Source organism: Ustilaginoidea virens, chromosome 1 (genome assembly GCF_000687475.1).
Source record: "Ustilaginoidea virens chromosome 1, complete sequence".
NCBI classification, from domain to species: domain Eukaryota; kingdom Fungi; phylum Ascomycota; class Sordariomycetes; order Hypocreales; family Clavicipitaceae; genus Ustilaginoidea; species Ustilaginoidea virens.
In genome coordinates this window covers 2,796,646-2,919,324 of record NC_057316.1, presented here as the reverse complement: position 1 = coordinate 2,919,324, position 122,679 = coordinate 2,796,646, and the positions used below count along the sequence as shown (strand labels likewise).

The following is a 122,679-nucleotide window of genomic DNA, read 5'->3' as shown; positions in this document are numbered from 1 at the left end:
TGCGATGGTTGCCCGCCGGGCGTTTCACTCGGTCGTGTCTGGTCGTGTCTGGCCGTGTCTGGTCGTGTCTGGTCGTGTCTGGTCCTGTTAATATTGATCCTTTTCTCTGATTGTTGCTCTGGGGTTCACTAGTAGTCCGCAGACATGGCCTGGCAACCATTGATCCCCTCCAATGACAGACGGACGGTGCTGTGAAACTGTGATTCTCGGGCAGGGGCTGTTGACATTATGTAGGTAAGGTGGTTGACGGTTTTCCCCACGTTAAAGGCTATTATATACCTTACTTGTATGCATGGCGGCCGGCTTACATTGAATGCTGGTGGTTTTTTCATCGCATCATTGCTATTGCCCGGGGGGTTTTAGACCGGTGAAATAGATAAACATTGGAAGCATTGACCCTTCGAAGCTGCCAGCATGTGGCCGCCTTCCAAGGGACGGACTGTGGACATGATGACATGCCACTGTCGGTCTGCTGGTGTCAATCATTGTGGCACGTGTGGCTGCCCGGGCAGCCGCGCTGTCAAACTACATTACCTAATGCAACATTTATTCTGCGTCCCGACTGTCCTGAAGAGTGCAGCGACGGGGTTGCGATTGGTCGGCCATGCCAGGTGTCGCTTGAAGCTGCGTACTGTACCTCGTACCTGTACATGGGGTGCTCCGCTCCGTCCGCACCGGCAGACGAATCGCGCGCCCCTTGCTGGTTTCTTGCGTTTTTCTGCTTCAGAACAACACCACTCATCAGCGGCTCAATCAATTTCGTTCAGCCTTTTACTACTGACGGTGTCTTGATCCCGAGAGCTTGCCATATTCGACTTTTGCCGCAGTGCTCGGTACCAGGTCTCGTATGTGTGCGCTGCGTTTTATAAAGGTTCAATGTTTGTTTGGAGCAGTGAAATTTCCTTCCTCGGTAGTCCGTACATGTAGCGAACCAGTCAATAGAGACGCGAGTACCGAGTACCCACACACACACCAGACACCGCACACACTTGGCAGCGGGCAACGAAGCTCAGCGGTGGGGTCTGGTGTTAGGCCTGGTACATTAGGTACATATTGACCAGACAATAATGATCGTTTTTTTTTTTTTTTTTTTTTTTTTTGGCTTAGCTCATATGAAGCAGCAGCTGGCGCCGCGCGTTTCTGCGCAACGTGCCCCCTTGGCCTCTGGCTCCAATGCTGGACTGCAGGCACAGGGCCTGTGCCTGAAGTCCAGGGCACAATGGGGCACTGGGCGCTGCACGCTGCACGCTAGTGGGAACAACGGTGAGGGTTGGTTGGTTCCAGTCGTAATGTTCAATGGCTTCCGCCTCCATGAAGCCAAGACGTGAATGAAAAGGGAGCCGCAACAGTGTCAATCCGTCAGCTGGCTGTTACCTGCTAGAAACGAACGAGAGCGTGCGGTTTTACTGTCGCTCAAGGGGGGGAGTTGGTTCTGGATGCATTTCAACAAGTTTCAATTGAACTTTGCACGGGAGGACTCAATCCGAATCCGTCAATAGTTGCAGCCCAACCAGACCAGACCAGACCAGCTTAACCCTGCCGACCAGACCCAGCCCAACAAGCACCAGACCAGGCCTTGGCGCAGGACAAAGCGCCAGGCGTAACGGTCAATGTCCACATAAGGTCAACTAGGAGGTATGTAGCCACCAGACGGCTGGCAGCGGCAGATTGGTACAAGTCTGGTACGTACCAGTCACGTATCAGCGCTCGCTGCGGGTCTGGTCTGGTAGTGACTGACTGGATGGTTACTTGCACTGTCAATTTGATGTCTGGTATTTACATGTATGGACTTGACATTGACGGCAGCAATTTGGCCGCTGATGGCTGGGGCATTGATGGAAGCCGCCCAACTGCCGTCTGGTGCCGGCCAGATTGACCCCAGCCAGCAGCTTCTTAAGCACAGCACAGACTTGGCTGGGAGCTTCCAGCATCACCGGCCAAGCAGGCACCAGACCAGACCTGTTCACACATACGCACATGTATCTTTCCTCGCACCCATGTCGCAGACCTCACGAGATGAGACCGTTTCATTTTCCCGGCGATGGCGTGGCCTCGCTTATCCTCTCCGAGTTGGTGCCTCTTTTTTTATTTGAACAAATCTTGCCAGCCTTGCCTTATCCTATCCATCCACGCACGGTGCGCAGTGCTTGGTCCGCCAAGTCATCCAGTGGCCGCCGGCTGCTATTCCCCAACGTTCCAGTGCTGGTCGGTTTGATGTCCCTACATGTACCAGCTCACATGCACATGACTGGACATAGCACAGGCTTGGGAGGCTTTGCTTTGCACCCGCTCGATGGCTGTGGCGCCAACTTGCAGCCGCCGTGCGCGCTGGGTTCAACATTGATGCGTTCCAGGGCCTTTGCGGCCGCTCGACAAGTCAAACATCCAATTGACTTTGCGGCTTTCCACTCACACTCAGCGTCCGTCTGCCCTGCCTTTTCTTCCCTCTCTTCATTTTCTTTCACATTGCTGGGCCTCACCATGATCCATGATCCATGATCCATGATTCATCACCCATCACCCATCATCATCCATCATCCATCATCCATTCATCATCCACCAACCCTTTTGAACCTTTTCACAGTTTTCCAAGTTTTCCCAACGTTTCGACGTTTCGACGTTTCGACGTTTCGACGTTTCGACGTTTCGACGATTCGACGTTTCGACGATTCGACGATTCGACCTGACCCGACTTGGGTCTTTCTCCGCTCTCTCGCCCGAGTTGCCGAGCCGAGACGTTGCGTTGCGTTGCGTTGCGTTGGGTACCTACATGTATGTAGGTATGTACCTTGGCCAAGTACCTACCCGAGTTACATAAGGTAGCGAGTTAGGAGGCACCCACTAACCCAAGAGCTGGTACATACCAGACCCCCAAAAAGTGCCTCCCTAGCACACCACGGCCAGGCCTTCTTCAGCTCGTGCTTGCCCCCAGCCTTTGCGGTAACGGTAACGGTCAAGGACACGTGCCGCTTACATAGTACAGCCGAGTCCAGCCTGTTCAGCCCGTCTTTCAGTCTCCATTCGCCCTCGCCCTGCGAGTCTCCACTCTTTCACGAGCCACCATTTGAGTTGACCCTTTCGACCGACTTGTGCGCTACGAAGAAAAAAAAAAGAAAAAGAAAAAAAACCAGCACGCACTGGGCCTCCACCGCTTCATCGGTGCTGAGCTGCCACCACGCACCCCCCCCCCCCCCAGCCCCCCTTCCACCCCCCTTCCGCCCTCCCAGAGAACCAGAGAACCAGACGGACCAGACACTTGCGCCTGCATCGTCGTCGCCTGCAGCACCCTCAGCTTCATCTTCAACTCTGACGGGCCGCCCTGCTCTTTCAAGACCTTCTGGCCTCGACTCACCCGCCCCATCTGCTAGTCAATTTTCGCCACATTTGCTGCTTGCCGCACAAGTTTCTGTACCCGGCAGGCTGGTCTGGCAACAAGCCATCAAATTGATCTTATTATTCGCAGTTGGCCTGTCCTAGTTGCCTCCGGATACGTAGGGGTGCTCGAAAAGGATACCCCCGACCCCTTCTCATCCATCCTCTGTCTGGCAACACATCAACACATCTTGACCCAAGGAGCGTCTCGAGACACGGGCTAGTTGGGGTTTCAATTCTCTTCAGCACCCACCGGCAAAGAAACGGGGAAAAAGAAAAGAAACAGTTGCCCCCCCCCCCCCCCCCCCCCCCCCCCGGCCGACCAAAGTGCGGATGACGCGAGACCACTTCACACTAAAAGGGAGGCTTTGACAAACCACCGACAAGCCCTCGTGGACGAAACGACGCCGCCGTTCCTCCACTGTCCCGCATTCCGCTGTCACGCAACTAAACCCTCCTCCGTCCAACGACGACAAACATTGTGTGTCCCTCTATTGTTCGCCAAAGCGTGCGATTCCCCCCTTCCAAAGTTCGCCGCCTCCCGGGACATTTTTTTTCTGTCGTCCTTCCTCTGACGGATGGAGTAACTTGCTATGGCCCATGCTCCTCTTCTTCGAAATAATACCGCTCCGGTCTTTCAGTCCAACCAGAGCGGCTTCAACATCCTGCAACCGAACAAAATGAGCAGTGCGCCCCGCGGCAGCCAGTTGTCGGGTTCGACGGCGTACGCTGGCTCGACGACGTCGTTGAGCTCGCTGGGCAGCGCCGCCACGGTCGTGCCAGCCCAAAATGGCGGCCCTGTCATGGCAACGTCCAACATCATTAACCAAAAAGCTGACGCGTCGCGGTCTCTCTACCAGATTTGCGTTTCCCTCAAACAGCGGCTGAGCCAAGTGCCTGATTTCGCGCCCTTTCTAGACCAGCTCGACCCGTCAGATCCAGTCGATCCGCTATGGAACCTCCTCCGCACCGGCTACCCCCTTCTCACAATATACAACTCTCTGCAGCCGACGGAGCCCCTCAAGGTTGAGGACACCAACGCATCAGAAGCCAAGAAGTCCAAGATCGCCGTGTTCAAGTTCGTGCAAGCATGCATGAAGGAACTGCAGGTGCCTCCTGCCCAGAGTTTTGTGATTACCGACTTGATGGGAACCGACACGAGCGGCTTCGTCAAGGTCATACAGGTGGTCCACTACGTGCTTGACTTGGCTGAGCAGCGTGGCTTGCTGCTTCAGCTTCAGCCCTACCCCGAAGATGAACAGGCCGCGGCAACCGGAGGCTCGCAGATGAGCTACCGAGACCACATAGTGAAGGAACTGGTCGACACCGAGCGCAAGTACGTACAGGACTTGGAAAACCTGCACGACCTGAAAAAGATGCTGGAGCAAAAGGGCCTCATCCCCGGTGACGTCGTGCATCAAATATTCCTCAACATCAACGCCATTCTCGATTTCCAGCGACGGTTCCTCATCCGGGTCGAAACCACAAACTCCATGCCCAAAGCCGTGCAGCGTTGGGGCGCCCCGTTTTGCTTCTACGAGGATTCCTTTGACATTTACCAACCCTTCATCGCCAATCAGCGCAAGGCTGCCCAGATCGCCAACCTAGTGTTTGACAAGATTCAGCAATCGGACCATCCGGTCGCTGCCGACTTCAACACCTTGGATGGATTTTTGCTCAAACCCATGCAACGCCTAGTCAAGTACCCTCTGCTGCTGAAAGATTTGGCCAAGAAATCCGAAGATGAAGAGGTCAAGGACGATCTCTGTACCGGATGCGATGCCGCCGAACGGGTTCTTTTCAAGGCCAACGAGGCCGTGAACCGCGACCTTCTGGACGAGTCTCTCGAGGAGCTGATTACAAGAGTAGACGATTGGAAGTCCCATAAGGTGGAGTCGTTTGGAAAGCTGCTCTTGCACGGTGTGTATGGTGTCACCACGGGGAAAAATGAGCAGGAGAAGGACGTAAGTATGAAGAGAAAGGGGACGCCTCGATGGCTTTTGCGACACTGCCCGGTCGCAAGCCTCCCTGCACTTGCTTGTTGAGGAATTGATGGCTGACTGCAGACGCACAGTACGAAATTTACCTCTTCGAGTGCATCTTGTTATGCTGCAAAGAAGCATCCAGCAAAAAGGACAAGACTCGGTCAAGCGGACCCAAGATCAAGAATAGGAGCGCCAAACTTCAGCTGAAGGGAAGGATTTTCATGACTAACGTGACTGATGTCGTGTCCCTTTCAAAACCTGGTAAGCGACAGTTTCCCAAGATCTGTGTGTGTGTGTGTGTGTGTGTGTGTGTGTGTGTGTTTTGGCTCCCTCACTTACGGATGAGCAGGTTCGCACAGCGTTCAGATTTGGTGGAAGGGTGACCCAGGCGTCGAAAATTTCACGATTAAATTTCTCAACGAGGAGACGATGAGGAAATGGGCGGCCGGGCTAGAGACGCAAAGGAAAGAAAATGCGCCTCGACTTTCTACGAGTCAAGAGTCCATCAGGAACGATTTCGCTTGGACACGGGATCACGCTGGTGGTCTTGAGAACCCGTACCTGCAGCAGGAAGACGACGATGAGGACTACGGCGGACCTGCGACGGCGCCGGCGCAGATGCAGATGTCGTCGCAATCGATGGGCTCTGTCGTCCCCCGTACTTCCTCAAACGGCAGCTTGAGACAACGGTCCGCCACCGGAGAAAGCACCCAGTCGCTCGCCAGCATCGCCCGAGCTCCGCCACCACGGTTTCCACCGCCCATGCCTCCTTCTTCGTCGCTCAGCATACAGACGGCGTCGAGCACGGGCGCTCAGTCTCCTGGTTCAAGAGGAGGAGACAGCTACTTCTCGCCTGTGCCCGAGTCCCCCGCCTCTTCCCGGACGAGCACCACCAGTGGCATCTTCCCTGGACCAGCGTATCAGTTCTCTTCCTCCTCCAAGGCCGGAACGCCGCAACCGGTGTGGGACGACTCACGATATGGGCCTGGCGGCATGCCTCGGGCTCCCTCGAGGGATGGCTCCTCACCGAACCCCCTTGGAATGGGTGGCGGAGGTCGAGCAGCGCGCGGTCCGTCGCTGCCGGTCATGGCGACGCACAGCCAGACGGCAGCTCAGCAGCAACGCAGCCGCTCGTACAGCACACCCGATGCCAATGTCGCTGGCATGCCGCGGCAGCGCCAGCCTAGCCAAAGCAACATCCCCGCCGTGCCGGGGATCCCTCAACACCTGCACCCGGCGGCCCTTGACGGCAACATTTCCAGATCACAAACCGGCTCCCCTCGTAACGATCTTCCGATCCGGACCAGCACCCAGAGCCCCGGAGCCCAGCGCGAGCGAATGCATCAGCATCAGCATCAGCATCAGCACTCGGGCAGTCTCGGCGGCAGCACCATGTCTGCGTTTCCCTCGCAACCGGCTTACTCGCGCGGGAACACGCCGGTACCGAACGGGGTGAACTCGATCAGAGCGGACGCTGCCGCCCCAGCCGCAAACTCGCGCAACGCGTCCCCGTCGATTGGAGCCGGAGGGACCCTTTCGCACAACGGCAGCTCCCTGGCGAGTCCTGACTTGCCCATGCCCACTCAGCTGAAGGTCCGGGTGAACTGCGACAGCGGGAATTACGTCACCTTGGTGGTGGCTTTCAACATAACGTACCAGTCCTTGATTGATCGGATTGACGCCAAGCTCGCGCGGTTCATGACGAACAGCATCAGTAAAGGGGCGCTGAAGCTGCGGTATCGCGATGAAGATGGCGATTTCATCACGATTGAAAGTGACGACGACATTCAAATTGCATTTACGGAGTGGCACGAAGGGGTACGCAACATGTACTCTGGCGGTGTAGGGGAGATTGAGCTCTTTTGCGTCGGAGAAGGGCAATAATAAGCCCGTGGATTCCGACCTGCCGACGCACAAGACGCACAAGACGCACAAGACGCACAAGACGCTCGAAGCTTTACTTTTGTGTCCAACATGACACCATTTTCCCCTACGGCCCCCCTACCCCGCTGCCTTGTTTTTTTTTTTTTCTTTTCTGCTGTTGTTCTTTTTCCGCCCAGGCATGATGGAGCAAGTCCGGACAGTTTTTTTTTGTTTTTTTTTTTTTTTCTTTTTTTGCGCCTTTCCATCTCACGGCAACTAACTCATAGATTCAACATTGCAGCGACTTGCATCTTGCCCCCCCTCCCCCCCCCCCCTACCTACAAGAGCTTCATATTGACTGGGAATTCCTTGATTGATGTTGGACACCTAACCTGTAACCTGCGCCCTTTTCAAGTCAAGTCAGGCGCATGCACATGCATGCTTTGGTCTCATTTGCACTCGTCTCGCTGGCAAAGCTCGCCGAAGCATTCGGTCACGTCGCTTTCGAAACTTGGACGATACGATTTTCATTTCTATTTATCATGTCATCAACTTTACGAACTTCATTGACTGGCGCCAACTGAGTGTTTCGCGGAACCTTGGGGAACAGGGAGGTCGGCGTATCCTGGGTTTCACTCCTTGACTCTTTTTCATTTTTCGTTTCCTTCCGCTGGCTTTTTTTCTTTTTTTTTTTTTTTTCCTTCTCTTCATTTTTTGTCTTTTTTTTTTTTCTTATTGGCCCGAAAGCAAAGGCCGGACACTCGTTTTGGGGATGGGTTTTTTGTTGCCTTTTTCCTGCAAACGTGTTTTTTTTTTTCCTATTTCAAGAGCCTTGTGTGTGCGTGCGTGTGTGTGTGTGAACCGACTTGGATTTATCTTGGCTGTTGAGCTGAATAGACGTAGAGAGGCCAAGTACGCGTTCCGTGGTATGATGGGATCAAATAGTTGAAAGAAGGCGAGCCACGCGAACGTGGATAGATGACTGAATAGAGCGTGCGAATTTGCGTGTTTGCGCTGCGCTGCCGTTTGATTCTCGTGACGCGTTTGCTGTGCGCGCTGCACCTGCAGCATGATGTGTTGTGGGAGGCTGAGACGAGGAAAGGGTTAACTCGATGGCTACGCGCTGGTTGTCTAGTCTGTACACTTTTGGCAGCGGCGCGGGCGGAGTTTCCGTGTCATTTTACACCCAGCAGCCATCACCGGCGGGCATCACCAGCAGATGCCCCGGCGAGCTGGGTTGCCGCCCGTTGATCGCTACAGAAAGAAAAGACGAGTGAAAAAAAAAAAACGCCAGAATGCAATGCTTTTTTTAAGGGGGGGGGGGATCCCAGGCCCAACTCCAAGCCCCGTGCATGGTATGGTGTTTTGAACAGGGAGAGTGGTCGGTCTGTGGTTCTGGTTCGACGAGTCGAGCCGTATTCCTGCTTCCGAGGCCTCGAGTGATGATGATTCTGGCTTCCGAGGACTCGAGCTATATGCCTGCTTCCGCGGACTCGATTGATGATTCTGCTTCCCCGGCACCGCAGCCATAATCCCGCCCTCGAAGCATCTCGAGCCCATGTTCTGTTCCTGCCCCCCGGGCACAGAGACGCCCGTTTATTTCTGCTTCCGCGGGCTCAACACGTACTTTTGCATCCGAGAAAGGTGGTAGTTGACCGTGTTGGCCGGCGCAGGCGGAGGGGCCGGCCCGTCCATACACGCACGCAGCTGGTTCTCGACGGCGGCGCATCCGCTGGCGTTGTAGCCCGCCGAGGCCCAGCACGCTGGTTGGGGGGGGGGATCCGCATCAGCTCCGGAGGCAGCAAGGGGCCGAGGGCAAAAGGGGAAGGGAAAGGGAAAGGGAAAGGGAAAGGGGGGGGGCTTACCGAGGACGCTGGACATGATGGCGATGCAGGGGTTTTCCGTCTGGCGCTTGGGGTTGTGCACGCGCAGGGTTTTGAGGGGGGGCAGTCGGATAGGTTTGTGTCCGGGGGACATTGCGCGTGCGAGGGCGAGGGCGAGGGCGTGGGCGTGGGCGTGGTGCCTTGAGGGCTGGGATTGGGGACTTGGGGTGATTTTTTTTTTTTTTTTTTTTTTTTGAGGGGTTGGCGATGCTGAGATGGGTTGCGGTGGTGTGGTTGCGATGGGGGATGCCCGAGCTGTGGATGGGGGAGGGCTCACGTGATGTGGAGGCGTGGTGTCTAAGGCGACATGACCATGGCTTGTTTGAAGCACGGATGTCGTCCGTCTACGGCTGCTGACCTTGATCGAACAGACGTAGAGTGTGAGTAGCTGCTCTTGCAGTAGTGGCTAGGCCGAAAGACGTGATGATTATGGCATTAGTTGAATACCGCAGCGGAAACCTCTTGCCTCCTCTCCTGGAACCACAAAGGGAAAAAAAAAAAAAAAAAAGAAAGAAGAAGAAAGAACCGAAAACATTAGATTAATCCGACCCAGAGTTTCACACCATCAACCCCCTCTCTCATCCCCCCCCTTTCCCAAACCACTCACTCACTCGCGCGAGCCCTTCCGGTCCTTGGGCTTGACAAACTTGTACTTCTTCCTCTCCTTGCGCTCATGATGCCTCGCCGGGACGTGCAAGGAGCAAGGCACCTGGAAGCACAGCGTGCGGATGCACCGCTGGCACCTCGTCAGGACGGGCTGCTTGCCGAAACCGGACATCATGCTCTGTGACGACTTCTGCAAAACCCGCGGGGAGGGGAAAAAAAAAAAAGAAAGAAAGAAAAAAGTCAGACTTTTGCCCTCTCGTCTCGGAAGGGTTTTTTTTTTTATTATTATTATTTTTTTTTTCAATCTTTTTTTTCTTTCTACCAGTTGGAGAAGCCGTGCCCTTGCCAGGGCTCCTTGCGGCTGGGCTCAATGTTTGGTGGCAGGCTTGCTTACAGTAGTGTCTTGCTGAGGCGGCTGCTGGCCCGGCCTTTCCGGGGTTACGGGCGTCGTAAGGGGCGGACCAGGACGCTTCTTGGGATCCTCGGGGGCGTCCAGGGGCGTCTTATTGGGCGGCGACTTTTGGAGGGGCACCTTTGTGAGCGGCCCCTTCTTGCCGACGGGCGTCCTGGAGGGGAGGAGGAGCGGCCTGTCGGAGAGGAGCGCCGCCGCGTTGGCCTTGCCGGGGGTGTGGAGCCGCTTGCTGTCGGTGTCGTCCCCGGGGAGCTTGTCGTCGAGGAAGGCGCGGGGCAGCACCGCCTGCTGCAGGCTGGACATGTGCGGGGCGCCGTCCTGGGTCAGCAGCTGGGTCAGGGGGGCGGCGAGGCCGAGGCCGGCGCAGCTGGCGGCCAGGAGAGCGGCAGCCTTCATGATGGGTGGCGGCAGGTGGTGGCAGGTGGTGGCGGATGATGCTGATGATGCTGATGATGCTGATGATGGTAGTAGCAGTAGTGATGGCAGGTGCGGAATGAATGGCAAGGACCAGTCGGCAAGGGCCTCGACCGTGTGGTTATTTATACCTGGTCAAGCCGCGCGCACGAGGGAGCAAGGGAGCACCGCTTGCAAGGCGCCGTGGTCGGGTCGTGGTGCTCATCTAGGTTATGGTTCGCGACCGCGGCCAAAGCTTGCATGTTTTCCTTGGTTGGGTTTGCGGGGACGGGGATAGACTCGCCCGGTGCCGCGCCCTCTGGCAAGGTTTTTTTTTGCCTCTGCCTCTGCCTCTGCCTCTGCTTTTGCCACCTGCCACTTGCTTGCCTTCCCAACACAGAGTTGCTTGCGCACGCAAAAACTCTAATGGGGGCTCAACTTTTGCCCTGCACGCCCGCGACGGCCCCGGGGCCGAGGGAGCCCGCGCCAGGACCGGGTGCAGTCACCCCCCACCGCCCCCCGCACCGCCCGACCCGATTTCGCTACTTTTCCTTGATCGCATCCGGAGCCTCGACGGGGCTCGTTTCGTCCCTTGGCGGGGGCGGCGCAACTCGAATGCGCAGGGCTCGCCCCCGGCATGGCACGAATCGCCGGCGTGCCTGACGATCGGATCGTATCCTTATCCTGTCTTGAGCCCTCGGCGCTTTGCATGTGGAAACCCCGACGGGGTGAATCCCGGCGGTGGGTCCGCTAGCCCCAAGCCCCCTTTGTTGGGGAAAGGGGTGTGTGGTGTGTGGTGTGTGGTGTGTGGTGTGTGGGGGAACGCGGGCCAGATGCGGCGTAGGCAAGTCAAATAGCTGGAGGAAGCAAGAAAAAAACGAAGGGGGAAAAAAGGAAAAAAGGCCAAAAGATGGGGGAGAAAAAAAAAAAAAAAAAAAAAAAAAAAAAAGGAGGCTAGTGGGCGGGGCGGCCGATCACCAGGTGCCCGCCCACTTGCCCACTTGCCTACTGCCGCATGGGAAGGAGTCAAATCGACACACGTGGCGGATGAGCCAAAGTGGCAAGTCAATAGACACTTGTTTTTGGGACTGGGCAGGCCGGGCCGATTTGGGAAACACGTGGTCACGGCAGACTTGCGTGGGCGAGCAAGGCAGCAGGCAGCAGGCAACAGGCAGCAGGCAGCAGGCAGCAGGCAAAGCAGCAGGCGGGAATCAAGGCAACAGGAAGGATTGAAGCTTATGGTGTTTCTGCCATTCAGTGGTTCGGCCCGCTCAAGGCCGAATCCAGGTGCAAAACATGTCTGGTGTCATGTCCAAGTAGCCTACAAGCTTGGGTGCGCCCTGCGCGCCATCAAACCATGTTTGTTTGTTTTGTGTCCTCTCCAGCCCTTGAATAACCCGCCAGCGACAGCAGCAGAATCCACCACAAGATGCGACCGCCTTCCCCCAAACAATTCATTTGCATAGATATAAAAAAAGAACCCAACAAACAGGGACAATTTCGGTCCATCCCAAACGCCAAAAGCTGCATGCATGCCTTCCCTTCCATGGGGGGAAGAGATAATAGGTGGGGCGCGCCAAGTCGTGTCAGTGGCGGCATTGTGAACGGAACTTGATCCGGGAAAATGGCGACCAATGGAGGCTTAGCATCGTCGTTGAGGGGTGGTATAGTGAGCACTGAGCAGTGATGGCTGAGCAGTGATGGCTGAGCAGTGATTCCTGAGCAGTCTATGATGAAAAAAAAAAAAAAAAAAAAAAAAAAAATTGCTTGGCGGATTTGATATGCAAAACAGGCGGAATCAACCGAGTGGGCTGTCTGTGAAAAAAGAGCCGGGTGAGGAGGAAGGCCAAAGAGGAAGGCGAAAGAGGAAGAGGAAGAGAAAGAGGAAGAGGGAGAGAAAGAGCAGAGGGAATTAAGGGCCGTCACTTTGGACGGCTCTTGGGCGACGCTGCGTCGTGTCGGCGCACGCGTTCCCGACCTCGGGGCTCCTCGTCGCCTGCCCCGCTGCTCAGGCGCCGGCGGTCCTCCTCGTACCACGCGCTCAGCGACTTGCCGCCAAACATGAGGTCCTCGTCGTCAATGACAATGGGCTGGACCCACGAGTGCGTCTTGGGGTCGACCTCGACCCCGACCTCGCCCTCGCCCTCGCCCTCGCCCCCGCGGGCCGAGGGGTCCAGCGCGCGCAGGTTGGGCACCGGCACCGGCACCAGGTAGTGCGTCGCGTCCGACTTGGGAGGCCTGCCGGTTGCCATGGCCGTCATGGCCGTCATGGCTGCGCTGCTGGCTGTGCCGGAGCTGGCGGCCGTCGATGTGGCCGGCGCGGGGCTCTGTCGTCGCCAAGGGGCAGCTGCCGCTTGCGTGGGGGTTTCCTTGGGGTGAGGCTGTCGGGACAGCCGGGGCGAGCGCGCTCGTTGTTGTTGTTGTGGTTGTTGTTGTGGTTGTGGTTGTGGTTGTTGTGGTTGTTGTGGTTGTTGTGGTTGTTGTGGTTGTTGTGGTTGTTGTGGTTGTTGTGGTTGTTGTGGTTGCTGTTGCGGTTGTAGTGGCTGAACGTGTCTCTTGGGAGACACTTGCTGCTTGATTGGGAGCGCCAGCGCGGGGTGGGGGGTTTGATGAGCTTGTGAGTCGGGAGAGTCGAGGAGCACGGTTCTCCTCGAGCTTGCGCAGGTTCAGAGCAGAGCGAGGAGGACCAGACAAGATAAAGTCGAGGCAGCGCGGGGGGGGGGGGAGGGAGTGGTGGCGAGGGAAACCGGGCCTTTTTGTTCTGGAGACGGCAAGTCGGTCTGGTCTGTGTTTGGGACTTTGGTGGCGCGGGCGAGAGGAGGAGGAGGGAGGTCTGGTCAGACAAAGTCTCGGACTCGGACTGGCCTGGAAGTAAAACAACAAAGACAACAAACCAAAGGGATTTTAAAAAAGAAGAGGGAGAAAAAAATAAAAAAAAAATAAAAAAAACCGAAACCGAAAGCGGGTGGCTAAAAGTAGAAGGCGTCAATCGTAATCGCGCCGGCCAGCTGGGCCAGGTGTTTTACAGGTGGGGGGCGGGGTCGCTTGGTGGCCGAGTACGTGGAGTTTGAAGGGGCAAGCAGTCGTCGGACCAGTCGTCGGACCTGGACCCAGCGGTCTGGAACCCGCTAGGGGCGAGCAAGCCACGCCGCCCAGCAGATAGATGCTGGCTGGGGGAGGGGATTATCGAATCGTCGGATCCAGAGCCCACAGAGTCGGCAGTCCACAGTCCGCAGTCCAGACCCGCGCGCATCCAGAAGCCGGGCTTTTTCTTTCTGGGGGGGGCGGGGATGGCGACGGCGACGGCGACGGCGACGGCGACGGGTTGCAAGAACAGGAGACAGGGAGACAATGGCAACAGCCCACGCTGGGCGTCGGACAATGTGTCCAGTGTTTTGATCCCCGAGCCACGGGCCAGCGAATCCCGAACGCAAGAGCAGAGGTCTTGTGGCGGGCGGCGGGCGGCGGGCGGCAGCCGTCGTCTCGCAAGCTGAACGGCCTCGCCGTCTGACGAAAAAAAAAACAAGTCGTGACAAAAGGACAGATTGGTGCTGCTGCCTTTGCCTGATTCTCTCTTGACGCTTCGCGGGTTCCGAAGCGAGTCGGTGCAGCGGACGCGGACACGTTGGGGGTTGTTGGCAAGTTGCTGGCAAGTTGCCGGCAGGTTGGGCTTCTCAACGTGGCAGCTTCTTTGGCGCTTTCTCTTCGGGGGTTGGTGCTCGAGGCTAGCGATGCTGGTGCCGGGGTTGTTCGAGCCTGGTCTGGTCAATACCGACTACTCGGTACGGCGCTACGCCAAGGCGGGGGGGAACAGTGGCTAGGTAGTTGAGGACAGCCACGATGGACAAGCGACGATGACAATCTGGTGACAGCGACAGCGACAGCGACAGCGGCAGCGGCAGTGGCAGTGACAGGACAATGACAGGCCCCAGGCAGGCAGGTTGGTCGGTCAAGACTGGTGGAAGGAGAATCCCGACAAACGGCAACCGGCTGGTGATAAAGGAAATCGGGGGGGCTGCGCTGCGCCGCGCCGCGCCGCGCCTTCTCTCCTCGAGCCTCTGCGCGAGGCGCCGGGGCTTTCGTCACACAAGCCGGCCATGATTACATGGTTGCAACATGACATCTCGAAGCTGGCTGGGCCCCCCAGTTAATGAGGCGCGGGCAAGGCAAGCATTACGTCGATCTGCACAGCGAGGCGCGGCGGGGGTGGATTGGTGGTGTGGGGGCTTCGGGGGTTTCGGGTACCCAGATGATCGGGCGAATCGGAGCCCAGCTGCAAGTACCGGTACCACAGCCAGCACAGCGACAACCAGACAAGCCCCAGCTACAAGCACCCCAGCTGCAAGCACCCCAGCTACATACAAGCAGTCGACACCTGCTATGTACCAGCATCCAGTGGCCATATGGACATCCAAGTCGGCATCATCCATCATCCATCATCCGCCTCGAATGGGTCTCGAGTCCGCCTCTTGACAGGCCGAATGCAACCTGGCCAGAGACGCACGCCTCCCTTTTCCTGCTGCCAAAAAAGTCGGACGAGGCTAGTCACCGACTTTTTGCCAACTTTGCCTGTGCAGCCGCCCTTGGCCTTGTTTCGCTGGCTGCCCAGGTCTGACTGGCTGCCTCGTATATAGTCGTCACAGGGGGGGGGGGGGGGGGGGGGGTGAGGGTATGAACAGACGGGGCCTTCCTTTTTTTTTTTTTTTTTTTTTTTTTTTTTTTTTTTTTTTCCTTTCCCCCTTCCTTCACCATTTCCTTGCGGGCAACGTGGTAACGCGGCTTTGCGTTGGTTGTCAGGCCGGTAAAACAACAACACAATCCATGCCGTGATGACCTCATCAACCTCGCAATCTGAGACAAATTATAACGCGTCAAACTGGGCCATCCAGTCTTTCCCCACCGCCAAAGTGAAGGGCGGGACAGAAAAAAGTACGCCCCCCGAGGCAGCCAGCCAGCCAGCCAGGCTCTATCAGAGGAATCGCGTCTTGGCGCTGCACAGCTCGGCTCAGATCAACTGATCGGCAGCTGAAGACCCCAGTTGCTGCTATACATGGTATACAAGGTATATATGGTATGTGCTGCATGTATATACATGAACATGAATGATGACGGTGCCCAACTGCGCAATGGCACATGCAGCGAGGTTCAAGGTTGCCGCCTTGGTCCACTTTTAGCCTTGGGATAAAATAAAATAAAGCCTCAACTTTGATCGAGAGGGGGAGGGGGCCAGGGCCAGAGCAAGAGCAAGAGCAAGAGCAAGAGCAGGCAAGGGTCCGGTGACTGACAAAGGCGAGGCGCCACCATGCATGCAACAACCGTCGTCGGCCTTTTAACCGTGAAGACTCGGGGAGCCGGGCTCGGCAAAGCGGGAATCCGAGGCCAGTGGATATGATGCAGTGTGCGTCCATCCATGCAAAGCTGTGGGCTTGTCGACTCCCTTTTTCGACGAGACCATTAGTATTTTCGGGCCCCAAGCTGTCGGCCCCAGGCTGGGCATGGATGGCCTGTTCTTGACTTTCCCAGCATCTGGCATCTGGCATCTGGCGCCTGGCGCCTGGCACCTGGGGCTTGGATGATGCTCGAGTGATGCGCGATCGGCCATGATGGCCGCCATGGCCAAGATTTGTCAAATCCCATCAAGAAACCCCGTCGCAGCTCTTGCCCAATGGGGCTTGCGGGGTTTGCCTCGGTCGTGACTTCCCCTCTCTGCCGTCACAATGCAAACCCCGATGCATGACGACATCATGCCTCCCAACGTACTTCGGCCATCGTACTCGGCATGCCTAGAAGAATTCAACCTCTTCCCTTCCCCCCCCCCCCCCCCCCCCTTTCCCTTGCGTCCCATTTGCAAGCTTCCCGGGCTCGTCATCTTGTGCACAGCCCTGTCATCATCGGCTCATTTGAGTTTCTTCCCCAAGCCTAGTTGGTGGCACGTCAACATGTCCACGCCTCTGCATGTCTGCAATGGGGATAATCACCTGCATAACCAAATCTGGCACAAGGTCCTGCCTGTCCTGCATCCCTCCGCGTTTTTGCTTGCCACTCAAAAGGTGCACCCCCTGCGGACATGTCATTTTCGTTTATACTCTGGAATCCCTACCCTTGAACCCCCCACGTAAGAGATGGATGGATATGACTGTGGCAAAACATGTCTGCTTATGCGCGCCGTCATCGAACCCGCCATGACATCCCCTCGGTCAAGTCTTGCGACTGTCTCAAATGAAATCAACCATGCGACGTCATGTTCGGGCTTCCTCTATTGCGCTGCAAAACGGATCAAGTAGCCAGCTCGCTGCATCGGCATCGCCTACTCCTGATCCCGCCCGTCAACGACGACAGCTGCGTTTTGAGAGTCCCGTGTCTCGAGTCCCGAGTCCCGAGCCCCGAGTCCCGACTCTTCAACGCGTTGCTTTTTGGTGGATGGAGCCGTGGTGAATATATGGCCCGTTCGGATCGCTGCCTCAACCAGACGCCGCCGTCCCTTGCAACGTCCCGAGGCTTTGAATGCTCGAGTATCCTGTCGATGGATGCTCAAGGGCTCTCTTGCGAATCCACAACCGTGGCCTGATAAACAGGCTGCCCATTTGAAATGACCCGCCCTTGGATCCCATGGCCTTGCCCGGTTATCGCTGCAAGAGATGTAGTCTCCTCCTAGTGCTGAATTGATTTTATTCACCGCAGTTGACTCTTGCTCGAGCCAGAAACATCGCGGACCACAACTAGCTCGCGTGTTGGCTCGCATATTGTGATTAACCTAGTTTCCCGCGCTTGGAGGCTTTCCAAGCGACAACATGGAGTATTCAGATTATATCTAGCGCTATAGTTCGGCGCTTCGAAAGGCATGTCGCTTTACGCCTTTTCTCAACCCGTTGCCCCGACCACCTGGATCTCAACCCCAGACCATAATTAGCTTGCTCTCCAGGCACCTGCAAATGTGCCTGGGGAATTGAAATCATCGACTTCCCTGCCGGCAGCTCCGAAAACAACTACGACGAGGTCGCGCACAGGCACCTGCATATGCCATATCATGATCACATCTTGCAAAGCTGAGCTAAAGGGAGAGGCTACCAGCGTAGTACGAGTACGCGATGAAAGATGAAACCATCATCTACATGGCAACTTACATACAGTGTCTGACCCACAGGATGACATTATCCAAACGACACCCCTTTTCTCGAGACACCATTTCCACTGGAGATGCCTTCACATCCCATGATATCCAGCTGAATGGAGTATATGCTGGACAATTCGACAGCAGCACTCCATCCGGCACGGTGACGGAATTCGGGGACAGAATCTGTGCCGCGAGTCGGCTTTGTGTTGCATCCACAGGGTACGCAGTGCAACGAGAGGAAGGGCGGCAGAGAGGGCGGCGAGACCAAACAGCGCCAAGGGGCAGCGGTAGTGTAGAGAATACTCGAGGCGACCGAAAGGCCGAGAGGGAGGGTAGAAACGGGAGGAAAGAGTCCTTCACAGGTCTCGGGTTCAACATCGTGAACAGAATTTTCAAGTTTTATTACATCGATAAGATTTCTTCATCATGTTAACACGACGTCGTCGTCTAAGACAACCCAGCCGCCAGGGTTGCGTCCGCATCGTGTGACTACAACATAGAACATGGGCAGTGGAGGCGACGAAATGCCACATGGCCGGGTCCAGATGCCGCAGGCTAAAAACCGAGCTGGCATGGAATGCGAGCCTTTTCCGTAGCCTCTGTAGGATCGTGTCCCGCGTCGACCGTGCTATTTGACTGTATGTAGGAGTCCGTGTTCATATGGCCGGCCACCATGAGACTGTCAGCAAGTCTACGTGATGTGACGTGTAACAAACAACAATCACTGTGCAGTCCGCCCGACTAAAAATTCAAAGAGCGTCACACCATCGGCCGTCAAGAAAGCCTCCAGATGAGTCATGCGCAGAATCGAATCAATTTGACTTGGCAACCCAATCAACGACAACACGTCTGGCCGCCTGTCGGATGGTCCCGCAGGGCGCGCGCAGGTCGACGAAACGATAAGCGCATCTGACCATTCCTCGGCAAACAAAAGTCGGGCGACCCTCTTGCGGTAGTATTGCTCCGCACTCGGTCAACGGCCGGTGTCAATTTGGCTTCCAACACCGCCCGCCGGGGAGACGAGCAGGGCGCGGAGAAAACGGTTTGCAGCATGGGCTCGATGCAGATGACGACGGGAGAAAGCGGGACCGGTTTCTTGCAAAGGACATGGGATAGGGTCATGCACTGCTCCGCACATGGTGGTGGATGCATTCTGCGTCTGCGTCGAGGTGGACGCTTGGAGCCAATGGTTAGAGGAGGAGTGTGCCGTGCCGCCAGCACCATGGTTGAAAGAGTTGCCTTGCCGAGCCTTTTCTTTTTGATCCGCGTGGGTGGCCCATCCAATCGACAACTCGCAGGAGCAACGTCCCCCGGCCGAGAAGTGATCTGTTTCCAACGGCAGACCAGTCCCCCACGGCAAGCCCCGACGACGTGACGCCCCGCGGGGCGCTATTGCGACTCATCCAATCTACTCGACGCTCATGTCTAGAGTCAAGCTGGAGAACAAGTCACGCGGGGTGCTCATCAAGACGAAATGAGAAACGAGAAGTGAGCTGGAAATCGGCTGCAGTCTCGGGCCACAGGGGTATCGCTTTGTGCTTTGTGCTTTGTGCTTTGCTACCAAACAAGTCATCTTGAAGAATGCAGAAAAGAGAGAGAGAGAGAGAGAGAGAAAGACACCTTGGCCGCGCCTCCTTTCACCCATGACAATCTATGCCACCAAACCCCTCGTCCGATGGTTGAACTCCTGGTCCCAGCATTAATTACGAGCCTCGAAGAATATGGGATGAAAGCATTCACTACTAATGCCGTAGTCACGATGGATTTCGTGCGGACAAACGAGGAGGAGGAGTAGTAGTAGTAGTAGTAGTAGTAGTAGAAGAAGAAGAAGAAGAAGAAGAAGAAGAAGAAGAAGAAGAAGAAGAAGAAGAAGAAGAAGAAGTAAAGCACAATTCATGTGCTAGCGGTCAAGGTCGCAAGTCAGGATCGAGACCAGAATTTCCGCTGGGACTTTGGCTTTGACCGCATGGCTCGCGGAGCCGACTTGCTGTTTCGGAGGCACCGGTCGAGCATTTCCCACCCCTCTGCGGGCAAATTGACGAGTGAGTCGTTGAGGGTGTCGATGATGAAGGGATTCGCTTGTCCCTGCGGGTTAGCCAAAATCTTCTTCTCTCTTTTTGTTATTTCTTTTTTATTCTTCATATTTCTTTATTTCTTTTCTATTTATTTTGCAATTTTTTGGGCTATGACGGCAAACTACGGGGTCACCTCCGAGACTCGATCTGCACCCCACCCCCTGGGGGGTTGGGGGGGGGGGGGGGGGGCGTCGTGGACTCTGGCAGTGGTCCGTTTACCCCTCACCTGGCAGACGCTTGGCCGGCAGTTGCCAACGGCACGCCTTCCAGCACAGGAATTGCGCAAAGCCCAGGGAAATAACGCGGATTTGTAGGCCAAGGAAGGCGCGACGGGGATTGAAAAAAGCCGGAAGGAGGGAAAAAAAGAAAAGAAAAGAAAGAAGGAAAGAAAGAAAGAAAGAAAGAAAGAAAGAAACAGAAGACAACAGAAAGGAGGGGACAAGAGTCTGCTCACGCATGAGATTGATTCCAGCGTCGCCGGCATTCACGGCCAGATCCATCCTGGTCGACTTGTAGCAACCGTATAGCTGCTGCAGCGCCAACATGCAGCGCCACAGCTCTCTCGTGTCCTCCGTGGTCATGCCTCCGCAAGTTCGACTTGAAGTGGACGACGTGCTGCTCTTACGCCCGCGCCTGGAGTAGGAGAAGAACCGGGACGACCAGCGACGGGACGTGGGGAGTGCCGCGTCCTCGTTGTTTGAAGCCCAGGACGAAGTGGACGCGATGGACCAAGTCCCAGACAAACGTCGACTGCCAGAGCTCTGGTTCTGGCGCATGTCTTTACGTTGTTGTTGTTGTTGCTGCTGCTGTTGGCGGTTTGCAACGAGAGCAGGCAAAGCTGCGAGTGATTCCTTGTCCGGGTCCCAAGCCGAGGGCAGGCTCGCCGCTGTCGGAACTGCTGGCTATCTGTTTGGAGCCTTGAAACTGACGACCGAAAAGTCTGCCGTTCAAGGGGAGGTTTCCATTCGGTCCGCGATGCTTTATTTATGTCTCTCTCTAGCAGCGACATCAAGGTCTTGTTTCTTCCCTTTGTCCCACGCCCACGGTCCACCCCTGCCTGGCAAGCACCCAACCATCATGGATGGCTTTCGGCTGACCACAAAGCGCTGGGCTAGAACAATAGTGGAACCGCTCTAACTTGTGTCAACAGCCAAAGACTGGATGGACCCTGCCTGACGTGTCTTGCCGACTCTCGTCACGCTATCTGTGGGTTGAGGGTGGTTGCCCAAAGCCCGCTTCAGGTTGCAGTGTGATTGACCTGCTCAGTTTGCTCATGTGCCGCTATTTTCCTTGGCTTTTTCCGGCCTCCTGGGGATAGTTCGGCTTGTTCCAAAGGCCACGGTCAAAGGCCAAGTTTTGCTGCGGCACCGATCCGCAGCCCACACACACCAATTGACCACGCAACACTAGACGGAACACTGAACACACGGACGCTCGTAATGTGACTGGGCTTTTCCTTGCGGCAGAAACAAGAATAAATTTGGCATCATCGGGGGACGGACAAGTTCCTATTGGTGGTCCTTTGCCAACAGACTTCGGCATTCCAAAACGCGGCGACTCATTCTGTATCTTCTATCCTAGGATGATGAGGTTGGAAAAGTCACAGGGCGAGGCGAAGTTACAAAAGTCGTCGTGTCGATAGTCGCGCGCGCCACACTTTGCAAGCCAGACCGTAGAATTTCCTTTTCAACGTGCCAGCAGGGTGCACTGCACCCCACGGCCGGCCAGGGACACGCAACACCGCAGATAACGGATCACGCAAGTGCTGGTTATAGTCTGAGGAAGTGGGGAAAGTCGTGATGTGATGTGATGGCTTTACCAGGCGCCTGGCTCACTACTCCGTACAACCACCACACCCAGTCCAGACTCTAGGCTCTTATCGTTACGCGCAGCGAGTCACGCCAGCACCTCAAACTGGAGTCGGCTCATGCTCAAGTGAAGTGCCGGCGTACAGAAGCTGGCTGGTCGCTCCACTTTCAGGAATAGCAGGGCTGAGGCCCAAAATGCTTGGCATCGTTACGCCTCTCGCGCAGCTTTCCATGCCCCGTTCCGCAGATGCTTTCGCATGCCAATCGAGCTTTTGCTTGAAAATCGAAGGCTTGGCTCTTGGAGGTATATCAGGCTGAATTGGTGTTTCATCTTGTTCATGCCCAGCCTCAAAAGGTCGATGGGTTACTGCCACCCGCGCGAATGCATCAGCATAGCCATCAATCAACTGTCGAGACATCCAGGACGAGAGACTGCGCCGCGGACCATATCGACAAACACTCGACACGGGCGCTTTCGGATCTATCCAGCAAGGTCAAACGACCAACTAACGTTGGTGGCTGGTGCTCAACATCCTTGGGCCACGGGGTGTGATTGTTGTGCCTGTTGGTGTAACGATCAAAGATCCCTGCCAATTTTCTTTTTCAGTCCACTGTGGTTGGCTTTTGTGCAACGTGGTTCCACAATGGGTCGATTTGTTCCTCACGACAGCAAGATTTCGCACTCAGTATGTGCCTAGAATGAAACAGAGAGTGTGTCATGGCACCACTCGCAGAATGCCGGACATATGATTATTTGTCCATAACCTGCAGTAACATCACCTTTATGTGACTACATGGACGAGGGGAAATGCTTGGCCCCAACCATGGAGCTCTCGTTGGCGTAACGACAACTCGCGATATTCTTCATCCCACAGACCAAAGAGGGACAATACTGGATTGAGACATTGCCTACTTTCTAACTTATTGGCCGATGGTATGATGACGGCGCTGATTGACAGGACACTCAACCACTGTCTATGCCCGCATTCCATGCCCACGATATCATCATGATAACGAAAAGTACTTGGACCGTGGCTGCTACCAGACCTCGACGCGAGCTTCTTTGAAAGTCATCTTCCTCTCTCCTCTGTTACGAATGCTTCCCTAGATAAGTTTGCCCTCGCTCACAAGCAAGATGACTTTATCAACTCCGTCTCAGCTCGAGTTTGCTGCCTCGACGACATTAGTATCCAATACAAGACGCTTCACCGCCAACAAAGGCGCCTTGCCTTGTGTTTCATCCAGCGCAATGCCAAATATCTACATGCCGTCTCCCACGCCCGCTGTGCTACCAGCCTTGTGCCCCATATCTCTCTAGCCAAAGTCTGCATCGGCCCCAAGCTGTGCGAAACTGTATCGCGCGCAGGGTCGCAGCCGAGCATGGTCTGTTGCTTTTGAGTCTTTGGACAGATGAGAGCTGTGTGGTCAGTGTGCAGCTGGACACTTGGGTTTTCAGACCCCTTATCAAAAGGCAAGCTTTGAGGCTTTGGTCTCGATGTTTTCACGTTGAGTTTGGGTCGCAAGATTTCAGATGGAAAACTTGTTCGGCAAACAAGCCACCTGTGCGTTGTGCTACAAATCACAATCTCTGTTTGCGGAAACGAACAGGACTTTGTAAGTGAGTTGGGCGGTCAACTTGGCAGATACTTATTCCTAGGGAGTTTTGAGGACGCTGGGAGTTTTGGCAAAGTTACCCCATACTGAACAGGGTTGAAACGATGAACCGATATCGAGAGCTCAAGAGTTTGAAGATGAAAACAGCCAAATGAAAAGGGGAGGTAGGCGACATGCTTCGAAGAGCAAGTTAGTTCGCAACGAGATTTCATGCTGGTGGGATTCCTATCACACCTTATTTCTCAACACGTCCCGTCGGGCCTTGACGTGAACCTGCCTGGCCACGGGCAAGTTCCATTGTTCGATTAACCCACCACTTTTGCCGCCGCCGAAAAGCAGCTTCTCGGGCGACTGCTGCAAAGTCATCGGCCAGGATGGACACTCTGAATCGTCGAATCCAAGCAGCTCAAGAGAATGAACCGAACCATACGCCCCAAGGGCTTGCGAGCCGATCCGCTTCACGCTCACCTCGCACCACCAGCTCAAGCTATCTGATCTGTCCCGACGTCAAAGAAAATTTTATCTTGGCAAAGCGTTTTCTACATGGACGAATTGAAGGGCACGGGATATCGAGTGAGAAACGGAATTTGAGGTTCGCGAGAAGCCACAAAGACAGCCAGTTTTCCTTGCGATCATGCAAACTCACAATCCCATGTTTCTTTTTTTTTCCCGACGCACGCAGATCACGATGTGAGGTTCCTCCGTGACTGGCACATTTTCCGTCTCGCAGCTTGTAGCCGTAGCGGCGCAACCTCACGCCTCGGGAGCATCAACAAACATCCCCCGACACTCAAATTGACAAACCCTGGGGGGCTACCATTGCCTCCTCGGCCCATTGCACGTCTGGTCCAGCTGATGTGGAATCTCGTCGGGAGCTACTGGGCCTCGTAGCAGGTCCCAGTAAGACGCCTGCTTCCTGTAGCGACACCATATACCTGGATGCTGGGGATGTAGCACGCACGTTCCGCGCTGGTGGCAAATGTAAACAAATGCCTGTCAATCGCGCTTAACCCGCTTCCGCAAAGCAGCTGCCCAGGCGGTAACTGCTTTGTGGAAAGGACAACAGCAGACGCATTCTCCATTTCGCTCATGATGGAGGGCCGAAAACACGTGGGTTGAATTTGCAGATGTGATGCGTGTCGAAAACGCTGGCCCCGTCGTTAACACTGACGGTACTTTGGGGGTGAAGCACGTCTTGTCTCGTTCCTTGCGCGTGCATTGAGGGCCTTGACTCTTTGTCAAAGTTGGGAAATCAACTACGTCCACATTGCAGATTTCTGGCAGCGCAGTTTTGAAGCCTTGGGCATTGGCATGCATGTCCCAATACCCAGAGCATCATGTCGATGCTGTCCTGGAACAGCAAGCCGCCAGAGCAAGCTTCGTGGAAGCCTTGTCTCGGTTCAGACTTTGACGCGACGCACCGCACCGCACCACTTGGGAGCCGCTTCAACTCTGCAGAAAAGTCGACATGGTCGGTTCAGTTTGTCGCGGATCTGAACTGGTGACTGCGTGTCGTCCTGGAACTCTGCGACTCATGCGACAGCGTTCCTCGTCTCAGGGATGTGATTGCATCCAGAGTCTAGTCTGAAGGGCAGAGATGTATGAGTCTAGCTTGAAAGGCCAAGACGTATTCTGGATTAGGAGCCTGACGTGACATACTACCGGCAGACTCGTCCAGATATTACATGAAGCCAGTGTGTGTGCCATTGCCAACAAGCGTTGAACGACTGTCGTGGTGGAGGCACTTTACACAAGGCGACGGGTTGATGCAAAAAGTGCTTGCTGACTTTGGCACGCGGTAGACGGACTTGTACGTGACTGATTAGTCGCGTCCACACGCGCAGTCTTGGAATAGAAGATGTTTCCTTCCCCAAGGCTGAGTGCACTCAGCACACGCGAGCGTGTAGTTGGCGGCTGGTGAAGCAGAAGAAAACCATGAGACGAGTGCTTCGCATTCTGCAGGAGACGGTGGCAAGATTCAAAACCGCAAAGCTCGATGCAGCTTGGCTGGTCATGACTGACTGCCTGGCCATCCAGGGTAGTGCTGCTGGATGTGCTAGATGTCCAGAGGCAAGTGCAAGATGACAGACGGACAGACGGACAGACGGACAGACGGACAGACGGACAGACGGACAGACGGACAGACGGACAGACGGACAGACGGACAGACGGACAGACGGACGGACGGACAAGACAGCATTGGCCTGAAGCTGGAACTTGGGGGAAGGGGATCCGCAAGCTCTCGGAAAGGATCGAGTCAACTACAGTACATATGTCGTGTCGAGTCGGGAGAGCCAAGTTGCGTGCGCTGCCCCTTTTCGAACCCACCGACCGACCAGCGTCGTTGACCCGAACAGGCGCGACATGGACAACAGAACAACAGAGCCGCCAGACCTCTCTTGACACCACGTATATGCTCATCAGCATCAGCGGCAAACGTTGGCCCTTCCGTCGGGGGTAGGCGGAGGGGGGGCAGAGCACGCACATTGGCGCCATCGGCAAGTATCAAAAACAGCAGAGCCCGGGTGCGGGTGACATGCCGCCGCCCTGGCCTCGGAAGACGGGGACTTGGCCGTGGCCCCACGAGCCATTGCGAGCGCAAACAGCGCAGCGACGGTGCCCGCGTGATGCAATGATGCATCTGATGAAGCAAGCACGTTTGCAACTTTGGGTGTGTGGGATGGTCCTTGGAAGGGGAGTCGAGAACCCCGTGCGTGGTGAACCAAGTGAAGCTTCCCACACACACCGCCACGATTCAATTCGGCTGGGCGTATCTGCATACTCGAACTCTGTATGATATGATATGCTTGATTGGCCATGGGGGGGAAACCATTGGCAAAGCCGCCCCAATCGGCCATTGTGGTAGGATTCCGCAGGCTTCAGCTTCGGCGAAGGAGTAGGAACAAGGTCCAAGTCTGAGCTTCCCCCCCCGGGGGACATTCATCATCTGGCTCGCTCTTGGGCATACTGAGCGCGCAGTGGAGGTGGAAACTCGGTGACATTTGTGTCGACGAATGGCGGGACGCCACACCACACAAGCACCTGGGCCGGATTCATGGCAATTCTTCAAGTCAACGTGTCGGGCCGTTCTTCCACTCTGGGCTACGGGGAGCACTGAGAGGGGAGCACTGAGAGGGCGGGGGGGGGGGGGGGAGGGGGCGAGGTCAGGCATTCGCGTATCGACGTTGGGCTTTTATTTTCTGATTTTCTACCGTGCTGAATGAAGCAGGGTGGTGGTTCGCCGTGCAAAACCTGGTTTCTCGTCCCGGCGCATAGGTGCAGCAGCAACGTACGGGAGGAGCGCCCGGCCTGGACTCCTGGACTCCTGGACTCCTGGAGGCGAGTGAGCGAGCAGGCCGAGCTGATGATGACGAATTGCTTGATCATCTTCACAGTCACAGCCAGGCGAGGCTCGCCGAGTCGACGGACGCCATGCCCATCCATATATTGGATATTTCCAGTAGGGAGGGTTACCTTGGCCGAATTTTGGGTTGGGCGAAGCGAAGCACCATTTTTGTTTTTTTTTTTTTATTTTTGTGAGCAGACAGACAGACAGCTGGACTCGGTGCTCGTCGTGTAGGCCGGGTATCCATTGTGACGAGTCGCATGCAAGTCCCGATACGCAATGGATGGATGGGCTCGAGTCGGGAGTGTGGCACATATGATCAAATCAAGCAACTGACTGGATGTTTCCAGTCTCGAGCCGTTGGGCAAAAAGCACGCCGAGATGCGAGGCAGGCGGCAGAGGCCCAAGTCCAAGACGGCTGCTGCTGGACAAAGGCTCTGCTCCAAAGGCAAAGAAAAGAAAAGTCCAGGATATTTTTTTGGGTTGGGGGGGGGGGGGGGGGGGGGGGTCATCACAGATGTCTTGGGCTGAAGGGGGCAGCCAGCCAGACCATCTTGCAGCCGGTCTGGGTACTTGGCCTGCCTGCCTGCTTGGCTGCCTGCTTGGCTGGGACCTGGGAGACTGGAAAACATGGAATTGAAACGGGATTCAAAGGAACGCATGGAAACGCAGAGGAGAAGGGGAAAGAAGAAGAAAGAAAAAACCAGAGGTTAAAAAAAAAAAAAGAAAAAAAAAAAAAGGGGAGACGAGGCAACTTGGATTTCATAGAGGCAGGTACCAAGTATCTAGGTAGGTTCCTGGTACCTGGTACCCGTTACGAGGTACGGATCGGGGACGAGCCTCGCGGCGGCTTCCGGCCTGGCAAGGAGGAGAGTTTTTTTCTTCTGCCGCGGAACAACATCTTTTCCGGCCCCGCGACCCTGCTTCTCTTCAGCGTTTTGGCGGGGCCAGAACGGTGAATGTCACCCCAACGCCCCCCATCTCTCCACCGGATACGGACGACAGATCCATCCCTTTCATGTACTCCGTACGGACTACAGAGTAGGGCAATCAGGGCAATCAGCAATCAGCAATCAGCAGTCAGCAGTCGGCCTGACCAGAGGTACCACGCTCCAGACAAGCTCGGCTCGGCCAAACGGGTCGCCGGCGCACCTGCATGACGAGGACTGCTGGCCCGCTCAGGTTGCATTTGCTCTCTTGGTCGCCCCGCCCCGCCCCGCCCTGCCGACAAGGCAAGCGTCGGGGCGGGCCAGAAGAAAAAAAAGGAAAAAAAAAAAAAAAAAAAAAAAGCGCCTGGTGGAGAGACTGACTCTGGGCGGACCGACGAGACACAAAAAAAAAAAAAAAAAAAAAGCCCGCTGCCAAACTCGTCTTTGCTCCCCAATGCATCTCGGGGGAGTTGGTGCCCCGCCCCCCCCTAACAAGAAATTACTCGGATAAACATGAGCCATGCACAGGAGATAAGATGAGTTGAGAAAGCCGAGCTTGAGCTTGCCCTCGGGTTGGCAACGGCATCGATTGAGTTTTTGCCTCGTTGCGGATATTAACCGGATATGAACATTAGCTTATCTGGCACCTGGGAATAGCTTGGCGAGGTTCCAGACTGGTGCTGGTGGTGTGGTCGAGCGGGCAATTTCTTGCGTCCGTGAATCTTGGCAAACGACTCATAATAAGAATGGACAGACTCCGACAGAGGGACTGTGGTTGGGGAGCCAGCCACTGATGCCAGCCACTGATGAGATGCCATGACTGTACGTCCGTACCGTACCGCACAGTTGACACAGGCCGCCCTCCTCATGCAAGGCACGCACGCGCAAGCAGGATGCCTCGCGGCTTGATGATTGTCTTGTTTGCCAGCCATGGCAATGGCAGTCTCAAACGGCGCAGGCTGCGTCGTCACTCGTGGCTCGTGGCTCGTGGCTCGTGGCTCGTGGCTCGTGGCTCGTGGCTCGTGGCTCGTGGCTCGTGGCCATCCCCTTGGTCAAAGAACCATCTGTCGGCCCGTCTGTCATTGGGGTCCAAAGCACGTCGTCTTCGACACGCCAAAGTAAAAAGTAGGATATCTTGTCGCGCGGGCTAACCTCTCTTACTGACTCTTGTCTCATGAGACTCGGCCATGAATTTGCCATATCCGACCTGTTCTCCTTGTAAGCCTTGGACAAGTAGTCCCGTCCACGGCTCATGCAGCTCTGTCCATCTATCCCCGGCGGCATATTTTGGCCCGTGGCAGCTATCCAGCTGAAATTATTCTGCAGCATGGTGGCATGACATGGGGACCTGATGCGTGGTGATTTGCAGCTTCGTCAGTTGGGAATCCGAGGGATGAGGTGGTTTGTCGCACCAGAAACGTGCCCTCCATCTATCTGCATCAAAACCATCTTACAGACAGCCGAGCCCCCGTCGCCTCGCTGTGCCCTGCCGATTGCAGATTCCACGGGTGGATCCTCCCGGAGTACTCCGTGCATGCAACTGTAATTATGGGAGAGTCGCGCCGCGAGAAGACGATGGGGTCCGTATTCATGTAGGCTTATAGCAGGTAACCCTTTCCTGGATTACTGACATCAGTGACATGTCAGGTCATGAGCCCGCCGCAAAAGACGGTCTACGGCGAGAGATCCGGGACGTCGTTTCCAGTAAACATGTGCCATAAATCGATAGAAACGCGGCATCTCCACCAGACCCCTGCAGCTGTCGGATCGCAGCCGGAACCCACTCGGTTGATGGTTGCATTTGCTCTTTTTTTTTTTTTTTTTTTTTTTGCCTGTACGAGACGAGACGAGACGAGACGGCGGCAGTGGTCGACGACGACTGTGCACTGACGGGAGAGCGAGTCGGGTGCACACACTGAAGACTGACTCGAGCCTTGTCTGGTAGGAGCGAATTGGTGGGCTTCCATGAACCTGATTCAGCTACCTTTTTTCTGGATAGCGAATTCCGACTCTCAAGCACCTGCCTAACGTAACGTGTAGGAACCCTAAGCTTACCTACCTCTAGACGGCTGCACGTCCGTCCGTACTACCATTCCGAGAATGTGACAAAGCGAAAGCCCAACCTTGCTTCAGGGTCAGAGGGCATGCCCGTCTTACTCCTTGTTTGTGCAGTACCGCCTAGCGCCCGCGCGGGGATGGGGATTGGGGGTGGTGATGGGGGGTGATGGGGGGTGACGGACGGTGACGAACGGTGATGGACGGTGGTGGACGGTGGTGGACGGTGGTGGACGGTGACGGCGGCGGTTGAGCAATCATGGCCCACAAACTCAATTGCCCTGCGGGGATTCGGGGTTCTGATATGTAGGTGGCCTGCAGAAATAGCAACCTCGTCGAAAGTGGGTGTGAAGGCGACTTTCTTGGCAGCCACTGACTATGGCGCGGTTCCTGGTGGCGCCGAGGAAAAGGCGCTGTGCCACCCACCCATCTCGATCCTGCCTGATTGCGTCTTCACGCCATGTCGTCAACGTTGCAGAAAGGGCTGTTCCTGGACGTGAAGCACCCCCCTCCTGATATGCCCCATGTTGCCAGTCGCTACGGGCCACGGAGTCGGAGGAGATTGGCTGGCGCACAAGCTCGGTTGCTGATGTTGATGTTGGAGGAAGCAAGCGAATATGTCATATTGACACGCTTGCTGCAGCTCTGCTGGTTGTCCGGAACCCCCCCCCCCCCCTTTTCTTCCTTGTAGCTATACTTGCTGGGCTAATCTTGGTTGGGGTCCTTTGGGGGAAAAGCCTCAGCCAGCCAGCCTGCACGACGACGACGACGACGACGAGAGCTTTCTCGTTCCGCTTCGCCATTGTGCAGAGTATTCGCCACCGAAGGGCTAGCTTGAAGTAAAAGTGAGAAAGAAAAGAAATATCGAGTACAAAACATGCATGCTTCCGCTGGCACTGTTGGAAATACCACGATGGGGGTTGGGGGCCATCCAGCGCCCATGTCAGCCTAAGCTGCCAAGCCGAGCGAGCCGTGCTCGACACTGCTTGTTCCTGTCGAATCGCAAGACTTGCGCATGCTGTTGATGCTGCTGATGCTGTTGACCGAGGAGTCTGAGCCTACAGGGGGCTGAGCAGCTACCTACCTATGTAGCTATGTAGCTGGTGGCCGTAACTTTTGCCGTCTGCAACGAGACCGACCAGTCAATCAAACCTGCAGAGCTGAGATGGGGAGACGTGGACGCGTGTTGCCGAGTCAGGACTCACTCAGCTCAGGCCTTGGCATGCTATAACGGTATATGACCAGGCCATTGCCATCGCGTGTTGTTGTCAATATGTACTAGGTAGCTTGCAGGTGCGGCTCGGCTCGGCTGTAGCCTGCAGGCAGGCCGCAGCCAGGTATGTATTCATCCCCGTGTCTAGCAAGAGTCTGCCGATTCTGCAATGTGCACTCCGTGCCAAGGACCGAGTACCGAGTACGGAGCCCTCGTCGATGCGCTTCATGGGGCCAGGCCGCGAATTGCTGGCGTCAGGTTATGCTGCGAGACGAAAGCGCGGAAAGGCGAAAACGACGTAAAAACGTGAAAACGTGAAAACGTGAAAACGTGAAAACGTGAAAACGCATTGACGAAAACGGGCAAAAGGAACTGAACGGCGTGATGTGATGCCGTCTAGTCCTTGGGAAGCGGAAGTTGCGCAACAGGGGGGGCGGGCTGCTCCTGCCTGATTGCAAGCCATGACCACGGGTCCACGACCGGCCACAGGACAAGGGTCAGCCTAAACCCTTTTACATAAAGTCAAGAGGTTCCTACATCTACCTACCTTAGGAGGTAGATACCTAAGGTACGTAGGTACCTTCCAGGTAGGTATCTACAACATGGTATGGGCGGACAACGACAAGACATTGTGTCAACATTATTTGATTTGATTTGATTTTACTCTCGATACAGGCAGGCATACCATGCCCACCACAAGTACCGTAGGTACCTATCTACCTCCCAGGAGGTACGCAGTACACACCAGGCAGGCCACATGCGAGACAGCGATGATCGGGCGCATGCCGCCGACGGGCCTTTTTTGCAAAGCTCCAGCCAGCCAGCTCCAGCCAGCCTCGTCTGGGCGGGTCAATGGTCGCCCCCCCCCCCGCCTTTTTTTTTTTTTTTTTTTCTTTTTCCCCCCAGTGCCCGCCATGACTCTTGAAACAGCACTGGGCAAAGGCAGACTGTGCAAGGAGCGGACGGACGCTGATCTTTTGGCAGCCAAGACTCCATGGCCGTGTCCACAGCGCACAACACCGCGGCCTCGTGGGCAATGGGGACGTACATGTAGTCATGCATGTTGTGTACAGAGCACCGGCCCAAGATGGACGGCAAAATCGTTTGCCGTTTGTTCAATGGGACGCAGCATGTCGAACTTGGAGGGTGGTACTCCGTCGACGTGCCGAGAAAGGGGGCGAAGGGGGGGGGGCGGGCACCAACTTCCCCGAGATGCATTGGGGAGCAAAGACGAGTTTGGCAGCGGGCTTGTGCATGAAAAGTTTCCGCTAGATTCCGTCTAGTTCATCGTGGCCGTGACTGGGCTGGCCCTGCTCCGTCTTTAGACCCGGTCTTCAGAATCCGTATTCCATGGCTTGGAGGGGGGGGGGAACAAGCTTGAAGCAGGGTGCGATGGGGTTTTTTTTTTTTTTTTTTTTTTTTTTTTTCCGTTTTTGCCAAAGGCGGTCTCTCTATTCAGACGGGTGAGCTGAACAAGAGCCCAAGGCGACTTGGACTTATTTGGGCCCTGAAATGTGGGGCCTTGGGGAAGGAGAGAAAAAAACCCAGATCCATCCATGACTTGACATAGGGCGCCCCCCGCGTTGGCACGAGCATTGCCTGTCCGCGGGGACCGGCTGGGGCTTTTGGAGCCTGGGAGCACGCCTTGCCGTCTGGGACTGAGAATTAAGGTTCCAGTCTCTTTTACCAAGTTGAGGCGCATCCACGCAATGGCTGGCTGGCGCCTAGACCTCCCGCTCCCGCAAGCGCTGTTGCCACTAATGCCTAGCTGCCTGCCTACCTCTAGGCGCCCCCGCCCATTACCTTTACGGAGTACCTAAGCGAAGCACCTTTGTACCTGCACCTTGCACCTGCGCCTCGTACCTTGGGCATTTTACACCCTCCATGTTTTTGTACCTCTGTACCTAAACCTGCGTATCAATACCCCAACTTGGCTGGCCCAGTTTGACGACAACCTTTATGTAGAGAAAGAATTGACAGCATCTCCAATCTGCCTTGCAACATGAATACTTGTCCTTATTTCCAACCCGGCTGTGCTTGAACTGTTGCCAAGTGGTCACGTTCAATCAACATGCGCCTTATAGTAGCACAACGAGAATCACGCGTAAATTCTAAAAAGCAACAACCTGTTTCTGTTTCTAAAGCGCCCTCTGCAAGAGAACGACGAGGAGCTAGTGAGAGAATAGGGAATGTGACGGGGATTGCAACAGCAACAAGGCAAAAAGCCCGTTGGACTCTAGGACTCAGGACTCAAGACACCACTCTCGCTGGCCCTTCGTCCCATGACAGAGAGCAGAAATGGCTTCCCCCCCCCCTCCCCCCCGGGCTTCTTTCTTTTGTCGTCGAGGTCGCATTCGACACCACTCCACAGACGTGGGCCGACACCTCCATTCGGCAATGGACAAGAGAGGAAGTAACAGACCCCAGATGACGCACCCTCTGAGCCATCTGCAACAGACCAAGACAGCAGAACTGCTTGGAGCCTGGCATCGCGGGAAACGGCTGGCCAAGAACTAACCACGACTGCTCCGGCAAGTTGCGAGTTGCAACATTCAACCGAGTCGCATCACCACCCAACGAGCGAGCATCCACAACAGGCATCCAGCGGATATCCAACAGACATCCAACGGACCACGTCAGACAAGACCTGCCTCGGCCTAGATGCTTCACGTGCCTCTGGCCGTGTGTCGCTGTCGAGCAGTGAAGTGAGCACATATATCGCCCACCCGACGAGCTTCTTCACCTCGTGGTTCTGCCCGGATTGAGCAAGTTACGTGCCCGCCAGCGAATCCGGTTTGATGGACGCAAGAGATGCATCGGTACGATACGGTACGGTGCGCCTATGGGCATGAGCCATGAGCTGGCTACATACGTGCCTCCCCTCCTACCTCGTGGATGGGTCAATAGTTTGCGGGTGGTTTGCTGGCCTAGCCAGAGCAGACTTGTAAGTTGTCAGATGCGTCCGTTGGCTGCCCATGCGGTCCTGAGCCTGGCTTGGCAGCCTGGCAGCCTGTGGTGCGAGGCGCCAAAGAAGCCGTTGACCTTCCTGGTCAACAGGGTCAACAGGGTCAACACCCAATTGAACGATTTGAGGGGAGGGGGGGAGAGTGCCGATGGCCTGCGAGTCGACATTTGGAGATGGGCTGGTACGAATCATCGCTTGCCGCCCGCTGCTACGTCCACAAGCAAGCAAGCTCGTTCGGTTCGGTTCAGAGGCAAGGGAACGAAAGGAAGAGCAGGTTTCCTTTCGGCCAACCGCCTGCCGCCAACACGTGGAACTTGGGTGACCCTCCCCTCCCCCCTCTCGGCGCGCCATCCCTGCCTGGTCTGGTCGTGCTGGTCGTGCTGGCCGTGCTGGCCGTGCTTTGTCGTGCGTTGAGGGGTGCTTGGCTTTGCTTTTTGTTTGATTAAGCGGTTATTGTGGCCCGTGGGATACCATCGCTGGTACCAGCCCTTGGCTGCGTGTGCAAGGAATCCGTGAATAACTTATATACAACATGGTTTCCACCCCCCCCCGACAAGAAAAATAAAATAAACGTCGGCTGTGAGCCATTCCTTCCTTGTTATTGCTGCCGTTAGTTATCCCTTTCCCTTCCAGGCACCCGCACCTCCCTTCTCTGGAGCTAGTCCGCCCACCGCTCTTGCCTTGCCTCGAGCCTTTGAGTCTTGTTGACCCTCAACTCCCATCTTTCTACCAGACATCAGACGGTAATGCGCCTGCACTGAATATACCTCCAGCAGCAGAACAAGCAACAAATACGCTTGATTTTTGACCGTGCCTGTCGTCGGCGAATCCTGGGTTCTGGTCCCACTGTCTTGCCCTGTCTTGCCTCCTGGTTAGCATCGCCTTTTTTTTTTTTTTTTTCCCTCTCCCCCTCTTGCACTTCCGGGCCCGTCGCCCCTCGACTTAGGCTGGCGGCGACCACCGGTCGACCGCGTTTCCACCCCAAGGTGAGCAAGAATCGCCAGGTACCTCTCGTGCCTGGTACGGAGTACACGGTACAAGATACACACGCAGTACATGGTACAGGGCTGGCATGAGTGGGGAGGCGGCAAAAGGCTTTGCAAGTCCCAGAAACAAGTCAGTGCCAGGCTTGTGAACGAAGGCGCCCTCCCCCCCCTTCCTTCCCTCATCCTGTCCCCCCCCGCCACCCCGCCCCGCCCCAGCCCGCCCCAGCCCATCCCAGCCCATCCCAGCATCTCAGTAAGCCAGGCCACGCTAACATCGGAGCCACCAAGAAGCAAGCAAACACACCAGCAACAACCAGACGGAATCATCAGCAAGCAGCACGGGCTTGTGGGCTGCGGGCCTCTGTTTGTTGTTGTTCAGGAGCTGTGCACACGCTGCGTCAAACGGGCACACCTTGCCATCACAACCTTCATATTAATCCCTTCCGCAACTCTACTCTCTGACTCTCTGGCCCTCTGACCTCGCAAAATCCTCCAATCCACCCCACAAAGCTAGCTCTTCTCTCCCTCACCAGCCTCACCAGCCTTGCCAGCCTTACCAGCCTCACACGTCTCCCACGTCTCCCACGCCTCCCACGCCTCCCACGCCTCACCGCCTCGAATCGCCCGCCCTCTCCTTTCTTTTTCGCTTTCCACGACATCGCAACGTCCACCAGCCATAGCTGTGAGTGACTTCACAGCCAGGACGCTGTGCCGGCATGTCGCCTAAACTGAAACCTCTGCTGTTACCGCAGCTGGTGCAACAGCGACAACAAGCCGCCGCCGCCGCCGATGCGCCGTCCTTTGCAGTCATGAGCCCCGACCCTTTGGTTTTGGATCCATCTTACGTCTTCCGCACGGCCAATTCCTCGTCGTCCGACATTACTTCTCCCGTCACACCAGTCTTCTCTCCCAAAGGCCATCAGCAATTCTCAAGCTCAAACTCGTCGTTGGAGTCGCCAATGCTACCCCTGTCAGATTGCCCAGCATCACCAACCCAGACGTCGAGCATCCTCTCGAGTCTGCGCCAGCTGGCCGACGTGGAGGAGGAGCCTCTGCAGCGAGAAGAGGTTGCCTCAACTCTGTCGGATAGCTTTGGCCTGTATAGCTGCCTATGTACGTTTTTTTTTCCCCAATGTCGCCTCAGGTCTGACTGGTGCTCCTTTTTCCGTGGGCCTCGCTAACCAACCATGACCACCCAGGCGACCAACCTTGCACGCACCGCAACAGCTCTGAGGCGCTTTTCCCCGGGGATTTCGTGTCCGAGTTTGACATTGACTATGACATGGGCTTTCTAAGCGATGGTGACGTGACTCCGGACACTCGACATCACCGAAAGAAGCGCAGCGCCGCCGAGGCAGCTTTCTCCGAGTTCACCATGAGGATCGGTTCTCGGATGCCCACGATCCGGCAATGGCGGTCAACCAAGCGTACCACTCTCAGAGCATCTCCCACCACCTGCTTGAGCTTGGAAAACGTCTTGTCAAATGGGGCATCAAGCAGTCGCTCATCCTCCTTGTCTACCTCGAACCATCCACTTGCTGCCGATGGATTCCCCGAGGCCGCCGTGTCGCCAATCTCGTCGAACCCGTCCATGTCATTCTACAGCCTCAACGACGACGGAGAATGCGGTCTCGGGCTGGAGATGACGCCGGAGGATCACGTCAAACTGCAACGCGATCGAGCCATGGCCACGACTCCCCTCTTGCCTCCGCTGCTCACCAGCGCGCTAGCCTCGCCTCCCAGGGAATCACCGTTGCAATCTCCCAAGGTGGAGTCGAGCCCGACACCAGACGCTCCCCTCTCGCCCACCATGTCGACGCTTTCTCCATTTATGAGGCCAGCTCTCAGCGCCCGGCCGTCGACCTCGTCCCTGCGCAAGGCATCCAGCAGCTCCGAGCTTCCGCTTGCCCTGCCAGCCATCCTGCAGGAGCATGACGAGTGGTCTGATCGACTCGGCCATGCCAACTTTACCATATCGCCGCAGCCATATGAGCTGGCAAGCTTGGAACCGGACGCCATCGCCAAGTTTCGCAATGATTGGGACCTGGCCCGCATCAACTACACAAAGCACTTGGTGCGCACGGGCGAGAATTACGGACAAACGAGCAAGATTTATGCGCTTACCGAGGCAAAGTGGGCCGAGATTGAGCGACGTTGGAAGACGACGTTGGAAGAAGTGATTAAGAATTCGTGCCATTCGGCTCCTGGCTCCGCCGCAGCATCCCGCAACCAAAGTCGCGGACGCGGACGCGGACGTTCCAGCAGTTCCAACGCCGCGGCGCTTGCCCGTCTTGCGCCACAGGACGATGTGCTTGCCGAGCTCGAATGGAGGCGTGTGGAAGACTGTCTGCCCAGCGCAGTGCCGCAGATGCTCGAGTCCCTCAATGCGGACGGCAAGTTCCCCGGCCGGGGTGACGAAGACATTGTCGGTCCCATGCAGCGAGATACCGTCATGGCACGCGGACGAAGTGAGGATGCAAAGAGCCACTTTTGGAAAAGCCTTGCCGATAAAGTAGGACTGCGAAAGTGATGCAGCGAGCGGCTGCTGCTTGTTCCGCTTCCGGCCCAGCACAAGTAGACGCGTGTTATTGTCTCTTTGTGAACGGCAGCATCTGACAGACAGCCACTGACTGACGCTGGAAACACCCGAACGACGCCAGTTTTCTTGGGGGAGGAGGGGGGGGGGGGGTGTGTGTTTCCATTCGTCTTCTTCCCTTTGATTAGTGACAGTGAGCGACGTCACGAGATACCCCGACTGCAGTCACTCTTTTTACGATACCAACAAGACCAAGGCGCAGCACCCCCCCTCATCAAGGAGCGGCGCCCGAATCCAACTAGAAACAGAAACTTCACAGGCTGTTCCTTTTTTATTTTTGTTTATTTTTCTCTTTTTCCCCCTCTTCTTTTCGGCCTCACATTGGAAACTGTGCATATGGTGGCCGAGGCGTTATATATAAAGAGTGTCAACTACATGGATTTTCAAAAAGTACTAGATGAGAACCACGGACTGCTTATGTATTTTCGGAAGCGAATGTTCTTCCACTTGAGAGATGTGTGTGAAACTGGACAGCAAACTAGGGGGGGGCTGTTTTGGCATGGCTATTTTGACACGGGATGAAATTCACGAGAGCTTTGGGATGGAGTGGAAGATTGGGCACCGCAGCCCAACCCGTTTCGTTTCCACGACGAGGGATGTAGCCGACTAGACTGGGCGGATCAAAAGGCTTCGTTTGTAAATGGGACATTTGGGGGGAAACCGACTTCAGAAGGAATGCGGTGGCCTTGCAAGACGCCCAAAACGTGTTGTGCCGTTATGCCGATATCAAGAGTGTCGACGCACTGAGGGCAGCTTTGGGCAGATGGTCAAGTTAGAGACCTGACTACCTAGGTAGATGTTCGTGACCCAATGAGAAAAGCTCACCAGTTTGTTTCGCTCGGCTTGGAGCATGCATGCAATGCATGACAAGCAAGTCTCGGTCAAGGCACCCCGAAACAACGCCGCTGGATGACGGGAAGCCGGGTTGTGGAAGCAGCAGGCAGCAGGCTGCAGGCTGCAGGCTGCAGAGCGGGACTGATGACTCGGGGGGCGTTTGCCCCAGCAACTTTGCCCGTTTACATGGCCAAGTGAGTGAGTGCTCTGGGGGAGGGGGGGGTGGGAAGTTTGCCAAGCCGGGGTGTCACAGAGACAAACGGGATTCGCATGGTAGCACGGAGAGCTATATGTTTTGGACCCAAAAGAACTCGTGTGCCAATGCCGGCCGCCTCTGCGGACACACGGGACGGGACTCCCAACGGGGGGGGTGTAAAGCACGAAGCATCCATATTGCACGCGCGGCTCATGCTACGAGAAAAATCCTTACCATGGACACGGCATGGGGAGGGGACCAAAGAAAAGGCTGTCTGGGGAAAGACACGGAACCGCGGGAACAGCCAGGTTTCATCTGACGTCGGAGAAACAGTCGAGCTGGTGCCATGGAGGGCAGCGAATCGGGTAAAGCAGACGGATAGCCCACGGGTAGCCCACGGGTAGCCCACGGGTATGCCGTGCCGCTGCACTCGGTGCACGAGAAACGGCAAAGGGCAGATTCCGCCAACGACATCTGGTGTGACGGCTGACCCCGTGGAGCGGGCCAAGGCAGGATTCAGATCCCATCTGGGTGTGCGACCAAGCCCACCGCGGGGGGGGAAGGGGGCGGCCGCCGACGTGCCAAGAAAAAGAAGGGAAAAAAAAGAGGTCGAGACGGACGCATCATGGGAAGAAGCTCAGCGGCGGTGCAACCCCCGGTGCTTTCGCAGGGATGGCCCTATCGGAAGGGGCGCGCGTCCGATTTCCTGGCAGGGTTGGGGCGAGGGCACAGCATGGGGCTATACCATGCACGTACCCGCGGCGGACGACAGTCGGTCCATCGAGATTTGTTCCCTGCGGCCCAAGTAAGACATGCGAGGCCATATATGCTGCAAAGCGCCATGTGAGGGTAGGACCGGCGGCGGGTGTCTGGGGGGGTTAGGGGACACTCGAGGGTGGGGGGGGGGGGGGGTCATACCAACGGGATAAAGCAGCGAGGGTTTTGAGGATTCCTCGGCATCTCGCTTAGGGTTCTCTCGCGTCCTGACGCCGGATCCGTATCGGAGGGGGTTGAATGTTGATGGATGGATGCGTGCGTGCGCTGATGACGTGGAGGGCTGGGGCGCAACAAGTGTGGTCTCGTCTCATGCCTGCTGCCCGCCGCAAGCTGTGGGTGGGTAAGCGGGTGGGTGGCAGGGGTTTAAACCCGGGTTGTGTGTGAGGACCATGGCCCGCGGCTCCTGATTTCGTCTCCGCGGCGGCAATCTGCTGCTCGCGGGGAAGGTTGCGCATGGCGGCGCCGGCGCGTGGCAGCCGTAGGTAGGCAGCTAGCGCAAACATGCCGCCTGTTTGTCTGGTGACTTGGGTTTCAGCTTCAAGCTCTACCCTCCCCTCTACCTCGAGGGAAACAGAGGCGCCGCCAAGGAATCCGAGCGTCGCGGTTTCAAAGTACCCTCCGTTGTAGCCGTTGTGGGAGCAGCTTGCGTCGGGGACCTGATTTGGGGGAAGAGGAGGCGAAGAGTCGGACGACGGTACGCCGCTTGCTTTTGAATACGTGGCTTCGGGTCAGGGATCAGTAAATCATCTTCTCCAGTCCAAAGGCTCGGATCAGCGCCAACCCAAGACAAAGTTCAGTTCAGCCAGGTCGGTCAAAGCAGGCACACACGATGCATTTGAATCCGATCCATGCACGACCACTCGGCCGAGTGAAGACACGTCCACTCGTTCTCGAGACGAAACTGGTGCGACACGGGAGAGGCGTCCGACTTCCCACCGCAGGAAGCTCCCCTTTCCCGCCGCCCTCTTCGGCGCCCCCCCCCCCCCCCCCCCCCTTCCCAACGGCCGAACTGGAGAGCCGGAGATCCGGCGACGTCCCGGTGACGCAGACCTCCTACCTCCCAGTCGGCTGGTGATGCGCCAGCACCATGCGCTCGAGACGGAAGCTGGCGATGAGCGCTCTCGTCGTCCGCGTTATGCGTTGGCGCGCACGGCCCACGCGGCACGTCACGCTTCCCAAGCCCATCATGATTCGGCGCAACAACGCGCACAAGACGGTAAAGCATCCTGCTCCGCCATCCTGATAGCGTCAAATAGGTGCCGTCGCAGCAGGTCTACCGAGACCCGCCGAGAGACATCTATCCCATGACATCACGAATACTGACGAATACAGCCGAGACGATTCGCTGACTTGTCCGGCTCCCGCCGACGCCTTAACGAGCATACCGTATTGGCGGCCAGCGCATCGGTGGCAACGGCAACGGCAACGAGGCTGTGCAGGAAAGACTTTTAGCACCAGCGGCTTCCATCGCGAGGTCAACTATTTTGCGGCATACCTTGCTTCATTGTGTGCGTGTGGTAAGTCTCGACTGCAGGTGGCCAAGGAGTCATCCAGGTCAGATAGCGTTTCTGCAGAACGTGAAAACCCAGAATGCAGGCAGAACCGTCATTGTCAATCCCGATCGGATCTGAATTTCCTACCGAGCTAGGGGGTTAGTTAGCAGTCAAAACGTATTTTAATCCGGCGGGTTTACTCCAGACTCGGGCCATGTTACCCCCCCTGAGCAAGTCTTGGGTCATTATCCCTCGCCCACTTCTTGGCTGGCTTGGCATCTAGCAGCCTGGTATTCTTCTTGGAAACCCAGAGTCACATCGAGTTGGCCCAAAATGGTTCAAAATAACCAATCTTTGTTGTAGAGAGAAGCACGAATCCCGACTGGCAGTGCTCGGAAACCGTAAATCGGCTTGCCAGTCAGTCTGGTATACTCTCCTTGTTGCCTCCTCATCCCCTCTGTTCCCCCTTTGAGAAGCTAAGCCCAAAGTACACAGCCGTCTTGGATATGACCCGGGGTAAAGAAGGTCTGAATAAACTAGCTTGAAAAGCTCAGTTGGGGCGCATCACAGTACCTGGATTTTCCCATTCCAAGACCCAGACTTTGGAAAATCTATAGAATTATGTACCTCTTCCTAGTATCCGGAATATGCATTGAGAGTCTTGAGTTCGGTCAAGGAATTTTCGCAAGCCGGGTAACTGTGACTGTTCGTCTACCTCGAGGCGTTCGTGCGACACACATGTGAGGCTTTAGTCTCGACCAGACTCTCTTCAATACACAGTCCTGTTTTAATGCTGCAGGCAGGGGTTTGACTGGAGTATAGCTTTCAGTCGGACCTTGCTGTGCAAAGGCGAAACGCCCGCCCTGCGTACATGGCAGGCACACAAGCAATGTCTTTGCCAGTCGCTTCAATTCTTCCCCACCTTGATCTTTTGGGGCAATGCCTGGATCCCTTGCTGCTGCAAGGAGATACGGGTGTCATGAACCTTGCGGTCAATAGTCATGAAAGAAAATGCACCCTCCAACTCTCCGCGAATCGCTAGAAGGAGGTCCTGAACTTTCCGGATTTCATCTGGCTTATTGTCTTGAACGACGTGCGATTTGACCAAAAGTATCCAGCGATTCTGCATATCGACTGGAGTGACTGCGTCCCAGGCAGGTAAGCCCGATAGCGGGCTAATGGTGTCATCACCTCTTGATTCTAGTGGACTGTAATCCTCAATCGGCCTGACCAAGTAATGACGAGTCAGGCAGAATTCAATTTCATCACGAAAGAACCGATAGTTCTTCTCCAAGGTTTCGGTTTTAAATCTTGAAACGAAACGATTAGAGGTCGTTATTGTGCACTGGTAGTTGATGGCTTGGGTTACCTAAAATGGTTATCCCTCAAGATTGAAGGGAGTCTCCTTTGTTCCCAAATCTCCACCATCTTTCTTTGGGTGATTAACGGTCGACCATGAGGAGGCTCGGGAAAATCAGTCCATCGCAACAGGCCTGGCAAACTGTCCAGATCCATCGGTGGCGAGAGCGGGCCCATATCTCGTTCTTTTAAAATCTCATACCTGGCCTGCAGGATGAAAGACTGACGACTCAGGCTTTGATGGAGGTCCTTCCACAAGAATGCGGCATCTTTTCTCATCGGTTTGTCAATGGACGTCTGGTTTGTTATGCCTCCTGGCCGAGGGGGGCCTTGAAAACAGAGCACTCTATCAAGCGTCTCCCATGGAGTCATGGCACAGAATCCGCCGAGAACTGCACAAGCTGCATCAAAGTCCTTGTCCTCGACGAAAGCCGTGAGAAATAATTCGTACATGGTGGGTGTTGGTAGCCAACGACGATATTCTGAACAAAGCGAAAAGGCTTCTTTTTCGGAAAACCAAAGCTCAGCAGAATGTCCCCAAAGGATGAGAAACTACCGCGATTTGCCGTCTTTATTCAATGCTTTCACGGCTGCGTGGTGAAGATGGCCTTTGGCAGTTGATGGTTGACCTGTGACAGCTGCGTCTTGGATTTTGTGGGGCTCTCACAAGCAACTTGAACTATTTCATCACGTGATGTCGCGCACGACTCGCGTCAAGCCCCCCGCACCCCTCCCAAAAGACCAGGGGAGGGAAGGGGGTTCAGGACAACAGTTCATTTCACATCAGATCCAGATCAGTCCCAACTTCAAAACCTGCAGCCACCAGACACTGATCGTATGTTTTATCTGGAAAGCGCTTGCCAGAAATGGCACATTCAAATTCTCATGGGAAACGGAAAGCGAGCGATGCGCCTGTCTCACCCCCGCCTATCAAAAGGGCTCTGCAGAGCACAACGACCAGTGAGTGTTTCTGACTTGTTGACACATGAGCGCGTATCGTGGATAATCTGCCTGACCTTTCAAGAGTCTGCCGTGGCCAATTTCTTTACTCCCGCATCGCAGAAGCCCAAAGAAAGAACGATATGGACCGAAAGAGGTCCGAACGATGATGTTCCCGCTACGTTATTAGTTGGCCGGTATGTGCCACAGGGTCACGACGAGAGGCAAAAGCCAAGGACGAAAATTGCGGCGTTTGACTTGGACTCGACACTGATCACCACGAGCTCGGGTAAAAAACACGCCGGAAGCGGAACAGACTGGAAGTGGTGGAATTCTCGGGTTCCTGGTGTTTTGCGAGAGCTTTACCTTGAGAAGGGCTACCAAGTTGTTGTCCTGTCGAATCAAGCCGGGTTGACGTTGCACTTCGATGCTTCCTACAAGGGCCCGAAAAGCAGCATACAGAAGCGAGTGTCGACATTCAAACAGAAATGTAGCGCCATACTTGGCAATCTCGATATTCCGGTGAGCATTTACGCTGCAACAGAAAAGGACATTTACAGGAAACCTCGAATAGGAATGTGGAACGAGGTTTGTGAGGACTACGATATTCGGGCGAGTGAAGTTGATTTGAAGAACAGCTTCTTTGTGGGAGATGCTGGAGGTCGGATGGCCGGACTTGGCCACACTGGTGAGGGAGCTTCTCCGCTGGCCAAGGATTTCAGCTGCTCAGATCGTAACTTTGCGCACAATGTTGGCATCGCTTATATGACACCGGAGGAGTACTTCTTACAGGAACCACCGAGAAAATTCCACCGCGACTTTGACCTCGCCAACTTTCCATTCTCAGATGCAGCAGCGTCCAAAAAAGATGATGTTGTGTTTGAAGCGAGGAATCCACAGGAGTTGGTCATATTTTGCGGGCCACCTGGGGCTGGAAAGAGCACTTTCTTCTGGAAGCACCTCGAACCGTTAGGGTATGAGAGGGTGAACCAGGACGCTTTGAAGAGCAGAGACAAGTGCGTCCGGCTTGCCAAGGAGCTTCTGTTGGAAGGCAGATCTGTCACAATTGGTAGGTGTCGCAGACTTCCAAGACGGAGTGGTTCGATTTAGAAGATTAACGGTAGTAGACAACACGAACGCCGACCCGGACACCAGAGCAATCTGGGTTGAAGTTGCAAGAAAAGCAGAGGTTCCTATACGATGCATATGGTTCCGAACACCTCTCCATCTCTGTGAACACAACGACGCTGTGCGAGCACACGCCGCGTCGGTAAATCCGGAATCGAGGCAAATCTTACCAAAGTTGGCCTTTACAGGGTTCGCTTCAAGATACAAGGAGCCGCAGAGTAAGGAAGGCTTTCAAGATATATTGGAGTTGCAATTCAAGTTTCGGGGCACAAGGGAAGAATATGAGACCTGGGCACGGTACTGGACCTGACTTGGCCCGAAGCAGATTCTCCGCGGGAGCTGTTTGAGGGCGAAGCATCTCGGAAGCACTCACTCTGCTATCGGTGTCCAAGGATGGAATAAGAATTGTTCAAGGGTGTTGCTGCCCAAGGAGAGACGAAAAGGAAACAGTCCAACACTTGCGTGATGCCCCGAAAAGATGCCATCTCTGCCTGGAAGTCAATGCAAACAATCAATGGCATCTGAGAACGGTGAGGTTTACTCGCCAAAAGAAGCCGGAGCCTCGGAAAGGCAGCTCATGCAGACGGGTACCGCTTTTGGGATGCAAGGACGCTAAGCTAAGCTGCAGGCTAAGCAGCCGCCAAAGCCCAAGGTTATCGTGAGCAGAGAAATGCTCTCGAATGCGGTACACTTGAGATATTCGCTGCCTCCGAGCTCACGGGAAGGGCGGTTATGGCTGGGACCTCCTTGTCAGAGTGCAAGAACGACTTGTGCTTGTGCTTGTGCTTTTCGTGCTTTACTTTGCAGGAATGTGATGTGGTGTTTCGAGACAAGCCGCGCCGCGATACTTGTCAGAAAGGGCACAGCTCACTCTTTGCGAAGCCCCTAGCTCGATGGCTACGAATAAGAAGCCATAGAAGGGGGCGGAAGAAAGGGAAAAAAAGAAAAAAAAAAAAGGGCCCCAACCCAAATGTCGAGCCGAAATGCAGCAAGCGGAGGACGGGAATTTGAAAGTCAAGAGCAGCCATTGGCCGAGGGAGGAACCGATAATCCAGGGCTTTCTCCATGGTCCAAGCCGTGACGGCTCAAGGCTCCCTGTTCAGTAGCGAATCCTTGCCCTCTGCTGGCAACTCGGTGTGAAAGAGATGATTTCGCTCAAGTCGCCACTTGTATCCCAGCGTATCTTGTGGAACGTGCATGCCCACGCGTCGCACCCGAGGCTATTCGCAACCCGCCCAGGGCTTGGCTTCGGCTTCGTCAGGGACTACATAGTACGGTTGATGCATCTCCCCAGACCCCAACCTGAGTGCAGCGGATTCTACTGCGGACGGCGGGTGACCTTTTGCTGCTTTGACCACTCACCAGACCTCTGCCGGCGCTTGACGGCTGGGAGACAGAACACCACCATTAACCCGTTAGCTCGTGACCATGCGCAGATCTGGCGCCTGGGGAATGGAAGCATGGACCAAGTGGAAATTGCGGAACGACGGACCCCTTCTACAGAGTATGTACATGTCCAGAATCCATGCATGCGATTGTCAGAACGGCCGACGATGGGAATTTGGTCTGGCCTGCCCAGGCTTCATCCGAACTGAGGTATCCGGCTGAGGTGGGCTGTGTCGACTGTGTCGACTGTGTCGACTGTGTCGACTGTCTGTGTCGGCTGTGTCGGCTGTGTCTGTCGGTGCTCGCTTACGCGCGCCTTTGGCGGGCAGGCAGGTCAGACAATCCAACATTGAACCCAGTTGAGGTCAGACAAACGTCGCCAAGCCCCCCGGTGCCATTGTCGGAGAAATGGAAGCACCCACCGCCATGGCGACGGGGGGTGTCTCGTGTTGGCTGACCAGACTCCCCTAATCCCGACGGCTCGTTGAGAGAAGGCAAGCGGAATGGAAACCAGTACAAAACCAAAGCATGCGCTTTTACGATTCAGACCGTGGCCTTTTTTCCCCTTTTAACTTTTCTTCTCTCTGCCCAAGCCGGCAGCGCCCGCAGACTCGACAGCCAAAAAGAGGGGGGGGAAAGAAAAGAAAAGGAATTCAAGGGGAAAAAAAAAAAAACCAAAGAAGCCAGGAGAAAGAAGAAATACCAGGGCTGATTAATTCGACCCGACCCGACTCGACCCGACTCGACTCGCCCGTCTCAGCAGCGTCATCATGGCTGGCGGCGTCAAGAAGCCCGTCAACATTTTCCGTCTCAAGGACCTCGGCGAGCCCCAGGGCGTCTTCAACTGGCGTCTGTGGTTCGCCGTCGTGTCGTTTGGCCTCTTGGGTGCTGCTCGCGGCATCGACGAGGGTCTCATTTCGGGCGCCTTCAATTCCCCCGACTTTCAGGCGACGATCCGCTACAAGTCCTACTCCACCGTGGAACAGGCCAACCTCAAGGCCAACGTGTCCGCCATGGTTCAGATCGGCTCCGTGGCCGGTGCTCTGCTGTGAGTTGCTCCAGGCGGCTCTGCCGGACTCGCGAAGCCCAAGTCAAAAGTCCGACGCCTGAAGCTGACTAGACTCTTTGTGTGATTGTCCAGAGCCTTCTTCGTGTGCGACCGCATCGGCCGCATCATGGCCACGCGGTTCCTCTGCCTTCTCTGGCTTCTCGGAATCGCCATCTTCATGGTGGGCGGTGTCAATGGCAACATCGGCGCCATTTATGCAGGCAGGTTCATTGCAGGTCTTGGCGTGGGGCAGACCCCTGTCGTGGGGTAAGTACATAACATACATGTATCTCTATACCCAAGTACCAAGCAAGCTGCCTTCGTCTCGCCCCTTCCCCGACCAACTCCTTCCCAGGCCACGTCTTCCGGCAACTGCCCTTTTGCCTGATGGTTTGCTGCTTCCGCTTTTCGAAGCCTGCCAGACCTAGTTCCTGCCTCCTGGCCTCTGCCTCCTGGCCTCTGCCTCCTGGCCTCTGCCTCCTGCCTCCTGCCTCCTGCTTCTTGCTTGCTTCCTGCTTCCTTGCTAACTCGTTCGTCTCACCCTCCCCCCAAACAAGCCCTGTCTACATCGCCGAAGTCGCCCCGGCCTCCATCCGCGGTCTCTGCACCTGCTTCTTCACTGGGGCCGTCTACATCGGCATCGTCTTGGCCTACTTCACAAACTATGGCGCCAGAATCCACATCAGCAACAGCAGCCACAACCAGTGGCTCATCCCCACCAGCTTGCACATCATCATGGCCGGCATCATCTTCCTCCTCACCTTTGCCCAGGTCGAATCCCCCCGCTTCCTCGTCAAGCAGGCCAAGAGTCAGGAAGCCACCCAAGTCATGGCTCGTTTGCGCCAGCAGCCTGCCGACAGCGAGTACGTTGTTCGCGAAATCTCCTACATCCAGGCGGCCCTGGACCATGAGCTCGAAGCCACCAAGGGGGTCGGCTGGGCTGGCAAGTTGAAGGAAATGTTCCTGGTCAAGAGCAACCTCTACCGCGTCTACCTGGCCACCATGGTCCAGCTCCTTTCCCAATGGTCCGGTGCCGGGTCCATCACGCTCTACGCCCCCGACCTGTTCAAGATCCTGGGCATCACTGGCACCCAGGAGGGTCTTCTCGTCACGGCCGTTTTCGGCATCGTGAAGCTGGTGGCGGCCCTGGTTTGCGCCCTGTTCCTCGTCGACGTCGTAGGCCGGAAGCGCGCCCTTCTCACCGGCATCACGCTGCAGGCCGTCGCCATGATTTACGTCGCTGGCTTCCTCACGGCCGTCCCCGAGCTCGGGACCGTCAAGAACTACGCCCTGCCGCAGACCAAGATCCCTGCCAGCCGCGGCGCCATTGCCATGATTTACATTTCGGGCTGCGGCTGGGCCCTGGGCTGGAACTCGATGCAGTACCTTCTCACCGCCGAGCTGTTCCCCCTCCGGATCCGAGCCCTCGCCACGTCGTGGGCCATGACTCTTCACTTTGCGAACCAGTACGGCAACACCCGAGCTGTTCCCAACATGCTTCTTCCCGCGTCCGAGGGCGGCATCTCGCCCAAGGGTACCTTTTGGTGTTTTGCTGCCGTCACTATTCTCGGCGGCATCTGGGTGTGGTTGTCAGTTCCCGAGACCAGCGGACGGAGCCTGGAAAGCATGGACCGCCTTTTCGATCTTCCGTGGTACAAGATTGGTTTGTACGGCAACAGAGATGCCGACAAGCAGGATGTGGCGTACGACGAGAAGCAGCGTGCCGCGGAGGAGACGCACGGCATGGGCCAGCATGTCGAAGAGAAGAGGGAAACAGCGTAGAAAAAGAAGAGAGAAGAAAAAAATCTGCCATGTCCCACCATAATGACGAGAACACTATGCTCCAAATGACCTTGGACCATGCGGCGCAAGTGACTTGTATGGACCTGTACTGCCTGTACTGCCTGTACTGCCTGTACTGATTTGACTCAAATAATAACTCTTGTCATGACATGACAATCCAGTCTAACCAATGGTTTCAACAGCGAGCGGTTTGACAAGTGTTGACCCGTAACAAGGCATGTATCCCCTGCAAGCCATGGCAAAACCAAACCGTGCTTGTTTACACCGTCATTTGCTTATAGAGTCATGAAACATGTTTCATCGTCTCCCGACATGCTCGGCTACATCAAGTCTGTTGCCGACCTCAACTGGACTCGGACTCGGACTCAGACTCCGACTCCTCTTGGCCAACCTCGGCAAACCCTTGCGTCCCGGCTACCCTCCACACATCGTTGTCTTCAAAGTACGAAAAGACGGGGAGGTAGCCGTCTTCGCCCTCGTCATCCGAGTCGGCCGCACTCTCGCCGCCATGCTCGCCTACCCTGTGAAACACCCCGTCCTGCTTGTCCTTGACGAACCTGCTGCGCATCCTGGAATACCGGAACCGCCGCAAGCGATACGCCAAGACGACGTCGCCGTCCACCGAATCCTCATACGTCGACCCGGTCGCGCGGCCCGCATATACCGCGGCGGACAGCTCGACCCCAGAGCCTGGCGGGCCCACCGCAGCACCGCCCCGGAGGCCGGCGTCGCGCGACACCGTGGCCGCCCTCACGAGTTTGCTGGCGACGGCGACCCCGACAACCATGAAGACGGGCGCCGTGAAGAAGGACTGCCCCACGTAGCTGGCTATCTGGCGCGTGAGCAGCGCCCGGGCTGCGTACTCGTCGGACGGGCTGAAGTGCCGCGCGCGGACGCGGGTCGCCTCGATGGTCTCGCTCGCGGCGGTCGACCGCGCGGCACCGAGGGTCGGCGCCCCCCCCAGGACGGCGGCCAGGGCGGAGGAGGCTTCGACGTCGAGCCCGGCCCCGCGGGACATGGCGTCGGAGAAGCTTTTGCTGACTTGCTCGCGCTCCTGGACGACAAGCTTGGGATCGATGGGCTCCACGGCGTGCCTGTTAAGGAGGTCGATGGGATCGTCGGGTCGCTTCAGGATGCTCCCGAGCTCGAGGTCCTCGGGGCGGAGGGACTCCTGGGGGATGATCCAGTACTTTTTCCAAGCGTTGCTGAACGGCATTGTTTTTCGTTTCGTCTGTCCCGCGGTTGGGAAAGGGCGGGGAAGTTTTCTAGGCGACCAACGGTCTGGCGGGCGGGAAGGAGGGTTCGTGTGCTTTGCGTTTGGGTCTGACGGGGAATTCTCAGGCTCTAGAGGATACTTTGTGACGAGCTCATCATCGTCTTGTTGCCCGCTGGGACGCTTCTGGGTTCCCGAGACCAACCATTGACCACCACGAACCACCACCACCACCACCACCACCACCACCACGCACTGCACCTAATGCGGAACGGCGTACGAGGTAGGCATTATTGCATGCAGCGGGTTGTCGTTGTCATCATGCAGGTCAGCCTCACTCAGCCAAACCACCTGTGGGGCTTTTCTTCCCTTTTCCTGGTCAGCCTCCCGCCGCCACCGCAGCAAACGAGGCTTCTGCAAGTCGTTGTCGACCAACATAACCACGCAAGACTTTTTCTAGGCTGCCCAATCCGACGTCATGTTGTCATGAACCGGTTTCGACCTCGCCCCTTTCCAAAGACCACCAAGCGCCGCTTTCAACGCCAGAGTCCCGTCCGCACAAGAGAGAAACCATGCCCGACCCCGAGCCAACGTTGGCCTTGTCCAAGGAACTAGCCGAATTTCTCCAACGGCACGGGCTGAAACCCGCCCAGGAACCGGATGACCGAGGTACCGCGATCCATCTCGCTGTCCGCAAGGCAAATGCAAGCTTCGTTGCGGAGCTCCTGCGCGTCTACCGCGGCGACTGTGTCAACGCGGTGGACAAGCGCCGCATACGGGGGCGCACGCCGCTGCACAGCGCTGCGTCCCTGGGCCTCAACGACATTGTCGCCAAGCTGCTCGAGCAAGGGGCCGACGTGAATGCGCGAACAAGAAGGCGCTGGACCGCCCTCATGCTCGCCTCGGAAGCGGGCAACGCCGAAACAGTCAGGATGCTCTTGAAGCACGAGGCCGACATGGACGCCCAGAGCGACCCCGCCGGAGACAGGGGATCCGTGTCGGCCCTCCATCTTGCGGCAGAGCGCAGCTCCCCTGCCACCCTTCTGCAGCTCCTATGGCACGGCGCAGACGTCGGGATCGCCAACAGCCAGGGGGACACGCCGCTGCACTTTGCCGTCGGAGCCTTGTCTGGCGCGGCCTTTCTGTTTCTCCTCTTCCACGGGGCAGTGAGCGCCGTCGTCAACAAGCAAGGCGTTTCGCCTCTCCGCCTCGTGCAAGAGCTCCCGGCGAGACACCATGGCATCTTTGAGCACCACATGGGCTGTTTCGTGGCTGGAGCGAAGGAGCAGTTCCTGGCCTGCGTGAACCACGACGTGAATAGCCCGGATCTCCCCAGAGCCATCCACAGGGCTGTGGAGAGGGACATGAAGGGCGCTCTCGTCTACTTTCTGCACATGGATCGATATCTCAAGGAGGTGAAGAGCCCCGGGGGTTGGTACCGTCCGCTGCACGTGGCCGCAAGACTGGGACGGACCGAGCAAGCGCGGACCCTCGTCCGCCATGGAGCAGAAGTCGATTGCAAAACCAAGCGAGATTGGACACCCCTCATGCTGGCTGCCGAGCATGGCCACGGGGAAATCGTCCAGCTCTTGCTGCAAAACGGCGCGAGTGTCTTGCTGAAGAACAAGGACGGCAACACCGCCGCTCTTTTGGCCCGGAGGTCCGGTCTTGCCATACCCGGGCTATTGCTGCCTGCATTTCGGCACGTTCCCATCAGTCAGGTACCCAGATCTGGCGATTCCAAACCCGAAAACGTCAACAAAAGCGGCAGCAACATGTTGCCTGTCCCAAAGCGCGGCAAAGACAGCAGAGAGCCATCCCCAGGATGGAGCGCGGAACCCGAAGGTATTCAGGCCCCCCCCCCCCCCCCCACCCGCTCCAGTATCCCCTTGATAGTAGTAGCGTGCTTACAGATACAGGCGAGCTGTTCAGCGTCACCGACGCGACATTTGGTGATTCGTCCAGGATCGCTCCTCAAAAGTTCGTCTCGCTCTTTTTCGTTGCCGTGTGCAGGAAGAGGAAGGACTGCTAACCATGGCCCCAGCTCCGACTACGTTGAGAAATTACTGTCGAGCCTGGAGCGCACCTGGTATGAACGAGTTCAATGGTGCCCCGAAGACGACATCGGAAAGAGCCGTGAATCAGATTGGTCCGGTCCGGTGAAAATCGCCATTCTCGACACGGGTATAGACCTTGACCACGAGGACTTCCAGCGTCCCGCCAGACGCAGGTCGAAGATTGGAAAAGCAGCCGTCAGAAGGCTACCCGAACAGCCCCAAAGGGAAAGAATCAAGGCATGGAAGAACTTTGTGGGAAAACCAGGAGAGGAAGCAGATGTGACCGACACGATTGGTCACGGAACCCACATCGCCGGAATCGTGCTGGCTATTGCACCGCGGGCGGAGCTCTACGTTGCCAAAGTAAGCTCCGGGGAAGACCAGAGCAGAGCCAAGAAAAACGCCGACGACTCGGGGGAGAGCCCGAGAAGGACGTCGGGGCGGCCTGTGCAAGAGGTAAGGCCCTCTTCTCTCTCTCTCGAATCTCGCCAACCCCAACTGGGCATGGGATGCTGCTGACGCATTGGGGGCATGGCAAGGCTCTGCAGTGGGCGATTGATCAAGGGGTCGACATCATCAACCTGTCGCTGGGTTTCCCCCACGAGAGCTCGTACGAACTGACCAAGACGTTGGAGGAGGCAAACTACAAGGACATCATTGTCCTGGCCGCCGCCGCGAACCACGGCAATCGAGAGGCGATCTCGTGGCCCGCTCGGGATCGCGACCTGTCCCTGTGCGTGACGTCCGGCGACGAGTACAACAACCTGTCCCGGTTCGCGCCGGGCGCCAGCAAGGATCTGCCCGTCTTCATCACCCACGGAGAGCACGTTTCGAGCCAGTGGCCGACAAACCTAGGGGGCGGGTTCCGCTCCATGAGCGGCACGTCTGTCTCCACGCCCATCGCCGCGGGCATGACGGCCATGATTCTGGCCTTCCTCAACACGACGAGCGCTTGGTCGCCGGAGCAGAAGAGACAGTGGCTGGACAGGTCAACGGAGCGGCGTCTGCGGGGCACAAGGGGTATGGGGAGGCTTTTGGCTCATATCTGTCGCGATCGAAGTGGCCTCAAGGTGCTTTCGCCGAAGCTTTTGTGGGAGGAAAATCCCGAGGCTGGCCCGCTGAAGGCTCTCAGCCTCGTCTCGCAAGCCTTTACGCTTCCCGGCTAATGTTTGCTTCCCATTGCCAGTCGGCCGTCTGGTCTGCTTTGGCAGGAGCTGCAATTTTCGCTCGTGGCCGCATTGTCCAACGTGCATCATCTTGAGACGTCGTCATCGCCCGCTGGCGTCAAGCCACGCATGGCGACAGCCGGAATCGCCAGGTTGGGGACCGACGGACGGATAATGCAAGAAACTACTGGCCATCTTTCTTTCAGTCGCGGCACCTGCGAGGCGCGCCCTTGGGGGCACGGTGGACCCGGGTGGGAAATTGATGTGTATGTATGTCCTACGACGTTATTGATACATTTACTCACACAAAACCTTCATCTCCGGCAAAGACCGACTTGTAGCCCCAAAGGCTTTCTCAAGAACCCTTCCCGGGTCTTCATCTCGCCTTGGCGAAGCGTCACGTGGTATCGCCTCGCCCAAAGAGCGGTCATCAACTTCAATTCCATGTCGGCCACGTTACGTCCCACGCAGGCCCTCGGACCGTGACTGAAGGGGATAAAGGCATTCTTTTGACGCGCGGTGACGTGGCGCCATCTCTCGGGCTTGAATTCCTCGGCATCCTGCCCCCAAATCTCCCTCGAGTGATGTATCGTGTAGGTGGGGACGCTGAGGACAGTGCCCGGCGGGAAGTGATGCCCGCATATCGTGACGCCCGGAGAGTCGGGGGGCACCTGGCGAGGCAAGCCGATGCCCGAGGTGCAGTGGAGGCGCAGCGTCTCGTCAATGACCCAGGAGAGGTAGTCCAGGCGGCGAACCATGTCATAGGTCGGCACGTCGACGCCCGGCGGGATGGCGGCGTCCACCTCGCGCCGCAACTTGTCGAGAGCCCCGGGGTTGCGCACGAGGTAGTTGAGGATGGCGCACAGGGAGTTGGACGTGGTGTCGCTCCCGGCAATGAGCTGGGTCAGGGCCTCGGCGGTCAACTCGTCGCGGCCGAGCGGCTGGCCCTTGTCGTCCTTCCCCTGGATAAGCCGAGCGAGCAGATCCTTGCGCCGCAAGTCCGGGGGGGTTTCCAGCCGAGTCTTGACACGCGCGATGGCTATCCCGGCGAGACTCTCGACAGCCTCGAGGCCCTTGCTGAAGAAGGCGTCGGGGATCCATCTGGCGTAGGGTCTCAGCCGCGGGTAGCAGCCGAGGGTGGCGCTGACCTCGCCTCTGCGGTTGAGGATCTCAATCGCGGGCGCGTACACGGCCGGGCTGGTCGGGGACAGGCGAACCTCGGCAGTGTCGGCGCCCTTTTCCAGCATGCCAAAGGGCGCTCCAAAGGCCAGGTCGCCAATCACGTCGAAGGCGAGAAAGTTGAACCAGGGCAGGATGTCGATGCGCGCCTCGTTCTGCCCGGCGCCGGTTCGGTGAGGGCTTTGCTGGATGAGCCTGTCGAGCTGCTGGACGAACAGGGCCATGTTCTGCTGGATGTAGGGCTCGAACTCGAGGACGGATCTGCCGGAGAAGGTGTGCGATATTATCTTTCTCTTGCGGCTGTGCTCTACCCGGTCCCTGGTGCTGAAGAGGCCGCGGCGGATGGACACAAAGGCATCATAGAAGTCGCTGTTGGGAGGGGGGTTTTTCTGTCTGTGAGCGGAGAGCTTCTCGCCTTACTTGCGGCCCGTACAGAGGTGGAGGAGGAGGAGGAGGAGGAGGAGGAGGAGGAGGAGGAGGAGGAGGAGGAAGGGGGGCGGGATAGGAGAAAGGAACCCACGATTTCAAAAAGCCGTTGCCGTGGCCGTAGATGGCAGGGATGGCGTCATCGTCTGCGACGCTGACGTGGTTTGGTTGGATGCGAAGCAGCTTGCCCAGCTTGGCGTGGCACCGGTCGACCGTCCTGAAGCGATGGCCGCGACGGCACACACACAGGAGCCAGAGGTTGGAGAACTGGGCGCCAAACGGGGCGGGGATTCTTCGCAGCGGCGCATTCGTGACCAGGTAGTCGTACAAGTAGGACGCAAGCACCAAGGCGAGGGCGAGAGGGACGACGGCCCAAGGCTCGACGAGGCGGTCAACCAAGGCCACGGCCATGGCGTCTGGCGTCTGCGGGGCGAGAAGACGGGTTGACGGGTTGGCGGGTTGAGGCTCGAAACGACGACAAGTCGGCTCAGCCTTGGGGTCGTGCGGCCTCCTCGGCCTATTTAATACTTTACTCTTTCCTCATCGAGACGGACAGGCAAAGCGGCGAGAACCGGTGGAGGTTGGCGAGCGAGCTGCGTTCCCCAGGCCGGCAATAAAGGTCTGGTCGACGAGGGCTCCGTTTCAGGCTGAGAGCCTACTCTGTACTGAGCGCGGTTTGACTGGGGTTCGATGGTGCTCGACAATGGCACGGCCGTGGTGCCAGAGATTCGCCTCTTGGCCGATTCAATCAATTATTGAGGCTGATTGACTGATTACCGTGCATGTATCGCCCTGCCCTGCCCTGCCCTGCCCTGCCCTGCCCTGCCCTGCCCTGCCCTGCGCGACGCAACATGACCAACCTGCTCTGGTCAATGCAACCCTGCATACGTCCGTACTCCGTACAGTACATACCACCCCGCGAGCCCTGGCGGTCACTGCTGGGTGCATAACCATGATTTTGGCAGTGGCAGCAAAGGAAAGTTTGCGACGAAACGACGCCGCACAGGAAACATTGATGCTTGCCGGGAAAATTGCGCACGGAATGGATTGTTGAAAACCAGGCTGTGTTTGTTTGTTTGTTTGTTTGTTTGCTTGCGGTTAGGGCAGCTGCGGCGAGGTTGGCCTGGGCCGTTACCGGCCGCCTCTGCTGGGTGCCAGATGGAGGATGTTGCTGAATTCTTCAGGGCTGCGGCTCCGATGCCGGTGGAGAATTCCCCCACCCACCGGAAGGTAGGTACCTAGTATGTACCTACCTTAGTAGGTTAGGAGGTACGTAGCACGTAAGACGTAGGACGTACTGGGTGAGGTTCTGCCCTGATCTGTATACGCCCTCTGATTTGCCTGGTCAGTCTGGCGCCCCACATGGTATCTTGAGGCATTTCCTCTGTCCATTCACTGATGACTGCGTTCGCTCGGGAGCGCCGGAAGCTGGAACTGGAACTGGAACCTGACTCCGTCTCACCTCTCACCTCAACTTGTCGGCAAGCCGCGAGATGGTTCAGGAATCAGGAATCAGGAATCAGCACAGCAAAACAAAGACAAAGGGCCGTTTAGCGCGCCAGCACAGCGTGCCGCCGCCAGCCATCTGCTGCTCGATCGATCGACGCAGCTTGCTTTCTCCACTTGCTAGCTTCCCCCGCGAGAAAGGGGCTCTCGGACAAAATCTAGTTCGGACCAGACGCATCGTTTTTTTCGTCAGTTTGGCTAATGACGCGCAGGGCATGGATTCTGCTCCGCGACAGCCGATGGCGCTGTAAACCATTTCCGGGGAAAAAAAAAAAAAACAAAAAAAAAACCACCGTTTCCTTGATACCCGTGCACGATCACGATGCTGCGTACGTCTTTGCAGCATCACACTGGGCTATGGGCTACAGACGGCCCCGCCCCGTCTGTGATCCAATGACAAGCAGCGCCTGTTCCGTCGACGAAGCCAACCAGCTTGCCTCCTGGGATCACCAAGGACTTTTTGCGCCGTGGCCGGAACGGACGGCGGCTTGGGGCCCCTCGGGCTATAGGTGGCGTTGTATATGACCTCTGAATCAGAGGAGCCGTCAATGGAGAAACACGCATCGCGGTCGACCGTGAAATGCAGAGCTAATGGGGGGGGGGGGGGGGGCGCTTGCTTGAGCTTGCTTGAGCTTGCTCTTCCCCGGCATCGGACAAGTCAGACACTGCTTGAACATCGCCCCGAGTCTGTGACAGGTCACGACGCACCGCTTGGAAAGAGTTGCCAAATCTTCATTCAACATGGCGAGAGAACAACAAGAGGAAGAAAGGCACGTCTTCCATCATTCTGTCTGGTCATTCGTGACCCTATGGCTCAAGGCCCACAGCACAGCTCCCCGATGAGAACTTCATTCCACGCATGTCGAGGACACCATGTGTCGGTGTTGTGCATACATGCATCTCCTCCAACCACGACAAGAGCATGTGGCCCGGTGACCCAGTCGGACCGCGATCCTGGGCTGCCAAGCCACCACCTGGCCAGGTCTGGGAGGGGCTTGGCTATTGCCGAAATATAACTAGCGACCTGCCAAAATCGCCCTCGGAGCGCGCCGTAATCAAGGTTGGCATGTGAAGTGTGGAGCTGGCACTCCCAAGTTGCGCTATTCTCGTACTAGCTTTCCCTCCCAAGGACCAACAAAAGAGGTGCAGAGCGCGAGTGAGGCTCCAACTCGCTCACACAATTTTCCGTCCGGGGCCGGGGGGGGGGGGGGGGGGGTAAAGAAGGCGGAGGCGGAGGGCATGGAGGAGAGAGAGAGAGAGAGAGAGGACCCCAATTCATCATACCCGTGGGCCGTAACCCGATCTCGTGCGGAAAAGTCATCACTTCCAGAGCCTCATTGACCGATCAAGCCCGCCAACTTGCTGCCCTCCCACTGCACGCCGGATAATGAATGCGTGCGCGAGGCTCGGCGACTGGTCAAGATAGATACAAGGTCTTGACTGGCTAGCAAGAAACGGACATGACCCTCCAAAACTTTGATATTTCTTCCATGACAGTATCGTCAGCATTGCCGTCCGTATTGCCCTCGGCATGCCTCGAGTGAAACCTGGCCAACGCCGACGGGCCCTGGCGCCCAAGGTCCGAACGGGCTGCAGAACATGCAAGTATGTCGTCGCCCAAGTCATCCATCGTACCGTGTCCCTCGCAAAACCTTGGGCAAAAGGCTGGCCATCCAACGCTTCGTGGTTTGGGCTGACTGGGTGTCTGTAACAGAAGTCTGTGGTCGACCCTATATCCCCCCTCCCCGCCCACAGACGCAATATCACCCCCATGCCATGTCAACTAGTACTGATGGCCAAGGTAAAAACACAGTTCGGAGAATCAAATGCGACGAGACTCGACCAGCCTGCGACAGGTGTAAGTCACAGTTCGGATCCCCTCCTCCTCCCCCCCCCCCCCCCCCCCCTTGCTCCCTTCTGCTTCGCTTGTCCGTGCTTGGTTGGATTCCTGCAACAAGATATCCTGATGCCATGTGATGCGTCCCGCAGGCTCCAGGACTGGTCGTTACTGCGATGGATACCAAGTACAGCCGGCAACGCAAGCCAACGCTCCGTCACTCACCTTGTCACGCATTGCCCACTCTCCGGCCACGACGCAGGAAGTAAGAGCTCTGCAGTTCTTCGTGGAACGCACGGCTGTGCAGTTCACTACGTTCGTACCAGATGACTTGTGGAGTAACCGCGTTCTACAGCTGGCACACTCCAGCACTTGCATTCGCCATGCCCTGGTTGCGCTTTCGTCATATCACGAGCGATACTGGAACGGCGATGTCGGCGGCGAAACAGCGTATGGCCTGCGGCAATACAACATGGCCATCAACCATGTGCTGGAAGCCGGTGCGGACCAACCATTCTTTTTACCCATTCAACTGGTGTCTTGCACCATTTTCATCTGCATCGAGGTGCGACGAGTCAACCCACTCCCTCTGTTCGGGACTCGCCATGATGGGACTCAACATGGGACGCGAGGATTTTGGTCCTTTTGCCACTAATGCTTGCTTTTGCTAGGTTCTAAGGCGGAACATCAGCAATGCTGTGCATCTGTTCAAGTATGGTTGCCGCATGATTCAAGACGCCTCGAGGCACGCCAGAAAAGGAGGCTACCTAGCTGCGGGTTTGTCCATAGAACCCGTCCTGCGGCTGGTGGAGAATTTCTTTTCTCGCATCTCAACGCAGGTCTATTTGGTAGGTTTTTTGCCCACTCCAGACATTTAAAAGCTGTCCGGGGGCCTGGAGCCATCTGACGACAAAGCTGCAGGCCATAGGAGGGGACATCAACCACAAGCTGGCGGATATAATTGCCCCCATGATCAAGCTCCGAGGGGCAGGAACTGCCCCTAAACGGACTATTGCGTCCATTCAGGAAGCCAGAGAGTCCTTGCTTAAGCTGGCATTGCAATACCGGAGAAACATGGGCATTACCCAGTCAAGAGCGTTGGCCATCCGATTCAGCTCCTGGGCTGCGGCCTTTGATTCTTTTCGCAAAATTTTTGATCAGAATAGCCTTACAAAGGCAGAAAAGCGATCTCTCGCGCTTTTAGAACTGCATAAGCGATACATGTACATCAATATCGCTGCCCTGAACCAGGCTGATCGTGAGGATCCATCCATATGGGATCAATGGACCCAAGAATTTCGCGACATGGTTGACTTTGCGGCCGAGGCAGCAGGGCTCGATGCCGGCATCGACGCGTCAAGCCAAAAACAAAAACCACAGTTTTACATGGAGATTGGCATTGTTCCCGCGCTCTTCTTCCTCAGCGCCAAATGTCGAGACGCAGGAGTGCGGCGTCGTGCGATCGGAATCATGCAGTCCAATCACATACAGGAAGGTATATGGAACAGCGAGATGGCGGTCAAGGTGGCGCAGAAGGTGATTGACTTTGAAGAAGGCAATCTCGGCGCCAAGTCGAGCACCGAGATTGATGAGTTGGCGAGGGTCCGGCAAGTCGCAGTTGACGCGGGACCTGAGGTTGCCTATATGGACATAGGGTACGAGCTGCACGGCGGGTGGTTGGGAGAAGGACTCGGGTGATGGATGGGATTTGACACCATCTTGAATCCAGTATTGCCATTGCGAACCTCCTTGGGCCAGGAGGCCGGGGAAAGATGACACGGTTTGGTGACTCGGTCGACATTTGCAAGGCGCATGTTTGGGGGGACGAGAGATTTGTTGAGCCCACCAGCAGGGGGCTGAAAATAGAGTTGGAAAAAAAAAAAGGGAAAATCACGCTGGGTCGCCAGCCTCTGGTTAAAGTTGCGGGGGCAAAAACCAAAAAAAAAAAAAAAAAAAATCAAAGAGAAAGGAAAGGAAACGGAAAGGAAGAGAAGGGAAGGGAAAGAAAGGGAAAATGTGCAAGGCCGAGCGAGGTGCCTGAGCAACCAACGTGTCAAGAATGACACCGCTTATACGAGCCGACCCGGTGCGATGCGATGCAGTTGATTATATCGTGATTTGAAAATTATTTCATCCAATCTAGCGCATGAGATCTAGCGAGCAATAATAAGTCAGGGGCAGGGGGTGTGACTTGCGGGCCTGCGGGAAACAAAGGGAACCAGGAAATCGGGAGCAGATATCAACGCGGTTGGGCTCGTAAGGAGACTCGTAAGGACAGCAGGAAGTTTGTCGTGTCGACTCGGTCTGTCACGAGGAAGACGCCTGGAGGCAGGAGGCTGAAGCCATGGCCAATGGATGCAGCCAGTTGCCGCTTGCCAGTGCCGAGATGGGGGAGATGCGAGACTGAAGTTTGAAAGTGCTGGCGGGAGCGGAGGCTCAGAGTTGCTCAGAGTTGCTCAGAGTTGCTCATTTGGGTTTGGCCATGCCGCGTGGTGCGGAAAATGACTTTATGCAAGCTCAGCTCCAATTTCAATATTTCCCCTTGGGTAAAAGAAGCCCCGAAACTCGACGGGATTTTTTTTTTCTTGTTATTTGCTTCTACACTTTGGAGCAGAATCGTTGGGAGAGTCTACCTTGGGACGGAACTTTACTGGGAGCAACTCTTCCCCCTAGCTACATACTGTATGTATTAGCTTATATCCGTGGGCGATAAAAGGGACCCAAAAAAAAAAAAAAAAAAAAAAAAAAAAAACAGAGCTTGTGTGGGTCTGGAGCTTGGGATGTGGGTCTCATGGCGCTCCGGTTGGCTGAATCGTACGCCCCGTCTCTGCACCAAAGGCCCCACGTGGCGTGCCACCCCGTGCCACCCCACCCCCACCCCCCCGCCCTGGTCCTGGACTCTCAAGGATGTGCCAATGCAGGTGGGGATCCAACTCGTACCGCTCCGTAGTGCTCCGCACGTACTAAGGAGTACTCCGTAGTGTCCGTTCCAATACGACAAGACATGCTGAGGTCACTGGCCGACGGTATCTACTAAGGCGACCCCGACCCCTTCTTAGTGGAAGAACAGGACTCTGTCCACGTAGCTCCAAGTCGACAAAAGCTCGCCGAGACTCGTCTATCCTGCGCCTGCGGCCTTTACTAGTGCAGGTCCCTTGATACAAACCAGGTTTCATTCGATTAAATAGTGCGCAAAGATCTGTGCCACGGGCTCTTTCGGCAAGTTTTCTGATTCCAAACCTGATCTCGCCAAAAAGGGCATAGCGCAGGGACCACGCCTGCCTACGACGACGCTAGCCCAGCCCGCTCCTTCCTTGCTGGGATCAGGGCGCTAGGCCGGACTCGCCAAGGCCAGACAGAAGCCAGTGATGATGATCCAATGACAATAATAATAATAATAATAATGGCTTGCCTGCCCCAAGTCGTCAGGCTACTTTGCTCCTTGCGGGTTAGTCAGGGGAGGGGAGGGGAGGGGGGTGTGGGATTCCCTCATCGGGCTGGACGGAAACCTTTTTTCCCGTAGCACTAAGCAATAAGCAACCCCCCTCTCATCGAACGCCTCAACTGCAGACCAGAAGGGGAGAAAAAAAAGCGTCAAAGGTCTGCTCACTTCTGGTGGGTGCGCCTTTTTCTTAGCCTGGTCTCCCGAGCTGTCAATGTCAAGCCTGGCTGGCTGGCTGCCCATCATCTCTCAGGGCTCAAGCTTATATCCCTCCTGGCCATGCTGTGCTTGGCAGCCATGCCGCGATATGGGGAAGACCGGCAAGACCTGGGGAGAATACTTCAAGGCAGCACCGCCCTCTACCCATCCCATCCCATCCTGCTGTGGTCCCGACGCCGCCTCAACTTGCTTCCCGTTCTGCCTCCCTCCAAGATCAAACTGCCCCGCGGGTGGAATAGGTAAACAATGCGGCTGCCGCTCGTTTCGTCGGCCCTGGTGGTGTGCCAGCTTGGTCTTGCGGCTGCCGGCCTGGACCATGCCATGATCCAGAGGTCACTGGAGGCTCGAACGTGGGCGCACGAGACCCGCTCTGACCTTGGGGACTTGTCTGGAATGCTGGAGACTTGCGATGGCTGCAAGGTGAGTCATTTTTCCTGCTCTCCTTTCCTCTCCTCTCCCCTCCTCTCCTCTCTTGTCTTGCCCCCGTTACCCACCTGATCTGGTCTCGCCTGTGAATCGTGGCAAAACACGGAACGCTGACAGCTGCTACAGAATATACTCGGTATCCTCAAGGGCATTGTTGCCGACGGTGATGAAGCCTTCATCAGTCTCGGCAAAGAACTTTGCCAAAAAGCTACCGTTCGTAACAATCCTTAACTAACCCCTTTGCTTCCTTGGACTCCTGCTCCCCCGCTTACTCTGTCCAAGTCGTACGACGAGCAATTTTGCAATGGCGTCGTGGAGCGTGAAGCCCCGCCCATTGCGTCCATTGTACGGACAATGGACGTCGGTTCGCCGTCGTCTATCCAGTTCTGCGTGTCGTTCCTCGGTGTATGCGACATCCCCCAGACTGACGCCTGGTCGGTCCCGTTTCCGTCCAAGGAATCGTGTGCTCCTGAGAAGAAGGCGGTAAGCGGCAAGAAGCCTCTGCAGGTCATTCAGTACTCGGATATCCACATAGATCCTTTATACGTTGAAGGATCGAGCACCAAATGCGAGAAGCCCACATGCTGCAGGTAACGTCGGACGATTCCCAGCCCTCCCAAATTCCCTCCTTTGATCCAATGGCACTTGTCGTTAAGAAGGGCGAGCCTGACTTGCATGATGCTGCAGACCTTTTACCAAGGATGATCAGCCAGGCGTCACCAAAAACCCCGCCGGCGCATTTGGAGACCACAACTGCGATACTCCAGTGACGTTGGAAAAGAGCATGTACGAGTATATCAAGAAGGAATTCCCCAACGCTGCCTTCGCATTGTTTACTGGAGATATTGTCGACCACGGGTTGTACAACACGAGCAAGCCATACAATGAGCATCTGAGTAAGTCCGCCGCCACCAAGGAACAAGTTCGAAGCGGTAGTAATGGCAGCGGCTCATGAACGGGCGAATAAATAGTCAAGCACGCATACACCACGGTTAATGACTACATCGATGTCGTCTACGGGACTGCTGGCAACCACGAAGCGGACCCTCCCAACATCTTCGAGCCAAAGTCGGCCGGCAACGAAAGCCAGTGGGTGTACGACTCTCTTGCTGCCGAATGGTCGCGCTGGATCAGCAACTCGTCTGTGCAGGAGGCCAAGGATATCGGTGCCTATTCCACAAAGTATCCCAAGGGCAATGTCCGAATCATTTCCCTCAACACCAACATGTACTACCGCTTCAACTTTCTTCTCTACCAGGACAAGCTCGGCAAAGACCCCAACGGCCAGCTCGCCTGGCTTGTCAAGGAGCTTGACGCCGCCGAGAGGGCCCGCGAGAATGTCTACATCATCGGACACATGCCGATGGGTACTTCGGATGCCTTGCCCAACGGGTCCAATTACTTTGACCAGATCGTCAAGCGCTATTCATCCACCATCAAGGCCATGTTTTTCGGACACACTCACGTCGATCAATTCGAAATCAGCTACTCAGACTACTCTGATCGGACCCATGCCAATGCCTTTGCCGTTACGTACATCTGCCCATCCCTGACACCCACGTCCGGCGAGCCATCTTTCCGAGTCTACGACGTCGATCCTGAGACGTTTGCCGTTATCGATGCCCACACCTACATTGCCGACATGGACGCCCCGGGGTTCCAGAAGAACGGTCCCGTCTGGAAAGAGTACTACTCGGCCAAGGATGTGTACGGCCATGTTACTAGCCCCCAGCTGATTGATTCCTCAGCCGAGCTGTCTCCCTCCTTCTGGCACAACGTCACCGTTGCGCTGGAGAAGGACGAGACGCTCTTTGACCAATACATGTCGCGCAAGAGCCGTGGCTGGAAGGAGGGCGGAAAGTGCCGCGGCGAGTGCATGAAGGAGGAAATTTGCAACCTCCGCGCCGGCCGAAGCCAGGACAATTGCTGGAAGCCCACGCCGGGGGTACATTTCTCCAAGCGCGACGAGACGGCGCATAACCACGGCGAGCATGACGAGTGCGGCGCACCCGTCTTCTCGGAATGGCTGGGCGCCCTGCTCCGAAGAGAAGACCTGCTCGAGCTGGTGCAGGAACGCTTCCTACAAGTTGGCGGCAGAATCGAGCCCATCGTCAGGAGGGCGGAGCCGGCGTCGTCTTCCTCCACCACCGCCGAACCCACCACGACGCCGGTTGACTGCAGTGTCAGCGGAGCGCCCGCAAACTCGTCAGCCACAGGTTTCGTTCCAGCTACGGGTTCCGCTGCTGCATCTTCAGGCCCTGCTCCAGCTTCTACCACGACTGTCTCTACGGGCAACGCAGCCGGTAATGCTGCAACGCCGGCTGCGTGGGCCATGATGGGTCTGCTCGCCGCTCTGTTCTTGTAACGAGTTTTTTTTTTTTTTTTTTTTTCCCTTTTATTTTTCTTGCAACTTGGGCTATGAATGGATTTGCGCTGGGTTTTCCTGTTATTGTCGGGGCTGCAGACGTGTGCGCCATTTTCGGTAATGCATGTATATATATATATAGAGATGGGCACATCTCTGTTGACGGGGTTGAAAGACGCGGCTACGACATAGAGGCTTCTAGGGACATGTGTCTTGTCGTCGTGTGGACATGGGGCCAGGAGAGAAAAGAGGAGGATATCTCGGGTTTCAAACGTTGCTGCTTTTGCTTGCTTGTCCATTGCCGCCACTGACTCCGTTGTTGGTCACTTGAACATGATTGAACAGCAGCAACAAGAGGAGGCTTCCGATTGTTCCAACCCCCCTTCCGTTCTGACCACGTAATTACCCCCGTCGTCTTCTTGGATCCAAATCATGTTTTTGTTTGCCTCGCATCAGCTTCAGCACAATCAGCTTTTCCTGATGCTCTCCATGAGCAACTCGGACAGCTGCCTGATGCTCGTCTCAGAGGTGACCTGGCTGGCCATGAGGTACAGCACATTGCCAAGCACGCGGCTGTGGGCGTTCCATGGTCCGCCACCGCCGCCCGACCTGCCCTGATCCAAGGCCTCTCGCAAGCCGACGGCCGCATTGCTGCTGTATCCCGAGCCGGACGAGTCCTTCAGGTGAAGGGCCAAGACGCTCCCCAGGGCCCACGCGCCAGCGACCCGGTCGGTCAGGCGAGACAGGCGCTCCACCAAGCTTCGCGGCCATGCGGACCACACGTCGGCGGCGCGCGCTTCCGACTCTGCGGCGCCTTGGCGCGCCCAGCCCTGCGCCCTGGCCCAGTCCCACTGACCCCGTGCTTCCATGGCCTGCATCTCCCGCACCGCCTCCAAAGCGACCTGGCAGCCGACGGGGTGCGCGGTATAGCTGTGCCCGTGCAGCAGGGCGTCGGTCTTGTCGGGGCTGAGGAAGCTGCCGAAGATGCTGTCCGAGGCGAGCGTCGTGCAGAGAGGCACGAGGCCGCCGGTGAGCAGCTTGGCGTGGACGGAGACGTCGGGGTGGACGCCGAGGAAAGACGAGGGTGTGAAGCGCCCGAGGCGGTAGAGGCCGGTGAAGACTTCGTCAAACACGACGGGAAGGCCCGTCCATTCGTTGGGGTCTCGGGTCAGGTCGGAGAGGGGCCTGGTGGGGGTTCCGAAGAGGTGGGACGACTTGCGGACGACGTGGACGAGGGTGCGTTGAAAGAGGGGGTCGCTGTCATTCGGCGATGCGTCGATTTAGCATACATAGGGCCTCTGTTGGTTGCCGGTTTGGAGAGAGAAGGGGGGGGGGGGGGGGGGGGGGGGGGGAAGGGAGGGATGGTTTCGTCTTACACTAGTTCCATGCCGCCTGCGCCGAGGACAATGGGCTCCAGCATTAGGGCGCCAAACTGACGACCTTGATCCCTCAGTCTCTGCAGGGTCGAGGTGATGTATTCTTCGTAGACGTGATGTTGGCCCGAGGCTTCGCGAGCCTCCACGTCAAAGATGTCGTGGAGAGAGCGGTAGGCCCGTCCCCGGCCAAAATGGCTGTCCAGTCCGTCTGCGACAGTGACGGTCCAGTTGCCCTCTTTGCACAAAACGGTGGGATAATCCAACCAGTAGCCCTTGGCCTCGTACCACTCGATCTTCTCGTTGTAGATGCCGGGCTCGGCGCAATCCATGGCCCCGATGGTGTCGCCGTGATATGCCCCCTTCAGCCCCAGGATATCCAGCTTTTGGCTCGCGTCCCATCCGTATCGCTTCCTGGCGGCCCGCAGCGCCATCTTGACGGCTACCTCTGTGCCGGTGCTCCCGTTGTCCGAGTAGAAAACTCGGCGCAGACGCGGGTTCTTCATGCCTCGAAGCAGCGTTTCGGCGAGGGACATGGCGGGCTGGTGAATGGCAGAGGCAAACATGACGTGGCCGTAGCGACCGGCGGCATAGGCAGCCGCGAGAGTGAGCTTCGGGTTGGAATGGCCCAGGCCTTGGGTCCACCACGAAGCGGACGCATCAAACGACGACCTCAAGACCGGGGCCTCTTTGGAGGCGGAGGCGGAGGCGGAGGAGCTCCTCTGCGAGGCAGGGCCCAGTGTTTGAAAGTAGTCGCCGTGGGCAGAGTCAATCGTCATGATGTCCTCGGGCCCAACCAGGCTTTGCTGCGTAAAGGGATACCAGATATGTCGGCTGGCCTTGCTGGCCATGGAATCCAGCCTTGACAGGCGGTGCGCGTGCTTGTCGTCCAAGGTGCCCAGAAGCTGCGCGGTGATTTCTTGCGAGTCCTTTCTGTCGTAGTACGTCTGCATGGCCTCTGCGTCTCGGTGCGCGTCGTCGTGCCGCCGAGGCGGGTGCGAGACGCTGCTGACTTGGATGCCGTAGTTTTTTAGGAAATACTCGGCAAGGTAGTCGTGGTTCCGGTAAAGGTCCTCTCTGAAGAGAAGCACCGACTCGACGTCGTAGCCGCGGATCCGGAGGGACTCGAATGCGGAAATGGTCTGCGATATGCCGCCCAGACGCGAGTCGCCAATCAGCAAGGACGGAGCGCGCAGCGGGATGTACAGGTCAGCCTGGGTCGTTCCCGATGGTCCTGGCGAGTGGACGCCGCCAGCGGTTTCCATGAACAGCCAGCCCTTGCCCCCGGCTGCGGCGGCGGCGGCGGCGGCGGCGGCGGCGGCACACTGCGCAGCGGATTCGCGACATCTTGACAGCAGGACGTCATCTGATGGAACCGGCTGTTTTTATTTTCCCGCTCCCAGTTTTTTTTTTCTCCCGCGGGGTGTTTGTCAGCAGCTGGCTCGCCCTCGCAAGTGACGAGCGAAGAGGGCACATGGGGGTGTGATATATCGAGCATATCCTTCCTTACTCTTCCTGATGCTAGAGCCGCAGCGTGTGGGCTGCACGGGACGTCGTACTGGTACAACGTGTTGCGGGACACACCGGCGGCAAAGCGAGCAACGTGCCTGGGATGACGAAATGATTAAACGGGACGCACCACGTTCCGCGTGTGAAGGGGGATGGGATTTGAATCATCTGCGAAACCGCGCATCAATGCCGCTGACTCCCGGCTGAAGGCGCAAGTACGCGGCAAGAACAGGGAGAGGCGAGCTTACACAGGTCATCGGCTTGGTCGTCGGCGCCTGTGGAAACCGGCTTCAGGAAGGAGACTTGCTCGTCCTTCCAGAGCTTCCTGGCCGTCCTCGCCAGCAGAGTCGTAAAGATGGTCTTGCCGACGTCCGTGTTTGCCCCGAATACTTGGTACACGCGAAGGGAGCGCCAGAGCAGCGAGGCCACTGGGGATTTCATGGCCGTTGGTCGCTCCGCTACGCCTTGACGACTTCAGGGTCCCGATTGCGAGCTGAAATGCCAGACTTTTGTTGCTGATGACTGGAGTCTCGACTTTGCGAGGTTGGCTGCTGTTTTGGGTGTAGGTTGGGTGTTGGTTGGGGGGGGGGGCTTGTGACGCTCCGCGAGGCTGCAACTGTTCAGCAAGCGCCGTCGTTTGCCGACTTCAGAGCTAAACGGGGGAAAAAAAAAAACAAAAAAAAAAAAAAAAAAAAAAAAAAAAAAAAAAGGGCTGATTGTCTCCGCCGCAGACTCTTTGCGCACAGCTGCAGCCCGCGCGCATTTGCACGAGGCCAAGCAGCCTGGCTGGGGTTGGACTCTGGAGGGAGTTGGCTGAGGGGTTGAAGTTGAGCACGTTGATGATTTGTTGGGGCTCCACCGGCGAGCGGGCAACCAACCCCTGCCGATCCCGGTGCTGCCTTCCTGGGCTGCCTTTCTGGGCTTGCCTTCCAACAGTGGCAAAGCATCAGTTTCTCCCGCTTTTCCACCCCTCTGCCCCAGGGGTGAATCTAGCACCTACCTCCTCCGCAGGGCAGGTACTTCTTACCTTACCGTGCGGCGTGGGGCAGCCAACCGCATTGGGAGTGTAGAGCCTAGTGGGCTACCGGTACCTGCTGTGGCTACGATAGCCGCTGCCAGCCGTTTTCTTTTCTTCCAGCCACCCCTGCAGGGGGGAGTGGGGCGTTTTAGTGCCCGATTTCCCATTTCCCCGCTGTCGCTTGCACCAGACGCCAACTATACGGACTACTCCGTATCCGTATATATCGCAGCAACCTGGATGTACAGACATACAACGTCGACAACTTTGCAGAGTTCAACCAATCATGTCAATGCCTCCGCAATACTCGGTAAGCACATGCAACGAGCCTACGAGGGCAAAGCCCATGATTTGGCCCCTGGCCAGCAGCTCCTTTTTTGCCGGCACATACCAGTACATAGCATAGCAGTCCTCGCCATGGCCGCACGGAAGCCGCGTCTCGACGACGCCTACGCCGCCATCCTCGCAGGCCGGGAGGCCCTCAACCGCCGGCGCCACCTCACCCTCAATGACGGACGCCTGGTCGACTTCTCGTCCAACGGCTACCTGTCCCTGTCGACGCGCCCCGACCTCAGGACCGCCTACATGTCGCGCCTCCACGACGCCCGCGACGCCTTCTCCCTGGGCTCGTGCGGCTCCCGCCTGCTCGACGGCAACTCCGCCGGCGCCGAGAAGCTCGAGGCCGACGTTGCCGCCTTCCACGGCGCCCCCGCCGGCCTGCTCTTCAACTCGGGCTTCGACGCCAACACCGGCCTGTTCGCCTGCGCCCCGCAGCTGGGCGACCTCGTGCTCTACGACGAGCTGATCCACGCCAGCGTCCACGACGGCATGAGGCTGGGCAGGGCGACCGCCGTGCCCTTTGCGCACAACTGCGTCGCCGGCGCCGACGCCGACGCCCGAGGCGTCCCCGCGGGCAAGAGCCTGGACGAGGTGCTGCGCGCCTTGCTCGACGGCCGCGACGGCCGCGCCCTCGCCACCGGCTCCAGGAACGTTTTTGTCGCCGTCGAGGCCGTCTACAGCATGGACGGCAACGTCGCCCCCCTCCGGAGGATTGTCGAGTGCGTCGAAGCCCGGCTGCCGCTGGGCAACGGCTACGTCGTCGTCGACGAGGCCCACTCGACGGGCTGGCTGGGACGGCGCGGCCGAGGACTCGTGTGTCACCTGGGCCTGGAGGACCGCGTTTGGGCTCGCGTCCACACGTTCGGCAAGGCTTTGGGGTGCGCTGGAGGTGAGCTTTTACCGCCCAAAATCCCGCGCAAAGCAACGAAAATCGCGTGGGCCTCTTCTGACTGTACCGTTTTTCTCTTCTCTCCCCATCCCCTCCCCCCTCCCCTTCCCCCCTTCCCCCCTTTCCCCCTTCCTTGGGTCCCCTCGTCGTCTTAGCCATTGTCTTATGCACACCAACTACTAGATCGTACTTGATCAACTATGCGCGCAGTCTGATATACACCACTGCCATGGGCTTTCCCACCCTCGCAGCTATTCAGACGGTCTACTACGACTTTTTGAGACTGGGCCGGGCAGACCCTCTTGCCGCGGATCTGATGTCCCTCGTGGGGAAAGCACACGGCCTGCTCCTAGATTTATCTCGCAGATACAACCATCCTTCACCCCTGCTTCGCATCAGCACCGCCCCTCCGGAATCACCCATCATTCCGGTATTTTCAAGCCAGGCGAAAAGTCTAGCTCTTCACTGCCAAAAGCGAGGCTACATGATCCGTTTCATACGTGAGCCTACGGTGCCAAAGGGTACTGACAGGCTGCGGCTTTGCCTCCACGCCGCGAATACGGTTGCAGAGGTACGAGGGTTGTGCATGGCAATGGAGGAATGGCTCGAGGAGCAACTCGCGGAACAGCCGGCCGCCAGGCCAAAGGTTACAGAGCTGGGGTCAGTCGTCAGTACGACTGCACGTAGTGAAACCCCGGTAGGCGTGATAAGTAGGCTATGAATACAGCCACATATGTACACAATATGTATATTTATATATATATATATCAGTGGCTGTTCTGTAAATCTAGCTTCATCATGTGCCCTTGTTTCGTTTCTCCTTGTGCGGCTTGCCGTCGTTTGCGGCCTTTACGCGCTCGCGGCATCAACCTGACCAGCCCCCTCGGCAGCCGTTTTGTTAAAGCTCTTCATCGGCGACAGGCCCCATCTTCCAAACATGGCGCTATCCTCGTCCCAGCCATTGCAGTCCGTCGTCAGCATCTTGTCGCCAGTGAAAATCGCGTTGGCACCAGCCATGAAGCACAAGGCCTGCTTCTCCTCCGACATGGTCTTTCTTCCAGCCGCAATTCGTATTATGGTCGCGGGCATGATGATTCTCGCCGTGGCAATGGTTCTCAGCATGCTGGTGAAGGCGACGGGGGTCGTGTCCCCCAACGGCGTGCCCTTGATGGGCACCAATGCGTTGACCGGGAAGCTCTCCGGGTGGCAAGGCAGCGTCGAAACGGTGTGGAGCAGGCCGACACGATCCTCGGATGACTCCCCCAGACCCAGGATACCGCCGGAGCACACGTTGATTCCGGCATCGCGGACGTTGCTGAGCGTCCGGAGACGCTCGTCGTAGGACCTTGTCGTGATGACGTTGGGATAGAACTCTCGGCTCGTGTCGACGTTGTGGTTGTACGCTGTCAGCCCGGCCTCTTTGAGCTGCTTCGCTTGCTCATTGTCAATCATGCCCAGAGTGACGCACACCTCCATACCCATGGCTCTGACGCCCTTGACCATCTCGGTAATGTTTCGCAAGCTGTTTTTGCGGCCGCGCATGTCCCGCCACGCAGCACCCATGCAGAAGCGCGTGCTGCCGTTTTCCTTGGCCGTCCTGGCGGCAGCGAGGACAGACTCTACGCTCTCAACGCGCTTGGCTTCGAGACCGGTGCCTTTTTGGTACCGAGTCGCCTGGGCGCAGTAAGAGCAGTCTTCGGTGCAGCCGCCAGTTTTGATGTTCATGAGGGTGCAGAGTTGCACTTCTCCGGGACTGTGAAATCGGCGGTGGACCAAGCTCTAAAGTTTGACGATATTCTGTTAGTTTCTCCCAAGACTCTCCTGAGGGATTTTTTTTCCTTTCTCCCTTTTTTTCTTCTTCTTCTTCTTCTTCTCCCTCTCCTTCTCCCCTCTAACCCCCCTTCTTCCTCGGATATTGCCATGTCAGGCCAGGACGCGTTAGTGTGCGGGTGGGTTTTGGCAAAAAGGTTGGACTGACAGCCTGGTGCGCCAATTCCAACAGTGGCTGATAATAGATTGCCGCGATCTCCTCTCTTGTCCAGTCCTGTCGGGCAGCTGTAGCCGACACTGCATCTTTCAAGACCTGGTTCGCATTTGCTTGTCTGGCTGGCTTCTTTACAGCCTCCGGTGGCCCATGGGCCGGTGTTGGGGTGTCCACAAGGGTAGCGCCGGCACGAGCTTGGCCGAATGGTGGGAAAGCTTGGCGAGCAAGTCTTGGGGCAGTCGTCGTGGTTCGGGATGCAGTGGATAGCAGGGACCCGACACCGCGGGCAACCACCGAGGAACGCATCTTTTCCCACAAGTCTCACGGGATGGGCGACTGCGATGTCTGCTGTAGTTGTTGTTGTTGTTGTTGTTGTTGTTGTTGTTGTTGTTGTTGCGGCTGCCAACAAATGAAGGGAGGTCCAATGAAGGAGATCCAATGGAAGGATGGACTCGGGAGAGGAGGGGAGGGGGGCAGGAGGGGCAGCCAAGCAAAAGATGCTCAAGAGTGCCTGGCTGGTGTTACTGATGCTTGCTTGGGCTGGTGATTTCAACGTTAATGAACCGACGACTACCTAATGTAGTGGACGGAACCCAACGTGCATAACATGCCTGGCCGGTGTAAACAGTCCTAGTACAACTGTCAACCCAGGTGTTGGCGGCTGGCCGCAAAGCAAATCAAATCAAATCCACGGTGCCTGAATGGATCGCGGAATGCCTAGCGGATCCCAGCTTGGTTTAGCTCCAGGGACTTGTTGAAGCATACCAGGTACCTAGAGTACCTTAGTTGACCCAAGATTGTATCTGGTACCAAGCCACACTGAGCCTCGACATCAAATAGCAACGGAGCCGGTCCGCTGAGAAAATGAGGTAGATGACTGTCCCTGACTCTGACTGTAACTTCTCGCCTTTACTGTTCAACTAGCTGTTCTTATTACCGTCTCTCAGCACGAAACCCGACGCCCGACAGGTACGGAGTAGGCCTCAACAAATCCTCGGTCGGAGCTTTACTTACCCCGCACCCGCAGTACGTGCGGTGGCGCACAGGTGGGCGAGGCGAGGTGGGGGAACTGGAGCAGGGCGGGCGGCCCGTTGCCCGACATGTTGAGCCTTCCCATTGTCTCTGTACTTGGTCTGTACGGAGGGAGTCCCCGTACTAAGTTACCTACCTCCTATCTTGTAGGTAGGGTAGGTACCTACCTTAGGTAGGTATATAGGTTAGGTACCTAGGTACCTAGGAGGTAGGTAGGTAGAGGTAGGTAATCAATTAACCTTTCTTTCTCTCATACAAGATATGTACCTGGAGGTTTTCGACTTCAAACTACTAGATAGGTACTGCAGTAGTAAGTTTTCCCACGCCGCCACGGAGTGAGTACCTGCTAGTCGTCGTCGTCGTTTTTTTTTCTTTTCTCATGACCCCAATGAAGATTGCCGATTCCATTCGCAACGCCAGGCCCCCTCCCGTTTCATTACACGTGCAAGCACCTATTTCAGTCGCGGTGACTTGCCCTAGTTGCAGCAGCAGCAGCAACCCTCGGCAAGTCTATTCCCGACCGTTGTTGAAACCGCACCCGCATTTCAACTGGAAGTGCTATACACAGAATCCGTACTGTGTACCTACCGACCTAGGTAGGTACCTACCTTCCTTACCTGGTACATACCTTACCTAACCTAACGTACGGACGTTCTCTCTCGTACGGTGAAGCGCCCCCGCACTTGCCTGCATCTGTCGTACAGTCAGAATTTCACAATCAGCGGCAACCAGCTAAATGACTAGTCTTTTTCCTGCTGTATCGATTATCAGAATTTTCCTCAACAGCAACTTCTTTCCTTCGTGCCCCCGTGATTGGGAATGCTGCCCGTCATGGACTTGGGATATGGTGATGACCGTGCGAGAACACGGCGGGATCCCGGATTCCGGATTTCGGATTCCTTCCTTCTGGTCACATTATCAAAAGACTAAACATTCTCATAATGTAGGTGTCGGCCAGAAACTAGCCCTCCAGTATAGCTTCTTTACGATTAGGCCTTGTGCGCAAAAGCTTCCCAGTTGTAAATTGCCTTTCGATGATGACGGACTTCAAAAAATCTCGGGTGCTCCTTGAGCTACACGTGGGCCGTCTCTCACATTATTTTCTCAACTGCTTTCCAACAACAATTTCTAGTTGCCACCCTTGTGATGCTGCTCATGTCAAACAGAGTACATGAGACTGTTGCATTTTCTTGCCGTCACTTGACAATTACCGGAGACAGTTGGGTAACGGCTCTCCTGCCAAGCCTCCCTTCATTCAATAGGTCAACTGCTTGCCAGGATGCCCAGGCAAGGAAGGTGCCGCTGTATCGGAAGAACGAGCCCTGGTGATCGTTTTTGCACCTTTATGATGGCTCTTCATGCTTTTATTACTTCAGAGCTGAGACGAAGAGGCCTGGGCCGACTCAAAACCGTTTTGGGGAATCAAGTTCGACGTCAGAATTACCCCCGAATGACATGGTGCCGAAACCATGCAAACAGGGCTCTCTCTCCCTGTACCATTTCCATGGGAGCAAATCTCATCATCGCAGCCAAAGACATGTGCTGGTCTTGTTAGATGAGCATGGAAGAAGGTACTACATGATTCGCTTTCGAGGACGGTGCTCATTGTGAAGGATGAAGCATCTTTTCCGGGGATGGGAAACCGTGCTTGGGATCCAGCAATCGTAAAGAGGAATGCTTCAAAGGTACCGCCCGCGGGGTTTCCTGCTGATTGTCTTTGGAGAGGAGTGAGAGGAGTTTCAGTTTCCAATATCGACTTTCATCGCGCTCATGTTGGCAAAGTGACACATTGGCCAGCTGCTGTTGTCGCATGACGGCACGCATGGACAGCTACCTGAACAGGTCAGGTCAGGACAGTAGGCCCGGGTGCTAGACCCAGCCATGACTTGCGTGCGTTGCTGGCTGCGGCCTTGACAGGAATGCAGTAGCAAACCGTAGGCTTGTTCAGCGGGTCGAAGGTGTCGAATGTGTCGAATGTGTCCAACGGGTCGGAAACCCTCCCCCGGAGCCGATGAGTCTCTCCAGTCGAGCAGCTTGCCTCGGGCGGGTGACGTGACCTGGCTTTTGTCGAAAGGGGAAGAAGAAAGGCCAACATTGGTGCGGACCAACAGACTCACCATGGCACGGGGCGCTTGTTGTGCTCTTCAATTCTTGGTCGTCAACATGCTGCAAATGTCTCGTGCAAGGTAGATCAGGCAGTCGCGGGCGGGCCCAGTCACCCGCACCTGCCTACATGACACTGGAAGGCCCCAGACTACATTTAGAGCGGCCTGTGCTGTGCTGTGCTGTGCTGTGCTGTGCTGTGCTGTGCTGTGCTGCGCTGCATGAAATTGAAATTGACAGTTAACGTGAAACAGTCAGCACCATGCTGAGTCGATCTGTCAATCTGTCAATCTGCCAATCTGCCAAGCCAAGACCCCGGAAATCTGCGCCTCCTCTTTGTTATGTATTGTCCGCGTCACTTTGCTGCTTGCCATCGGTGCAGTCCCTTTTCAATGCGCTTTGGACCGTACGGAGTGCCTGGGACTGGCTGGGGTCTGGTGGGGGAGAGTATTATGCTGCCGTGCCGTCCAGAATCCAGATGTCACTTGATTGGGCCCAGAACGCCTCAGTATCCTCTAGCCGCCACGGTGCAAGTGCAGGTGAGGTGAGGTGAGGTGAGGTGAGGTGAGGTGAGGTGAGGTGAGGTGAGGTGAGGTGAGGTGAGGTGAGGTGAGGTGAGGTGAGGCGGCTGGGGGTTCCCGAAGTTTTCGAGGTCCAACTACGGACTAATTACGGACCAGTGACCCAGAAGTCTCGACGGCGGCGGCTTGGCTCCGATGCCAACCAGACGCCAACCAGACGCCAACCTTGGCCTGCAAGGATGCTAAGGGTAAGGGGCCTGCCTGGGCTGGTTGCCCGACGGTCCTACAAAGTCCCAGAACCAGACAGACCCCTTGACCCATGGGCTCGGTCGTGGCACGGTCATTGGCACATCCCAGGCCACGATCCATCCTCAACCTCGGCGGGCAGCTGGCGGGCAGCTGGCAACAGCTGGCTGTCAAATTATTGCGTCATGACGAAATTGTCGCGCACAACACAAGCACGCACCATCATTACGACTTGCGGGGTAGCGCCGACAAGGAGGGAGGAGGGAGAGGAGGGGGGGGGGGGGGGGGGTGTGTGCGTCAACAAGCCCTCCGTAGCTTGGGCTACAATGGACGCAATGCCTTGTCTCGATAATCCTGCACATGCCCCCCAGACAGGCCATCAAATTTTCCATCATGTCCATTCATCCAGTATAACCGCCCGCGGCCCATCTTCTCCCCTCGCTGAGAAACCCCATCTTGATACACATCAGCCCGTTGTTTTCGACCATCTGCAGCTCGCATGCGAAAAGCAGCAACCATGGCAAGACCTGGAGCTTATGGAGCAAAGTAAGAGGACCCCCCCCCCCCCCTCTACCCCCGACACCTTTGCTTGGGGAACAGCCGCGCACTGCCCGTGTCCCTCCATACTGCAAAAAAAAATAAAAAAAAATAAAAAAAATAAAAAACGATGGAAGAAAAAAGCAAGTACTAGCATGCTGCTTAGCCTAGCCGACCTTGCCAGCCATATACTTTCAAACGGCCCCCGCAAAGTATACCCAGCGTCCCGGAGGTTGCGGGTCATCTTCAACCGCAGAACTATCGTGGATACGCTTAAAGCGGTCCATGTTTGGGAACACGATGGTTATCCGCAGTTCTATGTGCCGCTGACCGAGCTCAAGAACTGCTCCCATAGAGATACACAGCTGATCCGAAGCGGTGGCTTTGCGAGAGCCGCTCTTGTCGAAGTCACGGTTCACGCGAGGAGCGGGATCAAGGAGGCCAAGACGGACCGCGTGATTCGCTTCACCGACGACAGAAGCCTTGGTGCCCTATGCGGACTTGTGCGACTCGAGTTCGGATCCATGGGTACGCGGTGGGGTGCTATAGCCTCGACTTTTGCCTCCGGTCGGTTAGCTAACTCTTCCCCTTAGACCAGTGGCTTGAGGAGGATGTGCCGGTATATGTTCATCCGAAAGATCCGTTCAAGCGTGTCGATACCCTTCCATCGTCCCGATCCATAGAGATCAAGATGGAGGGCAAGACCATTGCCAAGTCGGTGTCGTCGGTTCATTTGCACGAGACGGGACTACCGGTGCGCTACTACCTGCCTCCTGGGTCTGTGGATCCATCTCTGTTGAGGAAGAGTGATCAGATGACCCAATGTCCCTACAAGGGGAATGCTGAATACTACCATGTGGTTGTCGATGGGAAAGAGCACAAAAACCTGGTGTGGTATTACAGACATCCCACTCACGAAAGCGCTGCCATAGCTGGGCTGCTGTGCTTCTACAACGAAAAGGTTGACATTCTGCTGGATGGACAGCTTGTTGATAAGCCTGGAGCCTGAAGCCATTCTGGGGGTTAAAAAGGACACAAAAAAAAAAAAAAAAGGAAAAAGGGAAAAGAGAAAGTAGATGAAAAGATGAGCACTCACACATGAAAGCCGTCGCGAGGGACAGGAAGCAACGACTTGAAAGAATGTAACTGGCACATTTCGTTCGCCCTTCATATTTCCCGAGATCAGAAACAATCGAGAATCCTCAACAATCTTCAGAGCCTCTATGCCGGGCTTTTGTACTGTACGTCCTGGCTCAACTTCTGTTCTGGCACTATTCGGGTCGTGGAAAGATGGCACACGTTTCCATCCCATGAACCGCTCCCTTCACCATGACGTACTTTTCTCCCTAGGAGGCATATCCGGTCGCAGCACCCACCTCGCCACGCATTTTCTCCAAGATGTAGTTTGCACATCGTTCTTGGTCGGCCCATGTTCCACTTGAAGCGGTCTCGTGCGCAACTTCCACGCCCTTGGAACGAGATCCAAGGCCGGTTTCTGGCCAAACGACTGTGTGCGGCAGGTACCTATGTCGTGTTGCGAGAGCTCGGCCTCATTATGCGGATTGCAAGTGCAGTCTCGTTGAGGCTCACAGGCGCAGGCGAATTCGTAGTTCTTTGATGTAAAGCAAGAACAGCGGAATGGCCAAGAAGCATCACAACATTGGGGCTCTACGGTTCACAGACTTGTTGCGATCCAATTACCTTGGCTCTTGGTGGTGGTGAGAAGGACTACGCAGGGGTGCTGGTGGACGCGGCAAGCCTTGGCGACGAGGAGAGAGGTTGAAGGGGAAAGGAATGTAGTTGCGTTGGTCCCGAGATATCGCAAACCTCCTACGAAGGCACCAGGTCCATGAATTCTTGATGTTTTCAATCCAACAACGGAGGGGCTCTCCCCCGATGGACCCCGCGCATCGGATTTCCCTACGGCCGTGACCACGGCATCCAACGACTGAGAAATAAAACGTGACATTCCCACAAAAAAAAAAAAAAAAAAAAAAAAAAGAACGCCTCTGCTCATTTATGAATTTGTGGCGGCGCTCATCGTTTGCAGCGTTGTGAGATACGCAGCGCATTACGCCGGAGTCTGCACAGAGTACTCTGTGTTTGCTTCAGCTTTGTGGAGTGGCCAGTCTACGAGGATTTACTGCGACTGGCCGGGTCTCGATTGGCTCGATTTTCGAAATATGCAAAGATGGCGTCGGGTTTGGCCATGAGTCAATTTGAAGGACGACGGAAGGCTTTTCGTCCTGGTGCTGCGTACAGCTGCACTTGGTACTCAGGTATTGAGAGAACCTGGACACGGAGTACTCTCGTAAATGGTTAAATCACACCGATACGCTGGTCCTGGTCGCGTGTGTTACCGATGCATAAGTCATCCACCTGGCCCTGGCTCTTGACATCTCATCCGGACCTTTTTCTCCTGCCAGGAGCGATATGTTTGGAGCTTTAGTGACTGCGACTTTGCAGGAAGCACGGGCAAAAGGCGAATCGGGCGGGGATAATACATACGGTAGGTACAGTATGTACATAATACACACAAGAAGGGTCGACAGTTTGGCTGTTCGGCACAGTGACCGGAAGACGTCGATACTGAGAGTCAGGCAACATGCCAAGTAGCAGCAAACGGAGAAGGAACAACTCCGTTTTTCGAAGACGCCACAGGCATAGGCAATTCTCTGCGGAAGAGCTACATGCAGAACTGCAACGAGGCGGGTAGCTGTCGATGGGTGTCGTCTGGCCAGGGCTTGGCGGTAAGAATGCTGCTGTATGTGACATGGCAAGCGGCTAGGACCAGTCCAGTCAAGAGAGCAGCGTCCTTGACGGACGGACTTTGTCTTGCTGCCTGCCTGTCGTGCCACATCGATGCGGTCGGAAGCTCGGGTGCTGTCGGCTTGATCCGGGGTTGCCTCTGGTCCGCTGGTGGCCGGCCATCAAAGCCGACGGGGCCAGGCATCATTTGAAAGTTCAGGAATTCGTCAGAGACCTGTACCTGTAGCAACCTGTCTGAAGGTACTGCGGCCCTGCCACGGTGAGCACACCAGCACCAGGGATTACTATGTACATCACGGCCCTGTAAGCAAGGGAGTGGACGTTGTGGCACAGACCAGGGCCACCCTGGAGTCTGTCTGTCTGTACACATGATCCTCGGCGGGCTTCAGACCCCGTCACGATTAACAGCTGCTTCTTACAGAACATAGCTTCCCGATTGAGCAAGCGCCTGGTTGCGTGAGCGAGGATCTAAAGCGGGTCAATCGGGTCGGTTTCGAGCAAGTTGCTGGGCTTGAACAGCAGCAAGCAGAGTCCAGACGCCAGACGCCAGACACTCCCAACTTGCAAGAACCCGGCTGAAAAAGCTGAGAAGCTGAAAAAGGGTGCCCAGGTGCCACAAGTACAGTACCAAAGACGAGTCCAGACTCCCGAACCAGTTGCGCAGCTCAGACAGTCCGTCCACGCCCAAGAGGGCCTTGGCCCTGTCCTTGGCAAAGACCACGCGCAGCAGGGTTGCACCGAGTCCCTGGGTGAGCCGCTCGGATCAAGCACAGGGAAGGGGTACGGAGTTACAGTCGTAAGCGAGGACGAGGGCGAGGACAAGACGAGGACGAGGAGGACGAGCCAACTCCAGGCTCGGCCTCAGGCAAGCATTGCGTTTCCTTGCCGGAGAGAGTCTCTTTGAGGCCGATGCCAAGGTTTGACGGGGCAATACTTCCGAGAAACACCCCTGGGATGATGAACAAAGGTCTGGTGTCTGGTTGGCTTCGAAAAAGTGCGGCAAGGGGCCCCCTCCAGTCGGGTTCCCACCAAAGAAAAGAAAAAAGCATGGCATCCTGGGTCCTGGATCCTGCATCTTGGATCTGGCGTTTGCCCGTGGGCTAAGGGTTACTCCGTGCGGAATACACAGTCTTTGGAGTATAATGCACAGTACTGCCGGCCCCCATTCTGTTAGCGGCGCAGGACATCATTGAACATTGAATCGAGCACGTCTTTGCAGACTTGTTCACAGGCAAGTATTCTACGCCCGAGTACAAGCAAAAGCTCGATCAACAGAACCGTATACTCACTGCTCACAGCTCGGGATCACAGCAACGCCAATGCCAGACACAAAAATACCCAAGTCAACCTATACTCCGAACACTACTCTTCGACAAGAGCTGAGGACCCATGTACGCACTACGTACTACCCCAGTAACCGACTTGCTCCCCCCCCCCCCCCCCCCCCCCCCCCCCGGCCACATAATTCGAATGTCTCGGCTTGTGACAAGAACTGCTCCCGCTTTCCGCTTCCCGCTTTCCCTTTGTGGTTCCAAGTCCTGGTTGCTGAAGCCGGGTTTCCGCCCACGCTCCACTGAGCGATATCCATTGGCGATCGTCTTGATAACGAACCCATTGACCGATATGCCTTGCTGTACCGAGCATGTGCGGCCCCGAGGTGGCCGTCGCGTGGGATGCATGCCACGGGGCTTGTTTCGCTGTCGGTAACCACTATATGTGTCTTACCACCTCCCTTCTGGCTTCGGGTGGGCTACTCCAAGTCCATTATCGTCGGTCGGCAGGACGATCAGCCTCTTCGTTGGCCCCAGGATGGCTCTACGACCACGGTTGGCCGTGGCCACGGCCCTGGCCCTCGTAGGTCTAGTCACTGGACTTGCCGGCACCGACACCATTACCTGGGGAGGAGACAATTCGAGAGCTGGCTACCAAACGTGAGTGAGAATGGGCCGATCCATGACCATTCCAAGACATCCATTCTCCTGTGGTTACGCTAAATGGTTTGGGCTGCGCAGAAATCACAACATGGACCCGGCTGTCGTTGGCAGCGACCAGTTTGGTCAAGTATTTCGAACCACTCTGCCGGGCGTGTGGGTTGGCCAGCCGGAACAAATCTTTTCGCAACCTCTCGTTTACACCCCCAACAACGACCCTAGGCAATACGTGTACTTTGCCACCACTCAAAACAATGTCTACAAGCTAGATGCCAAGACTGGCCAGATACTTGCGTCGCGAAACCTTCACATTCCCTTCCTGACCGCGGATCTTGATGGCTGCGTCGACATTAACCCAACCATTGGCATCACTGCTACTGGCGTCATCGACCCCGACACCGATACTCTGTACTTGACCTCAAAGACGTACGTCGATCAAACTGGCGGCCAAAAGGCCCAAGGCAGGACTGCCGGGAGGTACTATGTCCACGCTCTTGATGTCAACAGCCTCGCCGAGCGCCCAAACTTCCCCGTCGACCTAGAGGGCATCCGTGCCAGCAACGCTCCCGATCGCATATTCAAGGGTGGAATTCACCACCAGCGGACGGCTCTGCTGCACGAGGGCAACTACGTCTATGCTGGCTTCGCCTCTCACTGCGTACAGTACGACTTCACCGGCTGGGTCATTGGCTGGGATAAGACGACCGGTAAGATTGTCGAGAACTGGGCCACCGAAGGACAAGGCGTCCCAACCACCGTCAAGGGCGGCGGCATCTGGATGTCTGGCGGCGGCATTGCTTCCGATGACCAAGGTTCCATCTTTCTAGCCACCGGGAACGGATATGCTTCCCAACTTTCCGAAGCCCCCGTCCGGGGGTTCAACCCTCCAACTTCGCTGGAAGAGGCGGCGCTGCACATGAGCATCAACGCCGACGGCAGTCTTCGGCTGGTTGATTTTTTCATGCCGTGGGAGAAGCAGGCTCTGGATGGCGCGGACAAGGACCTGGGCACCAGTCCCCTGGAGATTCTCCCCAGCCAATTCTCGTGCGGTGCCATCAAGCGCATCGGTGTTGTCACCGGCAAGAGTGGCAAGACATACTTTCTTAACCTGGACAGCCTTGGCGGCTACAGAAACGGCCCAGACAGGCTGGATGACGTGATTTACGTGTATCAAAACGACAACTCTGTCTACGCCGGTGCTGGTGTCTACCCCCTGGAAGGTGGTTACATCTACATCAACGTCATCCAATACCCCACCGTTGTCTTCAAGTTTTCTTGCAATAACGGTGTGCCTTCATTCGCCAAGGTCGCCCAGACACGGGAAAAGAATGCCTACATCCTCGGCGTCAGCCATGGTACGACAACCTCTCTCAACGGAAGACAAGGAACTGGCTTGTTGTGGATCACCGACGTGCAGGGGCCAGGTCTCCGCGTGTACGACGCTGTGCCCCAGGCTGGTAGCCTAAACTTGATCAAGTCCTTCAAAATCCCTGGGGTAACCAAGTTCACTCGACCCGTCTTTGGCGACGGCATGGTTTATGTCGGAACGACTCTAGGTTACGTTTACGGCTTTGGATCTCCCGTAAACGCTCCTCTGAACTGCACCTCACCAGTAGATTTTGGGACGGTGAATATGAAGAACGGCAGCTCGGCTAAGCCTGTTACATGCCAAGCTCTCATACCCCTGACTGTGACAGCAATCAAGCTCAACGATCCCAGAGGCAACAACTTTGCCCTCTCGGGACTGCCCACCACGCCTTTGCAAATGGCTGTCGATGATGCCTTCACCATCAATGCTACGTTTACGCCTTCTGACGTGGGTTTGCTTTCAAACGATGTCCTCGTCACCACCACCAACAGTGCCGGCGGCTACAGCACCAACACCCATGCACGCCTTGCCGGTACAGGACAGAGTGCAGGGCCATTGCTCCAGATCAGCCCCAGGATCCTCTCCTTCAAGAAGGCGATTACTGGAGCGGACCCCAACGGAGTTTCGGAGCCCTTCTTAGCTTCGAACCTGGGTAATGGGTTGCTTACGGTGCAGTCTGTGCTGTACTCTCCCAGCAACGCTGACGGGCCGTCCCAGCTATGGGACGGTCGAGGCGATTTGGTAGTTGGCAAGTTCACACTGCAGAAGATTCCCGCCGCCGTTGGTCCCAACTCTGCGGCCAGCGTCAACGTGAAGTTTGACACGTCGACAACTGGCACCTATTCTTGCTACGTCAAGTTTGTGTCGGACGGGGGCAACGAGACCATCTCGATTACTGCGTCAGCTGGGCCTTGGCCCACTGCCCTTTTAGAATTCCAAACCCCCGATGGCAGCGGGTGGGTCAAGCATACGCCGGACACGCCGTTCAGCTTCGGCAACGTCACGCAGAACACTTCCAAGTCGCTATTGTTTCGCGTGACAAACTCCGCCCCCGAGGGAGCAGTTCCGTTGTCGCTCACTGTATCCAAGCCCCCTTTCGGCGTCGCAGGACTTGTGCGATCCCTGAACCAGGTGGACCTCGCCGAGGGCACGTCTCTCAACCCAGGCGAGAGCGCCAACGCCACGCTCATTTGCAACGCCCCGTACGCGCAATGGAATACGGCTCCCTACAACGACACGGCTCGGTGGACCATGAACACCAACGATCCGACCTTTGGAAAGCAATTCATCCAGTTCTTCTGCAATGCCGTCGCGGAGCAAGCACCGCCCCTGTTGCCCAGCGGAGATGGCCGGTTCAAATACATTGGTTGCTATCGAGACAACACTCCCGATCGCCAGTTGCCAAACCAGATATACTCATCTGATACCTTGGTCAATGCAGACTGTATCCGCGCTTGCCACGCCAAGGGTTATATCTACTGCGGCACACAGTACGCGCGTGAATGCTGGGCAGGCAATACTATTCCCATGATCAAGGTGGACGAATCGAACTGCAACTTTAACTGCATGGGAAGCTTGAAGCAGATCTGCGGTGGGAATGGAAACAACAACCCCGGAGCCTACTTGTCCGTATTCGTCGACAGCCTCTGTGGGCGTGGTGGATCAACTGAGCCGCCAACAGCCGCTCAGCCGCTCGTCAACTCGGGTGTCTCGGGCTATGCCAGCATCGGCTGCTACACTGAATCTACTACTGGCCGCGCTCTGCCCAACGGAAAGGCCACCGACAAGAAAACGGTGAAGAACTGCGTAGATGCTTGCAAATCGAGCGGCTACATTTATGCCGGTGTAGAATACGGAGGCGAGGTAATTCTACCCGCCCTGGTCAGCCCTTTTGCTCAGAGTCCCCTTGCTGACTTTTTTTTTTTTTTTTTTTTTTTTCTCGTTCGCAGTGCTGGTGCGGCAACGCTTTTACTTCCGGCGCTGTTCCCGCCCCTATCGCCGACTGCCAGATGACTTGCAACGGTACGTAACCAACAATCGGACCTTGATCTACTCCCACGACGACGATGATTTTCAGTGCGTGTATTGACAGCCAAGCAGACAACTCTACCGAGTTCTGTGGCGGCCGTCTGAGGCTCAACGCATATCAATTTACCCTCGGACCTACCAGTATCATGACAGCCACCACTTCACTGCCGTCACCACCCCTTCTCAGTTCCAATCTTACCCTTGGCACGTCTCCGAGCAGAACCCAAGGCGCCACGGATTCAAACGCCGCGGCATTCCCTCCCACGCAGGCCTCTCCTGCCGCGCCAACGCAGACCGGTCCTTTCAGAAGAACCGAGATTGGCCAGTGGGCTTATCAAGGGTGCTGGACGCAGTCACTAGAGGGCCGCGCTCTGCGCGATCGCGTATTTGCCAGCGACGACATGACGCTCGAGTCCTGCGCCGAGTTCTGCGCCGACCTGACGTATTTCGGCGTGGAATACGGCCGGGAGTGCTACTGCGGCAAGGAGATTGCCGGGGAAAGTGAGAGGGCCGCAGACCAGCAAGACTGCAGCTTCCTCTGCCCTGGCGACGAGTCGCAGTACTGTGGTGCTGGGTCACGACTGGAGCTGTACAAAATGGCAAGGCCCCGCCCCACGGCCACGGGATGGGACGCAGGGCAGGCGCCACAATCCTGGAACGGGACACGAGGGTGGTCGGCGACCACGAGGCCATAAGGGCGCAGGGGCGCAGACCCTTCGCACTAGCCGCAAGTCATGACAGACTCGCCTATACATAGCCATATAGTCTGGGACACTTCTCTCTCCCTCCCTAAGCTTTAGTCTAACATACCAGATTGACCCTACCTAGCCTTTTCAAACCTTAGAATTCCAACAATGCTTCGAGTGTGTGTGTAAACAAAATCCCTATCCACGGCTTTGGGCCGGCAGAGTAGGATCTGCAACGGCTCCAGAAAACATGGACATCCAAGCAAGATGGAAAAGAAGCAGATGGCGGAAACAATCGTCATTGCCAAAATGTATTCAGTCCAGATGGACTTTTTATCTATCCCACCCTGCGCTTGACCTGGGTATAACCAACACCCATGTTTGGATCCAACTCGAGACCAGCAGACGAGGTGGCGCCTCGCCTCACTCGGCACCTTTATTTCTAAGCCAAGGAGACGACATGAAACACAAAGAAAAAAAAAAGAAAACAAGAAAACAATAAAAAGAGGACAACAGAGGTAGGAAAAAAGATGCAGCTCCGCAGACACACAAACACAGGCTTTGCCCTGATCTGTTGCCCCATCCGTGATTCTTCCATTTTCAACGACAATAACTCAACAGACCCCTCTTGGCTATCTTGCGTGCAAGCCGATGGGCCAGGCCACCCGCGCCCTGCTCAGACGCTGTCCCGCGCGAGTCGGAAGTCGGACCCGTTATGAGCAAGACTCGGGCCAGAGCCTCCGGTCGCGCCAAGCTTTGCGTCTCATCAAGGGCGTCCAGGCCTGGGGTGACCGAGTCGGCGTACTCGGCCGTGTAAAAGTATCCGTCGTGGATCTCGCCCAGTATCAGCGGAAGGTTGATCCTGGACAGGGCCGGAATGTCGGCCAGGGTCAGGCCCGAGTAGACGGACCAGTCGCGGGGCTGGATGGGCACCGCCGAGTCGTCGTCCAGGGCGGCTTGGTAGTCGGGCAGTTCGTCGTCGTTCCCCGGCGAAGGCTTGCTATATGCCGGGGGCGGGCGGCAGGCGAGCTCGCGGCGGCGGTCGGGGGACGCGAGGGCGAGGCCCTGGGCTGCGTCCTGGAGCTGCTGCATGCGCTGGGCCAGCGCCATGTCTGCCTGGAGCATGTCCATCGTGGCCAGGCCGGCTTGGAGCTTGTGGCGGAGTGCTTCTCGGGGGTTACTTCTGCGGGAGGGAAATCAAGCTTTGTCAGCCTCGGGCATAGCTTGGCGGGATGAAGAAGGAGGGGAGGGAGGGATGGAGCCTACACTTGCAGCACGCTGAGGAGCTTGGTGATGGTGAAGTCGACGAGGCGCAGCCTGTTTGCGTCCCTGGCCAGGGCTCGCGTGAAGCGCTGGCACACGTCCTCGGGGCTGAGGCCCAGCTCGTCCGCCCGCGTCGCCAGCGTCTCCAGCCGGGCCTCCAGCTCGGAGAGGGTCAGGACGGAGGCGGCCAGCACCGCGACGAGGACGTCCACATCCACCAGGCTGGCCCTCTCGGGATTCTGCAGCCGGCCCGTGTCCAGGCGGCGGAGGACCTTGCGCAGCAGCTGGAGCGAGATGCGCAACGACTTGATCTGGTAGCCGGCCCTCCGCAAGGGAGCGGTCTTGCCCGTCGGCTGGGTGTCCAGCCCGTCGACGTCGACTTGGGCCTGGCACGAGGCGGCGATCAAGCCCACGAGGGCATCTTGCACCGTGAGCGGGACTGATTCGGCGCCGTGGGGAACCGAGGTCGAGATGCGCCGCGCAGGCAGGCGCGAGCGGGCTACGGTTGCGGCTGCGGTTGAGGTTGCAGTTGCACTGCGGCTGCTGCTTCTGCTTCTGCTTCTGGTGCTTTTGCGCGCCGACGTTGTTGTTTCAGCCACGGAGGGTCGCCTGCTGGTGCATGCAGAGTATGCGTCGGGGAGCCCCGGGCCTCTCGGGTGCGGGTGCGGGTGCGGGTGCGGGTGCGAGTGCGGGTGCGTGTTGCGAGGTGCGGAATCACGGAGCTTGTCATCCGGCTTTGGGGGCAAAGACGGGTAGGAATAGGCGGGAGTCGAGGTCAAGGTGAACAGCTTGTTGGGTTTTGTCTTGGTGGTTATTGCGGTTGCGCGTACATCGTGCTGCTCGTCTACAGGCGAGGGCCGGGGCCTGTTGACGTTGACGGGTAGAAGGTGGTGTGGCGGAGTGCCCATCATCATCTTCTATCTTGACGAGGGCTGCGGGCCAAGTGTTGGGCTGACGAAAAGAAACGTGAAAAAAAAAACAAGAGACGGACAAGGCGTCGGATACTGACAAGAAAGGGGAGGGGGGGGGGTTTACTGCTGGTCGAGCAGAAGCGGTAGAAAGGACGGAACGAGCCAGCGCTTTTAACCTCTTCATCATCATCAAGAAGGACTTGCTGGTTGGTTCTAGTCCGGTGGAATCAAAGGCGCCGCGTAACAGAGTTCATTCTCGGTACTCGGGACATGCATGGCCGTGCAGAATTCGGTCCGCCCAAGTCGAACCACAGGGCGGGGAAAATAAATAAAAAAAAAAATGAGTAATTAATAAAAAAAACCGGTCCGACGGAAATGGAAATCTTTCTCGCTTGCTCATCCACAGCGCGCTGGAACCAGTCAGTAAGCAGTCAGGCAGTCAGGCAGTTGGTCATGGATTAGTGACGAAGTCCTTTGTGCGTCAGACGCCAACGTGTAGTCCGTACGTAGACGCTTTCGCGGCCTTTGCTGAGGCCCGTTATTAGAGGGAAATTGGCTTGTCTGTAATGTGGATATCGGTCATATCTGAGGTCGGATGTACCGAGTTCCCCCTAGATCAGTAGGCCCTTAGGGATACCCCTTTTCCCACTATAAATAGCTGGGAACATAAGTCGCTTTGAGGAGACTTGGTTCCTTCAATTAAGCATTATCGCATTTTCCCTATGCATTCTGACATAGTAGCAATTGCGTAAATATCATAATGAAAACCTTATTCTAATCCCTTACCTTGTGGCCTAGCCTTAAGATTAACTATTATCTTTATTTTGCTATAAAAGCCACTGTTTTCTGGATCTTATTTAAGCAAGCTCCGGGTTCCCCATTAAATCTATTAAAAGCCTCGTTGCTAATATACTTGTGTGGCCTTATTAATTAAAAAGGAGGCTATTTGGAAAAGTCGCGATATTTCCTTTAAAATTAACTAATAGATAGTTTAACCGCTATTTTCGTTAGATTAATTCGTGCCCTGAATATCGTTATTAGCAAAAATAGGTACTATTACTGATAATAGCTTTAAACTAGTAGTTAAGCTGATATCCCGATATAATTAGGATATCTAGTATAATTATATTCAAAAGCGTGCTTTAGAGAATGATATTTAGATATTCATTAATCCTAAGGGCTTAACGATATTAAATATACCCCTTCTGCTAGTATAGGAACTAGATAAACCTATCTATTCTACATAGGTATTAGCATTAATACCTATATTAATAATAACAGTCGATTTATCAATAAAAGCTATAGATTGTACCTCTTTTGCAAATACTAAAGCTATAACGGCAGCTAGGGTATTATCGGCAGCACCCCTAGTAAGAATAAAAATAATCTAGCTACAGTAAGTCGAAAATATTAAAAAAAACTATTACTTTAAGCCGATATAACGCCCTAGTGGTATTACTACTATAGAATAGATGAAATAAGCTAATATTTAGTATAACTTTTAGAACGACCGTTATATAATATTTAGTCGGAATCTTCAAGTGTATACAGCATGGTTTGAATTAATACTAAGCCTTAGCTATAAGATATTAGTAGTAGGCGATCGGAATATTTAAAAAAAAATTTAATTTCTAATAGAATATATGCGACCGGTTCAGCTTATTATCTAGAAATACCTTAAAGAAAAATTTAAGTAGGCTATATAATATAACCTCAGAAGATATAATATAGAGAAATAGTTTAACGAAATCTCTATATTATATAAATAATCAGTGCAAATAGACTCAATCCTTATTAATAGGAATATACTTATTAAATAGCTAGTAGAAGCTTTTTATTAAAAGTATCTTGCCTTTAAAGATAAAATCCTTAATTGAATAGTAAAAGCATAGAAATAGAATAAATATCTCGATTTTCTAACAATTGTTAAATATATTTAGTAGAAATAAGAGCTAAAAGAGAAGGGGAAGGTTAGTAATAGTTATATAGTATTTATAACCGATAATATTAAACCTTTATTATAAGCTACTTCTAGTGATATTTCGGCTTTATCTTTAGTAGAGAAAGAGACCTATAAATACTATAGTAAGCCCTATATAGTAAAGGGGCCTTATTATAAGAATTATTAGATATTAACTTTATCGATAGCTCTATACTATTTAAAAGGCAGTATTAGTAAGAAAAGCTAAGAAGTTATATATAAAAAGATGAAAAAAGAATCTAAAGAGGTATAAAATATATTTAAAGCCTTTTAAGATAAATATAAAGGCAAAAGTAAAGGCAAAGATAATAACGATAATAATAAAGAAGAAGATAAATTAATAGAAAAAGAAAAGGAAGATAAGGTATTTATAATATCTATCCTTTCTATAGAAACTTATTTAGATAATTTAGGCCTTTTAAAGTCCTATATTATGCTCAATAGTAGCACTTTAATATATATTATTAAAATCCTATAGTAGCCTACTAGGCTGCTGGCCTAATGCCCTACTGGCTTACTGACCTTCTAGTCCTTATACCGCCTCTTGGACTTACGGTAGTCTTACCAACCTTAGGCCTTTGCCTTTTACCTTAGGATTTTCAGTGAATTATTTACTGTATATCAAGTAAGGTAGGCCTTATTAAAAAAGGTGTGGCATTGCTAAATTAGCGTGGTGGGCCTACTAGTGTGGTGGCGGCCTACTAGTGTGGTGGCTAGTCCACTAGTGTGGTGGGTAGTCACTAGCGTGGTGATTAGTCACTAGCGTGGTAGCTAATTACTAGTGCGGTGGTTAGGGTGGTTGGAAAGGCTGGATATAGTGGGGCTGCTGACGTATTATATACGTGGCATAGCGAGCATTACAGGGAGCTTTCTTACTGGCTACCTTGGATGCCTGGGCCCACCCCTCCTTCGTGTATATATAGGATAGCTTTTCCCCTTCTTTCTAGATAGTAGAAGGGCAGCACAATCGAGTCTGTTAATGCACTATATGCCTCTTAACTTCTTACCTTCCCTGCGTTTTCTGGTTATCTTATATTTGCCTTGCCTTTACACTTGCCCTGCTTTATAGCACTTGTATAGTCTTAGGACTTGTGAAAAATCTAGTATTATACTAAGATTAGTTCACAGGTCGCAGACAGTCTCGTGCCATCTAGCTAGCTAGTAAGGCTCTGCTTTTATAGTGACCTTGAGAATTGCAATATATATTTTTAATAATATAAAGTGGTTTACTAATATCGACTATAATATTGATAAGTATATCGTTTGTAATACTTATAATAGTATTTTAAAAGTCTTTAGTATTAATTCTATTTGAATTATATTATAAGATAAAAGGGCTATTATCTTTATTGATATTCTATATAACTTAATAATTATAGCGAATCTTCTTATTATAAAAAAGATAAGGAATAAAGGATTATTCTAAAATAATAAAGTCGATAAGATTTACTTATAGGAGAATAGTTAATAAGAAATTATCTTTTAAGTTTCTTAAGTAGATAAAAGGCCTTACATCCTCTATTAAAATAGTAGAAACGATATGCCTATAGATAAATTTATTATAAGGGCTTAAAATAAAGCCTTAATTATTAATAAAGCCTATTTAGCTTAAGGAGATAGCTATTAGCTTAAAACTTCGATAAAAACGCTTTATACTATCTAGCATACTTATTTTAAGCACTTATATTGCAATTCTTAAGGTCACTATAAAAGCAGAGCCTTACTAGCTAGCTAGATGACATAAGACTGTCTGCGACCTGTGAACTAATCTTAGTATAAATACTAGATTTTTCACCAAGTCCTAAGACTATACAAGTGCTATAAAGCAAGGCAAGTATAAAGGCAAGGCAAATATAAGATAACCAGAAAACGCAGGGAAGGTAAGAAGTTAAGAGGCATATTATTATTAAATTACGCTAGAGGCTATTTTAGAGTTAAATAACCTATCTAGTACTTCTATAGAGATGATTCGGAAAGGAAAAACCCGGTAGCCGGGAGGAAAACCCTTCCTGCAGTCTTGACTTCTGCTTTATATCGCCCTGCAGCGGGGGCGGCGGGTATCCGGTGCGTGAAAGAGTAGGGTGTGCAACCGCTTAGGACTATATCTGGCGGTATTGCTTAGGAAGAGTATAAATATAAATTCCGGGAGTATTAGGCCTAGGTCGGAGTACTATTAGGTATAAAGTAAGGGGAAGGTGAGGTTAAAGGGGTAGGGTTAATAGTATTCTTATCGGGCGCGCGCCTATAGGGGCCTAGATGCATCTTAAGCGTATTAGTCTATAGTGTGTAGGTAAAGGTAAGCCGGATTTAAAGATAGGAGTAGCTAGCCTTAGGCACTGCATTAGTATATAGGTCTATAATACCCCCTAATTTAGTGCTTTTTCTTTTTTTTCTTTTTTTCCTTTATAGCACTAATTCTAAGGTATATAATAACCTCTCTATTGCGGTATAAAGCCGATACTGACCCTATTAGCAGAACGGCAGCGGCAGTAATAATAGCAATAGTAATAGCTACAATAATAATAATAAGAATAAGAACAGCAGTAGCAGAAGCAATAATGCCTAAATAGTCAGTAATATTAGATAAGGGGGTAAGTATAGGTCTTATATGCTGTAGAACCGCTGCTAACCTTCGTATGGTAGCCTAGAGAACTATGTATATAGCTATATAGGCTATATCTAATGCATTTAGAGGACCCTAAGTATTAATACCGCAGTCAATAAGGTATAGGCCGGATTATACCTACTTTTTAGCGAGGCTAATATAAGTAGGGACTAGAGCGGCCTATTATCTTTACGCCCTTATAGGCAAGATATATATACCCCTAGAGAGGACCCCTAGGAACTAAATCCTAGTTTAAGAACTCCTAGATGTATAGGAGACTATTACTAGGGGTGTTGATATAAACTCGGGGTACCCAGTTATACGTAGGGTCGCGCGCGTGGTATTAAGTACCGTGAGGTTACCGGTCAAAGGTATGATTACTTCTTTGATTATGACTGACTAACTAAGAGGAAAGAAAGGAAGCAAAAGAGTAATTACACGATGTGGCCTTTTTGTGCGTGCCGTAGTCATGTGCATCGGCGCGGTCGGGCCGGGCTGCCTGCGTGCCCTATCGGGCTCAGGGGCACAGGGGCAAAGGGGCAAAAGTGGCCAAAGTGGCCACATTATGCGCAACGGGTGTACGCGGCACATCCGTCGCAATATGCCCAATTGGGCACCTTGCGACAGCGATTCCGATACTGGCAGCTTCTCTTTTTATAGAAGCAAATATCGGAATCGCTAGGATGTAAGGCGCACATATAGAAAGAAAAGTGCGGCGCGGTCTCGGCAGGTTGTGCCGCCGATAATACCGTCGCGCCGCGCGGCCGGCTTGTACAGCCTTATACCGTACAGCAGCCGGTATATTGAATATCGCAGCCAAAACAAAGGGGCAAAAAGGGGCAGCAGTAAACGCAGTAAAATAACATAATATTAAACATAGGAAAATCCACACACTTGCCACCTATAATATCACCAATTATAGCCAAATGCAGTCAGATATTGACTGGCCTCTTCACCCACCCTTCTATACGTATAACAGCCTGATTTCGGTCGATAAAGGTCTTAAGGGCTTTATTAGGCGTTCCCTTAGTTATTGCGTTAGCGAGATTATTATTCCTATTGATCTAACGGATCTTATATATCTCCCGGCGCTCGTATAACTGTCGTAGGGCTATAATATCTATTATAAGCCTCTTTTCCTTAGTAGTACCTAGCTTGATAAGGCATTCGTATAATGAAAACGAATCTATATATACAACCGTAGGGATCTTCGGCAATCCTAGCCTGCTAGTAATTATATTGAGGGTCGTGCCTATCGCATATGCGATATCGACCCCTTGTACTATACTATACAGCTCCGAAGCGAGTGCGCTGCGTGTTATACGCTTACTTTTTGTAGAGCTGTAAGTGACGATATTACCGGTCAGTAGGAAGGCGTTATCCGTAGGGTTATCCTCTTTATTCCCTAGCACAATAATATATCCAATCTGGGAGCTTAAATCTTTATTGTTGGCAAAGGATCCGTTAATAAATATAAAGAGCTTGGCTGTAGTAAGGGCCAGATTGATGTACCGCAAGCCACGATCCTGGTTATTATGCTGCCATTGAAGGCGCTTATTCAACCTCGCGATATCCTTAGGGTCAGGTTGCTGGTATTATGCTGCGACAGATAGGTCAAAAGAGGCCTCGGGCTGGCAGACCGTAGCTATATAAGCGCTACAAGCGTGTTGTTCGATATAATTACGCTAGGCTATGGGCGCATTCTTATCGATGGTCGTAATCTTCTTATTTTGCCCTTTCTAGCATAAGGTCATACCGTTATTATTAGCCGTTAGGATGCATCCGTTGAATATTAGGGGCACAATTAGCGATAGCCTCGTCTTAGGCTTTACGTTAAAGCCTGCCTTGGTAAGCTCCAATTCCTCCCGTTAGAAGAAGGCATCATCACTTAGGCCGAGGGTATCATCAGTCTATATACCCACGATACCGAAGCATATGCTAGTATCGTTAGTATCGCTAGTACGGTCAGTATCGCCAGTAGATATCAGCAAACAGGGGTCATAGGTCGATATGGTTATGCCTAACTTCTCGCGATAGTGCCGGAAGTATATCGCCCACCAGTAAGTGCCTGCCTCAGCTATTCCGTATAGTAGCTTCACCACTTCTATAATAGTGTTATCAGGGTATTAGTGGGCTATTTGCTTGGGTAGTTTGGCGATAATCGACCGATTGAGGGTAATTAATAACTGTATATAAGCCTATATGATATCACGTATCCAGAGAAATAAGCCGTGAGAGCGTTATAGTGATGGTGCTAATAATATAAGTAACCGTTAACTAGCCTATTGGATTGTGGGGGACTAAGTCAATATTAATTGCTTCTTGTTATCACTATAACCTTGTATTATAAGCCTAGATTTCTCGTATAGTATATCTATACCTTTACCCTTAATCTCTCGTACTATATATGAGTTAAAGAGGCGTTAGGCTCTATATTTACCGATATTAAAGGTAATAAATCGGAATATATCGCGGGCCTGTAATGCTTCTATCTCTGTACGGTTAGACTGTTCGAAAGGGGCTCTAGGGGTTATGATCTTCCCTTCCCGGCGTAATTGGCTAGTAAGCTGTAGGTCGGCTTATTCTTTCGCGGTTAGGAAAGAGATATTAATAACGGTATTAGAAGCTATAGCGTTGATGAGAGCTTCTTCTTAGTCCTTATTGATTATAACGTCGGATACTACCCTTACTGGTGATAGTAATAGTGGCCTGGCTTAATTAGAGCCAGTGGCTGGTAACGGATATATCGCGGCTGTAGGTATTATTGATGATATCTCGGCTAGAGGTGCGGGTGCAGCCGGTATCCTGACTTCTATCTTGCTGGGGCGGGCTGGGCCTTCGGTATAGACGATATCTTCGGGATCGTCTGTACTAAGATTGGTATCACGGTCGGGGTCGTAGTTATATGGCTTGACGACTATTGACCGGAACTTGATAGGGCTATGTGGCATCTGCATAATATAGGTCTCACCTTTAAGGCTGATTAGCCGGTATAGCTTATGCTATCTACCTTTTTCTCTCTATACCTGTACGTCGGACTATAGGGGTAGTCGGTAGATAGGCTATATATCCGGGCCGTTCTATTAGGTGAGGGCATTGTGAACTTATCGCTTAGCGAGGCATTTCCTAGCTTTATTAGTGGCCTTTCGTAACGTTAAGGCGCGTTATGATATTGGTAAGCTAGGAGGTAAATCATCCGTAAGTCGGAGATACGCTCTAAAGACTAGTAATGTGGGTACTAGGCTATTAGGCCTAGCAGAATCGTTGACGGCTTTAATAGCTAGCTGTAGTTTCTATTCTTTTATTAATAGGTCGCCTACTTCTTCATTAATAATGGTATAGGCTCTGCGTAATAGGGCGTGGTATCTCTCGACTTTACTAATGCTGTGGTGGGCTTCTATAGGAATTTCATCTATATTAATAGATAGGAGCCGGGCATTGTGATGGAATTTAGCGGAAGCGAAATTTGGACCGGTATCGTGGACTATCTAATCCGGTGGGCTAAGGTAGGTATTAATCTAGTATTCCTTAAGGGCATTCTAAATATCTCGGGCTTTCTATCTTTATAGATTAAGAAATCTGGCTGCCTGGAAGCTTATTGCGGCATTTATAATGTGTAATACCGGCTGATTATTAATATAAAGAATATCTATAATTATCTTATAGTTAAATTAGCGGTTATCCTTTAGAGTGAATTTGAATCGGTTGGGTGCCTTTGCGTTTATTTAGTATTAGTGGCATATATGGGTGATGCTTTTGATGATGCTGCGGTTAATATCGTTATAGCCGGCTTTTTGCAGTACTTTTGTAAGCCTATTAATGGAAGGATGCCCGAAGCGATAATGTAACTGATGGATTTATTGTGACGATAGGTGGAAGGCTGCGGTATCTATGGCATTAAGAGTCTACTATAGATGTCCCTATTTCCTAATAATCGGGACCTTAATATCCCCTTAGATGAGTAGGTTATTAAGATTATTAAGCTTTACGCCTATCCTATCTATATCTATAATAGAATATAAGAAGGGGGTATTACTATTAAGAATATGGAAGGGGATATTGCCGAATATCGTCAGAACATTTAGTATGCCGGATGATGTAGCGGAGCCTGCGCTAAAGTTCACCATATGCTGCTTATTAGATGTCTCGATGGTTAGGGTCTTTATCAATCTCATTAGGGCCTTTGCTTGACCTAGGCCTGCCGTTAATAGGCCGGAAGCGCCGGTATCCGGTAAGATTCCGCGGAAGGTATAGTCGCTATAGCGTTCCTTTTCTAGAAAGGCAGAATTATAGTTCGGTAGTGGTAAGGGCATTCGGAAGGGGTTAATCTGTAGGAAGGTATATCGGCATGATTCATCCTGCAGGGCTTGCAATATCTCAATAGATGACGTTAGTGATGGGTCTTCGCTAGGGGCTAGGAAATACTGAGTGGCTGTAATTTGCAGTGTAGCAGCCTTCTTTATATCCTATTATGCATCCCCTGCTATTATTACCTTGATATTACCGATAATATTATTAAGGTCAGCCTCTACTTCTTTTTTGAGGCCTTGGGGGCCGGGCTCTTCGTATTCCTATAAGAAAATACGGAATTTCTTGTTATTAGGGGTAGTGCGGTGGGATCGGTTCTTTATCTATCGGTCCTTTAATTCTTGTTGCTCTTTGGCAGAGTGGTTGGATGACTAATACCTTATTTTATTGCAAATGAAGCATCTTCTTTGACGGGGCCTAGTAGGAAGGATGCGATTCTATTGTTTAAAGCGGTGTTGAGGGGGTCTGTATCGTTGGGGGCGTTGATACTGGTTGTGGGATTGACTGTATCTACGATCTGTGAATAACGCTATATTATTAGCGATATCAATATCTTTAATATCTTAATGTTGCTGAGGCTGTTGTTGAAGGAAATAATGCTGTTGAGTTATATGGGTAGTCTTATAGATGGAAAGGGATTGCTGTAGGTTAGCGGCGAGGCCTTCGAATATAGGGGCATATCGATATAGCGCCTGGCTATACTTAGGGGTATCCCTTATAACGTTAAGGACTTATTGGTGAAGCTCTATATCAGCTGTAAAGGGGGGAAAAAGACTACGATATAGGCGTTGAAGTTCTTCTAATAGGATATTAAGATATTCTAACTTTGATTTGTCGGGATGTTTCGCAATAGTTGATTAGAGCGTTGTTCTGTTCCAATAGTGTAAATAGAATTGTTCCGTGCTCTTATTTTCGAAATGGCTTTTGACTTTGCGGACTATATCGTTAAAAGTGAGGGTATCGCGAATACGTTTAATATTATTAAAGTAATAGGTCTTAGTATCGCCGATGAGCATGATTTGGAAGGCTCTGGCGAATGTATTGTTGGGTAATCCTAATAGGCGGCACTTGCTCTTGAAAGAGATGACTTTTGGTATAATAAAGTCATCCATTTTGCTGCTATATCTATCCTCTATGCGATAGCTGCGTAAGAGGTTAGATATCTTCTTCGATATATTATCAAACCTAGCCTTTGCGTAGGCTCTTCGGGTATGATCTTCTTAGTAGTGTTGTTATTCCGGAGGGTATTCTGGAACGGCTTGTCGGTAGCCTTGCGGTAGGCTGGCGGGATCTCTGGCTGGGTTATCCCATAACCCGGGTTGGTCTGGGTTTACCGGTCCTCCCGTTAAGACGGTCCGTTTATCGGCCTGGGTAGGGCGATATTGACGGGAAGGGCCGGGTGCCATGCCTATTTTTGGCATTGTCGGATGAGGCGTTTGGGCCCGATATTTGGTATTACGGGCGGTGGCGGCGTTAGCTTGGAGGGTATCATCGGGGTCCTCTGTGGACGGAAGCATATTATTGGGGCCTATGACCCGACCTCTATTGGGCATGCTATAACCTTGAGGGGCATTGAGATAGCCGCCTCGGCTAGCCTAGCTAGGGGTATAACCCCTAGGGTGTAATATTTAATCGGTCGGGCTATAATCTTCGTCGGCCGTTGCATATTATTATTGATAATGCCGGGAGCTTTCCCCTGTTTCGAATAGCGGCTTATTGTAAATAGGCGTCTTCCTTTTGGGTTATTAGGACCGGCCCCTTTTTTCTTCAATAGGGGCGTAAGGCTTCTTCGATGTAGAAGGGGGGATGATGGGTTGTTATGACTGTGATCGTGCCACCTTTAGTATTGTAAAGTCCCTTATTATTGAAGCTCGTAAGGATCTTCTTAAGAGCCTTACTGTGGTAGGTGCTCGTGATGAATTCCGTGAGCCTATAACTTCCTAGTCGAAATTGCCGATAGGTACTGATGCTTCCCTATAAGGGTTGAGGCGTGATTGGAATATCTTACGGCCTAGCTAACGGTTGATCTCTTCTTAAGGCTATTTAGGATTCTATTATTATTGAAGGTATTTTATTAAGGTAGGTATTGTGATAGAGCCTAATGCTCCGATATACACGCCATAATCCCGTAGGTATATGCGGAATTCGCATAGGAATGGAGGATTAACGCGGTTAAATAGTTGTTCATCCCATTCACTACAGTCTTCGTGGAACAGTTCCCATAGGTTGTCGTCAATAATACAATCCTTCTTATAGGTATAGATCAAGAAGGCCAGGCGGTTGTATAATGCTATAGTGGTGGCATTAGGGGTAATTGGCTCTATCGCAGTGGCCTAATTGTCATCGAGTAAGGGGGCAAATCGCTGTAACCTTTCAGGCAGTGCCGGTTGTGATATTAATGATCGTGATCGTGCTATAGTGTTGAGAGGAGGGTTTGAGAGGGGGGATGTGTTGCAAGGAGTGTAAGATCGGCCTTTACCGGTAAAGGTAAAGGAAAGAAAAGAAGGGGTTAGTTAGCAAGATAACCGTTCAACGGAATGGGTTATATTGCTTCCTATAGTTAGCAGGGTGACCGTTCAATAGAATGGGTCAGCCGCCTCCTAGATACTGAGGGTATCTTTAAAGATCGTGATAGTTAGTATGTTTTCTTCCTTCGTGATAGACGGAGGTGGAAGAGGTCTATATCGTTCTTCCAATTAGTTGGCAGTATAACCGTTTAACGGAATGGGTTATCTGCCTTCCTAATTAGCACGATTTGCAATAGAAATCGTCTCTTCGAGAGTAATCTTGCTGATCTGTAATGAAACCGTCTTTACGGGATATTATCCTGTGAGTGGTATCTATCACCACTGATCAGTGTTGATATAAACTCGGGGTACCCAGTTATACGTAGGGTCGCGCGCGTGGTATCAAGTACCGTGAGGTCACCAGTCAAAGGTATGATTACTTCTTTAATTATGACTGACTAACTAAGAGGAAAGAAAGGAAGCAAAAGAGTAATTACACGATGTGGCCTTTTTGTGCGTGCCGTAGTCACGTGCATCGGCGCGGTCGGGCCGGGCTGCCCGCGTGCCCTACCGGGCTCAGGGGCACAGGGGCAAAGGGGCAAAAGTGGCCAAAGTGGCCACATCGTGCGCAACGGGTGTGCGCGGCACATCCGTCGCAATGTGCCCAATTGGGCACCTTGCGACAGCGATTCCGACAAGGGGGATAGAGGTATATTTTCGATTTATATATAGTATAGATTACCGGCTAATTATCTTTAGCTTTAGGTAGATAACTATAAAGCCTTTTAATAGAGGGCTAAATAGGCATCTACTTCTTAGGGGCATAGCTAGGCAGTAGTAATAGCAGTAGCGGCGGCAGTAGGGGGCCTTAGCGCTCCTAAGGCAACCTAAGAGATATTAGACTTTAAAGAGAAGAAAGTCCTTGCCTTAAAATAATAAGCCTATACTTAAAAAAATATCGTTATATCGTTATAGGTTTTCCTAGCCTAAGAGGGAGGGGAGGGGGTTTTAGAGGGGGGGCAGATTAGGGATAAAGGGGGGGAGAGCGGTAGGGAGGGCGAAAAAGGGGAGGAAGGGGAGAATACCTTTATTGCTAATATAATAATTATTAACTAGTTTCGGCCTATAGGGCCTAAGAGATTTACTTATTCCTAGTGCTTTTCGTTCCTACTATAGGATTATTATGAATATTATGCGGGGGCTATATAGGGGTGATTAATAGCACTTTTAGCTATACTAGCTTAAAAGGATTAAGCGAGCTAGAATTAGTTAAATCGATCGATACTAAATATTTAGTAAGCGATCTTCTATATAAGGCGTAGTTTATTTAATGTAATAGATATACCGAATCGGTCGTAAAGTAGGCTAAGGCTAAGACTAGACCTAAAGAGTATATACCTTTACTTATAGTACTTTAGGCAGGAGAGGATAATATAGTAAAGGTCTTTTAGGCCTTCCCTATAGTAGTAGAGAGGTAATAGCACTAAGGGAATTTATTAGAGGCAGAGGAAGGAGTTAAGGCCGATTTTTTCTATATAAAATTAGGTAAATATTGCCGATTTATACTTCTATAGACCTTTATATAGTCGGGTTATTTTCGCTATAGATTAGAAGTCTAATACCCTCTCGGCTGCTAGGGTCTTATACTAGGGGCATTTCGCCTTTACTATTACCTAGTTATTCTACTATTAGTTATATTAGTCTTTTGCTAATTACTCTTTAGCTAGGAGCTAGCTAGGGTTAGGATTAGGGAATAATATATAGGCTAAGGGTCTTTAGTAACCCTTCCTTTATTAGCATTAGAGTATCGCCGCTACCGCTATTAATATACGGTTAATCCTATCGGTTATACTTATCTTATCTATTCTTTTAAGGAACTACTAATAGATATAATTAAAATAGAGGTTAATTAGGGGCGTAGCTGCCTTAGTCTCGAGGGTATCTAGCGGTATAGCTTTATAGGCCCTAGTAACTATATAGAGGTAGGCTGACTATTCTATAGCTAGGGATTTTATAATACCTTTCGCTACCCCTCTAGGGGCGGTAAGGGTATACTATACCCCTACGCTAAAAGCAATAGAGGTCTAGATAACTTATATATAGACTAGGCATACTTCCTAATATTAGTAACCCTAGGTTAAGGCCGCTATTACTATAAGTGCAAATCGTTACTACTTAAATTTCTTTACGATCTTAATATAGTATTCCTACTATTTTAGCTTATAGTAAATTTCAATTCCTAGGAATCTAATATACTATTTTAGCTAGATCGTTATAGTCTTAAGCTATACCTTAGTCTTATCCGCCTTATATATATAGGTAAAGTAGATAAGCTTACTTTTGCCGGGGTTAAAGTTAAATCTAGCTTATTTAGACTAGCTATTATAGATAAGCCACGCTTTCTTAAGTAGCGCCTTTATCTCCCCTATATCTCTCCTATAGGCTATAATATTTATATTATTAGTAAAGCTTAGTATAATAATTAAGGCTACCTTTTATAGCCTCTTATAAAGCAGTATAATATAAATAAAGAAGAGGATAAAGGAGAGGGGGGACCCTTATAGTACCTTAGCGGTAATTAGCAATTTCTCTATAAGCTATCCCTTAAAGTAGATTTATACTATTTACAAATCGGTAAAGCTATATACCTATACTATAAGCTATAGCGGGAGCCCTTTATTAAAAAGTAGGTAGATAAGGCGGGTATAATTAACTATATTAAATACTACTAATATATCTAATTAAAGAAGTGAGGCGATCCTACTATAGTGCTAGATTATACGAATAATCTCTATTAGTATACTTAATATTATATTGATTGACCGATTAGCCTTATTATCTATTTAAAAATCTAAAAGGAGGTTGCCCTCTTTAAGGGCAATAGTAAGCCGCCTCGCAACTATAGCTTTTATAACCTTTTCTATTAGATTAAGTAATAATATTAGTCTCTATCCTCCTGCCTTTAAGTATTCTTTAGGCCTTTTCCTAGGCTTCTATAGTACTATTATTCTAGCCTCCCGGAACTAAGCTAGGTAATACCTAATATAGTATATTTCATTAAGGAGGTGTATAAAGGTTTAAACGAGTAGGAGGCTATATACTTTAAGGAATCCTACTAGAAGCCTATTAGGGCCTAATGCTTTCCAGCCTACTATATTGCGTAATACGGTATATACCTTTTTATAGGTAAAAGAGTCTATAGAGGGGAATATAGTAGTAGTAAGCTAGGGGAATATTAGATCGGGGATATTATTATAAATAGCTTAAGAGGTAGGGAAGAACTATTAGGCGAGTACTTATGCCTTTTCTTTATATATTATTACCTTTAGGCTTAAGCCACTTTATTCTAATAGGGGGATCTTTTTTAATTTAGGCGGGAGGCCGCTATATAAGCAAGCCTATTTCTCTAGGGACTATAGGTCGGTATTTTAGGTAATTACTTTATTAAAGGCCTTTCGCTATAACTAGCGCTATTCCTCCTAGATAATATAGGATTAAATCGCTTTTACTTTTTAGGTGGCACTAAGGTTCTCCAGGATATAGCATACTGCCTATTTTTAGTAGGCCTTTTTTACTACTATTTAGGCTATCTTAGTGCGGGGGTTCTATTAGGGCTCTATATTAAGAGCTTTAGGTGCCTTCTTTAGTGCCGTAATATCGGCAATACTCTAGAGTTAGCTAATAAGCTATTCGGCGTATATATCTATCTTAGTAGGGGAGTAGAGTAGGGCTTTAGCGTAATAGGTAGTAAATTAGTTTTTTGCTTTAGTTTAGGTAAAGTATTAATTGAGGGACTTCTAACTATTCTTTAAGGGGGGGGCTTTTATATAATAGTTATTAGTCTCGATATATATAAGCTAGGGGATATAGTTAGACCTAATAAGGTCGGCATTTTTAAGATATTCGACTATAATATTTAGTATAACTTATATATAGTCGATAATACTGCTTCTCTTTTCTAGGGCCCTCTTTATTACTTTACCGTAAAGAGTAACTAGCCTAAGCTACTACTATATTATAAGTTTAAAGAGAATATTAATACTAAATAAGGTCCGGTCTAGGCTATCTTAAAAAGGGTAGTATATATTAAAGTCTCTAATAAAGGCACTATAGGGGTAAGGTAAAAGCTTAGTAAGTATAGTAAGGGGGGTTATCTAGTTTAGCTTATAGCCTAAAGAGTAGATAGAATAGATATTAATGCTTAATAGGGAAATCTTATACTAATTAGTCCCTTTATCGCTAGACTATATACTAGGCTTATACCGCTTATAGATATATATTATTATTCTCCCGCTGTATACTACTAATATATATCTTCTGAGGCTAAGGCTTAATAGGGTCCGATTAGGCACAATAAGTTCTTAGATTACTATAATATTAGGCTCGTACTAGTAATAAAGTGCTAATTTTATAAAGGTAGTTTTCTTCTATATATTTTAGTAGAGGACTATTATTATATAGATAGTCGCGAGGGGGTTAATAGCAGTAGTATATTAGAGGTAGCTATAGGTTAGGCGTCTAGGATAGGCGCAGTCGCACTATAGTCTTATGCAGGGGCGGCTTAGAGGAAAGCAGTAATACTACTATCGGCCCTAATATAAAGGGTCTTATTAATGCTTTTTACCGGTCGGCCTCGTTTTTAGGGGGAGGGCTTGCATAAGGGAGATCTATTAGCTATATAATAGTAGCCCTAATCCGCGATTAAGATAATATTAGCATCTAATGCTATATATAAGGCGAAAAGCCTTAGTCTATCGCTATAGGAATTTCTAGCTTTTTCCTATTATTTATTTGCCACTTTATAGAGGCGGGACTATACTAGGTAGGATCTATAGCAGTTAAGGCAGGATTCGCATTAGTTCTATATAATAGCTAAATAGCTTTAATCGCTATCTGGGTGGTATTTAGATCTGTATCGGCCGCAATAGGCTGCCGCTATGCAATATATAGCGATATAGCCGAATTTAAAGCAATTATAGCATTAGCAAGGGTATATAGTATCGTTATAAGGTTCGGCTTTAAATATCTCCGCTTAGTATATAATACCGGCTTTATAAAGCTTATTTATAAGGTCGATAAAGTCTACCCCTATAATTAGGGGCGCCTATATTGCGGTCCCCCTAGGGCGATAAGGGGAGACCCTAGTAAAGCCCTCTCTATTAGCCTTAGTTAGGTTTAACTAGATATCTTCTATTATAGCATTTGCGGTATAATAGGTCGGGAAGCTTTTAATAATAATACTAAATAAGTATTAGTTAGGTTTTACCTCCTAGCCGAAGGCGGGGCATACCTAGGTTATATCTATAGTATACTTCGCTTTTTCTTCTTTAAAGGTAATAATTATATTGCTACTATAGAGCCTATAGGCCGCGACTACTACTCCCTTAGTAGTAGCCCTATTAATTGTATTAACGATTTCGATTAGAGTATAGTTCTAGAGGATTTTACTAATAGTGTTTCCTTTAATAAGGACTTTGCGGTAGATATAAGGGGATACCATAAGGGGAGCTAGGCTATATTAAGGTAGTATAGCGGCTGCGAGTCTTCGTGCGGCGATAGATGCCCATATAGTAGGGGCTACAGTAGGTTTTAAGAGATTCTATATAGCCTTATTAACTGCGGTCTTAATCGTCTATATAAGGGTTCTAATAGGGGTATAGATATTACCTAGGTCGGCCTCTTACTAGGCAGTCTTTACTATAAAGTTTATAGCCTCTTGTACTCTTCCTAGTACTACTAGGGGAATATAGTCCTAAAGCTCTTTTATAAAATCTATAATAATATCGGCTACTAGTTGCTTCCGCCCTTAGGTAGGTTTAGTCTCGGTCTAGTTGTATTACGTGCTATTTGCGATCGTGGTATTAAGGTTATAGCAGCTATATGCTATACCGCCTTTATTCCCTCTATCGATATCTATTACTTTGTTTATGCCTACCGCGCCCACTCCCTAGATGCAATATACTATAGGTAAGGGGGGTAAACGGACGAGAAAAAGCGATTAGGAAAGTCAGAATTAATTTTAGAGGCGGTTCCGTGCCGCTACCTGGGTGCGGGCGTTAAGAGGCATATAATATATTAATAGACTCGATTATACTACCCTTCTACTATCTAGAAAGAAGGGGGAAAGCTATCCTATATATACACGAAGAAGGGGTGGGCCCAGGCATCCAGGGTAGCCAGTAAGAAAGCTCCCCGTAATGCTCGCTATGCCACGTATATGATACGTCAGCAACCCCGCTATATCCGGCCTTTCCAACCACCCTAACTACCGCACTAGTAATTAGCCACCACGCTAGTGACTAACCACCACACTAGTGACTAACCACCACACTAGTGGACTAGCCACCACACTAGTGGGCCGCCACCACGCTAGTAGGCCACCACGCTAATTTAGCAATGCCATACCTTTTTAATAAGGCCTACCTTACTTGATATACAGTAAATAATCCACTGAAAATCCTTAAGGTAAAAGGCAAAGGCCTAAGGTTGGTAAGACTACCGTAAGTCTAAAAGGCGGTATAAGAGCCAGAAGGTCAATAAGCCAGTAGGGCATTAGGCCAGTAGCCTAGTAGGCTACTATAGGATTTTAACAACTTAGGTTGGGATTCAATAGATTATATCTTTAAGGATATATTATAAATGCCTAAAGAAAAAGAAGCTTCAAATTATAAGGTTTATAACAGTATAAAAATCGTAAAGTAGATATTATAGTTATTTTATAAGCTCTTGATGCCTTAAGAACCCTTTAAAGTAGTCTCTTTCAATCTATTTCTATAAGCTACTGCTTTTAATAGTAATAAATATATAGCGTTATTTACCTGCCGATTTATAGGAATAAAATATATTTTTATAATACCTAGAAAGACTAACCTATCTAAATACTAGCTAATCTTTAAGAATTAGGTTTTATACTTATACGATATAGCGATTGTAATAGTCATCTCTAATAATAAAATAGCGCTTTAGATTAGTAATAATCGGAAAGAAGTTAAGCGGAAAGGTATTATAATTCGAAATTCGAGCTTAAATTACTAATATTAGAACGGTTATATTAAACGTTCTATGGGGGTATTAAAGATAAAGATAGCCCTTCTTAATATATAAGTAGGCTTTCCTAAGGAGTTATAGCTTATTATAGCCGAAGTAGTAGTATATTTGCTAAATCGAAGCCCTAAGAAGTCAGAAAGACCTTATGATAACTAAAAGTTACCTTTTTAAATACTTTAACTTTAGCTCTATTGCAATTCTCAAGGTCACTATAAAAGCAGAGCCTTACTAGCTAGCTAGATGGCACAAGACTGTCTGCGACCTGTGAACTAATCTTAGTATAAATACTAGATTTTTCACCAAGTCCTAAGACTATACAAGTGCTATAAAGCAAGGCAAGTGTAAAGGCAAGGCAAATATAAGATAACCAGAAAACGCAGGGAAGGTAAGAAGTTAAGAGGCATATAGTGCATTAACAGACTCGATTGTGCTGCCCTTCTACTATCTAGAAAGAAGGGGAAAAGCTATCCTATATATACACGAAGGAGGGGTGGGCCCAGGCATCCAAGGTAGCCAGTAAGAAAGCTCCCCGTAATGCTTGCTATGCCACGTATATAATACGTCAGCAGCCCCACTATATCCAGCCTTTCCAACCACCCTAACCACCGCACTAGTAATTAGCCACCACGCTAGTGACTAACCACCACGCTAGTGACTACCCACCACACTAGTGGACTAGCCACCACACTAGTAGGCCCACCACGATAATTTAGCAATGCCACACCTTTTTTAATAAGGCCTACCTTACTTGATATACAGTAAATAATCCACTGAAAATCCTAAGGTAAAAGGCAAAGGCCTAAGGTTGGTAAGACTACCGTAAGTCCAAGAGGCGGTATAATGGTCAGAAGGTTAGTAGGCCAGTAGGGCATTAGGCCAGCAGCCTAGTAGGCTACTATAGGATTTTAACACCCCCTCTGATTAGCTACTGTAGTATCAAGCTAATCGTGTAAAGGATAGGGAAAGAAAATGCAATAAAGGTCCTAAGGAAAAACATAGGAAAAACCTTAGTAAGTTAGTATAAGTTAGCAGGCCCTAAGACCTAGTAACTCGCGGAACCTAGTAAATTTAGGGCCTGGCAGTGGCTTTGTAAGACCGTCAGCAGGCATACTATTAGTAGGTAAGTAGGTAATTTTAACCAAGCCCAGCTGTGCTTGCTCCCTAATATACCGGAATTTTAATAGTGTATGCTTAGTGCGAGCATGCTGGTTAGGGTCATTAGAATTCGAAATAGAGCCCTGATTATCGCAGTATAACGGTATAGGGCGTAAAATATCGATTTCCAGCTCCTTACAAAGGTTAGAAAGCTACTGTACCTCACGGATAGTCTCAAGTAATACATCAGATTCAGCTTCTAAAGTAGATAATACTACTAAAGAGGCTCGCTTGAAACGCCAGCTAATAGGACCACTATTAATAGTAGTTAAGAAGCCTCCAGTAGATTTAGAGGTTTCTTTATAGCCAGCAAAATCGCTATCAGAATAAGCGGTTATAATAGGCTGTTGATTGCTTTTAGTAAAGCAAATAGCTAGGTTCTCAGTGCCTTTAAGGTAGCTAAAGCTGCCTTTCGCAGCATTTAAATGCACATTAGTTGCCTTAGACATAAACCGAGAAAGGTATTGGGTAGGAAATGCTAGGTCGGGCCTAGTCATCATCATAAGCCACATTATAGTGCCAGTAAGGCTCTGATAAAGGCTCTAATCAGTAGGGCTAAGGTCTTTTCCACTAGATTCATTTAGAATCCCTAGTTGAAGTGGAATTAGCTGAGGTTTAGTATCCTGTAGACCGAATTTAGCTAGGACCTCTGCTATAAATTGGGCTTGGTGTAGCCATAATAGACCTTCCTTCCTATTTCGTATAATCTGTACGCTTAGGAAGAAGGAAGCCGGACCGCGGTCTTCTATAGCATAGACCTTATGGAATTTCCTTTTTAGCTGGTTAATATAAGTTATATTTAGACCAACTAATAGGCAATCGTCAATATAGGTGACGATAAAAGTGCTGGTTTGCTTATTATAAAAGACGGCAGCATCAGAAGCTAAAGGTAAAAAACCTTCACTAGAAATCAGGTCTTTTAGCCGGTGTTGCCATTTGCGGGGTGCTTATTTTAGCCCGTATAGGGCCTTCTTTAGCAAGATAGCTTGCTTAATAGAAGGGTTAAATCCAGCTTCTTTAAGCAAAGTTAGTAGCCGTTGGCGCTGTATATTAGACCAAAGCTTGCTATCAGTTAGTAAACTTTCCGTAAATTCAAGGAATCCATCAGGAATATCCATATAAATAGTCTCAGAAAGTTCGCTATTTAGAAAGGCGCCTATAAAGTCTTCTGACTTAGGAAGGTAATCCACGGTGGCATTAGTATTAGTAATATCATCCGGGGTAGCATTAGTAATGCTAGTAAAATTAGTAGGGTCCGGCATGCTTTCTAGGTCATCCGGTATAGCATTAGTGCTAGTAATACTAGTAAGGTTAGCAGAGTTAGTAGGGTCAGGAATGCTTTCTAGGTCATCCAGTAAAATAGCAGGTTCTTTACTGCTAAATACCCCCTCTGAACCTGTATTTTGCCCTTTGTGAAAGTCTCCTTCTAGGCCACTAGAAATAGGGCCTATACCTTCATTTTAATGGATAAAGGTAATAAAGGTTATTTTAGTAACAACCTTCTTCTTTAGAAGGTAGACAAGGTAGGTATTAGCATAGGTCTTTTTAAGTAGCTGAATACCTATATGCCCTAGCCGTACATGCCAAATGCCGGCTAATTGTAATAGCTTCTGATATTCTGTATCAGCAGCTATAAGGGCAGGAGTAGGGCTAGTAGCCACTACAGGATTTTCGCTAGTCGTAATAGCGGGATTTTCGCTAGTCGTAATAGCGGGATTTTCGCTAGTCGTAATAGCGGGAGAGTTAGTAGTAGGGCTGGTAGCCTCTACAGGGTCTTCGCTAGTTGTGGTAGCGGGCTGGTTAGTAGTAGGGCTAGTAGCCTCTACAGGTTCCTTACTAGTCGCAGTAGTAGGAACGGGGGTAATAGTAGTATCCTCAGGATTACTATAATCAGCAGGGTTAGTAGGGCTAGGGACCTCTACTGATATACTATTAGTAATAGTATAATGGCTGCAAGGTTGATGCAGTAGTGATGTGTCTATTCCTTTCTGTAGAAGGAAAAAGCCGTATTTTTCAAAATTAAAAATGCCGATGCATTTACGGCTTGCTGACCAAAGCTGATTTCTAATTAGTACCCCTTTAGCGGTATAGTGCTTTACACCGCTAATAATGTTAATATCCAAGGTAGGAATATATAGTGCATTCTTGAGCTCTATAATACCCCATTTGGTGGGATTAACGCCCTGTAGCACAGTAAATCGTACTGTGCCCCAACCAGTAGGGGAAATAGGGCTACCACCAGTAGTAATTACCGGCTTATCATCCTTCTCAAAATAGTGAAAAGTAGTGAAATACTTCTTATCATTTACAATATGATAAGTAGAGCCTATATCGTAAAGGAGGGCATTCTTAGGGGTCCTACCGCCTGATTTAGCACTATAGCTTATATCAGTGGATATAGTGGTAGAAGAAGAGGAATAGGATATATTAGTATCCTGGGTATTATAATTGCCTATAATAAAGGACTCAATATTTTGCTATTTGCTGCTATTATTATAGTCCTGTTCCTTCTTCTTTTGCTGCTTCTTTTTCCTATTATTAGTAGAATTATTCTTGCTATTATTAGTAGAAGCGGCATTAATAGTAGTAGGGCTAGTAGCCTCTACAGGGTCCTTGCTAGTCGTATTAGTAGGACCGGAGATAGTAGGGCTAGTAGCCTCTACCAGTTCCTTGCTAATTATAATAGTAGGAACGTTACTATTTTGCCTACTAACTAAGCCTTGTAAAAGGATAGTTAGGCTGTTCATCTGGGACTTTATATAGTCCATATCTAGCTGTAGTTGTACAGTAAGATTAGCTTTAGAGTCGGAATCCAAAGTGGCCTTATAAGTAGAAGGCCTAGACTGTGCCATTATAGTGGCTAGAAGTCGTTAAAAATGGTGCCGATAGCTGTAAGAACAGATGAATAACCAGCTAAATAGCTGGCAAAATAGTCGAGTAACTAGCTGGACAGCTAGTAAATATAGTGGCTAGTAGCCTACTATAAAAGGTAACCGCAGAGTATAGCGGCAGGTCTCAATATAAAAGCACAGATGCCGTAGGCGTTGTGCAAGTCCGTATTATAGCGTTGGTGTTCAAGGTGCTTATATGGTGCCGTAATATAAAGGTGCCGTGGGTGCCGTGGGTGCTATAGGTGCCGTAATATAAAAAGGTGCCGTAAGTACCGTACCAAAAGTGCTATAAGTGGAAGAGTATAACAGGTGCTGTGCAGTGCAGTGGGTGTCGTGCACTAGGTGCAAAGGTGTTATACAGTAGTATAGTGTGGTAGATATCACACTATAAAATCCGTAGGTGCCGTAGGTTACTCCAAAAATAACGTAAGGTTACGCTAAAAGTGCCGTGAGGTTACACCGTAAGTTGCCGTTAGGTACGCCGTTGATTGCCGCAGGGTAATGCCGTAGGTAACAAAGGGTAAGCCAAAGGTGATAAGGGTAAGCCGAAGATACCAAAGGATAGCTATATTAGTAGTACTAATAAGCAAAAGAGACCAAGGGGTGAACACAAAAGGTAGGGTAAAAACAAAGAAGTAAAAACCCGGGCTCATAACCTATTGCAATTCTCAAGGTCACTATAAAAGCAGAGCCTTACTAGCTAGCTAGATGGCACAAGACTGTCTGCGACCTGTGAACTAATCTTAGTATAAATACTAGATTTTTCACCAAGTCCTAAGACTATACAAGTGCTATAAAGCAAGGCAAGTGTAAAGGCAAGGCAAATATAAGATAACCAGAAAACGCAGGGAAGGTAAGAAGTTAAGAGGCATATAGTGCATTAACAGACTCGATTGTGCTGCCCTTCTACTATCTAGAAAGAAGGGGAAAAGCTATCCTATATATACACGAAGGAGGGGTGGGCCCAGGCATCCAAGGTAGCCAGTAAGAAAGCTCCCCGTAATGCTTGCTATGCCACGTATATAATACGTCAGCAGCCCCACTATATCCAGCCTTTCCAACCACCCTAACCACCGCACTAGTAATTAGCCACCACGCTAGTGACTAACCACCACGCTAGTGACTACCCACCACACTAGTGGACTAGCCACCACACTAGTAGGCCCACCACGCTAATTTAGCAATGCCACACCTTTTTTAATAAGGCCTACCTTACTTGATATACAGTAAATAATCCACTGAAAATCCTAAGGTAAAAGGCAAAGGCCTAAGGTTGGTAAGACTACCGTAAGTCCAAGAGGCGGTATAATGGTCAGAAGGTTAGTAGGCCAGTAGGGCATTAGGCCAGCAGCCTAGTAGGCTACTATAGGATTTTAACAAGCTCTATAAAAATAAGCCCGCCTGGAGATACCTACCGGCAGATATTTATCTATAAATTTACTACCTCTGCGCCTATAGATATAAGGCTTTTGTAAAAATTTGCAATAGGATTATTGCAATTCTCAAGGTTACTATAAAAGCAGAGCCTTACTAGCTAGCTATGTAGCACGAGACTGTCTGCGACCTGTGAACTAATCTTAGTATAATACTAGATTTTTCACCAAGTCCTAAGACTATATAAGTGCTATAAAGCAGGGCAAGTGTAAAGGCAAGATAAATATAAGATAACCAGAAAACGCAGGGAAGGTAAGAAGTTAAGAGGCATATAGTGCATTAACAGACTCGATTGTGCTACCCTTCTACTATCTAGAAAGAAGGGGGAAAGCTATCCTATATATACACGAAGAAGGGGTGGGCCCAGGCATCCAGGGTAGCCAGTAAGAAAGCTCCCCGTAATGCTCGCTATGCCACGTATATGATACGTCAGCAACCCCGCTATATCCGGCCTTTCCAACCACCCCAACCACCGCACTAGTAACTAACCACCACGCTAGTGACTAGCCACCAAGCTAGTGACTAACCACCACGCTAGTGACTAACCACCACACTAGTAGACTAGCCACCACGCTAGTAGGCAGCCACCACGCTAGTAGGCCGCCACCACGCTAGTAGGCCACCACGCTAATTTAGCAATGCCACACCTTTTTAATAAGGCCTACCTTACTTGATATACAGTAAATAATCCACTGAAAATCCTTAAGGTAAAAGGCAAAGGCCTAAGGTAAGACTACTATAAGTCCAAGAGGCGGTATAAGGGCCAGAAAGTTAGTAGGCCAGTAGGGCATTAGGCCAGCAGCCTAGTAGGCTACTATAGGATTTTAACAAGGATATTATAGAAAGGTCTAAAGCTTAATTAAAGAGTTTATATCGGGTATTTAATAGGCTATATTTCGACTACTTAATACCTAATTTAAGTGCTTTTGTTAAAAAAAAGCTATTAGTTTAATTTTAGCTATATTATATTCGATAAGACCGTTTTTTATTAAAATAAATACTATTTACTAATTTCTAAATTATAAAGGACTGGCCCTAGGGCTACTGCGAATAGGCGTCGAATGAATATATTAAATAGACTAAGGAGGAAAGAGAGAGGGCCCGAATAGGGGCCTCTAAGTAGCCTATTTATACCCGTATGTAGCATAGGCCGAGTCCTTAGTAAGCCCTCGTGACCCTATACCGATACTCCTAAGGCTAATCGCAGGTACAGCCTGAATCTTAGCTACATTATAGCGCAGGCGTAGCCCGAGCTCGTAATATACCCCCCTTCTCCGCCTTAAAGTCGGAAAAATCGCCTTCTATTATTAATTAATCCTCCGCTAGGGACCAATCATATCGCCGATTACTATATCGCGATATCCTTAAATCCGTATATAGGCTAATTGCCAGATATAGGAAGGATTCGTCTATAACCGTAGCAGATATAGCCATATAATTGATAGGAGTCGTACAGTTATTAATTAGGAATAGTATAGTAGAAGCGCATAGAAGTTCGTTATCATACCGCCAGCTAAAGGTTAACCGATATAGCTAGGAATATTATAAAAAAATTTTCGCTAGCTGCCGGCTAGAAATCTCCTTATAGTCTTTATTTTTCCTTATTAGGGCTCTTTTCCTTCTTCCCTTCTTCTTATTAAGGCTATCAATAAGTATCAAAAGTCCCTATCGTTATAAGTTTTATCCTATATTGAGCCTATATTATATACTAATCGGTTGAAGTATTATTTTTATCCTGCTTGCATTAGTATTCCTTACCGAATTCTATCTTTATTATAACCGGCTATTAACTTCTTTTATAGCGAGACCTAGTCTAGCCTATTGTAAAGCCTATTAGTAAGTCTTAAGTCCCTATCTCTATTGCGAGCGTTTTATACTAACCCTATTTAGAGCCTAAATATATCTTTATTTACCGCTAAAAGTGCCCCTATTAGGGAAGGATCGAGCCCTATTTATCTTTAGAAGCTATACTATACTACTAGCGATTATCTCCTAGAGGGGGACTCTTTAGATAAGGAATATTAGTATATAAAGGATAAAGAGTTTCTATATAATAGATGCACTAAGCATATATAGTCGACCGGAGAATTGCCTATATATAAGCATTATAGGAGAGCTAAAAGGTATAAAAACTACGCTAATTCTTATATATCTTGCGTATAGCTTAATTAGTATCTCGCGGGGAACCCTATACTATAACGCATTTTATATAGCTAGATTAAAGCAGTAAAAGAGGGGAAGGCCGTTATAGAGCCCGCTCATCCTAAGATAGATATACAAAAAGTATATACTATTATCCTTACCCCTGAGTTTTAAGCTTTAAATAATTAATAGCATTGCGCTTTTACTGCCGAATAGGTAGCCCCTAGTGCCCCATGTTTAGCGTTCGGGCTAAAAGATACTGCCGGTATAGTTTCTACTATATCTATGGTATTAATGCCTTTACGGCATTAGGCTAAGTCTATTATAAATCTCGCTCTTATTCTAAATATTATAAGGGAGACGCAAATAGAAGCCTAAGAATATTATACCAGGATAGAGCAGTATTAGGTTAAAGCTTAATATCCCTAATTACCCCCGCCCCTATCTCGGCCCGCCCTCCCTATATATTATATAGGGGGGGAACTATCATACGATTAGGGCGGCTAGTATTATATAGAGGCTCTACTACTGCCGGTATAAGGTTATCTAGTATAACCCCTATAGCGGCAGGTAGACCCTACTTTATAGCCCTTTATGCCTTTACTATCTTTATTATAGCCGCCTTTATAAATACCGTATCGTCTAGCCCTATCTTATTAAGGGGTCTTATTATCTTTTAGTATACCCCTACCGTATTCGCCTTATAGTATCCTATAGACTCTATTATATTATAAATGCATAGGGAACTATCCCTATCTAATATATAGCTTATATACATACCCTACCCTATAAGGACCCCTACTGCTATTAGCCTATATACTGCTATAAGAGTAAAAGGAGGCTTAGGGAGATAAAGAGTAGCCCTAAGAAGGGGCATATTAAGGTTAAGCCTATATCGGCCCTAGTTTAGTTTATTATATTATATTTTTTTTTTTTTTTATATATTTTTATTATTTTATTTTTTATTTTTAGTAGTAGTAGGCATTTAGTATCGTTTACTAGTTTAATAGACCCTATTTTAGGATCTAGCTAGGCCTATCGTAAGTCCTAATATCCCTTTATTTAGCCTTAAATATTTCTTATATAGTAGTATCCTTAAAGTTTTTTAGGGGTTTTTATATCGGTAAGTTATACCCTTTCTACTTTATAAGTATATTATATTTTCATCTTTAATCCTATGCATTTTTTGCTATAAGTATCTCTTTAACCTTATATTTTTTATATAAGTTTATAGAGTCTTAAGGGAGGACGAATAAAGGCCTAAGTTATATATCGGTTATTACCTAATTAGGTAATAGATTAGAAGCGGCCTATTTAATTAGATTAATATAGAAAACTAAATAGATACCCTATAGGATATTAAGCTAGATATTAAGTAGTAATAAAATAGCAATAATAGTATATTTAGTAGAGACTTAATCGAGCTTTTTATATAGGCGGTTCGTTTTAATATTCTAAAGGTTTAACTATACCTAATCGCCGACCTAAAAGCATTCGGCCGGGCGTTATAAATAGTTAGTAGTATTTTATTATTATTACTATATGAAGGCGATAGCAGCTTAGGCTAATTCCTATCCTTCTTTAAGATTGCTAAAAAAGAAAGCTATATACCCCTTTAGGGTAGTTAAGCTTAAGGTTATTTTTAGGGGTAAGGCAATAATCGGAATATTAAACCTATTAAATAGCCGGTTTAGGCTAAACCTAGTAACGGATAATATCTAGTTATTTAATATGAGTTGATATACCGTAAGATAGTTTAGCTAATTATATTAATTAAAGGAAACTATAATATAAAGGACCGCTTATACCTCTTAGTTTATTCGCTTTATACCGCTATCGGTTTAGGGATAGTATACTATAGAAAGAAGTTGCTTAGTCCCGGCTAATTTATAAAGCATAGACTAAAATTAGCCTACTTAATCTGAACCTTAATCGCTAATAATCTCCTTAGGAAAACTATAAAAGCGCTACTAGTACTATTAGAACCGCTCTATATAGTCTTTTGCTTTTATTAAATATATAACTTCTAGCTAGATATATTTTAATAGGCGGTTTATTATTACTATAAGGAATCGTAGGTTGGATATATTATAGGCAGGAAGGTTAGTTATAAAGTTGACTAATATCTACGACTAAAAGCAGTCTATAATTAGTAGCAATTATAATAAGCTTTAGCGTAATTAACGGCTCTTATGCACCCTATAGTATTAGTAATTCTAAATGTATCTTACTACCTTAGACGATATATTATTAAAGTAATAATCTTATCGCAATAATTAGAAGGTAGTATTTTTCCCTAGGTAGCCCGCAATAAGTGAGTTATAGCAATATTAGATTACTATAGTAGTTAAGGGCTTAAACGATAAGAGCTTTACTTATACCCAGTAAAAGAGCACACTATATGCATTTAGGGTATAATTAGCAATTTATTCTTATATCGCTACCTTTATTAGAAATTATTATTCCCTATTTATAACTACTATCTATTAGGCCCGATATATATTATCTTTAGATATCGCTTAGTCCTAAATAGTTTAAAAATAGGAGTTAGCGAAAATATATAAACTATAGGGTAGGATAGTCTTTAGGATCGAGATTAATATCTTCTCGCTTTTTATCTTATTTATATTAAATGCTAAAATAGATAGTAGTTTTAAGATCTAGCCGATTTATAGCTCTGCTTTATCTACTTTTTATTCCTACCGAGAAAATATATTAGGGCATTAGGCTTATAACTTAGGCTTATACCGAAGATAGAAGTTAAAAAGCGCTAAAGTTTTAGTCTATTAGGCTTATCGCTTAGATATTTCTTATAGCCAGGCGAAGTACTTTAGGTTCTTATAGTCGATAAGGATAATAAAAAAAGAAGCTACTAAATAGAATTCTATTAATTATACCTTAAGGCAAAAGATAATAGTAAAAAGTTTTTTATCGTATATAGTATTGTTAAAATCCTATAGTAGCCTACTAGGCTGCTGGCCTTATGCCCTACTGGCCTACTAACCTTCTGGCCCTTATACCGCCTCTTGGACTTATGGTAGTATTACCTTAAGCCTTTGCCTTTTACCTTAAGGATTTTCAGTGGATTATTTACTGTATATCAAGTAAGGTAGGCCTTATTGAAAAGGTGTGGCATTGCTAAATTAGCGTGGTTGCCTACTAGCGTGGTGGCGGCCTACTAGCGTGGTGGCGGCCTACTAGCGTGGTGTGGCATTGCTAAATTAGCGTGGTGGCCTACTAGCGTGGTGGCTAGTCCACTAGTGTGGTGGTTAGTCACTAGTGTGGTGGTTAGTCACTAGCGTGGTGACTAGTTACTAGTGCGGTGGTTAGGGTGGTTGAAAAGGCCCGATATAGTAGGGCTGCTGACGTATTATATACGTGGCAAAGCGAGCATTACGGGGAGCTTTTTTACTGGCTACCTTGGATGCCTGGGCCCACCCCTCCTTCGTGTATATATAGGATAGCTTTCCCCCTTCTTTCTAGATAGTAGAAGGGTAGCACAATCGAGTCTGTTAATGCACTATATGCCTCTTAACTTTTTACCTTCCCTGCGTTTTCTGGTTATCTTATATTTGCCTTGCCTTTACACTTGCCCTGCTTTATAGCACTTATATAGTCTTAGGACTTAGTGAAAAATCTAGTATTATACTAAGATTAGTTCACAGGTCGCAGACAGTCTCGTGCCATCTAGCTAGCTAGTAAGGCTCTGCTTTTATAGTAACCTTGAAAATTGCAATAGGTTATAAGCCCGGTTTTACTTCTTTATTTTAACCCTACCTTTTTTGTGTTCACCCCTTGGTCTCTTTTGCTTATTAGTACTACTAATATAGCTATCCTTTAGTATCTTCGGCTTACCTTTATTAACTTTGGCTTACCTATTATTACCTTTGGCTTACCCTCTATTACCTACGGTATTACCCTACGGCAATCAACGGCGTACCTAACGGCAACTTACGGCGTAACCTCACGGCACTTTTAGCGTAACCTTACGTTATTTTCGGCGTAACCTACGGCACCTACGGATTTTATAGTGTGATATCTACCATACTATACTACTGTATAACACCTTTACACTTAGTGTACGACACCTACTGCACTATACGGCACCTGTTATACTCTTCCACTTATAGCACTTTTGGTACGGCATTTACGGCACCTTTTATATTACGGCACCTATAGCACCCACGGCACCTACGGCACCTACGGCACCTACGGCACCTACGGCACCTACGGCACTTACGGCACCTTTATATTACGGCACCATATAAGCACCTTAAATACCAACGCTATAATACAGACTTGCACAACGCCTACGGCATCCGTGCTTTTTTATATTGAGACCTGCCGCTATATTCTGCGGTTACCTTTTATAGTAGGCTACTAGCCACTATATTTACTAGCTGTCTAGCTAGTTACTCGGCTATTTTACCAGTTATTCGACTATTTTGCTAGCTATTTAGCTAGTTATTCCTCTGTTTTTACAACTATCGGCACCATTTTTCAACGGATTTTTAAACCCTTTTTGCCCACTATGGCAGAGTCAGGATCCTATAAGGTCCCTGAATCCGATACTGAAGTTGATACTAATGCATAGCTACAGCTAGATATAGACGATATAAAATCCCAGATGAATATACTAACTGACCTTATATAGGGCCTAGTTAGTAGGCAAAATAACGATACCCAGGCTACCCAGGCTACTAATAAGAAGCCTACTAAAGCTACTAAAGCTGGACCTTCCACTAGGACGACTATTACTAAAGATAATGATGATAGTGAAGCTAACATTATGGAAATCGACCAACCTTCTACCCCTATAAAATATAAGGGTAAAGAGCCTATTTATATAACGCCACCAATAATAACTATTACCAACCAAATTAGTGATAGGGCTATTAAAGAATTAGCGAAGACTGCCAACCGCTTTAAGGAATCCCAAAAGCTAAAAAGCCCCTATAATTTCGACCAATAGAAGCAGGCCCTTACTATACAACTTAGGGCCTTTAAAATAGCTAACTTTGTTAACGACCCCTCTATAGCAAGGCACTTTAATAAGTCTGAGTAGGCACTTCTACTACTAATGCTAAAGAATAGCTATGGTGAAGAAGCTACAGAGGCTATAGACTAGTATAATAACCCAGAGGAAGCCTACCTTCTGCTAGTGGCCCAGTATTGCCACTCACCAGAAGTATAGCGGGCACACTTATACCCTACCTTTCACACCCTTACATTTACCGGTTATAAGGGCACTTTAGAAGCTTTTAATAGCGAATTTAACAGCTATATTTCTCGCCTTAGAATCCTAGGTTCTAAAATCGACTCTTTCGACTAAGTTAACCAGTATCTTTAGGCTGTAGAGGGGGTATTTACCCGCTGGACTGAACGCCAACGCTCTATAATTAGGGCTTATAGCGCCCAAGGTGTTATTAACAGCAGCAAATTTAACCTCCAGTATTTTATGGTTGACCTACTAGAAGAACAGCGTTCTAAAGGGTCTAATAAGGTGGCTGCTAATAATAACCCTAAGCAGCTTAAGGCTTCTAAGGACTCTAAAAATAAAGGGTCTACTAATACCGCTTCTACTAATAATAGCAAGAATAATTCTACTAATAATAGGAAAAAGAAGCAGCAACAGAAGAAGAAACAGGACTCTAGCAGCAATCAGCAAGATATCGAGGCCTTTATTATAGGCAACTATAATACCCAGGATACTAATATATCCTATTCCTTTTCTTCTACCACTATATCCACTAATAACCAGCCCTTAGCTATAAGCTATAGTGCTAAATCAGGCGGTAGGACCCCTAAAGATGCCCTCCTTTACGATACAAGCTCTACTTGTCATATTGTTAATAATAAGAAGCATTTCACCACTTTTCACCACTTTAAGAAGGATGATAAGCCTATAATTACTACTGGTGGTGGCCCTATCTCCCCCACTGGTTGGGGCACAGCACGATTTACTGTGCTACAGGGCGTTAATCCTACAAAATGGGGTATTATAGAGCTTAAGAATGCCCTATATATTCCTACCTTGGATATTAACATTATTAGCGGTATAAAGCACTATGCCGCTAAAGGGGTACTAATTAAAAATCAGCTTTAGTCAGCTAGCCGCAAATGTATCGGCATTTTTAACTTTGAAAAATACGGCTTTTTCCTTCCACAGAAAGGAATAGACACACTACTACTACATCAACCTTGCAGCCATTATACTACCAACAGTATAGTAGTAGAAGTCCCCAGCCCTACTAACCCTGCTGATTATAGTGATCCTGAGGATACTACTAATACCCCTATTCCCGCTACTACGACTAGCGACGTTCCTACTACTGTAATTAGTAAGGAACCTGTAGAGGCTACTAGCCCTACCACCCAACCTTCCGCTATTACGACTAGCGAAGACCCTATAGAGGTTATTAACCCTACTACCCCTACTCCTGCCCCTATAGCTGCTGATACAGAATATCAGAAGTTATTACAGTTAGCCGGCATTTGGCATATACAGCTAGGGCATATAGGTATTCAGCTACTTAAAAAGACCTGTGCTAATACCCCTGGTCTGCCTAACCTTAATAAGGTTAAAGATGCTGATTTTCGCTGCCTAGCCTATATCCAGGCTAAGAAGGTTAGAAGACCTTCTAAAGATGCGATACCTAATCCAGCTAAATGCCTGGATATTATAGAAGGTGATACTTTTGCTATATCACCTATGCCATATAACAAACGACCTATTGTCCTTATATTAGTAAACAGAAAATCCCGATTCCACTGGCTTTACTTGCTGCCTAATAGGGAAGGCACTATTGTTTTTAAAGCATTACAGAGCTTTATACAGAGCCTACTATTGCAATTCTCAAGGTCACTATAAAAGCAGAGCCTTACTAGCTAGCTAGATGGCACAAGACTGTCTGCGACCTGTGAACTAATCTTAGTATAAATACTAGATTTTTCACCAAGTCCTAAGACTATACAAGTGCTATAAAGCAGGGCAAGTGTAAAGGCAAGGCAAATATAAGATAACCAGAAACGCAGGGAAGGTGGGAGTTAAGAGGCATATAGTGCATTAACAGACTCGATTGTGCTGCCCTTCTACTATCTAGAAAGAAGGGGGAAAGCTATCCTATATATACACGAAGGAGGGGTGGGCCCAGGCATCCAGGGAAGCCAGTAAGAGGGCTCCCCGTAATACTCGCTATGATACGTCAGCAACCCCGCTATATCCGACCTTTCCAACCACCCTAACCACCGCACTAGTAATTAGTCACCGCACTAGTAACTAACCACCACACTAGTGGACTAGCCACCACGCTAGTAGGCCACCACGCTAATTTAGCAATGCCACACCACGCTAGTAGGCCGCCACCACGCTAGTAGGCAACCACGCTAATTTAGCAATGCCACACCTTTTCAACAAGGCCTACCTTACTTGATATACAGTAAATAATCCACTGAAAATCCTGAAGGTAGAAGGCAAAGGCCTAAGGTAATACTACCATAAGTCCAAGAGGCGGTATAAGGGCCAGAGGTTAGTAGGCCAGTAGGGCATAAGGCCAGCAGCCTAGTAGGCTACTATAGGATTTTAACACCCCCTCTGATTAGCTACTATAGTAGCAAGCTAATCGTATAAAGGATAGGGAAAGAAAATGCAGTAAAAAGTGCTAAGGAAAAACATAAGAAAAACCTTAGTAAAAGTAAGTTAGTATAAGTTAGCAGGCCCTAAGACCTAGTAACTCGCGGAACCTAGTAAATTTAGGGCCCGGCAGTGGCTTCGTAAGACCGTCAGCAGGCATACTATTAGTAGGTAAATAGGTAATTTTAACCAAGCCCAGCTGGGCTTGCTCCCTAATATACCGGAATTTTAATAGCGTATACTTAGTGCGAGCGTGCTGATTAGGGTCGTTAGAATTTGAAATGGAGCCCTGGTTATCGTAGTATAGCGGTATAGGGCGTAAAATATTAATTTCTAGCTCCTTATAAAGGTTAGAAAGCCACTGTACCTCGCGGATAGTCTTAAGTAATGCATTAGATTCAGCTTCTAAAGTAGATAGCACTACTAAAGAGGCTCGCTTAGAACGCCAGCTAATAGGACCACTATTAATAGTAGTCAGGAAGCCTCCAGTAGATTTAGAGGTTTCTTTACAGCCAGTAAAGTCGCTATCAGAATAAGCGGTTATAATAGGCTGTTGGTTGCTTTTAGTAGTACTAAAGCAAATAGCTAGGTTCTCAGTGCCTTTAAGGTAGCTAAAGCTGCCTTTCGCAGCATTTAGATGTACATTAGTTGCCTTGGACATAAACCGGGAGAGGTATTGGGTAGGAAATGCTAGGTCGGGCCTAGTCATCATCATAAGCCACATTATAGTGCCAGTAAGGCTCTGATAAAGGCTCTGATCAGTAGGGCTAAGGTCTTTTCTACTAGATTTATTTAGAATCCCTGGTTGAAGTGGAATAAGCTGAGATTTAGTATCCTGTAAGCCGAATTTAGCTAAGACCTCTGCTATAAATTGGGCTTGGTGTAGCCACAATAAACCTTCCTTCCTATTTCGTATAATTTGTATACCTAGGAAGAAGGAAGCCGGACCGCGGTCTTCTATAGCATAGACCTTATGGAATTTCCTTTTTAGCTGGTTAATATAAGTTATATTTGGACCAACTAATAGGCAATCGTCAATATAGGTGACGATAAAGGTGCTGGTTTGCTTATTATAAAAGACGGCAGCATTAGAAGCTAAAGGTAAAAAACCTTCACTAGAAATCAGGTCTTTTAGCCGGTGTTGCCATTCGCGGGGTGCTTGTTTTAGCCCGTATAGGGCCTTCTTTAGCAAGATAGCTTGCTTAATAGAAGGGTTAAATCCAGCTTCTTTAAGCAAAGTTAGTAGCCGTTGGCGCTGTATATTAGACCAAAGCTTGCTATCAGTTAGTAGACTTTCCGTAAATTCAAGAAATCCGTCAGGGATATCCATATAAATAGTCTCAGAAAGTTCGCTATTTAGGAAGGCGCCTATAAAGTCGATCTGCTCTATTTCCCAGTTATTACTAGCAGCTAAAGCTAGTATAACCCTCCAGGTGGGTGGGATAGAGGTAGAAGCATAGGTATGCTGGAAGTCCTTTCCTTCGACTTGCATAAAACCCTTGACTACTAATCTAGCCTTATATTTTATAGGCTGATTATTTGCATCCTTTTTCACCCGAAAAACAGGCCTATTGCGTATAATTTTCCTATCAATAGGAACGCTAGACTTAGGAATAAATTGGAAGACTTTAGTATCCAATAGCTGCTTAAATTCCTTAAATAATGCCTTTATCTAAAGGTCTTTTTCAGGACTTCGTAGCACATCCTTCCAGCTATTAGGCGTACCATCAGGGGCCTTTTTAGCTAGCTTACGCTTAGCTGTATAGCAGGAATCCCATATCAGGTGGCATAAATCCTGATTAGGGAATAAGTCAGTAAGGCCAGTAGGGTTAGTAGGGCCCGCAGGTATAGCAGGGCCAGCAAGGTCGGCAGGAGTAAGGCTAGTAAGGATATCTATAAGGTCATCCTTTGCAGTAGCCGGGGACTGTAATATAGGACGGTTATCCAAGGTAGCATTAGTATTAATAACGCTAGTATTAGTAGGGTCCGGCATGCTTTCCAGGTCATCCGGTATAGCATTAGTGTTAGTAATGCTAGTAAGGTTAGTAGAGTTAGTAGGGTCAGGAATGCTTTCTAGGTCATCCAGTAAAATAGCAGGTTCTCTGCTAAATACCCCCTCTGAACCTGTATTTTGACCTCTGTGAAAGTCTCCTTCTAGGCCATTAGAAATAGGGCCTATACCTTCATTTTGATGAATAAAGGTAATAAAAGTTGTTTTAGTAATAACCTTCTTCTTTAGAAGGTAGACTAGGTAAGTATTATTACCTAGAGTGGTAAGGAGCCTACCAGGCTCGGTACGGGGCGCTAATTTGCGGCTTTTTACACGCTTTTCGTGTGGTATAAGCACTTCAATAGCTGCTCCAATAGCCCTAAGGTTAATAAGATCAGGGTAGTGCTCCGGCGTAATATGGTCATAATCCTTTAGTAGCTCCTGATAGGGGCTAGAAGGTCTGT

General features: G+C 51.4%; 25 protein-coding genes across 25 annotated transcripts; 11 read left to right on the top strand and 14 right to left on the bottom strand.

Annotated features, from left to right (window-relative positions):
- Positions 1–3,965: 3,965 nt before the first annotated feature.
- Positions 3,966–7,241, top strand: UV8b_00556 (uncharacterized protein; the record flags this gene model as incomplete). Its single annotated transcript, XM_043138054.1, has 3 exons — positions 3,966–5,336; positions 5,447–5,618; positions 5,707–7,241. 3 exons carry the CDS (start codon positions 3,966–3,968, stop codon positions 7,239–7,241), a joined length of 3,078 nt encoding a protein of 1,025 aa, XP_042993988.1.
- Positions 7,242–8,816: 1,575 nt separating this feature from the next.
- Positions 8,817–9,197, bottom strand: UV8b_00555 (uncharacterized protein; the record flags this gene model as incomplete). Its single annotated transcript, XM_043138053.1, has 2 exons — positions 8,817–8,983; positions 9,086–9,197. 2 exons carry the CDS (start codon positions 9,195–9,197, stop codon positions 8,817–8,819), a joined length of 279 nt encoding a protein of 92 aa, XP_042993987.1.
- A 513-nt stretch (positions 9,198–9,710) lies between these two features.
- UV8b_00554 (uncharacterized protein) lies at positions 9,711–10,517 on the bottom strand (the record flags this gene model as incomplete). Its single annotated transcript, XM_043138052.1, has 2 exons — positions 9,711–9,899; positions 10,104–10,517. The coding sequence occupies 2 exons, from the start codon at positions 10,515–10,517 to the stop codon at positions 9,711–9,713; spliced, it is 603 nt and encodes a 200-aa protein (XP_042993986.1).
- Positions 10,518–12,436: 1,919 nt separating this feature from the next.
- Positions 12,437–12,784, bottom strand: UV8b_00553 (uncharacterized protein; the record flags this gene model as incomplete). Its single annotated transcript, XM_043138051.1, has 1 exon — positions 12,437–12,784. One exon carries the CDS (start codon positions 12,782–12,784, stop codon positions 12,437–12,439), a length of 348 nt encoding a protein of 115 aa, XP_042993985.1.
- A 3,059-nt stretch (positions 12,785–15,843) lies between these two features.
- Positions 15,844–16,128, bottom strand: UV8b_00552 (uncharacterized protein; the record flags this gene model as incomplete). The annotated part of the gene is made up of 2 exons (XM_043138050.1): positions 15,844–15,951; positions 16,030–16,128. The coding sequence occupies 2 exons, from the start codon at positions 16,126–16,128 to the stop codon at positions 15,844–15,846; spliced, it is 207 nt and encodes a 68-aa protein (XP_042993984.1).
- Positions 16,129–19,548: 3,420 nt separating this feature from the next.
- On the bottom strand, positions 19,549–20,479 carry UV8b_00551 (uncharacterized protein; the record flags this gene model as incomplete). Its single annotated transcript, XM_043138049.1, has 2 exons — positions 19,549–19,706; positions 20,158–20,479. The coding sequence occupies 2 exons, from the start codon at positions 20,477–20,479 to the stop codon at positions 19,549–19,551; spliced, it is 480 nt and encodes a 159-aa protein (XP_042993983.1).
- Positions 20,480–22,155: 1,676 nt separating this feature from the next.
- Positions 22,156–23,280, top strand: UV8b_00550 (uncharacterized protein; the record flags this gene model as incomplete). The annotated part of the gene is made up of 5 exons (XM_043138048.1): positions 22,156–22,197; positions 22,394–22,445; positions 22,557–22,894; positions 23,043–23,125; positions 23,220–23,280. The coding sequence occupies 5 exons, from the start codon at positions 22,156–22,158 to the stop codon at positions 23,278–23,280; spliced, it is 576 nt and encodes a 191-aa protein (XP_042993982.1).
- Positions 23,281–23,353: 73 nt separating this feature from the next.
- On the bottom strand, positions 23,354–23,779 carry UV8b_00549 (uncharacterized protein; the record flags this gene model as incomplete). Its single annotated transcript, XM_043138047.1, has 2 exons — positions 23,354–23,621; positions 23,772–23,779. 2 exons carry the CDS (start codon positions 23,777–23,779, stop codon positions 23,354–23,356), a joined length of 276 nt encoding a protein of 91 aa, XP_042993981.1.
- Positions 23,780–28,367: 4,588 nt separating this feature from the next.
- UV8b_00548 (uncharacterized protein) lies at positions 28,368–28,729 on the bottom strand (the record flags this gene model as incomplete). Its single annotated transcript, XM_043138046.1, has 2 exons — positions 28,368–28,476; positions 28,566–28,729. 2 exons carry the CDS (start codon positions 28,727–28,729, stop codon positions 28,368–28,370), a joined length of 273 nt encoding a protein of 90 aa, XP_042993980.1.
- Positions 28,730–33,552: 4,823 nt separating this feature from the next.
- On the bottom strand, positions 33,553–33,984 carry UV8b_00547 (uncharacterized protein; the record flags this gene model as incomplete). Its single annotated transcript, XM_043138045.1, has 1 exon — positions 33,553–33,984. One exon carries the CDS (start codon positions 33,982–33,984, stop codon positions 33,553–33,555), a length of 432 nt encoding a protein of 143 aa, XP_042993979.1.
- A 1,351-nt stretch (positions 33,985–35,335) lies between these two features.
- On the top strand, positions 35,336–37,149 carry UV8b_00546 (uncharacterized protein; the record flags this gene model as incomplete). The annotated part of the gene is made up of 2 exons (XM_043138044.1): positions 35,336–35,732; positions 35,819–37,149. 2 exons carry the CDS (start codon positions 35,336–35,338, stop codon positions 37,147–37,149), a joined length of 1,728 nt encoding a protein of 575 aa, XP_042993978.1.
- A 4,273-nt stretch (positions 37,150–41,422) lies between these two features.
- On the bottom strand, positions 41,423–42,327 carry UV8b_00545 (uncharacterized protein; the record flags this gene model as incomplete). The annotated part of the gene is made up of 2 exons (XM_043138043.1): positions 41,423–41,825; positions 41,885–42,327. 2 exons carry the CDS (start codon positions 42,325–42,327, stop codon positions 41,423–41,425), a joined length of 846 nt encoding a protein of 281 aa, XP_042993977.1.
- Positions 42,328–42,740: 413 nt separating this feature from the next.
- UV8b_00544 (uncharacterized protein) lies at positions 42,741–44,251 on the top strand (the record flags this gene model as incomplete). The annotated part of the gene is made up of 3 exons (XM_043138042.1): positions 42,741–42,834; positions 42,899–43,882; positions 43,941–44,251. 3 exons carry the CDS (start codon positions 42,741–42,743, stop codon positions 44,249–44,251), a joined length of 1,389 nt encoding a protein of 462 aa, XP_042993976.1.
- A 1,846-nt stretch (positions 44,252–46,097) lies between these two features.
- On the top strand, positions 46,098–48,157 carry UV8b_00543 (uncharacterized protein; the record flags this gene model as incomplete). The annotated part of the gene is made up of 3 exons (XM_043138041.1): positions 46,098–46,375; positions 46,469–46,642; positions 46,933–48,157. The coding sequence occupies 3 exons, from the start codon at positions 46,098–46,100 to the stop codon at positions 48,155–48,157; spliced, it is 1,677 nt and encodes a 558-aa protein (XP_042993975.1).
- Positions 48,158–48,521: 364 nt separating this feature from the next.
- Positions 48,522–49,394, bottom strand: UV8b_00542 (uncharacterized protein; the record flags this gene model as incomplete). The annotated part of the gene is made up of 1 exon (XM_043138040.1): positions 48,522–49,394. The coding sequence occupies one exon, from the start codon at positions 49,392–49,394 to the stop codon at positions 48,522–48,524; it is 873 nt and encodes a 290-aa protein (XP_042993974.1).
- Positions 49,395–49,963: 569 nt separating this feature from the next.
- On the top strand, positions 49,964–52,614 carry UV8b_00541 (uncharacterized protein; the record flags this gene model as incomplete). The annotated part of the gene is made up of 4 exons (XM_043138039.1): positions 49,964–51,236; positions 51,311–51,371; positions 51,436–51,904; positions 51,988–52,614. 4 exons carry the CDS (start codon positions 49,964–49,966, stop codon positions 52,612–52,614), a joined length of 2,430 nt encoding a protein of 809 aa, XP_042993973.1.
- A 314-nt stretch (positions 52,615–52,928) lies between these two features.
- UV8b_00540 (uncharacterized protein) lies at positions 52,929–54,630 on the bottom strand (the record flags this gene model as incomplete). Its single annotated transcript, XM_043138038.1, has 2 exons — positions 52,929–54,162; positions 54,314–54,630. The coding sequence occupies 2 exons, from the start codon at positions 54,628–54,630 to the stop codon at positions 52,929–52,931; spliced, it is 1,551 nt and encodes a 516-aa protein (XP_042993972.1).
- A 2,871-nt stretch (positions 54,631–57,501) lies between these two features.
- On the top strand, positions 57,502–59,260 carry UV8b_00539 (uncharacterized protein; the record flags this gene model as incomplete). Its single annotated transcript, XM_043138037.1, has 4 exons — positions 57,502–57,583; positions 57,715–58,127; positions 58,234–58,410; positions 58,484–59,260. 4 exons carry the CDS (start codon positions 57,502–57,504, stop codon positions 59,258–59,260), a joined length of 1,449 nt encoding a protein of 482 aa, XP_042993971.1.
- Positions 59,261–61,469: 2,209 nt separating this feature from the next.
- Positions 61,470–64,014, top strand: UV8b_00538 (uncharacterized protein; the record flags this gene model as incomplete). Its single annotated transcript, XM_043138036.1, has 5 exons — positions 61,470–61,643; positions 61,776–61,862; positions 61,932–62,239; positions 62,337–62,545; positions 62,621–64,014. The coding sequence occupies 5 exons, from the start codon at positions 61,470–61,472 to the stop codon at positions 64,012–64,014; spliced, it is 2,172 nt and encodes a 723-aa protein (XP_042993970.1).
- A 467-nt stretch (positions 64,015–64,481) lies between these two features.
- UV8b_00537 (uncharacterized protein) lies at positions 64,482–67,337 on the bottom strand (the record flags this gene model as incomplete). The annotated part of the gene is made up of 5 exons (XM_043138035.1): positions 64,482–65,271; positions 65,391–66,766; positions 66,898–66,945; positions 67,027–67,064; positions 67,145–67,337. 5 exons carry the CDS (start codon positions 67,335–67,337, stop codon positions 64,482–64,484), a joined length of 2,445 nt encoding a protein of 814 aa, XP_042993969.1.
- Positions 67,338–68,331: 994 nt separating this feature from the next.
- UV8b_00536 (uncharacterized protein) lies at positions 68,332–69,863 on the top strand (the record flags this gene model as incomplete). The annotated part of the gene is made up of 2 exons (XM_043138034.1): positions 68,332–69,142; positions 69,298–69,863. 2 exons carry the CDS (start codon positions 68,332–68,334, stop codon positions 69,861–69,863), a joined length of 1,377 nt encoding a protein of 458 aa, XP_042993968.1.
- Positions 69,864–69,991: 128 nt separating this feature from the next.
- UV8b_00535 (uncharacterized protein) lies at positions 69,992–71,432 on the bottom strand (the record flags this gene model as incomplete). Its single annotated transcript, XM_043138033.1, has 2 exons — positions 69,992–70,921; positions 71,121–71,432. 2 exons carry the CDS (start codon positions 71,430–71,432, stop codon positions 69,992–69,994), a joined length of 1,242 nt encoding a protein of 413 aa, XP_042993967.1.
- A 4,113-nt stretch (positions 71,433–75,545) lies between these two features.
- On the top strand, positions 75,546–76,574 carry UV8b_00534 (uncharacterized protein; the record flags this gene model as incomplete). Its single annotated transcript, XM_043138032.1, has 3 exons — positions 75,546–75,574; positions 75,732–76,093; positions 76,159–76,574. The coding sequence occupies 3 exons, from the start codon at positions 75,546–75,548 to the stop codon at positions 76,572–76,574; spliced, it is 807 nt and encodes a 268-aa protein (XP_042993966.1).
- A 3,569-nt stretch (positions 76,575–80,143) lies between these two features.
- Positions 80,144–84,357, top strand: UV8b_00533 (uncharacterized protein; the record flags this gene model as incomplete). Its single annotated transcript, XM_043138031.1, has 4 exons — positions 80,144–80,265; positions 80,347–83,497; positions 83,584–83,656; positions 83,735–84,357. The coding sequence occupies 4 exons, from the start codon at positions 80,144–80,146 to the stop codon at positions 84,355–84,357; spliced, it is 3,969 nt and encodes a 1,322-aa protein (XP_042993965.1).
- A 591-nt stretch (positions 84,358–84,948) lies between these two features.
- Positions 84,949–86,525, bottom strand: UV8b_00532 (uncharacterized protein; the record flags this gene model as incomplete). Its single annotated transcript, XM_043138030.1, has 2 exons — positions 84,949–85,531; positions 85,615–86,525. 2 exons carry the CDS (start codon positions 86,523–86,525, stop codon positions 84,949–84,951), a joined length of 1,494 nt encoding a protein of 497 aa, XP_042993964.1.
- Positions 86,526–122,679: the final 36,154 nt, after the last annotated feature.